Source organism: Haliotis rufescens, unplaced genomic scaffold, assembly GCF_023055435.1.
Source record: "Haliotis rufescens isolate VD_foot unplaced genomic scaffold, xgHalRufe1.0.p SCAF_14, whole genome shotgun sequence".
In the NCBI taxonomy this organism is placed as follows: Eukaryota; Metazoa; Mollusca; class Gastropoda; order Lepetellida; family Haliotidae; genus Haliotis; species Haliotis rufescens.
This window is the reverse complement of record NW_025963824.1, coordinates 27,876,914-28,021,092: the sequence shown is the minus strand read 5'-3', so window position 1 is coordinate 28,021,092 and position 144,179 is coordinate 27,876,914. Positions and strand designations below refer to the sequence as shown.

The 144,179-nt window shown below is 42.1% G+C and overlaps 5 protein-coding genes and 1 pseudogene across 6 annotated transcripts; 1 reads left to right on the top strand and 5 right to left on the bottom strand.

The window, feature by feature from the left end:
- Positions 1-15: 15 nt before the first annotated feature.
- Positions 16-1,271, bottom strand: LOC124131195 (cholinesterase-like). The gene is given in 3 exon segments (XM_048395459.1): positions 16-177; positions 179-502; positions 504-1,271. Coding segments are annotated over 3 exon segments (1,254 nt in total).
- Positions 1,272-29,876: 28,605 nt separating this feature from the next.
- Positions 29,877-36,462, bottom strand: LOC124131283 (cholinesterase 1-like). Of its 2 annotated transcripts, none has more exons than XM_046494455.2 (4): positions 36,349-36,462; positions 32,455-33,936; positions 31,467-31,630; positions 29,877-30,204 (listed from the first exon to the last, which is right to left on the bottom strand). In XM_046494455.2, exons 2-4 carry the CDS (start codon positions 33,933-33,935, stop codon positions 30,167-30,169), a joined length of 1,683 nt encoding a protein of 560 aa, XP_046350411.2. In that variant the 5' UTR covers position 33,936; positions 36,349-36,462; the 3' UTR covers positions 29,877-30,166. The 2 variants fall into 2 exon arrangements, with proteins under 2 accessions (XP_046350411.2, XP_046350410.2); XM_046494454.2 differs by lacking the exon at positions 36,349-36,462 and adding an exon at positions 34,683-34,836.
- A 6,106-nt stretch (positions 36,463-42,568) lies between these two features.
- On the bottom strand, positions 42,569-84,301 carry LOC124131282 (aminopeptidase Ey-like). Its single transcript, XM_046494453.2, has 22 exons — positions 83,882-84,301; positions 69,516-69,820; positions 68,224-68,423; positions 67,460-67,630; positions 66,307-66,418; positions 64,962-65,082; positions 64,196-64,347; positions 61,264-61,377; positions 60,553-60,687; positions 59,159-59,224; positions 58,249-58,314; positions 56,982-57,157; positions 55,250-55,356; positions 54,654-54,784; positions 54,385-54,440; positions 52,985-53,132; positions 51,811-51,890; positions 51,331-51,441; positions 48,955-49,122; positions 47,513-47,653; positions 45,827-45,905; positions 42,569-44,344 (listed from the first exon to the last, which is right to left on the bottom strand). Exons 1-22 carry the CDS (start codon positions 84,147-84,149, stop codon positions 44,195-44,197), a joined length of 3,057 nt encoding a protein of 1,018 aa, XP_046350409.2. The 5' UTR covers positions 84,150-84,301; the 3' UTR covers positions 42,569-44,194.
- Positions 84,302-96,959: 12,658 nt separating this feature from the next.
- On the bottom strand, positions 96,960-125,592 carry LOC124131280 (aminopeptidase Ey-like). The gene is made up of 21 exons (XM_046494452.2): positions 125,331-125,592; positions 123,963-124,425; positions 123,123-123,293; positions 122,825-122,936; positions 116,306-116,426; positions 115,519-115,670; positions 114,655-114,768; positions 114,084-114,218; positions 112,775-112,840; positions 112,188-112,253; positions 111,552-111,727; positions 110,459-110,559; positions 109,690-109,820; positions 108,746-108,801; positions 106,971-107,118; positions 105,926-106,005; positions 105,249-105,359; positions 104,173-104,340; positions 102,340-102,480; positions 99,774-99,852; positions 96,960-97,930 (listed from the first exon to the last, which is right to left on the bottom strand). The coding sequence occupies exons 1-21, from the start codon at positions 125,590-125,592 to the stop codon at positions 97,793-97,795; spliced, it is 2,991 nt and encodes a 996-aa protein (XP_046350408.2). The 3' UTR covers positions 96,960-97,792.
- A 3,871-nt stretch (positions 125,593-129,463) lies between these two features.
- Positions 129,464-135,771, top strand: LOC124131279 (annotated as a pseudogene).
- Positions 135,772-141,272: 5,501 nt separating this feature from the next.
- LOC125379220 (A disintegrin and metalloproteinase with thrombospondin motifs 9-like) lies at positions 141,273-143,057 on the bottom strand. Its single transcript, XM_048395458.1, has 4 exons — positions 142,928-143,057; positions 142,309-142,592; positions 141,901-142,065; positions 141,273-141,431 (listed from the first exon to the last, which is right to left on the bottom strand). Exons 1-4 carry the CDS (start codon positions 143,055-143,057, stop codon positions 141,273-141,275), a joined length of 738 nt encoding a protein of 245 aa, XP_048251415.1.
- Positions 143,058-144,179: the final 1,122 nt, after the last annotated feature.

The following is a 144,179-nucleotide window of genomic DNA, read 5'->3' as shown; positions in this document are numbered from 1 at the left end:
GGACAATCTGTCAAACTAAAGAGGACACTTCATTACCTTATCTGAAGTCACCCGAGTCATGACATCTAAATAGCCTTTGTCTTTAAGAGGGGCTTTCTGACTTTCATAAAACAGACAAAGAGGTTCTTCGACTCCATTTCCAGCAAGAATGTCAAATGATAGAAAACTATTATAACCATGAGCGACTTAAAATCAGTGTTTCCGGTAATGTTGATACGTTTCTCATCAGCTTCAACGTCATTGTCGAAAGCAGTGTTGTCTCATCTTTAGTAAAACCATGCAAAACACTGGTCTGTTTGATAGAACCGCTGGACAGAAGCGTTGTGGGGTCATCGGGGAGAAAGTAGCTGTCCACAACTGGTATGAATCCAAGTCCTTCTTCTAACAAACCAGGCAGAACGTCTGCCACAGTTTAGGCTTCTCCTGTCTTCAAGCAGTCATAGATGTCTGCATCAGTTGAAGATGATGGACATTCGAGGAGATCAGCAAACCTCTTCATCTTTTCGTTTTGCTGTTTTCGGCACAGTGTAAGCCCATGGGCAATTAAGGGTCCCACTCTGCATGATTGCTCTGGCAAACAAGTCACGTGACAGAGGTGAGGCTGAGTGGTGACCAACGCTGGCACCACCAGCACTTTCTCAAAATAAGGTCACGCGGTTTGGATCTCCACCAAAGTTGGCAATGTTATCTTTCACCCACAGTAAGGCCAGTCTTTGATCCATCAAGCCCATGTTGCCAGGTATGGTATCTGGTCCCAGGTAGCTGAATCCTAAAGGCCCTAATCTGTAATTCATTGATACAACGGTGACGTCATTTTCTGCTGCAAGGTATTTGCCTTCATACAGTGGCAGTCACGGAGATCCAAAATAAAATCCCCCACCATGGATCCAGACCATCACGGCCAGTTTGCCACTATTGTCTGTTGGCGCCCACACTGTAAGATGAAGGCAGTCTTCACTGTAATCACCAGGAGTATCTCTGTTAGTATCGGCAGAACTATAAACATCTTTAGGTTGAAAGCAAGATGGCGTCGGTTTCTGTGCATCCCTGACTTCCGGTCCCCATGACTCTGAAGGCTGAGGGTACTTGAAGCGGAGATCGCCTACAGGGGGCTTAGAATATGGGATTCCATAGAATACGTCAAGAGATCTGCCCAGCACTGACAGACGTTGTCCAAGAAGTGGGCCATTTAAGGTTGATACTTTCTGCGCCCTCGCAATATGTAACACCACCAACAAAGTCACAAGAAGAAGTCTCATTACTGTCAACATTCTGAAACAATGCAATGGTTTCATAGATACTAAAATTGGGTGATTAAAAGTGTATCACAAAAAACTCATTTTTTATGTCAGTGTAATTGAGATTGGAAACTTCTTAAAAGTTAAGGTGTGTCTTCTATGGACCTGTTAAGATCCAGGGTAGAGAAGGTCTTCAGCAACCCATGCTTGCCGTTAAAGGCGACTATACTCGCTTGACTTGGTAGATGCATGTCATCGTATTCCAATTGCGTGGATCGATGCTCATGATATCAATCACTGGATTGTCTGGTCCAGACTTGATTATTTACAGACCGCCGTCATATAGCCGGAACATTGCTGAGTGCGGCTTTAAACAGCAAACCAACCAACCAATCTTCTTCTATGGTCTTATGTGAGATAATGAAACCTCATTCCTGTCCACATTCTGAAAGAACATAACGGTTCATTGATACCACTTGTGGTCATCTAATTTCACTCTGGTTCACTTCCTGATTCATGGTTCCAGTTTATCATTGTTCCTTTACACAGGGCATGTGATGCTAGCAACCCGGATTACAGGGTATCACCAAAACCTTTGATTGTGTTTAAGTCAGCCTGGTTTAGATGGAAAGATACTTGAAATGTTAAAGTACATTAGTTTGTTACCTTTAAAGCTTTGGCTTTAAACTTGGTTGCCTTTTAAGTCGTATGTTCTTTCGTTCTTTATAAACGACCTGTCTCATGAAGTTGGTAGATGTGGAAAACATAGTGATCAGTTCTTTCCAGACATCATCGACATTTTAATGCTTATATTTTCTCAGGTGTGAGTCGAAACGCTATACTTTGAGCCAGCTCTATCGGAGCTCGAGGCACTGTCAGCAGGCGTGAGGAATGTGAAGTGTCAAGTACCATGACGCCACAACTTCACTCAAAATCATGTTCTGCATTTACTCTAATTTTCAGTCCTGAATAAGGTACCACAAATGGAATCCTTTGATTGTGATCATGACTTCAAACTGCTATCTATGACATCAAACAATAGTTTTCGTTTGAAAACTGCAAATTAAACGACTTCTTCAAGTGTAACATTGTACCAATGTGGACTAAAACATGTCTTCAGAGAATTAGGAACCACATGTTGTAAACATTTAAACAAACAGCAGAAAATATGCAATAAACGGATTTGTTCCTCTTTCATCACACGAATGTAATACCAGTGACGATTGCATTGGGTGTAAACGCAAAACATAAGGGTGAAAAGTATATGAATGGATGAACGGAGATGGATCACTAAAAGCAGATATTCAAACTGAATCCCAAACTTTATCAAAAAGTGATGGTGACAGATATTCGCGAAAAGGGTAGCTTATCCTGCCCCACCAGTAGCACCCGTCATGAAAACATGCACAGGAAAGTCAGTTGTTCATTGGTATTGAGGTAACACGGGAACAAATGGTACAAGTCAAAATATGGAAGGTTTTGAAAACACATAGATGAGCACATCAGTTGGATACCAAGCATGAAGATACTCATTTTATGCATATAGACAACGTTAACACATCCACTTGGACATTACAGATGCTCATTTAAAGTGGGTAGGTTAACAAGATAACGGATGGGGTTTAATCTAACTACGACGAGAAGGGCACCTTATGTACATACATTTTGACATGACAGTACATAATAGAGGAGCGCCAACAGTCAAGACGTGTTAAGGTTACTGAATGCTACAATAATTATAGGTTCTAAGTATCTGTTGGTCAAGTTTTCCGACTGAAATAAATTGGCACAAGTTGGTGCTGTAAATAATACATATATACTGAACAGCATTGAAAACGCACCACCATGAATATGGATTTATTTTTATCCGGGCTTAATAGAATGCAGAATAGGGCTATAAAAGACAGACTTATAAAAGCCACATCACTTGTTGCTGCAGACGTGAAGGGTACTGACACAAGAAATGCCAAGATTAAAAGCAGAGGAACGTGAACGTGCCTTGGGCATGCTTCAAGTTGGTACCTCAAGTAGAGTCGTTCCACAACGGTTTCAATGCGATCATTCAACAGTCCTCAGGCTATTGAGCAGATACCAGCAGACAAGAACCACCAGAGATCGACCACGTCCGGGTCAACGTCGTGTAACTACACCACGTCAGGATCGCCATATTGTTCGTCGGCATCTTCGTGATCCTACACTTCCGGCTACCAGGACTGCAGCAACCGTACAAGGCCGACGGGGTTTGATCAGTGCTGACACCGTACGTCGACGTCTCCGCTCAGCAGGGCTACGTGCTCGACGTCCATATGTTGGACCCATGCTCACTGATCGACATCGAAATGAACGTCTGCGTTGGGCCAAAAGGCATCGTCATTGGAGATTGCGGCAGTGGCATGGTGTGCTGTTCTCTGATGAGTCCCGTTTTCATTTACGGAATGCTGACGGTCGACTGCGAGTGTGGCGTGTGGTATTCCTGTTTCCTTTGTCGTCTTTAGTAATAATCCGTCTATGTCTGTTCTAATTAAAATCAGTCATCGTCAAGTTGTTTTTGTAATATTTCAAGATTTATTGCTGGTGCGTTTTCAATGCTGTTCAATATATAATAGACAATAATGTGTATATTTATAATGCACCAAATCCAAACACTAAAGTATGCTTATTGCTCCGGTCAATGGTTTAGTGCGCACTCGATGTTAATTCTGATCTCCCTTGGTATTATACAAGCCCACCTGCCTGTGAGTCACGAGAAGGTTAACGGTAACCATCACCGTATCTTCCTGCCAGGTATCAAGTTACTGCTGGATGAACAGAGGTGTATTTGTGAACATATATGTGAGGTAACGTTGGTACGAACACAAACACCAGCCCCCAATTCAAATAAATTAGACCCGTGAAGATCCGGGGTAGAATAGGTCTTCAGCAACCTACGCTTGCCGTAAAAGGCGACTATGATTGTTGTAAGAGGCGACGAACGGAATCGGGTGGTCAGGTTCGCTGACTTAGTTGATGCATGTCCTCGTATCCCAATTGCGTGGATCGATACTCATAATGTAAATCACTGGATTGTCTAGGTCAGATTATTTACAGACCGCCGTCATATAGCTGTAATATAGCTGAGTTCGGCGTTAAACCACAAACAAACAAATCAAATAAATTAAATATAAGTGAAAGTGTCAAAGTTGCACAATCACTTGAAAACCACATGACGGTCTCCAGGTAAGGGTAGGTAATTTACAGGCTTCTTTGTATGAGGGCATATACAGCATCAGTCCTTAAAGATAAACTGATATGGTCTACAGTTACAACACTGCTATACATTATTATCTATGTTAGGACAGTCGTATGCTATACTTGTATTTTATGTACAACAGAATGTCTTGTGTCATCACTCACGTACCTTATACCTTATACCTGACTCTACGGGTGTGCTCTGGACTGCAACAGTAGCAGTTGGTCTACATGTACCGTTGAACCCCCGAGTATCACGAGGTACATGTAATGAGGGCCTCCAGGTAAGGGTAGGTAATCTAGAGGCCTATTTGTATGCATGCAGACAAACTGATATGGTCTACAGTAACAACACTGCTATACATCATTATCCATATGTAGGACAGTCGTACAAAATGGTATTTGATGTACAACATGATGTCATGTTTCATTAAACACTTACCTTCTACCTGACTGTACCACAGGACCAAGGAGCGTCCATTCCGATTTGGAATGAACATTGGATTGCTTTGGAAAGATCGCTCATTCCAAACTTTCCAAAGCTTGGAAGGATCGATCTTTCCAGAAAATCCAAAATTGGATTGGCAACATTTCCAAACATATTTCCAACACAGGAAATGTTTGGAATGACTTGGAATGGTTTGGAACGGTTTGTAATTGTTTGGAAATATGGTTAGAAGGAACAAGTTAAAATATGTTATATTAGTAATTTGAACAATAAAAAGACTATGGATTATTTATTGAGTTTAAACTATATAACATAAATATTAAATTTTTCTCAAACATTCACTACTTGTCTGTCTAGCGAGGCGATTTTACAGTCGCATTCTCCCTAAGATAAGAGAGAGACCCGCACTTGACTCGACAAGACACTAATAGGTCTCAAGATTAAGTATTCGGCTGGATGGCAGCTGCCATTTAATTACAAAACAGACAGTCGTCTAGACGGCTCACATGTAAGTGCGCCGACATGTGCCTAAGATCATAAAATGGACAATCTTTGGTAACATCTAATTTATTGTTGTCTCACGCCAGAGCTGTGATTAATTCTGTTCATTGAACAATTGGAATTCAGGAAGTTATCAATAATTGTTTTACTTTACATAAGATAAGATAAGTTGTTTACAACATAATATTATGATGTCAGGACGTACTGCAGTCAAAATCATATATTTTAAAATCAATTTAATGACAGACTATGATTTCCAAGTCCCGATTATCAAATCAATGAGGTATCAGTTTCACCACATGTGCACAGACCGCCTATACTTATATATATATTTTTCATAACTATTCTCCAGTTAAAGTCCTATCCTCTTATCAAAATCTGTGAGAGTGATCATCATTAACGAAACTCATTCTCATCAAAGAATACAGAACAAATGAAGAATCAGATGCATACATTTATTGCCATGCTTCATTCATCACGAAGTAGATTTACATACATTTGTGAATAGCACCTAAACTGTGATAATGAATTTTACCATTGTCCATATTAACATAATAATATATACATACATACAAAACAGGAGATGCATTTAATAAATAATTACCATAATATGGATTTCCGAATATATAAACGACTTCAACGTTGATATTTCAGACAAAAACAAAGTCTCCTGTCTTTTAACGTTCAGGGGGAAAGGGTTTGCTTTCACAATTGAACATTTGTTTTCACCAAAGGACAATCAAATCAAGCCAAAATCACGAAAAATACATATATATATATGGTTAGCGATCGTCATTATACAGCGAGGGGAGAAATTCGTCTGCTCTAACTGCCTTTACAAAAACATTCCAGCCCTTAATTACCGAGGCAGCTGTGACGTAGTAGCATTACATTCGCTGCGATTGCAGCATATAAGATGTGTAATCTGTGGAGTAACTAAAGTAATATTACGGCTGAAATCTTACTTGCATGGTTGTCTTAATAGAAAACTTACGTTTTAAAAACACAATTGTTCTTATATAATGTTTTTAGGTTTTGTTTATAAATACCAGAGAAGATTTTTTATACATATAAAACTGATCGAAAATACAGCTGAACAATAGAAAATCAAAATAGGAGTTGTGAATAGTGACACAATTAAATTACATCACTCTGTCAATAATTGATTCCGTCAAACAACTGTCAAACCATTTATTGCCATGTACGTACATGTACACAGGAAGTCGGCGCTGTCTGAGGCTCCAGGTAAATAAACATCGTGGTTTTATGACGGGAGATCAGACGAACCGTGAACCAGGAGCATGCGACGTAATTACACCTAAAGGTGGTAGAACCAGGGTATTGTCTCTTGGACTGGCTAATTGACTGTACATATAATTGGTAAATATATTCGTTTTGACACCCGTGTTTCATGCGCATCCCGGCTCATAAGCAGAATACAGACAAATGAGGCCCCGTGATCAGCGGAGCGTGAACAACATGGATGCCGCCTTTCGGCTGTAACAGTCAAGCTGCGATCTCGGAACTGATCGCCCGATTGAATCCAATTGCAAGCGGAGACAAGATTTACTTCCCTTACCCAAACATGATCGTTGCTCAGAAATGTTCAAATCTATCTTCAGTAAATCATGAAATTAATGCGAGCATGACATTTATGCGAAAAATGCGATCGACAGCCTCCGTGGTCCAGTGGTAGAAGGTCCGCCCGGAGAGAGGTAGGTCGGTGGATCGATCCCCGGCCTCGTCATACCAGAATACGTTAAAAGCTGGTACTTGTTGTTACCCTGCCCGACGCTCGGCATTAAGGGGCTAAAATAAAGACTGGTTCGCTCGGAGTACACTGTTTTTGAGTGGGGTATTCATGATGTGGCATGGTATCTCAGTCGACTGGCACTCTAAAATATCCGGACTATACAAGCAGACACACACACACACACATGCACGTGCGGCATGCAGGTCGCCATATAAGAGCAATAATCTTGAAGGCCACGTTAACCCTCACCTCACCTTTCGCCATGGTAGAATAGTTTTGTTTTATTTTGCTTGTTGAATTATCAACAAATAATTAGAGCTACACTGTAAACAACAACCTGGAGATATACAAAACCACTACTGAAGCGCATATCTGATCAAGAGGACAAATCCGCTAATATTTCCTTCTTAAACAATGCCCGTTACAGGCATTCGAATCATTATATTACACCAGAGACCATAAAATATAGTCTATTCTATTCTCTGATTATACTATGTGTAGTTTAAATGTCGGAGGGTGTTGAATAATATTTTTTGTTTGATCGTTGTTGAACGCCACACTCAGCATTATTCCGGCTCTATAACGGTGGTCTGTAAATAATCGAGTCTGGACCACACAATGCAGTGATTGACACCATGAGCATCGATTGGGATATGTATCAAGTCAGTGAGTCTGACCACCCGATCCCGTTAGTCGCCGATTATGACAAGCATGGGTTGCTTGGAATGTATTCCAACCCGGATCTTCACAGGCATTTTCTTTGAATAATAAGGTATCAAATTTAGTATAAGTAAGTATAGTTGTTGTATATATTTAAATATGTTTGTCATGAACCCAACCTTGTTTAAATTGGGAAGATGAGCGGTAACAATTTATGTCATTATTTCAAATCAGAATGATAGCACAGCAGGAAAGAAAGCATAGCACAGTACGCGTATCTTGTTAACCCAACAGTTTTTAAATAAGAGCAACCTATACATCAAGAGAATAGGTTTGGTGCGTGTCTTATCATGTTCTGTTTATCGCGGGCTCCTGTAACTTGCACTAAATGTCATACCACGATTAATACGGGTAAATACGATCTACTCCAGAACTAGAATAGATTACTTTGGGTTAGGGGAAAATGTCTGTAATTATCATAACTTTGGAGTTCGACAAGCGTCGTGCTCGGGGGTTGCAATTTTTTAGTCGTGTTCAAGGGATTCAGGGCCTGGGTGCATGGGGCTTTCCAAAGGTTTTGTGTTGGACGTGTAGACGGCATTTTCAGATTTGACGTATCAGTGACCAAAATGATGTGCGATGCAATTCCCTATTTTGATATGTACCGTGTGTTCCCGTGCCTATTAGGGTAAACAATTGCCTTTGCATGTGATTGTGGCGGTCCCCAGGTGGCGAGCGCCCAGTATCATCATTGTTTGATAGTGAATCATGGCGTGCGCTCCTGATGTGGTAGGAATCGTGCAGTCGACGTTTGGCTGGGCTCTTGTCGCTTTTGTTAGCTGATAAACATGAGAGATAATATCTAGTCATGAAACATCAAATATATGTCAATTTCTCATTGCCGTATCATGACCAGTCCGTGTCCAACCAATCGTGTAGCTATAACATATCACAAATATCATGGACTTCGACGTACAAAAGAGTCGTGACATATGATTATCATTTGTTATGCACTTTTTCTGGTAGATACATCTATCATATGCTTACTTTTCAGAATAGGGACTTTACATTCATTATCACTTTGTCAAGTCTCTGCAAAACAACAGAAATTTAATAATACAGACTCAACTTACATGTGTTATGTTGTAATATCCCTAAGTTACCGAGTGCGGCATTAAACAACAAACAAACAAAACATAATATCCTCAAGAATTAAGAATAATGTTAATAATGCCCAAATCTCCTTAATCTCCATACGTATACCTCTCTCTGTTTCATGTGGGGCGGTCGGGTAGCCTAGTGGTTAAAGCGTTCGCTCGTCACGTTGAAGACCCGGGTTCGATACCCGACATGGGTACAATGTGTGAAGCCCATTTCTGGTGTCCCCCGCCGTGATATTGGTGGAATATTGCTAAAAGCTGCGTAAAACCATACTCACTCACTCACTCACTTACTCATTGTTTAATGTGAAACATAAAATAAGTTGTGTTTGTAATAATCTGAAGGAATAACAGTGACAATAATATCCTAATTATTATATCCTAAGATATAATACTAATCCTTAACTGAAAACGTCCACTACAGTGTACACTCGGTGAAGAAGCCTATAAATGCAATACGATAGACACAAAATGGCATGTCCAATCGGATTCCACTTCTTTTCTCCACAATGACTGTGGGGTATCAAAATTATCCTCCTCGCTAAATCAGCCTTTTCGCTGAATATTTGAAGAAATGACATTTGGAACTATTGCTTAGTACACCCGTACGCAACACAATATCTCATTTCGCGTCTTCAATACACCGGGAATAACGGAAAATCGCTTCATTGTCTTGTAGATTAATGCACTGTAAACGACGACTGATGGCTGGACACTATTATATTTGAACGTAAATATCAGTGAACTTAGATTGGCCTGATCCAGTTTCTATCAACAGATCGTCGCCCTATAGCTGGACTACTGCAGGTTGTGGTTTAAAATAACATTCAATCACTCACGTATTTCACATATTCAATACAAGAGGCTACTACGCGGGTGGTGGGTAGAGGGGGAGAGGTAGGGTGGTGATGGTTGTTGCGAGTCTTGGTTGTGTAGCTTGAGGGAGGGTAGGGGGAGAAGGGGAGAGGTAGGGTGGTGGTGGATGTTGCGAGACTTGGTTGTGTTGCTTGAGGGAGGGTCGGGGGAGAAGGGGAGAGGTAGGGTGTTGGTGGTTGTTGCGAGACTTGGTTGTGTAGCTGGAGGGAGGGTGGGGGAGAGGTAGGGTGGTGGTGATTGTTGCGAGACTTGGTTGTGTAGCTTGAGGGAGGGTAGGGGATGAAGGGGAGAGGTAGGGTGGTAGTGGTTGTTGCGAGACTTGGTTGTGTAGCTGGAGGGAGGGTGGGGGGAGAGGTAGGGTGGTGGCGGTTGTTGCGAGACTTGGTTGTGTAGCTGGAGGGAGGGTCTGGGGAGAGGTAGGTTGGTGGTGGTTCTTGCGAGACTTGGTTGTGAAGCTGGAGGGAGGGTCGGGGGAGAGGTAGGTTGGTGGTGGTTGTTGCGAGACTTGGTTGTGTAGCTGGAGGGAGGGTCGGGGGAGAGGTAGGTTGGTGGTGGTTGTTGCGAGACTTGGTTGTGTAGCTGGAGGGAGGGTCGGGGGAGAGGTAGGGTGGTGGTGGTTGTTGCGAGACTTGGTTGTGTAGCTGGAGGGAGGGTCGGGGGAGGGAGGGTGGTGGGTAGGGTGGTGGTGGTTGTTGCGAGACTTGGTTATGTAGCTGGAGGGATGGTGGTGGGTAGAGGGGGAGAGAGGTAGGGTGGTGGTGGTTCTTGCAAGACTTCGTTGTGTAGCTGGAGGGAGGGTGGTGGGTAGAGGGGGAGAGGTAGGGTGGTGGTTGTTGTTCCGAGACTTGGTTGTGTAGCTTGAGGGAGGGTAGGGGGAGAAAGGGAGAGGTAAGGTGGTGGTGGATGTTGCGAGACTTGGTTGTGTAGCTGGAGGGAGGGTCGGGGGAGAGGTAGGTTGGTGGTGGTTGTTGCGAGACTTGGTTGTGTAGCTGTAGGGAGGGTCGGGGGAGAGGTAGGTTGGTCGTGGTTGTTGCGAGACTTGGTTGTGTAGCCGGACGGAGGGTGGTGCGAGAAGGGGAGATGTAGGGTGGTGGTGGTTGTTGTGAGACTTGGTTGTGTAGCTTGAGGGAGGGTAGGGGATGAAGGGGAGAGGTAGGGTGGTGGTTGTTGTTGCGAGACTTGGTTATGTAGCTGGAGGGATGGTGGTGGGTAGAGGGGGAGAGAGGTAGGGTGGTGGTGGTTGTTGCAAGACTTGGTTGTGTAGCTGGAGGGAGGGTGGTGGGTAGATGGGGAGAGGTAGGGTGGTGGTTGTTGTTGCGAGACTTGGTTGTGTAGCTTGAGGGTGGGTAGGGGGAGAAGGGGAGAGGTAGGGTGGTGGTGGATGTTGCGAGACTTGGTTGTGTTGCTTGAGGGAGAGTAGGGGGAGAAGGGGAGAGGTAGGGTGTTGGTGGTTGTTGCGAGACTTGGTTGTGTAGCTTGAGGGAGGGTGGGGGAGAGGTAGGGTGGTGGTGGTTGTTGCGAGACTTGGTTGTGTAGCTGGAGGGAGGGTCGGGGGAGGGAGGGAGGGTGGTGGGTAGGGTGGTGGTGGTTGTTGCAAGACTTGGTTATGTAGCTGGAGGGAGGGTGGTGGGTAGAGGGGGAGAGAGGTAGGGTGGTGGTTGTTGTTGCGAGACTTGATTGTGTAGCCGGAGGGAGGGTGGTGGGTAGAGGTAGGGTGGTGGTGGTTGTTGCAAGACTTGGTTGTGTAGCTGGAGGGATCGTGGTGGGTAGAGGGGTAGAGGTAGGGTGGTGGTTGTTGTTGTGAGACTTGGTTGTGTAGCCGGAGGGATGGTGGTGGGTAGAGGGGGAGAGGTAGGGTGGTGGTCGATGTTGCGAGACTTGGTTGTGTAGCTTGAGGGAGGGTAGGGGGAGAAGGGGAGAGGTAGGGTGTTGGTGGTTGTTGCGAGACTTGGTTGTGTAGCTGGAGGGAGGGTGGGGGAGAGGTAGGGTGGTGGTGGTTGTTGCGAGACTTGGTTGTGTAGCTGGAGGGAGGGTCGGGGGAGGGAGGGTGGTGGGTAGGGTGGTGGTGGTTGTTGCGAGACTTGGTTATGTAGCTGGAGGGATCGTGGTGGGTAGAGGGGGAGAGAGGTAGGGTGGTGGTGGTTGTTGCAAGACTTGGTTGTGTAGCTGGAGGGAGGGTGGTGGGTAGAGGGGGAGAGGTAGGGTGGTGGTTGTTGTTGCGAGACTTGGTTGTGTAGCTTGAGGGAGGGTAGGGGGAGAAAGGGAGAGGTAGGGTGGTGGTGGATGTTGCGAGACTTGGTTGTGTTGCTTGAGGGAGGGTAGGGGGAAAAGGGGAGAGGTAGGGTGTTGGTGGTTGTTTCGAGACTTGGTTGTGTAGCTGGAGGGAGGGTGGGGGGAGAGGTAGGGTGGTGGCGGTTGTTGCGAAACTTGGTTTTGTAGCTGGAGGGAGGGTCTGGGGAGAGGTAGGTTGGTGGTGGTTCTTGCGAGACTTGGTTGTGAAGCTGGAGGGAGGGTCGGGGGAGAGGTAGGGTGGTGGCGGTTGTTGCGAAACTTGGTTTTGTAGCTGGAGGGAGGGTCTGGGGAGAGGTAGGTTGGTGGTGGTTCTTGCGAGACTTGGTTGTGAAGCTGGAGGGAGGGTCGGGGGAGAGGTAGGTTGGTGGTGGTTGTTGCGAGACTTGGTTGTGTAGCTGGAGGGAGGGTCGGGGGAGGGAGGGTGGTGGGTAGGGTGGTGGTGGTTGTTGCGAGACTTGGTTGTGTAGCTGGAGGGAGGGTGGTGGGTAGAGAGGGAGAGGTAGGGTGGTGGTTGTTGCAAGACTTGGTTGTGTAGCTGGCGGGAGGGTGGTGGGTAGAGAGGGAGAGGTAGGGTGGTGGTTGTTGTTGCAAGACTTGGTTGTGTAGCTGGCGGGAGGGTGGTGGGTAGAGAGGGAGAGGTAGGGTGGTGGTTGTTGTTGTGAGACTTCGTTGTGTAGCCGGACGGAGGGTGGTGCGAGAAGGGGAGATGTAGGGTGGTGGTGGTTGTTGCGAGACTTGGTTGTGTAGCTTGAGGGAGGGTAGGGGGAGAAGGGGAGAGGTAGGGTGGTGATGGTTGTTGCGAGACTTGGTTGTGTAGCTTGAGGGAGGGTAGGGGGAGAAGGGGAGAGGTAGGGTGTTGGTGGTTGTTGCGAGACTTGGTTGTGTAGCCGGAGGGATGGTGGTGGGTAGAGGGGGAGAGGTAGGGTGGTGGTGGTTGTTGCGAGACTTGGTTGTGTAGCTTGAGGGAGGGTAGGGGGAGAAGGGGAGAGGTAGGGTGTTGGTGGTTGTTGCGAGACTTGGTTGTGTAGCTTGACGGAGGGTGGTGGGTAGAGGGGGAGAGGTAGGGTGGTGGTTGTTGTTGCGAGACTTGGTTGTGTAGCCGGAGGGATGGTGGTGGGTAGAGGGGGAGAGGTAGGGTGGTGGTGGTTGTTGCGAGACTTGGTTGTGTAGCTTAAGGGAGGTAGGGGGAGTAGGGGAGAGGTAGGGTGGTGGCGGTTGTTGCGAGACTTGGTTGTGTAGCTGGAGAGAGGGAGAGGGAGAGGTAGGGTGTTGGTTGTTGTTGCGAGACTTGGTTGTGTAGCTGTAGGGAGGGTGGGGGGAGAGGTAGGGTGGTGGCGGTTGTTGCGAGACTTGGTTGTGTAGCTGGAGGGAGGGTCGGGGGAGAGGTAGGTTGGTGGTGGTTGTTGCGAGACTTGGTTGTGTAGCTGGAGGGAGGGTCGGGGGAGAGGTAGGTTGGTGGTGGTTGTTGCGAGACTTGGTTGTGTAGCTGGAGGGAGGGTCGGGGGAGAGGTAGGTTGGTGGTGGTTGTTGCAAGACTTGGTTGTGTAGCTGGAGGGAGGGTCGGGGATGAAGGGGAGAGGTAGGGTGGTGGTGGTTGTTGCGAGACTTGGTTATGTAGCTGGAGGGAGGGTGGTGGGTAGAGGGGGAGAGAGGTAGGGTGGTGGTTGTTGTTGCGAGACTTGATTGTGTAGCCGGAGGGAGGGTGGTGGGTGGAGGTAGGGTGGTGGTGGTTGTTGCAAGACTTGGTTGTGTAGCTGGAGGGATCGTGGTGGGTAGAGGGGTAGAGGTAGGGTGGTGGTTGTTGTTGTGAGACTTGGTTGTGTAGCCAGAGGGATGGTGGTGGGTAGAGGGGGAGAGGTAGGGTGGTGGTGGTTGTTGCGAGACTTGGTTGTGTAGCTTGAGGGAGGGGAGGGGGAGAAGGGGAGAGGTAGGGTGGTGGTGGTTGTTGCGAGACTTGGTTGTGTAGCTGGAGGGAGGGTAGGGGGAGAGGTAGGTTGGTGGTGGTTGTTGAGAGACTTGGTTGTGTAGCTGGAGGGAGGGTCGGGGGAGAGGTAGGTTGGTGGTGGTTGTTGCAAGACTTGGTTGTGTAGCTGGAGGGAGGGTCGGGGACGAAGGGGAGAGGTAGGGTGGTGGTTGTTGTTGCGAGACTTGGTTATGTAGCTGGAGGGAGGGTGGTGGGTAGAGGGGGAGAGAGGTAGGGTGGTGGTTGTTGTTGCGAGACTTGATTGTGTAGCCGGAGGGAGGGTGGTGGGTGGAGGTAGGGTGGTGGTGGTTGTTGCAAGACTTGGTTGTGTAGCTGGAGGGATCGTGGTGGGTAGAGGGGTAGAGGTAGGGTGGTGGTTGTTGTTGTGAGACTTGGTTGTGTAGCCGGAGGGATGGTGGTGGGTAGAGGGGGAGAGGTAGGGTGGTGGTGGTTGTTGCGAGACTTGGTTGTGTAGCTTGAGGGAGGGGAGGGGGAGAAGGGGAGAGGTAGGGTGGTGGTGGTTGTTGCGAGACTTGGTTGTGTAGCTGGAGGGAGGGTCGGGGGAGAGGTAGGTTGGTGGTGGTTGTTGCGAGACTTGGTTGTGTAGCTGGAGGGAGGGTCGGGGGAGAGGTAGGTTGGTGGTGGTTGTTGCAAGACTTGGTTGTGTAGCTGGAGGGAGGGTCGGGGACGACGGGGAGAGGTAGGGTGGTGGTGGTTGTTGCGAGACTTGGTTATGTAGCTGGAGGGAGGGTGGTGGGTAGAGGGGGAGAGAGGTAGGGTGGTGGTTGTTGTTGCGAGACTTGATTGTGTAGCCGGAGGGAGGGTGGTGGGTAGAGGTAGGGTGGTGGTGGTTGTTGCAAGACTTGGTTGTGTAGCTGGAGGGATCGTGGTGGGTAGAGGGGTAGAGGTAGGGTGGTGGTTGTTGTTGTGAGACTTGGTTGTGTAGCCGGAGGGATGGTGGTGGGTAGAGGGGGAGAGGTAGGGTGGTGGTCGATGTTGCGAGACTTGGTTGTGTAGCTTAAGGGGGGGGAGGGGGAGAAGGGGAGAGGTAGGGTGGTGGTGGTTGTTGCGAGACTTGGTTGTGTAGCTGGAGGGAGGGTCGGGGGAGAGGTAGGTTGGTGGTGGTTGTTGCGAGACTTGGTTGTGTAGCTGGAGGGAGGGTCGGGGGAGAGGTAGGTTGGTGGTGGTTGTTGCGAGACTTGGTTGTGTAGCTGGAGGGAGGGTCGGGGATGAAGGGATGAGGTAGGGTGGTGTTGGTTGTTGCGAGACTTGGTTATGTAGCTGGAGGGAGGGTGGTGGGTAGAGGGGGAGAGGTAGGGTGGTGGTGGTTGTTGCGAGACTTGGTTGTGTAGCTTGAGGGAGGGTAGGGGGAGAAGGGGAGGGGTAGGGTGTTGGTCGTTGTTTCTAGACTTGGTTGTGTAGGTGGAGGGAGGATGGGGGGAGAAGGGGAGAGTTAGGGTGGTGGTGGTTGTTGCGAGATTTGGTTGTGTAGCTGGAGGGAGGGTGGGGGGGGGGGAGAAAGAGAGAGGTAGGGTGGTGGTGGTTGTTGCGAGACATGGTTATGTAGCCGGAGGGAGGGTTTGGGGAGAGATAGGGTGGTGGTGGTGGTTGTTGCGAGACTTGGTTGTGTAGCTGAAGGTTTGTTTCCGGTTACATCAGCTTGTATATGGAAATGGACTAATCTCACTCTTAGTAAAACAACTGATGCATTCTGTTTGGAAGGACATATTACTGTAGAGGTGAGGTGATGTGAAAAAGGGTTAAATGTCGCGTTAAATTATCGCGTGTTTGTGTGTGTGGCTGTTCGTACAAGTCCTTATATTTTATAATGCTAACCCACCTATATACCATGCCACAGTTGAACATCAATACCCAACTCAGACACAGTATACTGACTCTGAGACGACCTGTCTTTGTTTTAGCCCCAAAGAGTAAGGCAGGGTAACAACAAGTACTATCTTATAATAACGTCTTTTGGTATGACGCGTCCGGAGATCGAACCCCGTCCCATCCGCTTTCCGGGCGGAAGCTCTACCAATAGACCACGGCAGCGATAAGAAACGTTTGGAGCCTCACAAGGACTTCTATATGCATTATTAAGCATCGTGCTGACAACCACTCAGAAAAACAACAAAATAACTCAATTATTCAACATTGCGAAACGCCACGCCTGTCCGAAAATGAGCGTCTTTGAGCAATTGGAATTCTTGAAGCAGGATCGAGTCAACGCGATGTTGCAAGACACCTTAATCTTCACATCTGATCTTCACGGGTCTGATCTAGTACGGATAATCTCTGTTATTTTTGTTGATATTTCAAACGTAGAACATGGGATAGCATACGTTTGTAGAAATATTGAAATTTCCTCTGATTATGTAGGATAGATGGTAGCATTTACGTGGTTAATAGCTCCTTTCCGATATGCAGTTCGCTTGGGACAGCACGTTTCAGATCTTGCCCCACGTGCGGGCACGTGCGTTTGTCGGCTGCACGCTGATTTAGTGTTTACAGTTGTGGGTCGTATGGTAAGAGCGCTCCGATTGGTTGGTGACAGACTGGATTAGCCAGTGGCTGCACCGTTTAGACGTGTTGACCCAGAAGTTATGTGTCCTTGCGAGTATATAAGAGATAGGCGCGAATGCTCTCATGGACTTGCATGATCAGGAAGATCATTACAGGTGAGGGAGACCACACCAAATTACCGTGATCGGAGGACGAACAATTCCCCAATCCCTAGTGATTTTAGGCAATAAAGATCTAAATTCTGTGGCAACTTTAGAATTATTGGGTAAATTGTTATAAAGCTGGGTTGGACGGGTGGATTTAATCAGGAAATAATGTCAGCTATGTGATGTAGCTACATAGACCAATTGTGTTTGGAGGTTTGAAAGGGTGGTTTGTTTTCATAGACTGTGTTAAGGATGTTGTAGGGATTAAAGTGGGTTAGTGAGGGGTTTGCTTTAGGCTGCTTTTGAGTTTTATTTTGCAGGTATAAGTAAGTAGGATTTTTGATTAGGATTGATTGATTGATTGATTGATTTGTAATTGTTGTTGAGTTCGTATTTATATTTTGATATTAATTTTATTTGAATGAGCAGGAGAAGGCTCAACAGCTCTCATTGAGTTTACAGGGGGCAGCTCAAAAGATGCTAAGCAGTTTAACCTTTGGGCAGTTGGGTGATTATAATGCCATCAGAAATGTCCTTCAACAAAGGTTTAATCCCAGGGAAAGGAGTGTTGCCTATCGATGTGAGTTTCGAAACAGGAGGCAAGAAAAAGATGAATCAGTCACTGATTATGGTTATCAATTGTGTGGGCTAGCCCTTTTGGCTTACCCGGAAGTGCCATACATGGCTCTAGAGATGCAGATCATAGACCAATTTGTCAATGGGCTAACCTCATTTGAAATGAAAAAGAAAGTGACCTTTAGCCATCCACACACTCTGGATGAGGCCATTTCTTCCGCACTAGAATACGAAGCAATGGAAGGCAATAGGGCTAGAAAACCTGTAAAAGGGAAAGTTAGTGTTGTTCAAAGCTCACCTGATCAAGAACATAGGGAAAAAAGGAACAGTGAGGTAGGACTAGGTAACATTTTGAAACTGATAGAAGAGAAGTTTAAAACTCTCGAGGGTTCGAATGGTCAGTCTAGGCTCAGACAAAAAGGTTGTTTCTATTGTCAGGAGAAAGACCACTTTAGGGACTATTGTCCAAAACTGCTGGCGAAATTAACTAAGAACTTAGCACTAACAGAGCAGACCGAAGGTAGATCGGAAAACATATAGAGGCTGAAGTAGAGGCCGTTGCTTCAGCCACTTGTCAGTCGATAGAGAGGCCATGTGCTGAGTTGTGAGCCAAGTGGAGCAAGTTCCACTCCTACCAAATATTAGTATTACAACAGAAGTTTCTTCAGTTGATCAGGAAAAAGTACCTATTAGTCTTCGGAATGTGCAGGGCGATCCTAATTGCCTGTATATGGATATCCTTTTGAACAAAGGCTATTGTAGTACTTTGATTAATACAGGTTCACCTATTTCTCTACTTTCTCATGCTGACTTTAGAAGGTTGGGGTTCGTGGACTCGTTGCTCGTCCAAACGAACATCAACCTCACTACTCCTAATGGAAAGGATATAGATGTCAAGGGGCAGTTTATGGTTCAGTTTAGCTCGGGACGTTCAAGTTTTGAACAGAGTTTTGTGGTTGCTGACCTTGACAAGTTATCTGGAATCCTGGGCATGGACTTTTTGGAGAAATATAGGGGAGAAATCAAAATTGTGGAAAAGGGGTGAACTTGGTACCATTATCAGTTATGGGCACAGTGAATGCTGTAGATCAGATAGTGGAAGACTTACCTGTTAGTAAGGGAACCTATACCGAAAACAATCTTCCTGAGCACTTGAAAACCTTAGTTGAGGCTAGTTCAGCTGATCTCTCAACGGAACAAAAACAGTCTGTGGCAAAGTTAGTTGGTGAGTTCCAGGAGGTCTTTGCTGACATAGATGGGTGCATTGGTCAGTCTGACTGGGTGACCCATAAGATAGACACTGGGGAGGCCCATCCAATAAAGTTACCAGCTCGTAGATTACCAAGTGCTAGCAAAGTTGTAGTGGAGGAAGAGGTTGACAAAATGTTAAAACAGGGTATTGTAGAACCAAGTGACAGTCCCTGGTCAGCTCCTGTGTGTCTGGTTACTAAAAAGGATGGCAGTATTCGTTTCTGTATTGATTTTAGAAAGCTGAATTCCGTAACTTTACGAGATGCTTATCCGCTACCTCGGATTGATGATACACTTGAGAATCTTAGTGGGGCTCAATGGTTCAGTACTTTGGACCTTGCTAGTGGATACTGGCAGGTAGAAATGTATAAAAAGGGCAAATCAAAAACAGCTTTCACCACTCATTTTGGGCTTTTTCACTTTAACGTGATGCCATTTGGACTTACAAATGCCCCGGCTACATTCGAAAGACTAATGGACAGAGTACTCGGTACACTCAAGTGGAAAAGATGTTTGTGCTATTTGGATGAAATTATTGTCTTTAGGTCGGATTTTGCCGGAGCATTAGAAAATCTTAGATTGGTGTTTACACAATTGAAATTAGCCAAATTGAAATTAAAACCACAAAAATGTGTGCTTTTTCAAAAAGAAGTAGCTTTCTTGGGGCATGTCGTATCCAAAGATGGTATCCAATGTAACACTGAGAAAACAAAAGCCATTGAATCATGGCCAAGACCTGTAAATAGGTCTGAGGTTCGTAGTTTCTTAGGGTTAGTTGGATACTATCGTCATTTCGTCCAGGACTTTGCAAACATTGCTGCGCCACTCACAAGGTTGATCCGGAAACATGTTTGATTTAAGTGGGATGAGGATTGTGAACATGCTTTTCAAAAGCTGAAACAAAACTTGGTTACGGCTCCCATACTAGCTTTCCCCCAAGATGAAGGTCAGTTCGTGTTAGATACCGATGCCAGTGCTTATGGCATTGGAGCTGTGTTGTCACAGGTTCAAATTGGTGGACACGAAAGGGTACTTGCATATGCTAGTAAAACTCTGAATCAAGCTCAACAAAACTATTGTACCACCAAGCGTGAACTTCTGGCCGTTGTCACTTTCTTAAAGCAATTTAGACATTTCATATACGGACGTAGGTTCTTGCTTAGAACTGATCATGCGCCACTCATCTGGTTTAAAAATTTCAAAGATCCAGAGGGAATGCTAGCACATTGGTTAAGTGTCATTGAGACTTACAATATGGATATTCAGTATAGGTCTGGTACAAAGCATAAAAATGCAGATGCGTTGTCAAGGAAACCAACTCGAAAATGTAAGAACACAACTTGTATTGACTGCAGAGAGGAATCCTCTGCTGTGTTCTCTGATTCAGCCGGATCTGATCAGTCTGTTTTGAATTGGGAGGTACAAGTTGGGAGGCATGATCGGGAAACCTAGACGATCAATCCTATTGCAATACCTACAAGTAGGAATATAGGCAATTCTGAAAACACATCTAATTGGCTACCCGTTTGGACTAAAGACGAGTTACTCAAAATGCAGCAAGACGATCCTAGTATCGGTCCTATTCTGGTTAGATTATAGGCATCAGCTGTCAAGCCATTAAAAACTGACATAGTTGATCTGAACTCTGACGCCAAGTGTCTTTGGGGTCAGAGGGATTCACTCACACTTCAAAATCAATTACTGTATAGGAAAAGTTCTTTGCATGTAGGTGGAGAGCTTTTGCAACTTATTGCACCAGAGGCTATCAGGGAAGAAGTTTTCAGTCATTTACATACTAAACGTACAGCAGGACATTTTGGCAGAGATAAAACTCAGCAGTCAATCAAACGTAGATTCTATTGGCCAGGCATATCTGATTCAATTCGTCGCTGGTGTAAATTATGCCAGTATTGTGCACGTTGCAAACCAGGTCAAGGAAAGGGAAAGTCCTCACTGAAAGAATTTAAAATTCGTGCTCCCATGGAGTGTATGGCAGTGGATATTTTGGGTCCTTTTCCGATAACTAGGAATGGAAATGAATACATCATAGTCTTGGGTGATTACTACACTGAATGGAAAGAGGCTTTTGCTGTTCCAAATCACAAAGCTATAACCATTGCTGACAAGTTAGTGACTGAGGTATTTTGTAGATTTGGTTGTCCTCGACAACTCCACACGGATCAAGGCCGTGAGTTTGAATCTACCTTATTTACAGAGGTTTGTAGACTGTTGAGTATAACTAAAACCCGTACTACATCATATCATCCTCAGTCGGATGGTCTTGTCGAATGCTTTAATAGGACTCTTTGGCAAATGCTTTCTATTTATACGCACCAAGAACTATTAGATTGGGATGACCACTTACCATACCTCCTAATGGCCAACCGAGCTGGTGTTCATTCAAGTACTCACTGCTCTCCAAATCTACTTATGTTAGGGTGGGAAATTCAACTTCCTTTGGATGTCATGGTGGGAAGTCCGCCAAATGTCACTCCAGATTTATGTCCAGTTGCATATGTAGAATGGTTGCGCAGAGTCATGCAGGAAAATTTTGAATTTGCAAATGAGCATTTAGGAAACGCAGCTAAAACCCAGAAACGAAACTATGACATTAATCTCAAACATAGGGAATTTGACGTAGGCTCGCAAGTCTGGCGGTGGTATCCCCCAACAGCTGGGCGGAAGCTTGGCTTGGGTTGGACTGGACCTTATTTTGTTCGGGAGAAAGTATCTCCTCTTGCCTACAAAATACAGAGAGATAATAAAACAACCTGCATCATTGTTCATGTTGATCACTTAAAACCCCTGGAAGTTGATGAGTGTGCCAGTGTTGCAAAGGAATCGGAAACAGAATCTGTTAGCGAATTAAATAATGAATATGGGGTGGATTCTTAAGGTGATTCAATAGATAATATGGGATCTAGTCCACCTGCTTCGGCAACACCTGTTAGGACTAGAAGGGGAAGAATTGTGAAACCTCGAGACCGTTATTCTCCCTAGGAAACCTGATTATGTTTTTAATTGCACAGACCCTGAGGGTAGAACCATAGGCATTTTTATTTTGTTTGTTAAAGAAATGGAGATAGAAATAGAAGTAGACGCGATGGAAAGAAGGGACTTCGAACTGAAGACATTGAGGCAGGACTGGGAAAAAGGGGGGATGAAGTGCCCTGTCACGGGATGTGACAACGCACACTATCCCCGCTTTGGCCGCTTACTGGACCACTGGGCCCGTTTCCATAATAAATATGTAACTTTATCCCGGTGCGATCAATGTGGGAAACTGTACAAAAATAGAACTCATGCCAAGGCCCATGTAAAGATACATCGGCCGGTGGCCAGCATCACCTCGGAGGAGAGGCCCAACCACGAATATAGGGACCCTGAGGATGTTTTGCCCCCTAGGCCCCCTAGGCCCCCTAGACACGACACCCAGATCCATAAAGAGGCGCGGCTTCAAGCTCAAGAAGAAAGACGCCGGTGGCCTTCCCGACGGTGCAGTCGAGAGGAACAAGACCTCAGCGACTTGAAATATTTGTTCATTGATGCCGATTCTGAGTAAACCCTCACTGTTTTGATTTCTATTCATTAATTTGTTGTAATTACACAAATGATTTTGTTTATTCAGTTAGTCAGTCAACCTATTAAAAAGGGGAATAATTTGGAATATTTGTTTTAATGATCTGAAATTTTAGACAAAGTAATTTTAGAGTTATTTGTTCTTAGGGGGGAGGAATGTAGAAATATTGAAATTTCCTCTGATTATGTAGGATAGATGGTAGCATTTACGTGGTTAATAGCTCCTTACCGATATGTAGTTCACTTGGGACAGCACGTTTCAGATCTTGCCCCACGTGCGGGCACGTGCGTTTGTCGGCAGCATGCCGATTTAGTGTTTACAGTCGTGGGTCGTATAGTAAGAGCGCTCCGATTGGTTGGTGACAGACTGGATTAGCCAGTGGCTGCACCGTTTAGACGTGTTGACCCAGAGGTTACGTGTCCTTGCGAGTATATAAGAGATAGGCGCGAATGCTCTCATGGACTTGCATGATCGGGAAGATCATTACAGGTGAGGGAGACCACACCAAATTACCGTGATCGGAGGACGAACAATTCCCCAATCCCTAGTGATTTTAGGCAATAAAGATCTAAATTCTGTGGTAACATTAGAATTATTGGGTAAATTGTTATAAAGCTGGGTTGGACGGGTGGATTTAATCAGGAAATAATGTCAGCTATGTGATGTAGCTACATAGACCAATTGTGTTTGGAGGTTTGAAAGGGTGGTTTGTTTTCATAGACTGTGTTAAGGATGTTGTAGGGATTAAAGTGGGTTAGTGAGGGGTTTGCTTTAGGCTGCTTTTGAGTTTTATTTTGCGGGTATAAGTAAGTAGGATTTTTGATTAGGATTGATTGATTGATTGATTGATTTGTAATTGTTGTTGGGTTCGTATTTATATTTTGATACAGTTGTTTTTTTTTCGTTTTGTTTATTTTTCTGTAATAAACTGTTGAAACTTGATTATATTTTGTTGTGAATCACCTCCCTACATCCAACGAACTGAGGTCGTAAAGTACAGACAGAGGGACCATAGACACTTTATTTTAGTATTTTCGGCATTAATATCTTCAGAATAAAAGAAACACAACGCAAAGTCATGGTGTCTTAAAGTGTCCAAAGACTGTCCTGTTACATGTTATTAACATCGCCTTGATCTCACTTTAAGTGGTGAACCACCCACAACACATTTCAATTACACTCACAAACAAGGTACATTATTGTGTGCCCTACAAGCTACTGATGATTTGTCGAGGGACAATGGTCTTGAATGTTGATCATAGTCCTATTGGAATACGCAATAAAAACACATTACCCTCTGCGTTCAACATTGGTAAAAGTCATTCGTTGCTGATACGAATGTATTGCTTATTCAGTGGTCAAGTACAAAATTAAAGAGAAATGAATTTCCCTCATATGTACATTAACTGTTTGTGTACATCAATCATTTTTGGGTCATGTTAGGCTTTCAGGGATAATATTTTCACGGAAAGTTGTACTCTTCAACAATAACAAATACTGTGCAAATCACAATAAAGCTCTTATTGTCGTTGTTTACGCTTTGAAATGGTCAACTATTGCCAACTGTTGAATTTCATTTTTCTCTGTATAAAGAACTCACTGCATACATGGTCCATGTATAGGTTAATTACTGTAATTGGTTATTTAATATTTAGTTGCGTGATATGTCACAGAGGTAAATCAAATTCATAACAACTAATTGTCCCATTTATTTGGCTTCTATCTTTTATATGAAACATGCTATAACATGGAGTGATAAACTTCATTGGCAATAGACGTAGCATATAATTGTCCGCATGAACAGTCTACTCTGTTCCAGATATGCTTATTCATTTTGTCAGCATTTAAATCGTTGCATTCCTGGCTCAATGATTCATTTGACGGAATCTTGTTCCCTGTTTTGAATTACCGTCAGATAGTTCCAGACCAATTATAAAATTTCCAGTCCTATGTGTTGCGCATAAATCCGAGATAATTCGAAGTTTATATTCTTGTACGAACACTTATCATAATTCATTTATACCTAGTACTATTATGTAAATATGTATATTAGTTCAAATTATAATAATGACTCCCTCTATTCTCGAAACGGTCTTTGTTCTACGACAACCGCAAGTTGGTATAGGAAAACAAAATATTTGTTTAATTGTTCAAAGTTCATAGTCAATGTCATATGATTATAGACAAGGAAGACAAGAAATTAAATATAAAGAGTAGCCACTTTAAATGACAGAAATTCTTTTAGTTAAATTTGCTCATGATTTGGTCTTTTCGTGGTAAATAGCGCCAAAATACTCTTGATTATTTACTTTCATGTCATTACTAATCTCACATAAGGTCAAAAGTTGTACAACGTTTAACAGATATGATTATGACATGTTGTATCCAAACATATCCAAACAAATCCAAACAAATCCAAGCTTGGAAATATGACCTTGACAAATTTTGGAATGGTCATATTTCCATTTGGAATGGTGGTATTTCCAAGTTTTGGATTGTTTGGAATGGATGATAGTTTGTCCAGTGTACGGGTGTGCTCTAGACTACATTCGGTGTGTACACGGCGACGTGCTGTTATACGGGGTGAGAGATGATGTGATGACCTATTAAGTGACACATCAACAATCTTGGTTATAGCTGCGTCCTGAATGTCTGTTCAGCTGACGTGAGTGAGTGTGGCTTTACAGTATTTTAGTTACATCGTGGGAGGAAAGATCGAAGTGCTATTTGTGTTTAGACTTTTACCACTATCACTCACGAACACCTCACTTGCCCTCAGCCATTGTTCTGGGTAAAATTACAGTCAGACATTTTAAATTGGGAGAAAATGGGTGGTTAACTAGATTCTGTTGCAGAATATGAGGTGCAAGTTTATTCATTTATAGATATACACAACACATGTGCAGGACGACCCAGGTTAGAAAACGTCCTAAAAAACCTTGTTCGCCGTAAAAGGCGACTATGTTTGTCATAAGAGGCGACTAACAGGATCGGGTGGTCAGGCTCGCTGACTTGGTTGATGCATGTCATCGAAACACAGTTGCGTGGATCGATGCTCATGATATCAATCACTGGATTGTCTGGTCCAGACTCGCGCGGCGTTAAATAAACGAACATTTAATCAAACAAACAAAAACTATACAAACAGAATTATAATTAACAAATATCGTTTAGACATGGCGGCACTGACATTTAATACTCATTGTTAATTACTAATCTACATATGAATGTCTTCAGAAATGACTAGACACTAAGCGAGCAGTGTTCACCCGAGACCTTTTTACCTGCACATGTCCACTTTAGTGAGACAGACTATAACCAAAAATGTAGGGTTACCAACACTCGGGGTGAGGGTACAGTGAGGTTTAACCGTTGTGACGCCGAATAATTAAGCTACAAATATAACGCTTCATGAAGTGACACTCATTATCGACAGATGAATAAAACCACACCATTAGTCAGTGGGCACTCGTGAAGAGCAACCTCCCGTGGTGAGTGCTGGGTAACGCTAATCACTCTTCCACCGTGTGGACCCGGGGTAGAATGTGTCCTCAGCACCCCATTTCTTGTCGTAAAAGGTGACAAAATTGGGCAGCCCGTTGGAATTTGAATTTTTGACTGAAAAATCATTCCCATGCCTGGAGTCGTATGCCCAGAAGGCGGTGGTGGCTCATGGGCCAATCTGGTAGGCTAATTAATTATATTTAATTCGTCTGCTTGAGTATACCATTCATGAATCCTTGGTGCTGCCAGTTGGAGATCCGCTGGCTTATAGCATTGTCCCTGTGATACTCGGATGAGGAGACTGCCATCCTGAAGTGTTCTTCTGGTAGTTGGTCTAGATATTTAGTGGTTTGGTACACCTTTGAAATTGGATCCTTTTGCCATTTCTAAGGCACTTTATGGCATTGTTGGAGATGCCAAGGATGTCAAAAAGATAAGGTCGGGATTGCTGCTGATTGAGTGTAAAACTGCCAAACAATCAACAACTTTACTAGCTGCTCTACTCTACTACATTTAGTATCTACTCAAGTTTTGATTTCAGCTCAAAAAACTCTCAATTCTAACATCGAAGTGGATCAATACATTCCAAACCCACTTCGATGTTACATATGCCAGCAGTTCGGGCACGGTGCACAATCTTGCAACCGTCGCAAGATATGTCATCAATGCGGTGAAGATGACCTCAATTTTGATTCAAAATGTCAACAAAAAAAACTCATTGCGCAAACTGTTCAGGTGACCAAGTGGCTTCTTCGAAGCCATGTCCAAAATTCAAAATTCAACTTCAGATTGTGAAAGTGAAACATGAAAGGAATATCACCTTCCCCGAAGCAAAGCGTTTGATCATGGCTTCTGTTTCTCCAACCTCAGCAGTGTCCTACTCAGCGGCTGTGACATGCATCCCTGCCAAATCTGTCATGTCTGTTGAATGCCAGACAGATATTACTTGGGTCTCAACAGCGAACTATTCTTTTGTACAATCCTGTTCATCTTCCAAAATAGGTAATATATCACCATCAGCTCCAGTATCAACTCACAAGGCAACAGCACCAAAGCCAACATTGGCACCAAAGCCAGAAACAGCACTAAAACCAGCCCCTGTTAAAAGTGCAAACAAAAACGTTGACTATGCAAAAAAATCAGATCGTGTACCAAAGGGTCAGCGTGACCCTATTCAAATATATAATCGGTATCAAACCTTGGATGTCTCTTCACATTCTCAAGGGCGCAACAGAAGTAAGTCGCCGCGAAATGGGAGAAATAGATATCCTGTTCACCCACCCGTATAATGAACAGTTCCACTCCACTAGTTCATTGGAATTACAGAGGTCTCCGGACCAATTTTTACGAGTTACATCTTTTAATTCAACATTTTATGCCTTCAGCAATCTGTCTTCAAGAGACGTATCTCAAACAGACTGACACCTTTGATTTGCGCCGGTACAGTTCCTATCATTCATTTTCTCCACCTGGTGTTAAAGCTACTGGAGGATTTACTCTTATTGTGAAGCAGGGAGTGATCCACAGCCCTGTTTCACTTCAAACTCATCTGCAAGCTGTTACAGTCAGACTAACTTTACACATAACCTTTTACTCTGTGTTCACTGTATATTTCTCCCTCCTCTGTGCTTCAGGCATCAGATCTTCAATCCTTATATGATCAGGTCCCTAAGCCCTGCATGATCATGGGTGACTTGAACGGACATAACCCATTATGGGGAAGTGTTAACGTCCTTTAAGATTTTATTTCTGATAACAATTAATGCATTTTCAATGATGGATCTCATTCCTATTTACATCCTGTTAATTGAACTTAACAGCAAATAATCCATCTGATGTTCCACCTACATCAAGGTGGAATTTTACCAAGGCCAACTGGCCTTCCTTTCAGGAACTCTGTACAGACAGATTATATTACACCTGATATGTTCAGGACTGTTACCGACCCAATCCAATCGTTTTCGGATAAGCTGAATGGAATTGCTGATATAACCATCCCTAAGTCCTCTGCAAATCCATACATTCGAAAACCATGGTTTGATAAAGACTGCCAACAGGCTAGGAAGTGCAGGAAAAACGCGGAGAAATATTTCCGCCGACATCCAACTGTCCACAACTCAAATCTGTTAAAATCACAAATGCCAAGGCACGCCGCTCATTCAAACAAAATAAGCGTAAGTCTTGGAGGAACTATGTCTCAAGGAAGGTGAGCATCTTTTAACAGATAAATCGGACATTGCCAATAAATTAGGCGAAACGCTGACCAAACACTCTTTATCGTCAAACTATGATCCTAAGTTTCAAAAATATCAGAAACAACTGGAAAAAAAGAGGGTTGATTTTACTTCTCAAAATGGAGAAGATTATAATGAGGTATTTTCACCCCATGAGCTAAATACTGCGCTAGGTCAAGCGCACGATACTGCAACGGGAGCTGATAATATTCACTATCAGCCCTTGAAGCATTTGCCTGATTCATGTTTAGAGTTTATGATTAGGTTGAAAAATAAAAATGAAAACACTTTCACAATTGTTGGTTTTGTTTGTTAGGCTTAGAACGTTTTTGACCAGCCCTCGTCCATGAGAGAGGTCGTGAGAAGGAACGTTAATGACTGCTAATTAACGAAAAGAGGCAAGACTGTTTCAAGCCAGTCTGATACGTTGTATCATGTGATGTGTGTGTGTCTCTTGTGCACTATGCCTTGTTCTGAATATATTATGTGGTGTCATGTGAAGCGTGTGTCTTGGGTACTTTGCATTGTTCTGAATATTGGGTAGTGTCATGTGTTATATGTGGCAGTGTCTTTTGTTGTTTAACAGTGATTGTAGCTGTTGCATTGTTTCTGTTTGGATTCGGTAGACGACGCTCATTGTATTGTGTTTGCGCAGTGCTCAGTCGTCGGGTAATTACTATATTTAGATGCTTGTGTGGTTTGTAACCTTTCAGTTCGGTATACCGTGGACGGTAATGGCATGTTATGAAAACCTCTTTAATGTTCTAGTGCCGATGGACAAGTGAGGGCACTGTGTCGAACTTTCGAGTGGATGGGTAGGTTGTATATAAAGAGGACAATAGCGTGTTAACGTATCTCTCACGCATTTTCATCACATCGGAACCAGCTTTCATGTGAGGTCGCTCGTCATCCCTGTTTTCCTGCCAGGCCCATCTCGGAAGCTTGACCACTGTCGCTGCTGGGTGAATATATATAATAATTACTGACTTTTGCAATCACCACTGTAGTTTTGTAGAACTCAAAGTATATGCTTGAAGTTTTACAATTGTACAAAAGAACCAGGTTCAATTCAGTAAAAACATTTGATTTTGCAACTTTGTAAACCACAATCCCACAGGACAAACTTAAGGGAAAACTTCGTTCCTTAATTTCTGCTGTTACAAAACGTGTTGACCATGGACCATACAGTCACATATCTATCTTCAGAGGTTCAGGGCATTTGTCAAAAATGAAAGCAAATGCCATCTGAAGTTTACTGAGAAAACACTATGCTAAATGCTGGACTTCCTCATTGATAACATCCATGTAAAAGTTTAAAAGTTTTGGGAAAGACATTTAGGCAAGAAGTAAGCTTCCCTATGGGCACCAATTGTGCTCCCCTTCTTGCTGATCTTTTTGATTATGCATATGAATCAGAAATTCAGCTCAGATTGGCAAGGTCAATAGAAGGCAATTTGCCCATGAAGTTTACTTGTAACTGACCCTCCACTATACGGTGATCTGATTTCGTTCAATAACCATCAAAAAGCCATTTCCCTTCCACTTATTTACCAAGCTGAACTAGAAATTAAGGAGACCAGAGACCATCCGTTTCACATTTAGATCTATGCATAAAAAATTCAGGATGACAACACACTCTCAACAAGACTGTATCACAAGAGGGATGACTTCAACTTTCCAATAGTCAACTTTCCCTTAATGTTGAGGAAAGTTTCTACAGCGCCTTAGGTACCAGCGGGCATGCTCTTTCTCACAAGATTGTAAAAGAGCATTATACGACGCTTACTCAGAAGTTGTTTGATCAAGGTTACAACATTCAAGGCCTCAGTAAAGCTTTCAAATTTTATGGTAGACATGAGGACATTTCCACCGCATGTACCATGAGACTTCTCGTGCATGCAATCACATGACACTTTATGCTAAGTAAGATTTAACACAGAACATAATGCAGACAAATCGTTTATTCCATGATGGCATTGACAGGTATACAGGAGTGTAGTTGGTGTGATTGTTGTATACGGGTGGCTAAGCATTCACAGGCATCACAATAGCTATGCGGTGTGGCGTCCTACATGAGTGAGGACTACCCCTGCCCTGGGCAACATGGGAATTTTTTGCCCCTCTGCGCTGACACTTGGTTATATGACTGATTAACAGATCAAAGCAGCGTTAAGCCAAAAAAATAATGATATTTATGTATTTAATTGTGTCTGATTATTATAATGCTGTCCTTTCATCCTTTTGTGCAGTACTCCTGCCCTTCCAGTGGATCTGAAACGCAATAATTTGATTCATTATTTCCTTGACTGCACTTCAGTATACATGTATTTCCCAAAGATACACCATTTAGCTACAATGCTAGTTGCTAGATGCTGAGTGAATGAGTTGGGCCCAACGCCGCTTTGAACAGTATTTCAGTTATATCATGGCGTGTCAGATTCACGTGGAGGAAAGCATAAGGTGATGCAGGTCTCACACGTTTAAGTACCTTCATGCTGATTTGAATTATCATGTATATACTGATATGTTCCATCCTTTTCGTTCACCGCTTTAGTGTGTGGAGTGTGTGTGTCACCGCTGTGGTCAGTATTTCAGTCATGCCATGATGTGATGCGGGTCCCAGACGTTCACCGCTTTAGTGAAGCCAATTTGCATGTGTCGCCACTGTGGTCAGTATTTGAGTGATGTCATGATGTGATGCGGGACCAAGACGTTTCACCACTTTAATGGAACCAACCTACATTATAGCTATTTTTACAAGTTGATGTGTGGGGCGTCCTTTGTGCTTGTAGTCGTCCTTAAGCTCACACTACAACCATTATGGATGTTTCCTATTAAGAATTGTCGCAAGTCGAGTTTTCGGCTAGTTCTGGTATGAGGTGAGGTGAAATTGGGTTTAACGTCGCGTCCAAGATTATTGCACTTATATAGCGACGTGCATGCACGTGTATGTGTGTGTGTGGCTGCTTGTACTAGTCCGGACTGATGCCGATTTATAGTGCTAGCTCACTGAGATACCATGCCGCAGTTTAACATGAATACCCCACTCAGACACAGTATACTGACTCCGAGCCGACCAGTCCTTGTTTTAGCCCCTTAATGCCGAGCGCCAAGTTCTGGTATGATCACTTGGTGGTTAAATGCAGAGGTGGTTAAATGCAGAGGCAGTTAAATGATTTTTTAAAAAGAAAAATCCAATATGAAGCAATGACTGTATTAGAAAAAAAAAGTATGCGTCAAGTTATATCCTATTTTTAGCATTGGTCGAACAGTAGGGTTGGTTGCATGTACTGATCAGGAGAGAAGGGCAGCTTTGAGTGGTTCGTTGAATGTGAATAATGTTAAAGGGAGACTTGACCTGCATTGGAAACTGCAAAATGTTACTTCCTTTGATGTCGATCTATTTGGGTAGTGTTTACTTGGACTTGGCAACAGAAAGTAGTATTTAAGTCACTCCCCGACCACACTATATGTGTAAAAATTAAATAAATAAAATAATCATATCGTATTCAATATTCCATCATAAACAGTACCTGCAGTAATCATGGGTAGAATGCTGTTGATAAAGACACATTCGTGATGGACTACCCCGTGTCCTGCTGCTAAGTTGTTGCCCACGTCAAGGGTCATGTAGGTGAGATCAGTGTTGTCAGAGGCCGGCCAGTCTACCTTCACTGGGACCGGAGCATTGGGGTCACTGCAAACAGATATCACAACTTGAGACAGTCTAGAATGTTTTTCATCATTTAAAAATGAGCGAGTGAGTATTGTTTCACGCCACCTTTAGCAACAATCCAGCAATATCATGATTGTGGGATACAGATAGAAAGTATATGGTACTAACCATAAAGGGAAACAAAACCCGATCATCCCGCGTGACGAGCGAACGCTGTAACCTTATCACCCCTGCATCATTTATGAGGAACATAATATGTTTTCAGGATTAACCAGTCCCATCGTATGTGTACACGTACATGGACGCGCCGCTATTGAGTGAGTGAGTGAGTGATTTTGGTTTTACGCCGCTTTTAACAGTATTACAATTATATCGCGGCGTGTAAGCTTAATGTGGGAGGAAAGCCTCGAAGTGATGCAGGTCTCAGACGTTTACCACTTCAGTGAAACCCACGAGCACGGGTATGGTGCTGACAAACCTAGAAACATAATCCTGGTGAACCGGGACTCGAACCCTCAATCATAGGTTTCTGGCGTGCCCAAGGGACGCAACTCTGCACAGCGAATCACGGCGCCTTAGACGACTGGGCCGCCCGTGCCCCCCGCCACTATTGAGATGAGTCACAAATTAATTCATCTGTGGCAAAATAGGTCCGAGGTAATTCATGCTTTGTTAAAGACGACAGAAATTTGGGATTGTGTTTCCAAAATAGTAGCTTATGACAGTAGTGGATTACGTAACACATTACAAATAATAACCTGTAAGTACCACATGTATGAAGAATTGGGAACGTTCCAGAATGGATAACTACACAGAGGTTTTCCCTCTCTCCTTCACTCACTCACCCTGACTTGGCAAAGTTGGTCCAGTAGGTCATGATGGTCCTGCTGAGTTCCACTTCCTCTTGTGTACATCCCAGAGACTCGTCAAGGACCAAACCTAACACAAAGTCAAGCTCGTACCAGTGGGCTGCTCCTATCCATTGAGGATACGGGCTAATTGATAGTCGGTGATTAAAACTGTACACATAGGTAGGGTTAGCAGGAGAGTGCAATCTGTCAAACTCAAGATGAGGACACTTCATTCCCCTATCCGTACGCAAGCGATTCACTACATCAAGATAGTGTATGTCTTTTAGAGGGGCTTTCTGACTTTCATAAAACAATCGAAGTGGTTCTTTCATTTGTTTATTTTCTTCATTTGCAAATTCAACTGAAAGAAGACTATCATACTCTTGGCGACTTAAAGTCAGCGTTTCCGGTAAGGTAGATACATTTCTCATCTTCTGTAACAATACTGCCGAAAACAGTGCTGCCTCATCTTTAGTAAAACCATGCAATACACTGGTCTGCTTGATGGAACCGCTGGACAGAAGAGTTGTGGGGTCATCGGGGAGAAAGTAGCCATCCACAACTGGGACAAAAGCAATTCCTTCATCAAACAAACCGAACTGAACATCAGCCATAGTTTGGGCATCTGCTGTCTTCAAGCAGTCGTAGATGTCTGTATCAGTTGAAGATGATGGACATCCAAGGAGATCAGCAAACCTCTTCATCTTTCGCTTTGCTGTTTTTGGTACGGTGTAAGCCCATGGAGAAATGTGAGTGCCACTTTGCATGATGGCTCTGTCAAACATGTCACGTGACAGAGGTGAGGCCAAGTGGTGACCCACGCTGGCACCACCAGCACTTTCTCCAAATATGGTCACGCGGGTTGGATCTCCGCCGAAGTAGACAATATTATCTTTCACCCACTTTAAGGCAAGTCTTTGATCCATCAAGCCCATGTTGCCAGGGATGGTATACGGCCCCAGATAGCTGAATCCTAAAGGCCCTAATCTGTAATTCATTGATACAACGATGACGTTATTTTCTGCTGCAAGGTATTTGCCTTCATATAGTTGCAGTCGTGTAGATCCAAAATACCAACCCCCACCATGGATCCAAACCATCACGGCCAGATTGCCATCGCTGTCTGTTGGCGCCCACACGTTAAGATGAAGGCAGTCTTCACTATAATCATCAGGAGTTTCTCTGTGAGTCCCAGCAGTTTTAATAACATCTTTAGGTTGAATGCAAGATGGCGTCGGGTTTTGTGCATCCCTAACTTCCGGTCCCCATGACTCTGAAGGCTGAGGGTTCTTGAAACGGAGATCGCCTACAGGGGGCTTTGCATATGGGATTCCATAGTATACGTTAACAGATCTGCCCAGAACTGAGAGACGTTGTCCATGAAGTGGGCCATTAAGAGTTGACACTTTCTGCGTCTTCGCTATATGTACCACCGCCAACAAAGTCACAAGCGCAAGCCTCATTCCAGTCCACATTCTGAAATAACAAATGGATTCATCGATGAATGTTAACCTAATTTTCATTTGGTTTTCTTTTCGAGGCAAGTTCCAGGTTATCATTGTTCCGTGGGATAGGTGATGCCACTGACCAATCCAATTACAGTGTGTCACCATAACTATAATTTTGTTCATGTCAGTCTGGTCACGGATCTTTACAAGTCCGTGGTCTGGTTGAGATGAGAAGATATTTACAATGTTAAACTGCGTTCACCCTACGTTTGGCTTGAGTGAGGGTGCAGCGATGGAGATATAACAAAATTCTTTGATTGTCAGATTGGCTTTCATTTGGGTTACAGTTTTAGTCTTTGTCTTGCCCCTACGAGGCAATATTTTACGGACGTCTCTCTGTTTCTATATTCCAGGTCAAAAACGTTACATTTAGAGTTATCTTTTCTTGCCTTGTTTTTCATACTTCCGGGAAAAACACGTGTTTGACTAAAGTTCAGTGCCGCTTATTGGCTAAAATGACAATACATGAGCAAACTCGATTATTTACAGACCGCCGTCATTTAGGAGAAATATTGGTGAGTGCTTCGTTAAACAACAACAGACAAGTCTGACACAACTAACTCAAAGGATCTAAGAGGCACGCGTGAATATCATAATATGTATTTTCCGATACTAAAAGATATGTCTTGAGCCATATCGATTTTAATCATACTTGGTGGCAAACAAATTTTGCATTCGCACTGTTGACACAACCACAATAAAACAAACCATTACCCAAGAGACGTCCTGGCAGTTATAGTAAGCAGTCTATACGTTAACAGGACCTGGTTAATTTAACAGCAAGCCGACCTTCGACAGTAAACAAATCCGCAATGACAGTAGCACTGAGCGCAAGTTATTAATGGGAAGAGTCGCGTCCCTTGCAAGAGGCATACCACTCGATAAACGTAGCGCTGTTGCCTGGTCTGGGAAAGGGACAGATACTGACGCGTCCGTGTTTGACACCAGTGGTTTCTGTGCCAACTAAAAGGACTTTTTCATTACTCAAGTGCTGACATGTACAGGTTTTTTAAGCACTCGATAAACGTAGCGCTGTTGCCTGGTCTGGGAAAGGGACAGATACTGACGCGTCCGTGTTTGACACCAGTGGTTTCTGTGCCAACTGAAAGGACTTTTTCATTTCTCAAGTGCTGACATGTACAGGTTTTTTACTCTTTTGTACTACTGGTTTATGTCGATTAAATATATGAATACAAACATCTTTTCGAAGTCGCCATAGTCTTATTGTCTTCATAATTTGATAAGCTCTGATATAATAGGTGAGGTGAGGTGAAATGGGGTTTAACGTCGCGTCCAAGATTATTGCACTTATATAGCGACGTATGTATGTGTGTGGCTGCTTGTACTAGTCCGGACTAATGCCGATTTGAAGTACTAGCTCATTGAGATACCATGCCGCAGTTTAACATGAATACCCCACTCAGACACAGTATTCTGACTCAGAGCCGACCAGTCCCTGTTTTAGCCCCTTAATGCCGAGCGCCAGACAGGGTAACAACAAGTGCCATCTTTTAAAATCCTTTTTCTAAATAAAAGTTCCTTTTTAGACTTATTGTTCATAATATAGTTATGTAAAAAAAGGAGAAAAAAATGTAATACATGTTTTAATTCTAATGACAATGAGAAGTGACCGACCCGTGAAGATCTGGGGTAGAATAGGTCTTCAGCAACCCATGCTTCCCGTGAAAGGCGACTATGCTTGTCGTAAGAGGCGACAAACGGGATCGGGTGGTCAGGCTCACTGACTTGGTTGATGCATGTCATCGATCCCAATTGCGTGGATCGATGCTCATGATATCAATCACTGGATTATCTGGTCCAGACTCGATTATTTACAGACCGCCGTCATGTAGCTGGAATATTGCTGAGTGCGGCGTTAAACAACAAACCAACCAACAAACAAACCGAGCGACTTTATATATCGTGAACTCAGGTTTGCGTATAAAGGGACTGGTCGAAAAGGAAATGTGCATGAGAAGGAAAGCCAAATGTCGAGCCGTGATGAAGATGTTGAATTTACTCTTTAAGTATTTGTTCGTCAATTGTTCGCCTGAAAGACATATCCACGCTTGTTGTAGATAATGAAGGAACAGCAGCACGTTATTTAGCAACGTCAATGAATTAAGATCGGTAGCGGAGATTGCCAAACGAGTGGGTTTGCGAATGAATATATTTATCTTACCGCGACGGTCATCTGCACCATCATGGTCTAACGCTGGCGGACCAATCAGAATGCAGGATTCTAAAATATCATGTTAGAATCAGTTGTAAACCACAACTGGTAGCAATTGGTCTATGTGTACCGTTGTAATACCACTACTATACGACTGCACCTATAGTTAGTATGCTATACAACAGACTAATGTTTCACAAAACTTACCTCACGTCTGACTATACAGGTGTGCTCCAGACAACACACAACTTATCAACACAGCGACGCACTGTGTGAGACAGTTTGTTATCGGTGACCTGGTTAATGTGATATAGAACTTCGTGCTGCGTCATGAAAGTCACAAATTTAGAATGGGTGAGTGAGTGAGTGATGAAAGTCTGTTTACAACTAAATAAATTTAGAGTGGGTGATGAAAGTGTTTACAACTAAATAAATTTAGAGTGGGTGAGTGAGTGTGTGAGTGATGAAATTGTTTACAACTAAATAAATTTAGAGTGGGGGACTGAGTGAGTTATGAAAGTCTGTTTACAACTAAATAAATTTAGAGTGAGTGAGTGAGTGATGATAGTCTGTTTATAACTAAATAAATTTAGAGTGGGTGAGTGAGTGGGTGAGTGAGCGATGATAGTCTGTTTACAACTTAAGAAATTTAGAGTGGGTGAGTGAGTGAGTGAGTGATGATTGTCTGTTTATAACTAAATAAATTCAGAGTGGGTGAGTGAGTGGGTGAGTGAGCGATGATAGTCTGTTTACAACTTAAGAAATTTAGAATGGGTGAGTGAGTGAGTGAGTGAGTGATGATTGTCTGTTTACAACTTAATAAATTTAGAATGGGTGAGTGAGTGAGTGAGTGAGTGATGATTGTCTGTTTACAACTTAATAAATTTAGAGTGAGTGAGTGAGTGAGTGAGTGATGATAGTCTGTTTACAACTAAATAAATTTAGAGTGAGTGAGAGTGATGATAGTCTGTTTACAACTAAATGAATTTAGAGTGAGTGAGTGATAGAGTGAGTGAGTGAGTGAGTGATGAAAGTGTTTAAAACTAAATAACTTTAGAGTGGCTGAGTGAGTGAGTGATGAAAGTGTTTACAACTAAATAAATTTAGAGTAGGTGAGTGAGTGAGTGAGTGAGTGAGTGATGATAGTCTGTTTACAACTAATAAAATTTAGAATTAGTGAGTGATAGAGAGAGTGAGTGAGTGAGTGGTGAAAGTGTTTAAAACTAAATAACTTTAGAGTGGCTGAGTGAGTGAGTGATAAAAGTGTTTACAACTAAATAAATTTAGAGTGGGTGAGTGAGTGAGTGATGAAAGTCTGTTTACAATTAAATAAATTTAGAGTGAGTGATGAAAGTCTGTTTACAACTAAATAAATGTAGAGTGAGTGAGTGAGTGATGAAAGTCTGTTTACAACTAAATAAATTTAGAGTGAGTGAGTGGGTGAGTGAGTGAGTGATGAAAGTCTGTTTACAACTAAATAAATTTAGAGTCAGTGAGTGAGTGATGATAGTCTGTTTACAACTAAATGAATTTAGAGTGAGTGAGTGAGTGAGAAATGAAAGTGTTTAAAACTAAATAACTTTAGAGTGGCTGAGTGAGTGAGTGATGAAAGTGTTTACAACTAAATAAATTGAGAGTGAGTGAGTGACAGAGTGAGTGAGTGTGTGAGTGATGAAAGTCTGTTTTAAACAAAATAGATGCAGAGTGAGTGAGTGAGTGAGTGATGATAGTCTGTTTACAACTAATAAAATTGAGAGTGAGTGAGTGATAGAGTGAGTGGGTGTGTGAGTGATGAAAGTCTGTTTTAAACTAAATAGATGTAGAGTGAGTGACTGAATGATGAAAGTGTTTAAAACTAAATTACTTTAGAGTGGCTGAGTGAGTTAGTGATGAAAGTGTTTACAACTAAATAGATTTAGACTGGCTCAGTCAGTGAGTCAGTGAGTCATGATAGTCTGTTTACAACTAAATAAATTTAGAGTGAGTGAGTGGTAGAGTGAGTGAGTTAGTGAGTGAGTGATGAAAGTGTTTAAAACTAAATAAATTTAGAGTGGGTGAGTTACCGATGATAGTCTGTTTACAACTAATTAAATTTAGAGTGAGTGAGTGATAGAGTGAGTGAGTGATGAAAGTTTGTTTTAAACTAAATAGATGTACAGTGAGTTAGTGAGTGATGAAAGTGTTTAAAACTAAATTACTTTAGAGTGGCTGAGTGAGTGAGTGATGAAAGTGTTTACAACTAAATAGATTAAGAGTGGGTGAGTGAGTGAGTGAGTGCTGATAGTCTGTTTACAACTAATTAAATTTAGAGTGAGTGATGAAAGTCTGTTGATAGCTAAATAAATTTAGAGGGAGTGAGTGAGTGCTGATAGTCTGTTTACAACTAAATAAATTTAGAACGGGTGAGTGAGTGAGTGAGTGATTAAAGTCTGTTTACAACTAAATAGATGTAGAGTGAGTGAGTGATGATAGTCTGTTTACAACTAAATACATTTAGAGTGAGTGAGTGCTGATAGTCTATTTACAACTAAATAAATTTAGAGTGAGTGAGTGAGGGAAGATAGTCTGTTTACAACTAAAAAGATTTAGAGTGAGTGAGTGATGAAAGTCTGTTTACAACTAAATAGATGTAGAGTGAGTGATGAAAGTGTTTCAAACTAAATAACTTTAGAGTAGCTGAGTGAGTGAGAGAGTGAGTGATGAAAGTGTTTACAACTAAATAGATTTAGAGTGGGTGAGGGAGTGAGTGAGTGAGTGATGAAAGTGCTGTTTACAACTAGATAAATGACGAGTGAGAGTGATGATTGTCTGATTACAACTATATGAATTAAGAGTGAGTGAGTGAGTGAGTGGTGATAGTCTGTTTACAACTAAATAAATTTAGAGTGAGTGAGTGATGAAAGTGCTGTTTACAACTAGATAAATTAAGAGTGAGAGTGATGATTGTCTGATTACAACTAAATGAATTAAGAGTGAGTGAGTGAGTGAGTGATAATAGTCTGTTTACAACTAAATAAAATTAGAGTGAGTGAGTGAGTGATAATAGTCTGTTTACAACTAAATAAATTTAGAGTGAGTGAGTGTGAAATTCTGGCACGCCTAAGGGACACAACACTGCACAGCGAACTGCGACGCCTTTCTCTCTTGTGGAGCAAAATATGTAAGCCACAAATATAGCATGAACACACAATGCCATTTAGAAATTGGTCAAATGTAACATAGGTTATATATGGGATAACACTTTATGAGTAAAGTACAGATTCTCGTACTTTTTGGGGTTGAGACCTGTCCTAGACTCGACCCCACACTGCCAGAGTGAGGCACCTCATCGCCAGCACACAAAGTCAGCGTTCTAACCCACTCAGCCACCGAGACTTCCACTAAAGTTACCCGACAAATGATAGTCTAGATCACGTACTTTGTCACGTGCTTTGTCACGTGCTTTGTGCTTGTAACGAAGTACACATATACGAGGTGTGACTGACATTTTAATGTGTAAGCTTTAGAAGTGCAAAATCACGTCGAAAACTGAAAACAATCAATGTTCACTGTTCTGTTATGTCATTGTGTTATAAACTTTGTTTTAATCTTCCGTATTGCGTGCTAGTGTGGACCCCCTAAAGAACAAAACTCAAGAAAATCATAAATTCAGGAGGCAATATATCTCATCATGTCAGTTCTTATAGGTGAGCTCTATAACCAGGTTGCTTACTAAGCTGGTAGCATTTAGATGATCATTCTCACTGTGTATATGACCCGTGAGGTCCTTGTTAGAACAGGTCTTCAGCAACCCATGCTTGCCGTAACAGGCGACTATGTTTATCGTAAGATGCTCCTGACGGGATCGGGTGGTCAGGCTGGCTGACTTGGTGTGATGCATGTCATCGCATCTCAGTTGCGTGGATCGAGGCTCATGATGTAAATCACTGGATCGTCTGGTCCAGACTCGATTATTTACAGACCGCCGTGATATAGCTGGAATATTGCTGAGTGCGGCGTTAAACAACAAACAAACATATCTCTGGTTTATTTCCTTGTTTTGTTCTTTTACCATCCGGGGGGGATCGGGTACTTGTTCCAAATTTTTAAATATTTTTTTATTCCTGTAACCTGTTTTTTTATTGCATATCATCCGATTTTAAATTCCTCCTCTTCCGTGCTTTACTTGGTTTCTTGGTTACCCCCTCTCAGTTATTATAGGGAAGGTCAGATAGCTTAGTGGTTAATGCGTTCGCTCGTCCCGCCGACGACCCGGGTTCGATTCCCGACATGGGTACACCGTGTGAAGCAAAAGTCTGGCGTCCCCCGCCGTGATATTTCTGGAAGCGGCGTAAAATCAAACTCACTCACTCACTTAGTTTTGTTTTACACTTATATACTGCACTTCTATACTAGTATCTTCTCAAATGTGGTTGTATTGTTCCCCAATCGTATGCATTCCAGCCATTACCATTCTCAACTCCCTGGAAAGTATACAACCCAAGCTGCCCACTGACGCTAGAGGGTTTTTACATCCACCTCAAATATCGGGTACCCATTCCCTGTTCGGTGAACAGAAGCACATTTGAACTCTGTCACTTGTCCACATTGACACCACAAGTATTGACACTTGTGTTTCGGGTGTATGAAAGTTTTCGTGTTTCCACCATCTGCTCATCTACCATCGGATGAGTGGGTGGGTTCTTTTGATAGTGCAGGGTGAATGTACCGTGCTCTTGGGTACGAATAACATGTTCTTGTTCTTTTCAAGTTATTTGTTCATGAATGTGTATCAATCTGATGTATAAAAATTCCCTAACGGGTAATGAAGCATTATCTAATCTATCTTATCTTAAAATATTGACCCGTGAAGATTCCGGGGTAGAATAGCTTTTCAACAAACCATGCTTGCCGTAAAAGGTGACTATGTTTGTCGTAAAAGGCGACTAACGGGATCGGGTGGTCAGGCTCGCTGACTTGGTTGATACATTTCATCGATCCCAATTGCGTGGATCGATGCTCATGATATCAATCACTGGATTGTCTGGTACAGACTCGATTATTTACAGACCGCCGTCACGTAGCTGGAATATTGCTGAGTGCGGCGTTAAACAACAAACCAACCGACCAACCAATCTTAAAATATTAATCACCAGATTGTCTAGCACAGATTAGTTGCAGGCCGCCGTCATATAGCTGATAGATGTTCAGTGCAAATTAACAAACTTTACTGACTCCTCGTAAAGGTCACCCGATATCAACTATACGTCAAAGTCACCCGATATCTACTATAAGTCAAGTTGACCCGATATCGACTTTTTTGTGAAGTCATCACTCTAGTGGCCTTGCTGCGTGACTTGCAATATCTCAACCTGAATTCGGGGTACAGCTACGTTAGAAAAACTTGTTCACATCAATTCAATTACGCCCAGTTTGTGAAATTGCACTTTGCTATACCATCAATTATGTTTCCAGGTTTGTCAGCACCATGCCCATTCTCAAGGCTTTCGGGCACGCAAGAAACCTATGATTATGGGTTCGAATCCCGGTTCGCCCCGATTATGTTTCTAGGTTTGTCAGCACCATACCCGTGCTCGTGGGTTTCACCAAACTGGTAAACGTCTAAGACCTGCATCACTTCGGGCTTTCCTCCCACATTAAGCTGACACGCCGCGATATAACTGGAATACTGTTTAAAGCGGCGTTAAACCCAACTCACTCACTCACTCACTCAAGGCTTTCACCTCATTAGTTAACGTCTAAGATACCCGTGAAGATTCCTGGGAAGAATAGGTCTTCAGCAACCTACGCTTTCCGTAAAAGACGACTATGCTTGTCGTAAAAGAAGACTAACGGGATCGAGTGGTCAGGCTCGCTGACTTGGTTGATGCATGTCATCCATCCCAATTGCTCATGATATTAATCACTGGATTGTCTGGTCCAGACACGATTATTTACAGACCGCCGTCATATAGCTGGAATATTGCTGAGTGCGGCGTGAAACAACAAACCAACCAACTAAACGTCTAAGACCCGCTCTCCTAAAGGCCTTCCTTCAACATCAAGCGGACACGCTGTGATATAGCTGACATACTATTGAAAGCAGCGTGAAACTCAATTCACTCACTCACTAGAACATTTTAAACTTGTTTCAGCTGTAGTGACATCGTCGTTTAGCATTGACTATATTTACACTAGTTCTTGTTTTCTTCATCTTGTTAATATAATCATCTACCAATTGCCTTGCCCATGAATCCGTGACGATCCGTTTTGGAATTCTGGTAGCTTCCTTATTTAGGTAGTAATAGGTACAGATATTGTAAACAATATTGGTAAAAAGATGTGTGCTGTGGTTGCTATTTGAAATATGTTTGCCTAAGTTTACAACATCCACGATTCCATATCATATTCAAATCAACTAATTGTATACAAACGAGACTCCTGGAACTAGTTTCTTCTCTCTTTATTCAAAAGCGCCTGAAGCAAGTCTATCAAGTGAATTATATATCCCAATTCTATTATGTTATAACATGCTAAACGCATTCACCGCTTCATCCGGAGGCTCCATCTCTCATAGAGGGGCGGTCGGGTAGCCTAGTAGTTAAAGCGTTCGCTCGTCACGCCGAAGACCTGGGTTCGATTCCCGACATGGGTACAATGTGTGAAGCCCATTTCTGGTCTCCCCCGCCGTGATATTGCTGGAATATTGCTAAAAGCGGCGTAAAACCAAACTCACTCACTCATAGAACTGGGTCACATAATTTCTCCAGCGCATGAGCGTGAAACAACCAATCAAAGTTGGGCATACATCTAAATTCAAAATCACTGCATCGTCCGAGCGAGTCCTCGATGTATATAACTGAATCAAGACACTGTTATAACATATTTATATCTTGAGTGGATGATTTCCTGAATACTACGACATGGAAGGTTTTGTGGAATAAGATGGTTGTGAAGGCGACCACACGCATATGAAGTCGAATACTGGTAAATTCGCCGCTTGTTTCTATTTTTAATGTACTAATTTTTAAGACTGACTGTTAAGATCTATGTTGTGTTGCCCATGAAATCAGAGTTGTGGATTACCACCATCAGTACATAAATATTACCCCCATGGAGTACACCCGTGAAGACCCGGGGTAGAATAGGTCTTCAGCAACCCATGCTTGCGATAAGAGGCGACTATGCTTGTTGTAAGAGGCGACTAACGGGATCGGGTGGTCAGACTCGCTGACTTGGTTGATGCATGTCATCGATTCCAATTACGTGGATCGATGATCATGATATTAATCACTGGATTGTCTGTTCCAGATTCGATTAATTACAGACCGCCGTCATATAGCTGGAATATTGCTGAGTGCGGCGTAAACAACAAACCAACCAACCAACTATGGATCGATAGAGAAAAAGCTAAAGAGCTCGAAAACAGAGTCCGGACATTAGGCCCTGGTACTGCTCAAGCACAAAGGTGAATCGAACCGTTGCAGCTATGTATTAAAGAACACCATGTATATTCTGTATACTCGAATGTATGTATACAGTAAACTACCTTTATAACGAACACGCTTATAACGAAGTGACGGATATAACGAACTATTGTTTTTGGTCCAGGCCATTTGCGATAACTTTAAGTTGAAACGCTTATAACGAACTATGGATATAACGAACAAATGATATTAGTCCCTTTGAGTTCGTTATAACCGTCGTTTACTGTATCTATATAAAAACAATCTCTACCTGAACGACATCTCTACTTCATCAATCATTATCAAAAATGAAGTGCATCCCCTTATACATCAACATCAACATTGACACAATCATGAAAGAGCGATTAATTTGGAACGTCGTGTCATTCGTACTGAATTCAATGGGATGCTGTGGTGGCGAATGGCTCCAGTGTATTTATCATAATACCCTGGATGGTTGAGGATGAGTTGGATTCAGAAAGCATTAGTTCAGTGTCTGGCTTTGGATCCAGTTCTTGAAGATCTCGTAGTTGGTCCTCGGCCTGTCAATGTTGATCCGTGATAATAGCCTTCAATATATATCTACACAACGTTTGAGTCAGAGTGTTCTAGTTTCTTGGCGCAGTCTGCAGCCAGTCCTGGAAGATATCATAGTTCTTCCTCAGCCAGTCAATGTTGGTCCTGGTTCTGTCCAAAACCTGAGTAAACGCTGAGGCGGCCCCAGATACGTCCTCACCACTGTCCATGAAGTCCTGAACCTGGAAGTGAGTGAGTGAGTGAGTGAGTGAGTGAGTGAGTGAGTGAGAGGGTGGATGGGTGGGTGGGTGAGTGAGTGAGTGAGTGAGTGAGTGGCTGGGTGGGTGAGTGAGTGAGTGAGTGAGTGAGTGAGTGAGTGAGTGAGTGAGTGAGCTGGCCTCATAAATAATTGCGTCTTGACCAGACAAACTTGTGACTGATATTGCAAGCACCGTTCCACGCCATCGGAATACGATGACACACTATACGACCATCTGATCAGTGAGCGAGTGAGTTGGCTTTTATGCCACTTTGAGCAATATTCCAGCAATATCAAGGACACCAGAAATAGCCTTCACACATTGTCCTATTTGGGGAATCTAAACATGTGTCTTGGTTTCGTGACACTTAAACCACTAGGCTAACCGACCATCCCCCATCCCCACCACCCCACCCCACCCCATCCCACCACCCCCACCACTACCACCCCACCCGCTCCGATGAGAGTGCTCACAAGGTACCCATATACTGATGACTGAGTGAGTGGGAGTAAGCGCAACAGTTATTAGACGGAGTGATGTGGGAGGGAAGTCCGAAGTGAAATGGCCACATTGTGAAACCCTCTCTGGTGCTTTATATTCAGTGCGAACCTTGCTCAACAAAGGGACGCAACTTTGTAGAACTAATTGTGTGGTCCCAGAACAGTGGAACTCCCTTTCCCATTAGTCACCACTCGCCCCTTTCCGTAACCTGCAAGAAGACTCGTCCCCTTTTCCATGAATGTTATGTGCGAAAATACGACAAACCAATCAGTCTGCGCGTATGATTTCAAGTTCTTCGTCAAAGAATCCCTCAGAAATAATTTTTGATTTTACATATGTCTTACATCTAAAAATATACCCAAGACACAGTTAAATGTGCTCAATCATACTGTATAATTCCGCATGTCAAGCTGTGCTTTAAATTGCATCTGAAATATGTATGATATATGGGAAAATATTTGTGAACCATTACGCAATGAGTTGACAATTGTTTCACGTCTGCCCGTTTGCGTTAAGACGGAACCCGGTCGCAAAAATGGCCACGAGAGGGGCACGAGTCGCTATTCGGCTTGTCCCGGGATAACACGAGTTGGTCACGAATGCTCCCTTTCCCCAACCTTACAATGATGTCTTACTACAGTATTTGCGCAACTTGCGCATGCCTTTTTTACATCCTTGCTTACAATAATGCTGTGCGATAAAACACTGCTCTTCACAGACTTCAGATACATTGGGAAGGGAAGTGTATATTACCCAAACGCCGTCAATTGAAACATATTATAGGGAATGTAACTTATTTGATTGTAGTTTTACGCGGAAAATGTATAGTCACCAGTTTAACTGCTACTGTCACCGCCCACTACCCATTGCTGGCAGTTCTTAAACATCTTGTTCTCTCGACATAGCTTTTGCAACGAAACCTCAATGATTTATAAGATGATTAAAACAAAACCATAGCTATACCTTTTTGTATTCCTGTTCGGTGTTGAATTTGACGGTGATATCGGGGATGAGGCTCGACATTCCAGAAACGGACTTTATTCTGTAACATAATTCACGTTATATATTTAACAGACAGGAAAATGCAACGAATATATCAGTAAAATAGTACGGAAACGTTATTTTATCACGTTTGCAGGATAGGCATCATGAATAGAAAATATACATGCTAAATGACTGAGATATTGACAATGCCACGTAAACTGTAGGGCAAAAGAAAGTATACACTTGAAATTTGGACTTGACCAAACAATTACAAACGTTATCAAAACGTTCCTATACTGCAAACCTAAGGTCCACGCCACAGCTATGATAGCCTTATCAAATACATCACCATCGAATGACCATTTCTGGTCTGTTTCTTGTTTAGCCACCAACATACATAGGTGTATACTTTCTTTTGCCTGGCAGTGTATTTAACTCTCTCACTTTAAACCTCGAAATGGACATTGTTAAGGTTGAATGCAATATTGCTAGGGACAGGTCTAAAACGGATGCGTATTGGCATGACTGCTATAAATGATGAAAATGTATGATGGGTCCATTTTGTGCGCCGAACAGAATTGAAGCTGGGGACTAATCGTTTGATGTTACGGGTACATAATAATTTTGTGTCAGGATTTTCTAAAACAAAACACTGGATGTCCTGACAAAAATGTGACGTGAAAATATCAAGTAGTCGACGCAAAAGCCCGCATGTCTTCAATCAGTGAAAAAACAATATTCTGTCTCGGAATGTAATAAAGTGAATAATATCACCCATTATTGATAGTTGTTGCAGTTTTGCTAACTTACGGCAGATAGTCATAAATAACATTATTTGTTTGTTTGTTTGTTTGCTGTGTAACGCCACACTCAGCAATATTCCAACTATATGACGACTGTCTGTTAATACTCGAGTCTGGACTAGACAATCCAGTGATTGACATCATAAGCATCGATCTACACAATTGAGATACGATGACATGCAACAACCAAGTCAGCGAGCCTGACCACCCGATCCCGTTAGTCGCCTCTTACGACAAGCATAGTCACCTTTTCTGGCAAGCATGGGTTGTTGATCATGAAGGCCTATTCTACCCCGAATCTTCACGGGTCCATAAATAATCACTATGAACCGAACATGAGCGGATTTAGTTCACTATAACTTCCCTTCCCTCAGAGGAATTGAAATAAATATATTAACATGGGAAAAATGGACAAACATTTACAAATATTCTATAACGTTACATGCCACATATCAAAGATTATTGGGAAATATAACAACTAACGAACCACGTCTCAGTATCTTAAACAAACCACACAAAACTAAATTAGCCCGTGAAGATCCAGGTTAGAAAAAGTCTTCAGCAATCCATGCTTGTCGTAAGGGGCGACTAACGGGATCGGGTGGTCAGGCTCGCTGACTTGGTTGATGCATGTCAGCGTGTCCAAATTGCATGGATCGATGCTCATGATATCAATCACTGCATCGTCTGGTCCAGACTCGATTATTTACAGACCGCCGTCAGAAAGCTGGAATATTGCTGAGTGCGCCGTTAAACAACAACAAAAAAAAAAAAAAAAAAAAAAAAAGCTTACGAAGCTATTGGTAAACCTGGTCAACATGTATTTTCTCGACGCTGCGTGACATACACGATGCAGACTTACACGTCGCTAAGATGTGCATAGTTGTGAGTGACGAAGTTCCATGCCAGGTCCCGTCCCCACCGGCTGTTTGCCACATAGGTGATGGTAGTCCGAGCGTCCTGGGGTCGAACCTCGCTTGCGTTCACCGACATGTCCAGCAACCTGGGAAGCATAGAATTATTTTTTATAAATTGTGTTATTCAGGTTGAGCTGAAAAGAACATTTAGTAATAGCTGTTGGTGTGTTTTTTTAAGTTGTTGTTTTTTTTGTATTGATTTTATATGTTTTGGTTTTTTTATAAAATAAATAAATCATATGATATATTTATTTTCAATGGTTATAATTTCGTTAGCAGGGTAAACATATAGCCAATTAATTAATACAGTGGTACGTGTCACTGCTTTTTTTTTTTGACCCGTGAAGACCCGTAGTAGAATAGATCTTAAGCAACCCATGCTTGTCGGAATAGGCGACTGTGCTTGTCTTAACAGGCGACTAACGGGATCGGGTGGTCAAGGCTTGCTGACTTGGTTGATGCATGTCATCGTATGACAATTGCGTGGATCGATGCTCATGATGTCAGTCACTGGATTGGCTGGTCCAGTCTCGATTATTTACAGACCGCGGTCATATATCTGAAATATAGCTGAGTGCGGCGTTAAACAGCAAACAAACAAATGCTGTGTATTTTGGTAGGTGTTTTACGGCAGGTATATACACGATATTCCGCGAGACGGAAATACAATCCTCATCCCGGGTATTTTCTTCCACAAGAACCAATACTCCTGGTATATCGATTCTCCCATAACAAATGTCCATTGAATTATGGAATCCGAAAGATAGACTGAGTGAGTGAGTATGGTTTTACGCCGCTTTTAGCAATTTTTCATCAATATCACTGCGGCGGACAAAAAAATGGGCTTCACACGTTGCACCCATGTCGAGAATCGAACCCGGGTCTTCGGCGAGACGAGCAAACGCTTTAACCACTAGGCTACCCTAGTGACATACCTACACTTTAACGGTTATATTTCGATTGTAATGAGTACGGGCGGTGTCATAGCCTAGTGGTTAAAGCGTTCGCTCGTCACGCGAAGACCAGGGTTCAATTCCCACATGGGTACAATGTGTGAATCCCATTTCTGGTATTCCCCGCCGTGATATTGCTGGATTATGGTAAAAATATGCGCAAAACCATACTCGCTCGTGTAATGAGTGAATGTGGTTTTACGCCGCTTTGAACAATATTTCAGTTCTATCAGGGACTATTACCTTGATGTGGGACGAGAGCCGGAGGTGATGTTCTGAGCACGAGTATGGTGCTGATAAACCTAGAAACACTATCAGGGCAAATATTAGATTCGAACCCACGATCATAGGTTTCTGACACGCCTAGGGGACACAACTCTTCATTTTCGATGTTAGTAGCTCATTAGTAATGTGTATAATAGTGACACGCCCACCTCTGCAGTAGCCAGGGTTCTCTGGTGCAGGACAGAGCCTGTCTCAGACTTGTCTTCTCCGAGCTGGTCTGCTCCGTGTGATATCTCTCATAGACAAAGTCCCAGTGTGCCAGATCTCCGTGTCTAACTGCTGTGCAGTAGAACGTACTGCGCAGGTCCGGATATATGCTGCAAAATACCAGAATGTCAGAATTACATGTCAGAATGTACAAAACAATATACAGGGTTATACATCGGAATCCTATTTGCATGGCGTTCAGCATCATTGTGTGAGCGATACTCATGATATCAATCACTGGATTGTCTGGACCAGACTCGATTATTTACAGAACGCCGTCATGTAGCTGGAATATTGCGAACCAACCAACATTGTAAGTGCATCAAAAGTCCCCTAAATCCAAATGGTGTGTATGTAAGGAGATTGTGGTGAGTTGAAATGGGGTTTAACGTCACGTCGAAGATTATTGCACTTATACTGTGACGTGCATGCACGTGTGTGTGTCTGGCTGATTGTACTAGTCCGGACTGATGCCGATTAATAGTGCTAGCCCACTGAGATACCATGCCGCAGTTTAACATGAATACCCCCCTCAGACACAGTATTCTGACTCCGAGCTGACTTCTGTTAGCCTTTTAATGCCGAGCGCCAGACGGGTTCCATCTTTTAACGTATTTTAGTATGACGCGGCCGGGGTTCGAACCCCGGACCTTTCGCTCTCCAGGCGGACGCTCTACCTCTAGACCACGAAGGCGGTTATATAAGGAGATGCCTCCGAGAACATTATCATGATTGGCATCAACATTGACAACGGTGCGACGTCAACGACAACACTCGGCCGCAACAAGGGTACCGTGTAACGCATGATGACCATTTAACATGGGACCCGTGGGGAGACCGGCTCAGAACAGGTCCCCAGTACCACATGTCCTGAAGATGAGTGAGTGAGTGAGTTTGGTTTTACGCCGGTTTTAGCAATATTCCAGCAATATCACGGCGGGGGACACCAGAAATGGGCTTCACACGTTGTACCCATGTCGGGATTCGAACCCGGGTCTTCGGCGTGACGAGCGAACGCTTTGCTGAAGATGCCTTCAAAGGAGATACTCAGGTTTGCCAACATAAATTTGTGTGTGTGGACATTGCGCAAACAGTTTGCAAACTATATATAGTTTGTGAAATTTGACAAACAATTGGAGAGAATAGAATCGCTCAATATTTTCACCGATATTTTAGCCAAATACTTAGTGTTTTCAAACACGATGTTGACGTGTGAACGTTTGTGAGACAACCATTCAGGCACTGCGAAGCTATCACATCGTTTTTACCTAGATCTGCTATAAAATTGCATCATACACTGACGGCCAAAAGAAACCTTACCACTTTGAAGCCGGTTCTGTCTGTTCAGATCTTGTGGAAGACGTGGTTACCGCCGACGGGAGAACGAACTCCGGCAAGTTGTGTTTATGAGGTCGGGCCGTATGGTGGAGAGGGTGTTATGGTGTGTGGAGGATTTTGTGGGCAGGAGAGAACACCACTGGTCATCGTTCACAGAAATGTGACAGCACACCGTTACATGGATTATGATACCATTTCTAAAACAGCTGTCACGTGGTGTCCTTTATCAGCATGACAACGCCAGACCCCATACAGCTCGAAACTTCCTACATAAATTCCTTGCACAACGTGAAAGTATTGCCGTGGACTTCACGCTCCTCAGACATTTCCCCCACCTCTGCGATGTCATGCATCGTCGTGTTCGACAGCGACCGCATCCTCCAGCCAACCGACAGGAACTGACCCAGGCCCTCCAAGAAGAATGGCGACGTCTCCCGCGTGACGTCATCTAATGACTGACGTTTTCTGCGCGCTGGAGAGGTTTTGCATGTCTTGTAGCAGGGGGTGTTCATACACGATATTGATGTGAACGTGATCTTGAGCGATGTTTAGATGTGCGTGCCCTTTGTCCATTACGATTAAAAAGCTTGTTTTTGCTTACCCACTTCAATACGGGCAACTGTCATGGCAATATCGGAAGCTGTATGACTGTCATTTTAATTGCTGATTTCGTTGAAATTTTGATCTTTTCAATACATTTTACGTCAAATATCTATCTTTTCTGGTCATAAACTAGAGTGATTAAAACTATAGTAACATTTCTTTTGGTCGTGAGTTTATTATATTATATTGTGCGAAAACATTTGCGAGTTTACCCTCGTGTGTTTCCATATAATAAATATCGTATTGATACGGAACTTATTCCTACTATATGACATTTACTGTCCAGAAATACATTCAGTGAAAAGCTCTATTAATGTTCAAATCGGCGATACCCCCTCATTCACTTGGCGTTCGTTGTTCAGCCTTGATACACCTACCTGTTCACGGACTGGTCGGCCATCCACTCGTCCAGAGACCTCACAGCCGTGTCCACGCACTCTTGGTAGTCATAGTCACAGGCCAAAGACACTATCTGAGCAATTTCAATCCTGCAACACAGAGTCCATCCTCGATTATCCAGGGTACTTAATCTAATAATAAACAGGGCCTAGTTTATATAGCTGTATTGCCCCCATGACGATATGGGTCAGTATTAGTCTTCAGCAACCAATGCTTGATGTAAGAGGCGACTAACGGGATTTGGTTGTCAGGCTCACTGACTTGACTAAATCGATGCTGATGATGTCAATCACTGGACTGTGTGGTCCAGACTCGATTATTTACAGGCCGCCGTCGTATGCCTGTAATGTTGCCGAGTGCAGCGTTAATCAACAAATAAAATAAACATACTTTCATGGAATGAGCGTTTGACATCCCCCGTTAAAGATCTTCAACCACATCACGATAAGGACACTTACTTGTCTACTGGGGGCATCGCCTCTGTAATATTGGTTCCAAGTAAAGAATACGGAGTGGCAACTGTATTTTTCATGAATTCCTGTAATATAGATTATAAATGTATTAAGTATTAAGTGATGAAGTAATCAAAAGATAAATCAAAATATATCTCACTGGAGTGAAATTACATGCTATTTCATTCGAGTGAAATACACGTTTATGTCGGAACTTCTTTCAGTCTTCCTCGAGGATAATTTGGTTTACAGGGTAGGTTCATGAAGATCACTATCAAAATACATAATAAACATTACTTTTGACTATCTCTGTCAAGTAGAATTTTATGTTGTAATCTGTCAAAGTTGTCATTTTTACTCTGGGCCCTCTTATGAATTGATCAACCATAGACAGGCAACAATATAAAAAAATATTGTTTTGACAAGAAACTAGTAACCTCTATAACTTATGTGCTCGCGCATGCACGCACACACACGCGCGCACACACACACACATGCACGCACGCACGCACACACATACGCACACACATACGCACACACACAACGTCGGTAGCTCCTGACAGTTTCCAGGGCTTCGCTCCTGCCCCACACTGAAGCACATGTACCACGTGTGTTGTCTCCTTAGGCAAGTGACTTTGTTTGAAATATGCCTCTGTTCACCCAGCAGTGAATGGGTACCCGGTAGGATGAGATGGTAATGTGACTGTTAACTGTCTGGTATCTCACCGGTAGCTCGGGTTGTATACTCCCCAGGGAGCCGATAATGAAATTCGAGTCCACACTGACCCAATGCCCAAGGGAATATCAATGTAGCACCTTGAGCTTTCACTTGAGTGGAATGGCGCATTATAAAGTGAATTATTTATTAAAGTAAACTACGGTTATAACGAACACGCTTATAACGAACTAACGGATGTAACGAACTAACTTTCTAGTCCCGACTATTAGCTGTAGTTATACTGTATATATGCTTATAACGAATTACGGTTATAGCGAACTAAAATCAGTAGTCCCTTTGAGTTCGTTATAACCGTAGTTTACTGTATCTATATAATGTGAATGTCAACCTACACTTCACAATCAATATATATTTGTTATCAAAGGTTACGTGTAGACTGTGTTAAGGAGTGAAGCTAAACTTATTGCATTCATCTTGAAAGTCTATTCAGTAAGCCTATACCTCAAACAGTCCAAACAGTGAAGTCCGCTCCAACATATTTTGTACGTAGCCAAGTTCCCGGATAAAGGCTCGCCAAGGGGCGTAATCCAGATCCCTGCTGAGGTGATTGACTGTCTTCAGGGCAACAGACTGATCTAGCAGGCCTGCCCTGAAACAAAATGTATTCTGCTCTAGTGTAGGTGTTAGCATGACAATATCTCAAGTGTTGTCAGTCACAGTATTAGTGTTAGCATGACGGTATCTCAAGTGTTGTCAGTCACAGTATTTGTATAAGCATGACAATATCTCAAGTGTTGTCAGTCACAGTATTAGTGTTAGCATGACAATATCTCAAGTGTTGTCAGTCACAGTATTAGTGTTAGCATGACGGTATCTCAAGTGTTGTCAGTCACAGTATTAGTGTTAGCATGACAATATCTCAAGTGTTGTCAGTCACAGTATTAGTGGTAGCATGACAATATCTCAAGTGTTGTCAGTCACAGTATTAGTGTTAGCATGACGGTATCTCAAGTGTTGTCAGTCACAGTATTAGTGGTAGCATGACAATATCTCACGTGTTGTCAGTCTCACTATTAGAGTTAGCATGACAATATTTCAAGTGTTGTCAGTCTCACTATTAGAGTTAGCATGACAATATCTCAAGCGTTGTCAGTCTCACTATTAGAGTTAGAATGACAATATCTCAAGTGTTCTCAGTCTCACTATTAGAGTTAGCATGACAATATCTCAAGTGTTGTCAGTCTCACTATTAGAGTTAGCATGACAATATCTCAAGTGTTGTCAGTCTCACTATTAGAGTTAGCATGACAATATCTCAAGTGTTGTCAGTCTCACTATTAGAGTTAGCATGACAATAGTTCAAGTGTTGTCAGTCTCACTATTAGAGTTAGCATGACAATATCTCAAGTGTTGTCAGTCACAGTACTAGTGTTAGCATGACAATATCTCAAGTGTTGTCAGTCACAGTCTTAGTGTTAGCATGACAATATCTCAAGTGTTGTCAGTCACAGTCTTAGTGTTAGCATGACAATATCTCAAGTGTTGTCAGTCACAGTCTTAGTGTTAGCATGACGATATCTCAAGTGTTGTCAGTCACAGTACTAGTGTTAGCATGACAATATCTCAAGTGTTGTCAGTCACAGTCTTAGTGTTAGCATGACGATATATCAAGTGTTGTCGGTCTCACTATTAGAGTTAGCATGACAATATATCAAGTGTTGTCGGTCTCACTATTAGAGTTAGCATGACAATATATCAAGTGTTGTCAGTCTCACTATTAGAGTTAGCATGACAATATATCAAGTGTTGTCGGTCTCACTATTAGTGTTAGCATGACAATTTCTCAAGTGTTGTCGGTCTCAATATGAGTGCTAGCATGGCCATTGGACGATAATACTCACTTTGCCAGGTTCCATGCATCGTTAATGATCTGCGCGCGATTTATCGGATGTATTTTCTAGAATAATAATAAACAAGAGTGAGATTTGAAAGACACGCTTCATTTTAACGCGTAGAAGTAAAACCTTTACAGCAGTAGAGCAGATATGATATGAAGTTTAGCAGACATGCCGCCTTCAAGTATTAAAATTTCGACAGGACTGCGGTCAAGTATTCAATACTTAAATGGAGCTACTCGGGACACATTTAGGATCAAGTTGCTTGTGTTCACCTCGTGGTCGCTACTTAAGAAGGCTATGATGTTATTCCACGTCGTCGCGTCGTAGTTGACGCGGTAGAAGCCGCACTGCTGAATGTTGACAATGATCCAGCCACCAGTCGAGACATTGACAGGCAGCTCCACTGGAACAACCCATAGATATCTTCATATGCCCACAACACACCGGAAATCCCGGGTAGAATATATAGAACACGTGAGCAAATACTTAATGGCTACTACAATTCTTGACATTAGTCGCCGAGACTTATGCACGTAGGTCGTCCTCTTAAAACAAATGGCTAACCCATACTTTAGGTCTTCAATACCAAACTGCCGGCCAACAGACACTATACACCCATGTTTGGACAAAAATGAAACAAACAAGAAATATTATTCGATTGGGGTGTATTTTAAACAGGGTATCGTAGTTGTGTCTGCCTTAAGTTTGCAGTGTTTCGCGACTGTTTTCATCCTAGTAACGGATTTATAAGGTTGTAATTATTTGACCAATCCGTTTTTAAGTAAATACTTTCTTTTGCCTGCCAAGTTATATCTTCAACACTTAATCCTGCATGAAACACATGTCCCCGCTATGTTTATATACTAACTTGAGTCTTCGTTAACTTTCATGTAGTGGATGTTGTCATATGCGTATTCTTCGGTGAAGTTAACGTTGTAGCTGACGGTGAACGTGACAGGAATCGTCCACTTGTAGCTGTAACAAAACTTGTATGTTTTGTATGTTATATAAGTTATAGCTAAAAAACTATACCATGCCACGTCCTTTTCTCATCTAAGGCACTTCTTAAGCCCACCTGAACATATTTTAAATTAAGTTATCAATACATTTCACACACTTTATTGAGTATGACAATAATGCCGACAACGTCATTGGTGTCAAGTCAGTATGGATAGTCAGGTTTCTTGTTGCAATATGTCCTAGGAGCACAGGTGGCCAAGTCGTCTTAAGGGCCGTGTAGAGTTCCGTCCCCTAGGCGTGCCAGAATCCTAGCGTGGCGGGTTCGAATCCCAGATTCGCCCTGACTATGATTCTTGGTTGGTCAACACAATAACCAAATTAAACGCTTGTCACGAAACTAGTTAACGTCTGAGACCTTTATCACACTAAGCTGACACGCCGTATTTCAGATTATCACACCAACATTTGATCACAGAAGCAGAGGCTTCTACTTTATTGTTGAAATATTTGAAATGAAAATATACGAGAGCGATATTGTATGTATTAATCTGTATCATACTATAAGGGTAACGCTATTTTTCAGGGCATTATCATTTGCAGAAGCCCGAGGTCTTCTGCAAATGATAATGCCCTGAAAAATAGCGTTACCGTTATTATAGCTAAAATGGATGGAATTTGTCATCAAATAAAAAGAAACAACAATGTCGATTTTGAAACATTTACTGCAATCAACATGAATGTCACTGACCCCCTTTTACAAATATGGAAACGCCATAGAGCAACCCAGATGACGTCACTATTGAACGTTACGTCACCTATCCCTATCCTACTACGTCACCTAACAACGGGCGTGATAATGGCCCGTGGTCAAGTAATATGAGGGCATTATCAAGTTACAGTGGCCCGCTCATTTCTGATAACATGCGGGCGTTTTTATGATAATTCTATCCATTTTAGCTATAATTAAGCATAAATAATGCTTACTATATCTTTAATGCTCTGAAGTCACTTAAATGGTACGTTGTTACTGACGCTGACTCAGATGCCACAATGCCACAACTTGACAGTTTGTTTATTGCATTGTTCTTTAGAGGAACAATCGAGTATGTTCTTTGTGGGAACATTTCAACGAGCGTCAAACGAATCCTGCTTACGTTTGTTAAGAGTTACAGATTAAAGGCTTCAATATAACGTTTAAAACGTGCTATGGTATGTGTAGGATATTTCCAAATTGTGTCAGTGACAAAATGATGGCCGATGCAATGCCTAAGTTTGACTTGTACCATATGTTCCCGTGTTTTTTGTTGTTTTTTCAGGTGAACACTTGACTTGTCTTTGCATGTGTTTGCGACGGGTGGCACCAATGGAGAAGGGTACCCTCACGTTTCGCGAACACCTGGCATCATCACCATGTGATAGTGATTCATAAACACATTCTCATGATAAAGTCGGAATCGTACAATGGATTCAGATAATAACAATAAATTGTCGGTTTTATTATTGGAGAAAAATATTTCAAAGTAAGACGTAGTTTTACGTTAAACTCTAGGGTTCGATTTGAAAATTCATACGTTATGTTCGCATATATGACAATCGGCGATCAAATATCCATGTTACCTGGCCTCTTTTTACAGACCTACCCGTATGTGCCGACATCTTGACTGGCATCTTCTGCTCCAGAAACGAGGAATCGTTGTTGAGTGAATGTTACTGCACCTGCCGTCACGACGACGTTGACCACAGGATAGTTCATCTGCGTTACCCAGGGGTCCATGACCTCGGTCATGTTCAAGTTGAGGTTACTCTCAGTGGCTTGCTGATAAGAACAATCAACATAGAAATGAAAGTAGATACTACATGGGCGGGTATAAGTTATTCCGCTATGTTGCTCTTATTACATTCAGACCATACAATATAACCATTCGTGACCAACTCGTGTTATTCCGGGACAAGCCGAATAGCGACTCGTGCCCCTCTCGTGGCCATTTTTGCCATAACTCCTTTAAGATACAGGCAATCTTGACGTTCATAAAATTAACATAAAAATCAGACGTTTGCTTGACATCATTATTGATTAATGTTATTATATATAACTTCTTGTGAGAAGTTAGATTCAGGAAAAATGACAGTATTTCAGTTATATCATAGGGTGTCAGCTTGATGCTATAGGAAAGCCCGAAGTGATTCTGCTCTTAATCGGCATTCACTTTGATGAAAGATAAGAGGACGGGGGTGGAGGTGACAGGACCTCAGCAACCCATGCTTGCCGTAAATTGCCGTAAAGAGGCGCAAAACGGGATTGGGTGGTCGGGCTCGCTGACTTGGTTGATACATGTCATCGTATCTAAATTGCGTGGATCGATGCTCATGATGTCAATCACTAGATTTTCTGGTCCGGACTCGATTATTTACAGACCGCCGTCATATAGACTTGAATATTGCTGAGTGCGGCGTTAAACAACAAACAAACAAACATATCTCATAATCAGGATGAATCTAGTATTCGAACATACGATCAAAGATTTCTGGCGAGCCAAAGGGACGGAACTCCGTGACAGCGTAATAGTAAGTGAGTGAGTTGGGTTTTACGCCGCTTTTAACAGTATTCCAGTTATATCTCGGCGTGTCAGCTTAATGTGGGAGGAAAGCCCGAAGTGATGCAGGTCTCAGACCCACAAGCACGGGTGTGGTGCTGACAGACCTAGACACATAACCAGGGCGAACCAGGATTCGAACCCACAATCAAAGGTTTCTGGCGTGCCGAAGGAACACAACTCTGCACAGAGAATCGCGGCGCCTTAGACGACACGGCGCCCGGTGCCACCTGCAGCGTAACGGACGACTGGGACAACACAACCATAGAAGAATGACACGAAATAGTATGAGAAAAGAACCTGTATAACTTACCGCACTGAGAGCATCCCATAAATCCTGATGTTCTGCGTTGCCAAATTTATTTGCTTCCAGATAACGCTATGAACACAAAGAACAGTTTTCTTATCAGGCTCTTCCTCTTTACAACATAACCGAGTTAGATATAGGGGGCTGTGCTCTAGGATCTCCAACCCAATTCAGTCTAAATTTAGACTTTGTAATCAAAGAACTGAGACGTCCAGGGGATAAACATTATGTGTTAGAAACTAGTGAAAATATACAAGAGAATAACACAAACTGGCACTTTGTTGCCCCTCTGTTGAAGTGTTACTTATTATTATTTACTGATTAAAATCTAAAAATGCAGCAAAGAAGGTTTGGGTGATTCTGGCACAGTCAGGTTGGTAAGGCTCATCATCAGCTCAGGGCCCCTGCCCCCTCTACACGCAGCCCAGACAGCGAATGGGACTTCTCCCAGGAAGCGATGCCTAGACAAACCCAGCCAGAACTTTTCGGAGAATGTGAAGAATCCCCAACACTGCAGCCTTCTGCATTACCCAGATTGTCAGAAGGGCTGTATTCCTGGTAGCAGATCCGGATACTCTCCCAATGTCAGTCAACAGATTGGGAGGTACCAAACCTAAGGCACCGAGAACAACGGGGAGAGGGACAACTTGGCACTTAGGATGCAACCGTGACATTTCAAACGCAAGGTCTGCATATTTGCCATGTTTTTACTGAATCTTGTCAATCATATTGGTGTCAAAAGGGACAGAAAAAGCCAATAATATAACTTATTTCATTTGATTTATCAAAAAGGACAAGATCAGGTTTGTTGGCCTGGGTACGTATAATATGTATATATGTATATAGCGGTTATTATCAAGATAATTATGTTACGCACAGAATGTCATTCACAATACCGACTACAAAGGTGTCCTACATTAAGACCAAGGATGAAGATGTCCTGGCCCATGGCGAGATGCATCATCCGGATGATAGCAGAACCCTGCAACAGCACAACAAGCAGCATATTCAGTGCATGGAGACAGAGTAAAACAAGAGTGAGTGAGTGAGTGAGTTGGGTTTAACACCGCTTTGAACAGTATTCCAGTTATATCACGGCGTGTCAGCTTAATGTGTTAGGAAAGCCCAAAGTGATGCAGATCACTTTAGTGAAACCCAAGGGTATGGTGCTGACAAATCTAGAAACATAGTCGGGTGCGAACCGGGATTCGAACCCGCGATTAAAGGTTCCCGGCGTGCGCATCGGACGCAACTTGTTGCCTTAGACTGCTGGGCCTCCGGTGCTCCTATCAAATCATTGAATACATGTTTGATACGAGCACCTGCACTGAAACGTCCCACAGAAACAATAGGAAGCAGACATCCATTTCTGATCATGCTCATCACTTGGTAACAGCTTCCCACCGACACAGTCACTCTCCATGGCACTTACTCGTGACAAAGCACATACTAGTGACGGACCTTTTACAGTCGGGGGTTGACGGTGGATAGGATATCATTCAGGAAATTCAGAGAAAGATTTGTCTCATCTGATGAAAAAGTACTAAGCCAGCACACATACACACGCCGCAGTATCTCGTCCATAAGTAAATGGGCCACTGCACCTTAGACGTCACAAGTGGACTTCACCAATAGCTAACCTAACCAATAGTACCCACCTCCCTCATACACACACATACACACACACACACATATATATATACCCCCACACACTCACATACACACACGCCATACACATACATACACCCCACTCCACATACACACACAGAGACACCCCCACACAAACACACACACACACACACACATATATATATATACCCCCACACACTCACTCACACACACACCATACACCCCACACCACATACACACACAGAGAAACCCCCAACACAAACACACACCACACACACACACATATATGTATATATACCCCCACACACACATACCCCACACACTCACACTCACACACACACGCCATACACATACATACACCCCACACCACATACACACACAGAGACACCCCACACACAAACACACACCACACAAACACGCATATATATATATACCCCACACACTCACACACACACCATACACCCCACACCACATACACACACAGAGACACCCCACATACAAAAACACACCACACACACATACACATATATACCCAGACACACATACACACCCACACACTCTGACTCACACACACACACACACACCATACACAAACTTTTACCCACACCACATACACACACAGAGACACCACACACACACCACACAAACATGCACCACTCACAACACACAACATGGTCCAACCTTTGTGTAGGTGATGGTATCAAATATTGCGCTGATATCCCCGGGGGTCATGACGTCAGCTGTGAGAGGGTGGGACGTCCTCAGACTGTCCGATGACAGGGCACCATGGACACTAGCTGATACGTGGACGTCAAGCTGCAACACCAATAGTCATAATTAAAGAGCATATATATAAAATAACACATGCTCAATGTAATGTTTAATTCCTGATCAACAAACACACATTCTGTAACAGCATTTTAGACTCATCCATTATAATTGTTGGGCTAGCGGTTTTAATCTACGTGTGTCTAACACTTTAATTTGCTGGCGATTGTATCACCGTGAAGCACAACTTTCTCAAGTTTGGCCTGAAGGCAACTTCTTGTTTATATTCATTAACGTTGCAAAATGAGGTTAGAGGTTAGACACTATCCTGCAGTGCTATGACATGCCATGTGTGTACTACTACTATTACTACTACTACTACTACTACTACTACTGATGCTACTGTTGCTGCAACTACTACTACAACTACTGCTACTACTACTACAACTACTACTACTTCTACTGTTGCTGCTGCTACTATTACTGTTGCTGCCACATCTACCTCGATCACCACCACTACTACTATTACATTTACTAATACTGCTACTAATTATAATGGCGACGACGACGATGACGACGACGATGATATTGGTGGTGATCTGTGCTCGTGTAAGCGTATCTTACCTTCCTCCACGTAGGGTAGATCTCCCCCACGATGTGGTAGTCCCAGAAGGAAGCGAAGGCCTCGTTCAGCCACAGCCAGTTCCACCATTTGGGAGATACTAGGTTACCGAACCACTGAAAAAGTCTCCAGCACATGAAACCTTCAACCAATCACTGTTTGATCCACTGGAAGGTTCTCCCAGTGCTTTAAACCTTCAATCACCCACCGTTTTCACCGCTGAGACATTCCCCCACCCACTGTTTTTTTCCACTCAGACATTCCCCTACCCACTGTTTTTTTCCACTCCGACATTCCACCACCCAATGTTTTCTCCACTCTGACATTCCACTACCCACCGTTTTCACCACTCAGACATTCCACCACCCACTGTTTTCTCCACTCAGACATTCCACTACCCACTGTTTTCTCCACTCAGACATTCCACTACCCACTGTTTTGTCCACTCTGACATTCCACTACCCACTGTTTTCACCACTCAGACATTCCAACACCCACCGTTTTCTCCACTCTGACATTCCACTACCCACTGTTTTCTCCACTCCGACATTCCACTACCCACTGTTTTCTCCACTCAGACATTCCACTAACCACCGTTTTCTCCACTCAGACATTCCACTACCCACTGTTTTCTCCACTCAGACATTCCCCCACCCACCGTTTTCTCCACTAGGACATTCCACTACCCACTGTTTTCTCCACCCAGACATTCCCCCACCCACCGTTTTCACCACTCTGACATTCCACTACCCACTGATTTCTCCACTCAGACATTCCACTACCCACCGTTTTGTCCACTCAGACATTCCACTAACCACTGTTTTCTCCACTCAGACATTCCCCCACCCACCGTTTTCTCCACTCAGACATTCCCCCACCCACTGTTTTCTCCACTCAGACATTCACCCATCCACTGTTTTCACCACTCTGACATTCCACTACCCACTGATTTCTCCACTCAGACATTCCACTACCCATTGTTTTCACCACTCTGACATTCCACTACCCACTGTTTTCACCACTCAGACATTCCACTACCCACTGTTTTCTCCACTCAGACATTCCCCCACCCACCGTTTTCTCCACTCTGACATTCCACTACCCGACGTTTTCTCCACTCAGACATTCCCCCACCCACTGTTTTCTCCACTCAGACATTCCCCACCCACTGTTTTCACCACTCAGACATTCCCCCACCCACCGTTTTCTCCACTCAGACATTCCCCCACCCACTGTTTTCACCACTCAGACATTCCACTACCCACTGATCTCTCCACTCAGACATTCCACTACCCACTGTTTTCACCACTCTGACATTCCACTACCCACTGTTTTCACCACTCAGACATTCCACTACCCACTGTTTTCACCACTCTGACATTCCACTACCCACTGTTTTTACCACTCAGACATTCCACTACCCACTGTTTTCTCCACTCAGACATTCCTCCACCCACCGTTTTCTCCACTCTGACATTCCACTACCCACTGTTTTCTCCACTCAGACATTCCCCCACCCACTGTTTTCTCCACTCAGACATTCCCCACCCACTGTTTTCACCACTCAGACATTCCCCCACCCACCGTTTTCTCCACTCAGACATTCCCCCACCCACTGTTTTCTCCACTCAGACATTCACCCACCCACTGTTTTCACCACTCTGACATTCCACTACCCACTGATCTCTCCACTCAGACATTCCACTACCCACTGTTTTCACCACTCTGACATTCCACTACCCACTGTTTTCACCACTCAGACATTCCACTACCCACTGTTTTCACCACTCAGACATTCCACTACCCGACGTTTTCTCCACTCAGACATTCCCCCATCCACTGTTTTCTCCACTCAGACATTCCACTACCCACTGTTTTCTCCACTCAGACATTCCCCCACCCACTGTTTTCTCCACTCAGACATTCCACTACCCAGTGTTTTCACCACTGAGACATCCCATTACCCACCGTCTTCTCCACTCAGACATTCCACCACCCACTGTTTTCAAGAGCACGCGGTTTCAGTTAGGGATAGAGCTTCAAATCAGCTGGTGATACCAGTGTAATTTGGAAACATATGCCTCAAAATAAACTGCTAAAACTTGACGTTTACGACTTTGATGAAACCCACGAATACGGGTATGGTGCTGGCAAACCTGGAATAATAATAATCGGGGCGAACAGGGATTTAAACCCACGATCAGAATCGTAATAGGTTTCTCGTGTGTCCAAGGGACCAACTCTGCCCCTCAAATTGCGACGCCTCAGACGCCAAACGTGCCCCAATTAGATTGAACAAATGACTATGTTTAAAGTGCAGTTGTCTTATTAAAACAAAAAAGTTCTAAAAATCATTTGTTTCCTTGTATATGTAATGTTTTTACCTGGTGCTGTGCGAAGGACGATGGAGGGTAGGTCGAGCGATGTAACGGTATGAAACCCCGAGGCTCCAATCACAACAATGGTGTCATAAAATCTCAACGCAGTAAACTAATTTTTTATTCTCCTCTGAGTGTTTGTTGAAAGGGTTTATTTTTTGTTCAGTACAGCCTCTCGTAAATTTGATGACGTTCCGATACAGACGGTTTTGTGGACATTGTTTCTCAAGTTGCAGGGGCGGTCGGGTAGCCTATTTGTTAAACCGTTCGCTCGTCACACCGAAGACCCGGGTTCGATTCCCGACATGGGTACAATGTGTGAAGCCCATTTCTGGTCTCCCCCGCCGTGATATTGATGGAATATTGCTAAAAACGGCGTAAAACCATACTCACTCACTCAATTAATCAATCAAACGTTGCAAGCAGATATAATGACGCAAGGTCAAATGTAATCTCTTTTGAAAAAGTAGTTTTTACCAAGTCAACCCTCAGTGATAAAACTGAAAAATTGGCAAAAGTGGCGTTAAAAACACCTCACTCTACAGCGCATGCGTACCTGGTGAGCAATCTCATGAGAGATGACCTCCGCTATCCAGTTCTCATCGGATGCTGAGGAGACCCCAGGTTCATAGAGTAGAGTCTCCCTGTAGGTAATGAGACCCCAGTTCTCCATGGCTCCAGCGTTGAAGTCTGGGATGGCGATGTTGTCTGAAATGCAGCAGTTAAAGTACATGTAGTAGAGGGTGTAGTTGCTGGCGTTGTGGAAAAACAACACACCATTTTCTTTAGCTTCTGAACACATATGTTCTAATTATTAATAATCATTACCTTACTGTTGTGAATTTAGAGAGAAAATGCCATAAAGAACGCTTACAAATTATGAAGCTTCACGCTGTTGGAAAAGAATTAAACCCATACCCCATCCATATAAAATGCTATGCTTTGTCCATTAAGAAGAGCATATCTCCACGGGGCACGGGTAGCCAAGGCGCCGCGAATTAACGTTGCGTCCCTTGGGCACGCAAGAAACCTATGATTGTAAGTTCGAATCCCGGTTTACCCCGATTATGTGTCTAGGTTTGTCGTGGGTTTCACCGAAGTGGTAAACGTCTGAGACCTGCATCACTTCGGGTTTCCCTCCCAGATTAAGCTGACACGCCGTGATATAACTGGAATAGTGTTAAAAGCGGCGTTAAACCCAACTCACTCACTCACTCATTTGACAACACCCATTTCATGAGCGATTTGATTTATATATTCTAACTTATTTACTGTATCACTATTATCAATTTGAAAGTGAAAATGTTTAAAAAGGGACATACCCAATTTTGTAAAGACATATGCTGGCGTAAAGTATTGTGTATACCGCTCAAAGACCGCGATCCCATGGCGTTGTGCAGCTTCCGTATACTGCAACCTCTTTGGCATCGCCCATGTTCGATACTGGTGAGAAAAATACAAGATACCGTTGATGGAAACAATATTTACCTCCATCTTAGAGTATCAAAGTTAAATACTTTTTTGGGGTGGCTTAATGCCGAATTCCGCAATATTCCAGCTATTTAACCAGACATTCCAGTACTGATAATTATCACCAACGTCATACGACGCCAGGGTACGATCACTTGCAATCATCACCGAGGCCCACTATACGTTCCATGTAGTCACTTCTACGACCTGCATAGATATCCCTAAAACCAGTCCTGTCCACGTCTTGATCATACGGATTGATTTGAACATCTTGTTTATGTTTTACCCAGAGTTGTGTCCCTTGGGCTCGCCAGAAACCTATGATTGTGGGTTCGAATCCCGATTCACCCTGATTATGTTTCTGGCTTTGTCAGAACCATGCCCGTACTCGTAGATTTGGGATTTCCTCTCACTTCAAACTGACACGCAGTGATCTAACTGAAATACTGATAAAAGCGGCGTCAAACTGTTCACGCTAATCAAACAACTGTAACAACAAACCCTTATGTTTAAGTTTTTTTAAATGACAGTTATTTCAAGAAATTGCACAATAGTATTATATAATTGAATGCCCTTTCGAAAAATCAACAACAATGTCTGTTTTGAACTCATGTTTTGAATGGAATTCTTCAGATATTTTCAAATGAAAATCAAACATAAAGATATCAAAAGAGAGTTATAGTTTCTTTTCCTCATCAGTTTAACTCTCCTGCCACTAACGTAGCACTTCTCGCGTTTGTTGCTTGTTTGTTTGTTGTTTAACGCCGCACTCAGCAATATTCCAGTTATATGACGGCGGTCTGTAAATAATCGTGTCTGGACCAGACAATCCAGTGATTGACCTCATGAGCATCGATCCATGCAATTGGGACACGATGACAAGCATCAACCAAGTCAGCAAGCCTGACCACCCGAGTCCATCAGTACGACAAGCATAGTCGCCTTTTCTGGCAAGCATGGGTTGCTGAAGACCTATTCTACCCCGGATCTTCACGGTTCGCGCTGATGAGGGTGAGTTCATTGTATGGTTATTTGCAGCGTCGTGTCATTCGAGTAGGAGGCAAGACGTAGCTATGGTACCGAATAGATCCTTGGTAGTCATAATAGAATGGAGATAAGCTATACTAGATAATCGAGGATGGTTGATACTCTGTGAAGTCCTATCCAGTACAGAGAAGAAGAATTGGTGTGAAATACCAGAACATTGCTGACGTTGGTCTCCACATACTCGTAGTCGCACACTATGAACGCCAAGAGGTAGGTAGGCATGACCTCAGTCCGCTCATACACGTCAGCTACCATGCCATTCCTAGAACACGAGTATAGCATACAATACATACAATATTTCATAATTTTGAACATTGAATAGTAAACTAATCGCGGATGTTCTCATCCTTTGAGAGATGGGAAAAAAGCAACATCTATGTTATGATGACCATGCGGCGAAAGTTGTGTGTATGTTGGTTTGGGAAGCACGGTAAGGTTAAGGTTGAGACGCTATACTTCACTGTGCGCAGTTGCCTCCCTTCATATTGCCGGATACGATCATCGGTTGGTTTTTTGAATGCCTCAAGGGCGCAACCTAGGTAACGTTAGTCACAGAAATAAAAGTGTCTGATCTTAACTTATTAATACATACAAATTTAAAATATGATCTGAGGCTATCTGAACTTGCCAAATTTTTCTAGACTTGAGTTGGGTTCGTTCTATTATTTATTATCTCGTGTTAGACAGACTAGGGCGGCATCATGCCAAAGAAATTCGCTGCCTTAGACGACTAGGTTACCAATGTCCCCGTCAATGAATGTTGTTGTAATAATTAAGACATGCGAATAAAGTTAGGCATCGAGTGATGATTCCAGGGGACGCTTAATTCCAAAACGAGGCTTTTAATGTTGTGCTACTTTTAGAGTACCCGGGGGTAAGTCATTGTGTGATGTGCTTATAAAGAATATATAACATCAGAATTGTGTGAAAAGGAATCCATTGTGACGCATTTTGGTCACGTGTTACTTTAGGTATTCCAGTCTTTCGGTATCGCACGATGACTTCCTTTATTATGATACAAAGGTGTTTTGTTTGTTTGTTTTTTCTTTAACGCCGCACTCAGCAATATTCCAGCTATATGACGGTGGTCAAGAAATAATCGAGTCTGGACCAGATAATTATTGATTGATATCATTTGCATTGATCCACGCAGTTGGGATATGATGTCATCCATCAACCAAGTCAGCGAGCCTGACCACCCGATCCCTTTAGTCGCCTCTTACGACAAGCATCGTCGCCTTTTACGACAAGCATTGGTTGCTGAAGACCTATTCTACCCCGGATCAACAAAGATGTGACATACTGTGGCGTTCCAGATGACTTTAGGGGAGTGTTTGTGAGTGAGGTGTAGTTCCTTTCCCCGCCATGCTGTCGCACCAGAGTGATGTCAAACTGAGCCTTCAGAGCAGGTTCATCAAAGCAAGGGAACGCTTCACGCGCATGTGGCGCCTCAAATTGGGTCGTTGCCAGGTAACTTTAGAAAAGAACGAACATGGTAAAAGAACATGTCAACAGAGCCAAACATTTTTTAAACTTCTAGTTAATTTTGAAAATATATAATATATACATGTAAATTTCAGTGTTTCGGTGAAGGTGTAATCGAATGAATGTTGTTTTTTTTACGGTATTTGATAAACGTACTGAACGCGAAACTGTACACAATCACTACAAGTGCCCTTTTCTGGAGTCCAACGCTTTCATCATTACAGAGATGGAGCAACACAAAACTTTCTCTGAAAGATGGAGCTACACATAAATTTTCCTGAAAAGAGGAGCTACACTTAAACTTTCTCTGACAGATGCGGCTACACTTAAACTTTCTCTTAAAGGTAGAGCTACAAATATACTTTCTCTGATAAGTAGAGCTACACATGTACATAAACTTTCTCTGAAAAGTGGAGCTACGTATAAACTTTCTCTGAAAGATGGAGCTACAAATAAACTTTCTCTGAAAGATGGAGCTACACATAACTTTCTCTGAAAGGTGGGGGCTACACATAAACTTTCTATGAAAGGTAGAGCTACAAATAAACTTTCTCTGAAAGGTAGAGCTACACATAAACTTACACGTTCTTTCCATCCTCTTCATACACGCTGAGATACAGGCCAGTTCCAGTCTGAGACAGGGGGCCGTTAAAGGCCATGGATATCTCATAGTGGCGCCCAATGGTCAGTGCCACTGACAGATGCAGGACAAAGAAGTGCCTCAGAGATTCATAAGATGTGCCCTGTACAGTTACACTGGCTGATGTGTCCAAGTCTCTCACCTGTAGGGATTGAAATGTAATTATTCCCTGTGTGTCATAGGGCGCACATAACACGTGTTATTACAATGTGTCCTTTAGGATTATGCCCATGTGTGCCCATAAGAAGAATATGCTTGGTAATATCCGCGCTGTCGTTTTATGATCGCAATATATATCCCGGGTATATACCATCAAAGAACGGAAAATCTCCCCATCTGTATTTCCGTGTGTTATAAATAGCCCATGTGCATTCGCCATGTTCAAAACTCTGAGTGCGTTTTGTCCATATTTACGCTTATGTAAATTAAAACACATTCCACAGACCGCCGCCGTGGTCTAGTGGTAGAGCGTCCGCCCGGAGAGCAGAAGGTCCGGGGTTCGATCCCCGGCCACGTCATACCAAAAGACGTTAAAAGATTGTACCCTGTCTGGTGCAGGGGCTACAACAAGGACTGTTCGTCTCGGTATCACTATACTGTGTCTGAGTGGGGTATTCACTTTAAACAGCGGCATGGTATCTCAGTGGGCTAGCACTATACAATCGCATTAGTGCGGACTAACGCAAGCAGCCAAACACATATGCATGCACGTCGCTATATAAGTGCAATAATCTTAGACGCGACGTTAAAACCCATTTAACCTCATCTCGCCTCTCTAAAAACAGAAATAGGTGTTGTTATCAAGTTTACTGTAGTTACTGGTGCCAACGTACATTCATACAACAAACGTCATCACAAGGTGTCCTTAAGGCAATGGGAACTTAATGTTCATCTTGCTATCACAAATTCAACCGTACCATTGGCACCCAAGGGTGAGTGTGTTTGTTTGTTTGTTTGTTTGTTTGTTTGTTTTACGCCGCACTCAGCAATATTCCAGCTATATGACGGTGGTCTGTAATTAATCGAGTCTGGACCAGACAATCCAGTGATTGACATCATGAGCATCGATCCATGTAATTGGGATACGATGACATGCATCAACCAAGTCAGCAATCCCGTTAGTCGCCTCGTACGACAAGCATAGTCGCCTCTTCTGGCAAGCATGGGTTGCTGAAGATCTATTCTACCCCGGATCTTCACGGGTCCTCTAAGGTAAGGAATTTCGGATCCTGACCTGAATTGTTGTCTTGTCGATGTTGAGTGTAGGATAGGCGTGCAACGTGATGGTACTGGCAGCGACTTCAGCTACCGTTGCAATTGAGACAGAGCCATTGAAATCAAATATCCCATTGTCCAAGCCATAGATGTTGGGCTGGAGAGCCAACGTGTACAGATACGGTCGCACAGTTATGGGAAGACGGTAGTCTGTAGGTGCCTCTGTTGTTGGTGGTGGTGTTGGTGTTGGTGCTGTCGTCGTGAGTGTAGCCTCGGAAACTGGACTGTTTGTCGTCACGGTGGGGTCAGCAGGACACACGTCACCTATAAATATTCTTGAGAGAGTGAGTTTGGTTAAATGCCTCTTTAATAGTATTGCAGTTATATGAAGGCGTGGAAACTTCATGTGGGAGGAAAGCCCGAAGTGGTGTGGACGTTAACAACTTTGGCGAAAACCCACGAACACGGGTATGGTGCTGGTAAACCCAGAAACATTATCAAGGCGAATCTGGCATTCAAACCCACCGTAACAGGTTTATAGCTCGATCCAGGGGCGCAACTTGGGAAATTGAGGCGTCAAAGACTACTAAGGAACCTATGCCGCCATGTTTACTGCGAAAGAAATTATATGTAACAAGAAAAGTGTCCATACATGTGTGTTAACATTTACTGAAGGGTTTGTTTCAAATTCATATAAAGTAGTGATGCGGAATCACTGAATGACCACATGGAAACTGCAAATGTGAATTTGATAGAATTTATTGTAACTGTACTGTTAATGCTATGGTATCTACATCCTCTTTCATGACGAACAATCATTTACACTTACACTTTACATCGCATCTGCGAACCGTGAAGATCCAGGGTAGAATAGGTCTTAACCAGCCCATGCTTGCCGTAAAAGGGGACTATGCTTGTCGTCAGAGACGACTTACGGGATCGGGTGGTCAGTTTGATGCATGTCATCGTATCCCAATTGCGTGGATCGATGCTCATGATGTCAATCACTGGATTGTCTGGTCCGGACTCGATTATTTACAGACCGCCGTCATATAGCTGGGATATTGCTGAGTGCGGCGTTAAACAACAAACAAACAACATCTACACAGAGTGTGTAGTAATACTAAAGAACTCACGGAAATAAAAAAAACTGTTTGTTTTTTTCTCAGATTTTAAATAAATGCAGTTAATATACAAAATATATAAATATTCAAACAACTCAATTAGTACTAATTGGGCCTTGGCACAAATACAGCGTATCAAAGGTTGTTATGTCTTTTTACAGGTCAAAGTGTGTAAAAATATGAACAAAACAGACTATTGTGAAACTGAGCATAACCAGGTGTTAGTAGATCAAGGTGAATGTCCATGACCTATGACACCTTGACGACAGGTGAAAACAGGTGCTTGAAACCCACGTGCATGTGATTTGTCAGTGGTTAATGAATTGTGAGTGGCATGGTGGGATAGTGAATCATCGTCAAAATATCAGAACGAAAAAGTAACATACTCCCTTCTCAAACAACAACTTACATGTCATTACACTGCAAACACGAAAACGTCGTTTTTTTCCGTATATGGTCATTGGACGGAAAAACGACGTTATTTGGACGTTTTCAAACCATCGTTTTTCCGTCCAAATAACGTCGTTATTTGACATCGGAATTTACTGGGAGAGAACGATAGCGTTAAGCTCCTCCCTTTCTTGATTGACATTGTCAATCAAGCAACAGCGCCTACCGGTATTTCTACTTCTCGGTTTTCATTGGTCTGTCCCCGCGTGTTAGATTACAGGCCCGCGTTTGACGCTGCACTCGAAGCGCTTAGCGGAAGTACTGAAATCAATCGTTCTGCGCATGCGGATTACTTAATGCCTTGACCAAATTTTCCGTTCTGTGCATGCGCGATTTCGCGTATTGTTTCCTAGATTTAATGTCACCACTATTTGACAATGGTTCATAAACACAGTCACGTGAAGGTTCGGAATCGTAACGAGTAACTCCATTTAAATTGAAGAGTATCCCCAGTGATATGGGAGATTCCAAGATGAAACTATTCTATGGCTATCTAGGCTGCCACCCAAACCGATCTAAACGGGACCCGATAGCTTATTGGATGCTATATAGTCATATGGAAGTGGACAAGAACTATACGTTGTATTCCGGCCGATTGTTCTTGCATTTACTTATAAGTCAGGAAAATGGACTTAAAAGGGGAGTTGTTGAATGTAATTATTTTAATTATTAAATGTTGCCTATACACTAATCTGGACGAACTTCTCATTGTTCTATTTATGTCATCCTATATACTATTAGTATGTTACCGTTCTAAAGTCAACCTCTCACATTACATTATATTGTTCATAGTATCAAAGTTTAATAAACAATATCAAGAGCAGCGATTTACACCACTGAAACACCCAAACACAAGGCTGTTATCAAGCGCTAGTGCAGACGTGATGCATCGTAAAAACTGTATCGTGATGTCTTCAGAAATACAATTATACTACGAGATAGTACGGCTAACGCTGACTCACCGGTGGAACAAAGACAATATCGCTAATACAGATATAACGTATTTGAATGTTAATACTAAAGACAAACAATCATTATTTTTGCAGTGACGATATAACACGTATACACATTTATTGTTAACTTTCATCAGTTTTGCTCTTCATTTTAATAACTTTGTTTTCACATATATATGTAGCAATACCCGACAAGCATGTCATACATAATTATGGGGCAGTTTTCAATCTTGTGCTGACTTACTCTGGTGTTAATGAGCGAAGTTTATTGGCTTGTGTGTAAAACCCCGTTTTTCTGGTAATCCTATTATTACTTAGTTTATTTCTATCTAATGACACCCTGTACTCTGGATCATGGCTCCGTGACTATCCATAACAATTAAGATGAACATTCAGTTCAAGTAAATGAATGAGTTTGTTTTCACGATACAGTCAGTCAAAAAACCAGTGCTGTGAGGTTTGATAACACACTTCTACCAGGTCGAACATCGTGGATCCTCATTTTCTGCCTAAAGAGAATCATAGTTCATATGCTAATCCATCTGCGAATACCCTCCCACTCAAGACAACCTTACTTGTTGCTAAATCTATCATCTATCCCCCCAATCTCACCCCCCCCCCCCCACACACACCCCCGCACGCACGCACACACGCACGCACGCACACACACACACACACACACACACACACACACACACACACACACACACACACACACACACACACACACACACACAACTGACCTAAATAACCTGGACAGGAAATACTGCTGATAGCCTCTGGTCAACTCAGCCGCGCCACCGCAGAATGTTCGTCCAACTCTGCAGGGGGCATTCTCAGTGGCTTCAAACGCGCTGAAATGTTTTCGCCTTGCATCCAAGATGCCGGACAAGTGAAATCGTATGAAATTTGGCTATTTTAGGTCTTATCTCTTTTTTGATTACCCAATAAAGTCAATTCATAGTTGCACGGTTGTGAAGAAGCTTACAACTTTATAAGACTTATTCATCTCATTCCAAAAAAGCTACTCGCGCTCACATAAAGTTGTAGTTATTATGTCACTGTTTTATTTCTGTAAAAATATATTACATGTTCAACAATAACAATTAAGATGAACATTCAATTTCCGATATAAGTAAATGAATAAGTGTGTTTTACGCCACAATCAGTCAAAGACCAACGTTGTCCGGTCTGATAACAGACAATCTACCAGGTAGCACATTGTGTACACCCTATCCCCATTGAAGTCTCCACTGTGGGTATTCCTGGGGACGAAAAGGCCCCATGTACCTAGGAATTTCATCAATACATTCATGCGCGGCATTCTCTGCCTAAAGAAGTTCATATAGTTAACATGCTAATCCATCTCGAACTACCATCCCGCTCAAGATGAATGTTTTATGTAACATCCAACAGGCCCACATTTACGCACGCACGCACGCACGCACGCACGCACGCACGCGCACATACATATTTGGATTTACCAATCCCTGAATTGAGAAGACGTGCGTTACGAAGCTCCTCCAAGTCATCATCAATATCCGTATATGTCTGTGATATCATTACCCATCCAAAGCCGAATATACATTTATTGTGTTTTCTTGACAACAAATGTTATAATTGGGATAACACTTTCTGAGTAAAGTACAGATTCTCGTACTTTCTTGGGTTGAGTCCCGTCCGGGATTTGAACCCACACTGTGAGTGAGGCACCCAATCGCCAGAACACAAAGTTGGCGATCTAACCGAGCCACCGAACCAAAAATGTTAGTCCAGATGACGTATTATTTGTGTACTCCTCTGACAAGAGAAAAATGGCACGGCTTCTATGACCGAAAGCTTTGAACCAACAATGCCTTTAAGAAAGTGGTCAACAGTAACACATATTATATTTGGATACCACTTTCTCAGTAAACTACATATTTTTAGGGTGGAGATAATAGACGTTGATGGTTGATTATTAATGGACAAATTAAAGCCAAAACTTAACTTATGAATGATTGGTAATGGGAAATGGACAATGGGCAAAAGGGAGGCGGGGTAATCAGCGCCATGCCAGTTATCTGTTGGCTTCCCTTGTTGCGTTCCCTTCTTTGCTATCTTTTTACTCTTGTTGTTCTTACAGGTACAAATATATGTTCTCTGCCTCATAGCATTTAATGATATGCAACTGATGAAGGAGAAAGTATATATTCCGAAACGCAGTGTTCCTCCTGACATCCATAAATATTTTTCCTTGTGTGTATCAGTTCTTAATGCCCTTCAAAGACTCAATCTAGCTTTGTTTTTAAATGTGGTGATATTTGCGTAGAATATAATATGGTCATGCCTATATACATTTGGGTCTTTGTCTACATAAGCATTTAGACATACAATTTAAAGCTAAGGACATTGCTAATTCTGCAGGCATGAAGTACACGTCATAGCAAGCTGTGATCTTTATTCATACTTTAGATATTCGTAATGGAGATCTGTAACTGAAGTTTACCGTAATCTTCCGCAACTCTCACCTCCTGACCAGTTGAACGTCTTAGTGCATTCAGATGCCATTGTAAAATTCCAGGCTGCCCCTCTTTCTGTGATGTTTTGACGGATGAAATCTATTGCGTTATAATAATCTCTGTTTGCTGATATATAATATGTACATGTTGTAAAATATTTACGATATTTTAAACGTGTAATTCGATGCATATGCAATGCAATGTGAACATAAGTGCGGATGCACGAAGGCGGTTATAGTCATAGTTATACTGCGATGGATGTAGGGGAATGGTAGGGGTGTGTATGTATGTATGAAAGCACGAATACCGATACATGAGGGCGGATATAGTTATAGTTCGATGGATGTTGGGGAATGGTGGGAGGATGGATTATGTATGAAAGCATGCGCATGGATCCATGATGGCTGACGTAGACATAATGGTGGGGAAAGAAGAATGTGTTGTGTGTGTGTGTGTGTGTGTGTGTGCGTGTGCGTGCATGCGTGCATGCGTGCATGCGTTGTGATACGAGGGTTGGCGAACATGTTGTCAGATGATTGTGTAAGTAAGTTAAGTGGTTGAGGATGTGGCAGGTATGAGTATTGGTACATACAGACTTGGGGTTGGGGGACTGGGTGTGCCTGTACTGAGGTCTTTTGTTTCACTCACTTATAGTGTTTTCTTTCACTCAAATACTGTTTTACGCATTTTAATGACTGAAACTGTAGTGACTCAAAGGTCATACTGGCCGGGCATTCAACATATCTACCCCAACTACATACGTAGCCATTTTTATGGTGTACAATTCTTCTTCTACCTCTCTCTCTCTCTCTCTCTCTCTCTCTCTCTCACACGCACACACACACACACACACACACACACACACACACACACACACACACACACGCATTAATTGTTTTATTAAATGTATCTTCGAGAGTCAGTAAGAAACTAGAAATAACTGCCTTTGTTCTGTAAACCTCACCAAGTTTCAGCTTTCGCCTCTTCCTTTGTGGACTGAGGTTTCACATTTGTAAAATGATCTCTCTTATCTGTCTGTACCATCAACTTAACTGCCCTCACCCCCTGCAGTTTTCCCGTCCCATATTGCCAAGCAGGTGACCCACAAGGAGGAATACCGCCCTCCCTCAGTCCAGTGATACTGTGCCTAGCACAATATGTTGGGGATACGTAGCCTTGCTGTGGGCAAACATTTTGTAACAATTTGGCAAACTTTGATATGTAAACAGCAAATATTATTCAGTTTTATTTCAACAAAATCGGAAAAAATCGGATCCTACTTATTTTGTGGATACCATAACAATAAATCAAGCCAATAGATCGTTTGAGCTGGCATGAATATAAAAAATAATTAGCAAGTCGATAGTCATAATTCCCTCTGTTGGTCCCACGTGAAATGTTCTTCATGAATAGAATAGATGGCTGACTTTAAGGATATTAAAACATTACATTTAGGTTCAGTTGTATTTTTATATTTGTATCATTTTGCAAATGTTACAGAGACCTGATCAGGGATATATAATAATGTATAGTCGCTATTCTTAAAGTAAGAATATGTTAGATTTATCAACCAGAAATATTGCACACAAGAGGATAATCATATTTAATGACACTATTCAACGATATTTGTGTATGTTATTGCTACATGACACGGATACGTCATGATAAAGCAATTAGAAATTGGCATTTGATGATATAAGATAGCTACGTGATAAATCACAAAGAACAAAGAAGGAAGCGATATTTATTTCACGATAAAACATTGTTCTATCATGACGTCATTTATTGAGATTCGAACATGCACTCGCAAGTTGAAAAGTAAAATTTGTAAATTTGACCTTATTTTTGAGCGGTATGTGTCTAGTGAGTTGTTCCCAATAAATGTTGCTGGAGAATCCGAAAGTGAGAGTGATATGACAATCGGTATTGGGAGAAAAGGTACAGATGATTGACGAGAAAATTGTGAGAATATGCGGGACCAAACTCAAATCCTAAAATGGATTTATCTAGCATGGCCCCTGTCGGATTCTATTCAAGGTATCATCATTATTTAAGTACGGGTAAATATTGTAAAGCGTGTATTTTTTCCTAATTTAACACCCTAAAAGAGGCTGTACGTAATGTTGATATCTCATATAGAAATCAACGAGTCTCGGTCGTTGTTTATCGTACAATAAACAACTCCCACTCGTCGTTTGTTTCTTAATTACATGACCATATACACTAACATTATATCTTTTCATGTTTATCGGTCAACAAAAGCGACATAAGCATTTCCATTATTATGAGAAACCCTTGCCAAAAGTAGCGCCAACTGCACCATTGCGACAACATCAGGAGCATGTTTCATGATTCATCATAATAAATGATGACATTGGATGCTCGCAAAAACGCGAGCTTATTCCGATCCACTAGTGGCACCCGCCACAAACACATCCAAAGGCAAGCCAATTGTTCACCCGAAAAGGCAGAGAATTGCATCAGACATCATTTTTGTCATTGATACGTCAAACCTGGAAATGCCGTCTACACGTCCAACACAAAGCCCAAGCCAGGACCCAAATCCTTCAAACGTGGCCAAAGTTCTGTTAATTACATACATTTCCCCCTAACCTTAAATAATCTATACTAGTTCTGAAGTAAATCGTATTTACCCGTATGAATCGTCTTATGTTATTTATTGCCGATAAACAGAATATGCACACTTTCTGAAAGTACTGTGTAATAAGTCACGCACCAAACCTATACTCTCGATATACATGCTGCTCTTACTTAAAAAAGAATATTGGGTTAACAAGATACGTATATTAAAGTACCATGCTTTCCTGATGTGCTCTCATTCTAATTTGAAATAATGGCATAAATAGTTACCACTCATCTTTCAATATTTTTCAGGGTTGGGTTAATCACGAACATATTTGAATATGTACAACATCTATACTTACTTATCTTTATACTTAAAGGCATCAGGTTTGTCTGTCATAAGACCCCGAAACAAATATGTCCAACACAGCCCAATATTTGGCTCTTGGCTCCTTGTTCTTATATTTTATAAGTATTGTTTAAACAACTGTTTTTTTCTGTAAAATATGTTCATTTCAGAAATTAGATGTTATTCTAGCATTAGGTCTGTGGTACGTTTACTGCATCAGCATTACATTAAAACGATATTACATTATATAAATCCATACAGAGGAAATGCTTAACATTTATCTTTTAAGGAAGAGTGCAGGACGACTTGCTTTATACATATAAATGTGGACATATATGTATGGACATTTGGATGATACAGATACATACCTCCTTAAAGATAGTGTTCGTAGATGACTGTAGAAAATGGAATAATTATGTGAGTAATCGGGTTAATACCACGTTCAGCAATATTTAGCCATATTGCGATATTGGTTTCCAACATACAAGACGGACCATGAAATTATGACTTGAACTTGGACCTGGCTTTCTGGTGTGATGTAACACCCCAGAATCTCCGGTAGAAAAAGGGCTCAAAGCACGAATTAAGATCACGAGATGATACTGATGTATGCATCTGGACATATATTTGCGTAGTATTACTACCTTAATTCATCAGTATATATGTATTTTGCATAAAAGGATATTATAGGATGGACGCTGACATGCGCATATAACCTATTCACCAGTGCTGTAATATTTCATTTCTTCTGACACATATCGACACGAGAAATTATATTTAAATTTAAAAGGAGCCCAAGTGGGATAGAAATTTGAGTCTGAACCTGTTGAACAAGGCTTGTTTCATTTTGGGCTATAGCATTGCCGCAAGGCCTTGGCGGAAGGGAACACCTGTTTGCACCCATCAGATACCAATCACAACTTCTCTCTCCAAACGAAAACAAAATACGAAAAATGTCGGAAGTGTATCCTTCTAATTTTCTATTTAGATACATGTTTTAACTTAAAAGTAATTATATGTATCTCATGTATTATTGGTATCTGTGATGATGGTACCGTTTTGTTGCCATTCTGTAGCTTTGGTGGAGTTATTATGAATATCAAATACATGCCTTGAAATATGGACTTGTGAAAGAACTCATCATTGAATCATTTGCATTTAAATTAATGCATATACCATTTACTTGGCGTGTATGGACATATTATCCATCTACTTATACACACTTATTATGGACATATACAGAATTTCATTGTACCTTATTATTTAAAAAAATACCCGTGAAGATCCGGGTTAGAATAGGCATTCAACAACCCATGCTTGTACGAAGGCGACTTGGCTCGCTGACTTTGTTGATGCATGTCATCGTATCCCAAATACGTAGATCGGTGCTCTTGATGATAATGACTAAATTGTTTGGTCCAGACTGGATTATTTACGAACCACCGTCATATAGCTGGTATATTGCTGAGTGCGGCGTTAAACAACAAACAATCAAACAAAATCTATATAATTATTAAACACCTTCCAACAATGAGAAATTAAACTTATATTTTCTAAATATTCTGTTATATTTATAACATAATTTGATTCATAATTTAATTATGACGTTGCTTTCTTCCCTGTCATTCAATGTGCATGTTAAAACCCCTAAACTTTTAATATTTCATTTTTCATAAATGGCTACGTTAGTGCGTTGCCTAGATCTCTCGTTACCTATTCACAAGAATAGATTAAAATAATTTGTTTTACTATCATATTTCTGTTTATCTAATTCATAATACGAAATTGATAATTCATTTATAATAGTATAGATCATATTCGTGTATATCACTATCTGATGCTAAGGTTTTATTTCAGAAAATATAATTAATTCAAAATGTAGAAAGATACACAATTTGCCATTATTTGAAAGTATGATATAATGATCAGAATGCCTGTAACGGGTAGTATTTAAGAAAGAAATATTTGTCGAGAAGTCCAATTTTTCAGATATGCCCTTCAGTAGTAGTATTGCATATCTCCAGAGAGAGGTTTACATTGTAGTTCTCATTATTTGTGGATAATTCAAAAAGCAACATAGAAAATATATATGCTACCATGACGAAAGAATACAGAGTATACATAACTCGCAATTCTATATATTCAGCAAACAGCCCCAAACCGAAACTCCACAACATATCCGATTACACTGATTAAGGCTGTCCCAGTTCTCCATGCGATACTGACGCCCGTTCGTCTCCCAGACCATACAGAATAAATTTAAAAAGAATCTAGCTCAAGTCTAGAACGATTTGGCAAGCCTAGATTGCCTTAATTCTATCCATGAAAGTAAGCATTAATAAAAAAATATTGTTCTTGTCTGCTTCAGATTATATTTTGTAGATACTTATTTTAACTAGGAAAATTGTACTGACACCGGCGCTGTCCCTATTGAAGCTATCCATAAGAATTTCGAATTACCGTCCATTGTTCGATGTCAATACATCGATGACAAATGAGGATATCATAAAGTAATCGTTGATGCCGTGCTACACTGTAATAAAAATTATAATCAAGTTGACTGGTGTGTACATTACTACAGTGAACATGTACATGATCATGCCCTAATAATCAAATGCCGTAATGTCAAATACTAATTTATTATTGTGTGATGAATTTAACTGGATCAGTGGTAACATTTGATATTAATATTCCATCAATTTCTTTCCTGGCGGGTCCATCCATGTCTTCAAAATGAAAATAATACAATTAAAATGGAGCATAGAACAATTCTTAATTTCAGGCTAGAGCTGTGGAAATCTAGACCTTCCAAATCATTATAGACTTGAGTTGGTCTCATGTTTTACATTATTCTCTTGGGTCAACGTCACAGCTCATACCATACACTAACAAGACCAGCTTGCCCCCCCGCCGGAGCTCCCGGATTTTGGTTATATCATCTAACATGGCCAACTCTGCTCTTAAGTAAACAAGAACCTAATCAGCGAGGGGTCCTTTATCATCCCTATGTGGCTGCTTATACAAATCTGATATCTTTTCCCAAAGACCTGGTTAATAATATATTTTCTGCTGAATATTCGAAACAAATAGAGTGAGTTGGTACTACATGTACATATGTATACGGTTCTATTTTAAATGACTGCAGCGCTCCATTATGAAAACAATTTGTTTTAACGCCGCTCGCAGCAGTATTCCAGTGATAAATGACGGCGGTCTGTTGTATATGAAATATATGCAAATTGAATCTTGAATCTTGAAAGTTGTAACATTTCCGCAAATAAGTATCACATGCAGTATACAGTATATCAACTGCAATATACTGTATACATCAGTATACAGTGTGTCGCGAGCTCTGCGCTGGGCTGGAGCACACATTTCCTACACCTCTCCCTTCGGCAAACACATCACGAGGGTTGCAACGAGGTCACAGGTCAGGCGTGCACTCGTCAGTTGTCTAATACGGTCAAGAGTAAGATCTTCCGGAAGACCACTGCACTGGAGGTATGTGGATTATTGAGGAGGTACTACGTGTTTGGAACTGGGAGTTGAACACTAAGCACTTTTAGAGAAGAGCTCACAATAAAACGTTATGTACTCGCGGACGGACTTGTGTTTTCATTTCAAGACGTACATTTATCAGGTTGAACTTCCTAACTGTAACAATAACTGAACTTTACGCCTTTTATACACATTTGTGATGGGGCGACAATGCGACAACGAGACATATTTTGACCTTGAAAATGTCGCGTTACGGCATCGTCGCCCTTTTGTAAAATAAAGAAAAGGATTATCAAAGAGCGACAATGCGAACACGCGACAATGCGACAAATGGCCAATTGTCGCGCTTTTGTTAATTTTGACACGTTTTGCTTGTTTTTGTAAAGGCGTCAATGCGACAATGCGTCAACGAGACAATGTCCCTTCCATAGTAATCCGTGCAAATAAAACTGAGTAATGAAATAGAAGTCTGACATGCCAGTTAAAAGATAGAGTGTTGCAGCTTCTGATTTCATAGATCTTCAAGAAGGGTTATCAATAATGGGATGGGTGATGAGTTCAACTACATACGCTGTGATTAACAATAATGCTCCGAGTCAATACATTTTGTCAAATGTATGACATGTATTACGTGAATGAACATAGTGTTTATACTCGTCCATGTTTTTGACGGACAAAATAATTTACATGCTCGGTAAAACTGAGGACGGGCATCATTGTGTGTTTCCGTGCTTTGTTCAGGTGAACAATTGACTTGTCCTTGCATGTGTTTGTGACGGGTGTCACTTGTGTGGCAGGATACGCTCACCTTTTCCCGAACACCCATTGGATGACCTGAACCACTTCGGATTTTTATCCCACATCAGTCTGATACACCATGATATAACTGAAATACTGAAATACTGTACAGTTGAAAATGATGTTTAATGCGATTACCGTAGTGTGTTACTGCAACTGTTCATATTTTGTGCAGTGATGTTATGTAATATGTAAAAGAAAGCATATTCAATTATCCAATTGATTTGAATAGAATAAACTTGCGTCAGTGTATTTTATTAACGCCCCAAATCTTAATTTAAACACATAAAATAACAGATCACGCATGGTGCCTTGACTTACTATTAGATTTAATGGGCCACCCCGGAATAAAATAGTTCCCCCCAAAGCGAGGAACATGTTTTAGTATGTTTACAAGAAATATATTCCAAACAATATCCTCATTAGATGAGAAGATCTTTTACAGAATTACCTCAGTAAGTCAATTACAATGACAGAGCGTCGTAATACATTTACATCAAGTACAATACGTCAAAATGGCCGACACGATAAACGTGACGGGAGATATTTTCGAAGTTGTTAATTAACCTGTGGCTATTTCAAGCCTTTGGCATCACTGATCAATTGGCCGATCATTGAAAGGTGATTGTGAAGATGTGTCAAATAGATACTAAGGTAAATTCATAGATTTCTGTAAATTGTCACTGCGACAGTTTGGATTTTTTTTCGTGTTTTTTCTCTCTGGGATGGGTTGTAGCGAGGGTATCCTTAAATGGGCTTGCAACCACGCTTCTGTATGAATTCGTACCAGGGAATTCCAAGGGTTTTCCCAAGGAATGTGGAAGTAGTCAGTGTTTACGCCTTTTCAAGAATACAGTCACGTGAAGAACGTCATGTGACCGACCTCGCGTCCAAGTCGTATATCTTGTAAACTTCACATTAAAAAAATAGTTATTGTTATAACCAAATGAAACACAACCCATTATCCGATAGGGGTAACTGTACATAGCCGTTACCACAATAAACTTAGTAACATTGTTTGGTTTGACTTCTTGGCGCGTGTCTGAATTCCATTAACATGTAACATATCCTAAAACTAGCTTATCAGCAAATCTCGCTGCACTGCGCGCGACAGATACTAGAGCAAGGCATGCCAGAAATACGAAACCTAAAGCTTCCGAAAGGAAGCCTTGGACATCACGTGCGTCGGGGGACCAGCGCCATCTGATTGGCCGTTAACAGTTGTACAAGGCGGAGCAAAAAGCATCGTTTTTCCGTCCATTTTACGCTTGAAAAACTCGACCCTTTTCTGGACACTTTCTAGACGCTGACCAATTAATCAATTTTAATGAATTTTTAGTCGTTTTTCCGTCCAATGACCATATACGGAAAAAAACGACGTTTTCGTGTTTGCAGTGTTATTATTATGTACATAAACATAGCTGTTTTTTTTATTGTTGTTTTGATAACTTTCTTCCAGGCTTATTTGCATAATGCCTATAGCCTGTTTCTGCCATGTCAATTTGGACTTTGTATTGAGCACTGAGATAAAACTAGCAAATCCAGACTAGTACTTTTCCAGTTGTTTTGTTTTTTCGTATTTACATCTACGTAATGCTTTGTGTCGATTATTAAATCCAGCAAAATAGTGTGTGTTTTTTTATTTCCATGAGTACTTTAGTAATTTCTCTTTTGATACATTACGTTTCCGCGTATTGTAGTGCGTATTATACACCCATACATCCCCAGTATTCCATGCTTGTCGTCCCAGGTTTGGTAAGTAGCGTGTCAGCTTACCCGAAGGCGTGGAGAGTTACTCTTGACATCAATAGCTTCCAAATTATTGTCTGGTTCGGAACCGATTATTTAAAGACCGCCGTCATTTTATGAAACAGTGCTGCGAGCACACTCAAACCTATGAGTGAGTGAGTATGGTGTTACGCCGATTTTAGCAATATTCCAGCAATATCGCGGCGGGGGACACAATAAATGGACTTCACACATTTTACCATAAGTATCGAACCCTTTAATTACAAGGCTACCCCCCACCGTCCCTCAAGCCTATGAAGCTGCACGTTCGGTACATATGAAAAAAGAAGTGTTGTTCACGTTTGCCCAGTTGTATACAAGAATTCATAATGCACACTTACATATTTCCTGTCCAGTGCCCTCTTTGACCATGTCAGTACACATCTGTCTGATGGCCTCCGGACTCTGGGTTGGGGTCGAGGCCTGACCACACTGACACACCAACTCCCGACCCCCCGCGAAGTGTACTAGGACTCCCACGCCGACAGCAATGGCCACACCCAACAGCAGCAATATGAAGCCATGGACTGCTGACACAAAGCACCCGGAGCTTCTGCCCCCTGACGAACTGCTCTCAGAGTCCAGAGAAAAACTGTTCTTGAACGCCATGTTGTGCGGCGCCCTGATTAACTCCTAAATACCCTACCCTGGGTGTCCCTCGTCGTTGGACAGTGGTTTAGATTTTGGACGAGCGTGAGCGTTAATATATCGGCTGTGAATTATGGGTACTTCAGTCACGGAGGACACGCTTGTAAATACATGGTTACCGTTATATTTACCTTATTCGCATATGTGTCGGGGTCACGGAGGGCCCCATTGTATAACGCACCGCAATTCGCTGTGCACCATATAACGTCATGAATTATTCAACATTACAGAAGTTCAGGGATGTGTGTGATTGGCTGAATGGGACGTCATGACATGGACGCCTGTATGATGACACACATATGTAATGAGAAGATGTGTGTGTGTGTGATTGGCTGAATTGGACGTCATGACATGGACGCATGTATGGTGATACACATATGTAATGAGAAGATGTGTGTGATTGGCTGAATGTGACGTCATGACATGGACGCCTGTATGATGACACACATATGTAATGAGAAGATGTGTGTGTGTGTGATTGGCTGAATGGGACGTCATGACATGGACGCATGTATGGTGATACACATATGTAATGAGAAGATGTGTGTGATTGGCTGAATGTGACGTCATGACATGGACGCCTGTATGGTGATACACATATGTAATGAGAAGATGTGTGTGATTGGCTGAATGGGACGTCATGACATGGACGCCTGTATGGTGATACACATATGTAATGAGAAGATGTGTGGGTGATTGGCTGAATTGGACGTCATGACATAGACGTCTGTATGGTGATACACATATGTAATGAGAAGATGTGTGTGTGATTGGCTGAATGGGACGTCATGACATGGACGCCTGTATGATGATACACATATGTAATGAGAAGATGTGTGGGTGATTGGCTGAATTGGACGTCATGACATAGACGCCTGTATGGTGATACACATATGTAATGAGAAGATGTGTGTGTGATTGGCTGAATGTGACGTCATGACATGGACGCCTGTATGGTGATACACATATGTAATGAGAAGATGTGTGGGTGATTGGCTGAATGTGACGTCATGACATGGACGCCTGTATGATGATACGCATATGTAATGAGAAGATGTGTGGGTGATTGGCTGAATGTGACGTCATGACATAGACGTCTGTATGGTGATACACATATGTAATGAGAAGATGTGTGTGTGTGATTGGCTGAATGTGACGTCATGACATGGACGCCTGTATGGTGATACACATATGTAATGAGAAGATGTGTGGGTGATTGGCTGAATGGGACGTCATGACATGGATGCCTGTATGGTGATACACATATGTAATGAGAAGATGTGTGTGATTGGCTGAATGTGACGTTATGACATGGACGCCTGTATGGTGATACACATATGAAGTGAGAAGATGTGTGTGTGATTGGCTGAATGGGACGTCATGACATAGACGCCTTTATGGTGATACACATATGTAATGAGAAGATGTGTGTGTGATTGGCTGAATGGGACGTCATGACATGGACGCCTGTATGGTGATACACATATGTAATGAGAAGATGTGTGTGTGATTGGCTGAATTGGACGTCATGACATGGACGCCTGTATGATGATACACATATGTAATGAGAAGATGTGTGTGTGATTGGCTGAATGGGACGTCATGACATAGACGCCTGTATGGTGATACACATATGTAATGAGAAGATGTGTGTGATTGGCTGAATGGGACGTCATGACATGGACGCCTGTATGATGATACGCATATGTAATGAGAAGATGTGTGTGTGATTGGCTGAATGGGACGTCATGACATGGACGCCTGTATGGTGATACACATATGTAATGAGAAGATGTGTGGGTGATTGGCTGAATGGGACGTCATGACATGGACGCCTGTATGGTGATACATATATGTAATGAGAAGATGTGTGTGTGATTGGCTGAATGGGACGTCATGACATGGACGCCTGTATGGTGATACACATATGTAATGAGAAGATGTGTGTGATTGGCTGAATGGGACGTCATGACATGGACGCCTGTATGGTGATACACATATGTAATGAGAAGATGTGTGTGATTGGCTGAATGGGACATCATGACATGAACGCCTGTATGGTGATACACATAAGTAATGAGAAGATGTGTGTGATTGGCTGAATGGGATGTCATGACATGGACGCCTGTATGATGATACACATATGTAATGAGAAGATGTGTGTGATTGGCTGAATGGGATGTCATGACATGGACGCCTGTATGGTGATACACATATGTAATGAGAAGATGTGTGTGATTGGCTGAATTGGACGTCTTGACATGGACGCCTGTATGATGATACACATATGTAATGAGAAGATGTGTGTGATTGGCTGAATGGGATGTCATGACATGAACGCCTATAATGAGAAGATGTATAAGTGGAACCGTTATTCGGACAGCTTCGTCAATTGGAGCTAGTGTTCAAGTAAATGCAAATAGGAAAGGCTAAACCACAACCATAAATGACTTATTCATTCATTCATTCATTCATTCATTCATTCATTCATTCGGCTTTCTCTCTTTCTTCATTCATTCATTCACTCGTTCGTTCGTTCGTTCGTTCGTTCGTTCGTTCGTTCGTTCGTTCGTTAGTCTTTCTTTCTGTTTTCGTTCTTACAATCTTTCATTCATTCATCCATTCATTGGTTTCACCAAAGTGATAAGCGTCTGAAACCTGCATCACTTCAGGCTTTCCTCACACTTCAAGCAGACACCTCTGATATTACTATAATACTGTTCAAAACGGCGCTAAACCCCACTCACTCACTCATGAGACACAACATTTACATACATGTGTAAAATATTTAGATCTACTACGAAAGAAAAATATAAACATATCACAGAGTCATTTTCGCAAGATTTTTTTTTTCTTTGAACCATTTTGGATAAGCGTGAGTTAGTGAGAGAGTTACAATTTTACATCGCATCGGCAATATTGCAGCCATATTACGATGAAAACAAGTTAATTATTATTAAATACCTGTCGACAAAGGACAGTAAAACAGTAAGTCATGTATCACAAACAAACCAGTTCACAATAAAAAAAAAAGAATTCTTCAGTAGATTAGCTAGCAAGATAAAACTAGGCTATATACCTCTGGCATCCAAAGCTAGACCACCTAACTGGGGATCATGGGGAATTATAGTCCTGCACCATGACCGTGGAATTTATTTATTTTATGAAAAAATAATAATCTAGAAATGCATACAAACGCAAGTCTAGCCAGCTCAAGCTAGCTCTATCAGCATAGGGAATTTTTTTATTTTTAGAGTCAAGAAGGATATTGTGTAATATAAGATTTCAGAGACTAAATGTTAGTCTAGGGGAATTACAGTGCTTTCGCTTCCTGCATGATTCCCAGCAGGATTTGTGTCATCACGTTGGTCACCATTGGTCATCTTCAATGCTAACCAATATTAAAAGATCAAACCATAGTCAAGTAATTAAAACACTAGTTGATATTATACACTTTTATTTAGATGGACTTGCGTGCCATAGTCAGGAGGACAATACTTTAATACTACTTTAACCCCCTGAGTGGCACCGCCTTCAATAATATCAGTTGTTAAAAATATCACACTAATGTAAAACAATTCAAAAATGGATTAGATCAGCAGTGTGGCTTGGTTATAACAAGCTGTGAAAATGTAAAACAAATATTTCCTTTCATTTGGCCTTTTGTGTTCATGACCCAATGACATCGCACATTTCACTGATGCTCGTAAACCTTGTTTGCTTGATGGATCACTCGAGTGTTCGACACGCGGTGATATCGTCTGTATGATTTATATATGATGCCAGCAAAGGAATACTTCAAGGGCGATATAGGTTACATGTTATCAAGTACAGTATGAGTCTGTCACAGTGATAAGCGTTGTTTGTATTAGACGTGCAACGAAATATTGAATTATGGAGGCATTGTTATGGACCGATGACGTGGGAGGAAATCCTAAAGTGAAGAATGTTTTATATATTTACCACTTTGTTGTGGTGATAAATCAAATCATAATCCGGGCACATCTAGGATTCGAACCCACCATCATATGATTAGAGACATGGCTCTGCGCATCGAATTGCTACACCTTATACGAATGGGCCACCCGATGCCCTTCAGGTACCTGAAAGCATATAACAGAACAGAACAGAATTTATTACGTATAGTCTGGTCATGAGGCAAATAGTACAGAGGTTTGAATAATATTTGATAAATAAGTTTAAACATTTTAACATTATAAAGAGTTAGCTGAAATAAAATGTTGTCGTCATTTGTTGTGAGTGACAATACTTGTGCAGGGTAGGATATTGATAATAATACGAAGGCAAGTACATGTACCTTAACCTTAAATTAGTATAAGCTGGACACATAAATAGTGCATGGTATTCATCATCTAAGTCTTCTTTACAGAAATTGCATAGACTGTCAGCAAAGTCATGGTCACTAGGCATTCTATATTTATGAATTTTAAAATCATTTGAACAACATCTTAATTTTGTTCAAGATCGCATAAATTTACAGTGGTAATCGATGATAGATATTTGTCAGATTGCAGTAAAGATTTGTAAGTGCAATATAAATCTAGCCTTGGTGAATTAGATATACAATCTGACCATTCTTGCATAAACAAATCTCTTGTTCTTTCCTTAAATGTATAAATAAAAACATCAGAGCCTCCGACATCTTGCATCAACCATACATTACCAAAACCGTAACTAAACAATGTATATCTTACAAATTAAACCCAATTTTTATAACCTAATTCATCATATTTACATAGCATAAAATAGCAATGATTTGGATATTTACCCAGAGGCATTCTTAATAGCTTAATCCATTATTTAATTATTCTCACAACACCATGTTCATACATTCTCGTCCTTCCAAGTTCACCTAACACAGCAGCATTTGAAGATTTTCAAAGTATATTTACAAAATTTAGTATGTATAAGTTCAATGCTTTTTCTAACTTCTGTACACCATATTTCCGCACCATATAGCAAAATGGGTAAAATTTTACAATCAAATATTTTAAAGTATGTATCAACGTTTACGTCTGGATATTTGACCATCATTCTTTTTATTGGTATTAGAGCCTCGTTTGCCTGTGCAGCTAAAAGAACCACATGCTTGAGTAAACATATTTCAACATGAAATACCAATACCAAGATATTTTAGTATGACACCACTTCAAACTGTTCACCATTAATAAACCATTTTTCATGATGTGATAGAGGCCCTCCATTTTTAAATACCATAACTTGACTCTTTAGAATGTTTACTGTAAGTTCCCATTTATAGCAGTATCTTTCTAAACTTGTTATTTTGTTTTGCAGATTTATAATAGAATCAGCAAGTATGGACGCATCATCTGCAAATAGAGTAAAAATATTTCATTAATATCACAATCAATGAAGATACCACGAGTGTAATCACTCTTCATCACATTTACTAGTTAGTCTATGTATATCAAAAACAGTAGCGGTGAAAGCATACATCCTTGTCTAACACCGCGTGAGGTGTAAAATAAATCGGTAACATGCGAAGAACTAAGCTTCACAGAAGCATTAACGTTGATATACATACGTTTAAGTACATTAAATATATTTCCACGGATGCATTGTGTCAAGCCTAAATACAGTATTTTTGTCCTATCAACCATATCAAAAGCTTTCTTAAAATGAATAAACAAACAGTAAAATCTACCTCCTTTTTTCCTTAAAAGTTTTATGTGCCAGTGAATGAAGAACAAATATATTATCAATAGTGGAATGACCCTCTCTGAAACCAAACTGTGATTCGGATATGCAATTTTGAAGTTCAAACCAAAGAGTAAGTCTTGTATTAAGTACTGATGTAAAGATTTCCCCCATAATATTTAGGAGGATGATACCTCTATAATTACGTGGGTCAGTTCTACTTCCTTGCTTAAAGAGAATGGTAAAAAGCCCATTATTCCAAGGCTGTGGAAAATGTTCCTTCTTTAATACTTCATTAAAAAGTATAAATAAATAAGGCATTATGATATTACAAGATTCTTTAGATATTTCAGGTGGGAGACCATCCATTCCTCGAGATTTCCCAGTTTTCAGTTTTTTCACTGCATGTTTTATTTCTTCTTCAGTTATTACACCTCCTATTAAGCCATCACACTGTGCACATTTCTCACAATTAGCAAAGTTATGATCTATAATGTAATTCTTGACATATTCGTTAAACGCAGCATCTGATTCTATCTCTGGATTTAAAAGTGTCTTAAAATAGGTCAGCCATTCTTCTCCTGTTATTTCTTGCCTTAAGTGTTGGTAAGATCCACATAGTTTCTTAATTAGTTTCCAGAATATTTTACAATCTTTGTCTTGTTCTGCTTTAGAAATATCCTCCATAATCTTATTCTCAAATTCCTTTGCACAAACTTCTAAAATGATTCTTCAAAGATATATATTCTGTAAAATATTCCGTATTATCTGTCTTTCTGAAAAGGTTAAACGTTATATATTTGTTCTTTTTAGCGCTATGGCAGCTCTCGTCAAATCATTGTGGTTGCTGATTAATTTATCTTGGTTCTTTTTCCAGTAGTAGAATAAAAACCTGTCTTGACACGTGATTCACTAACAGCTAATTGTAATAGTTCAACACTGTTCTCAATGTCATGTTCATCTGCCTTTTTGAATGTCTCTATATTAAAAGATTGTTCATTGCTGAGGTGGTTAAGGAATGCATCGCACACGAAGCGCGTCGGGTCATGCTGTTCGCACTGTGGTGCACGTGCTGCGTCGTGCTGGTTTATTGACATGTCATTTTTACTTGGTCGAGATATTATAGCATTCACGGGCATGTGATCTGAATGCGTCTCGCTCAGCACATGAAAAGCATATTCGTGTTGCAATATCCTTGTCAGAACATGTTCGTTTAGGTTATTTTTTCTTCCTTGTTTACTTTTCAAATTTATTATATTACCAAAACATGTTTACATTCTATATTCTGACATTTATGGTGATATAATTAATGATCAGTGGCCTAAATCCAGCACACAATAATCTATTCATTTATAAATCAAGTTACAAGTTAGCCTGTCATAGAGTCGAGTAAACGGTACAATGTACACACGTTCAAAGAGGTTACAGGTACAATTCAGTTGAACAAAATATTAATTGTTTCACACATAATATTTATCTTATTTACTTATCTTTATCCCATAAATGGTGTCTGTGTGTTTGTAACTGTCATTGTGAATTTTCCTACCAGTGGAGGTATATGTTTATTATATATATGATCACGAACTTGTATATTTGTATTTCATATTTGTCCTTTAAACTCCACTCAGCGTTGACATCTTTTGACCAGTGTGTACACCAATTCCCCCAACTGCCGCGACATGCACCATGTAAAATGGCCCCTTTAACGTGTATGTTGCAGTCATAACATTCCCGTTATAGGATTCGAACAACGGACATTCTGATTCGTGGTCGGACGCTTTGTCTACATGACCAAGGAGGTTCGGTGCATCACTAAACGCGCGCCAAAGCAAGGATGTCATCTGTGGGAATGACTTCATGCCCTGTGCATGTACAACAGTATATCAACTGGTAAGGTATATGTCATGATCTCCATCTAGAAGCGACCGCGTGTATCTGTCATGAGTGAGTGAGTGAGTATGGTTTTACGCCGCTTTTAGCAATATTCCAGCAACATCACGGAGGGGGACACCAGAAAGGGGCTTCACACATTGTACCAATGTCGGGAATCGAACCCGGGTCTTCGGCGTGACGAGCGAACGCTTTAACCTCTAAGCTACCCGACCACCTCGTATCTGTCATGATCTCCATCAAGAGGTGATCAAGTGTTTCTTACACACCTGTGGGTGAGAAACTCATTTGAGATAACTGGTATCAAACATATGTGTGAGAACGAATTCCAGGCCCGTGATTGGCTACTCCATGGTGATGACCTGGGTCAGATGATGGCGGACTACTTTCCTGTTTGTAAGTCATTCATAAGTTGCTCGTGCTTCATTCGAATGTTCACCTACGTCTGTATTGAACAACAGGACCGTGTAATTAATAATAAAAATAAACAAACTCTTCCTCGTCTGCGAGTTTGTTTGTTATTATTATTAGTTACATTATCTGTTGTTATGTCAACATTTATCGTTTTGTTCTGACTGTAAACCCCCTGGATGCCACAGCGACACATATGTCCCTCCTCTTCAACCCTCACTTCGAAATCGAATAAAATTTGAAATACATCACGCAGACTAATACACTTCACAATTTTGAATTCCCCCTTCTGTTATCATTTACTGTCATTTTAGGCAATTCAAAATTACTGAAAGTGACTGAAAGTTAGGTACATTGTAAATCTCGCCTAATCACAATTCACGGCGTCATATAAATATTTACTGTGTGTTTGAATATCGGATATTTACTCGAATAATTAAAGTAGAAAAATAGCATATTTGCGATCACGGGTATCAAATCAAGGTCGCCGAAGTGTACGTAACGCCATATTGGATTGTGTTTACAAAATGCCGGTTATGAGACGCCTATTCGATCAGGTATATTTTAAACTCAGCTGCTATGCATGCATCCCCGAATTCCTCATACATTTTCGAAACAATGGATAAATGGTCTTTGTCACCAATGCAAATTATCTAGATGAAATCATGCGAAATAAATTAGGTATGGAAACGAAAACTGTGCTCGGAAAACTGCACTTGCTGAAATGTAAACAAAGCAAAATTCAGCTTTTACACCGTGTAGCATTTTTTGAGGTACTGTCGTCCATTTCTTGCATACATTGGCTCGATCACGCGTTTGAGAATATTCATGGGAAGAGTATCGTTGCACTAATTATGGAATTACACATATATACATTACAATGATGTGGTAAATTCAACAGAAGCCGTAAAAGTTTCCGTCGTGTGTGACGTCATGACTGACGCTAAATCACGCACAACGATGACGGTAGTTATCTGCACTTCTGACAAATTCTATTTGTTACATTGGAAAACGTGGTAAATAAATAACAGTACGCAGATTGTCAGAATGTTTCTGATTGATTACGTGACACATTCATGTGTATACGATCCCTCAATCAACGAAAACCTCCTCTGGAAATCCCGCGTACTGTTGTCAGTGAACACGCCATTTTGTAAAAGTCGGTCACCGGTAGTGATGTCATACGGAAGTAAACATTGTTGTACATATTTGGTAATTTCTTTGAGGTGTAAACTTTGGCACCCAGCGTCTTCTTGGTTTTTGTCTAGTTTGCATTTGCATCATCGCCTTGATAATCCACAGATAGGACGGAAACCTTTTTGTGTAGGGTCACATTATTTATGAGTAGTAAGCAGTACATAGGATGACGTTACTTATGACAGTTCTGTTATGTATTAATGCGCTGCTGCAATCATGAGAATAGACAAAATTCATCGGTTCGATGCTAAAAAGGTGCGATTTTAGGGTGTGTAAGAAACAGATTACTGCACTCGTGCCTGTCAGATACCATTGATCTTACAACTTGTTGTTACAAAGCGTATCTTACAACTTGTTGTTACAAAGCGTATCTAACTCGCTTTCGCTCGTTAGATACGTTTTGAATCAACTCGTTGTAAGATCAATGCTATCTGACAGATACTCGTGTAGTAATCTCAATATCTGTCATGATCTCCATCTAGAGGTGTCCGTGTGTATCTGCCTTGATCTCCATCAAGAGGTGTCCGCGTGTATCTGTCATGATCTCCATCAAGAGGTGTCCGCGTGTATCTGTCATGATCTCCATCTAGAGGTGTCTGCGTGTATCTGTCATGATCTCCATCTAGAGGTGTCTGCATGTATCTGCCATGATCTCCACGTACGCGTAGAGGGGTCCGTGTGTATCTGTCATGATCTTCATGTAGAGGGGTCCGTGTGTATTTGTCATGATCTCCATCTAGAGATGTCCCTGTGCTTCTGCCATGATCTCCATCTCAAGATGTCCCTGTGTATCTGCCATGATCTCAGTCTAGAGGTGTCCGTGTCTATCTCTCATGATCTCCACCTAGAGGTGTTCCCGTCTGTATATGCCATGATCTCCTCAACTCGTTGTAAGATCAATGCTATCTGACAGACACTCGTGTAGTAATCTCAATATCTGTCATGATCTCCATCTAGAGGTGTCCGTGTGTATCTGCCTTGATCTCCATCAAGAGGTGTCCACGTGTATCTGTCATGATCTCCATCAAGAGTTGTCCGTGTGTATCTCTGTCATGATCTCCATCTACAGGTGTCTGTGTGTATCTGTCATGATCTCAATGTAGAGGTGTCCGTGTGTATCTGCCATGATCTCCATCTAGAGTCGACTATGTGTATCTGTCATGATCTCCATCTAAAGGTGTCATGATCTCCATCTTGTATGGCTGCTGACGGTTTCATCACAATTTGGCTGCTGGGATCAGCATCACTGTATGGCATCACTTTATGAAGTCACTGTATGACATCACTGTATGGCATCACTGAATGACGTCAGTGTATGACATCACTGTATGACTTCACTGTATGTCATCACTGTTTGACGTCAGTGTATGACATCACTGTATGGCATCACTGTATGACGTTACTGTATGGCATCACTGTATGACGTCAGAGGATGACATCACTGTATGACATCACTGTATGACTTCACTGTATGTCATCACTGTATGATGTCACTGTATGGCATCACTGTATGACATCAGTGTATGGCATCACTGTATGACGTCAGTGTATGACATCACTGTATGACACCACTGTATGACTAACTGTATGTCATCACTGTATGACGTCAGTGTACGACATCACTGTATGACGTCACAGTATGGCATCACTGTATGACGTGACTGTATGGCATCACTGTATGACGTCACTGTATGGCATCACTGTATGACGTCACTGTATGACACAACTGTATGACGTCACTGTATGGCATCACTGTATGGCAGCAATGTATGACATAACTGTATGGCATCACGTAATGACGTAACTGTATGGCATCACTGTATGGCCTCTGATGGTGGAAGCACAAAAGCATCGAGGCAATCAATAAGTGTTGGGCTAGATAATGTTTAACGCGGCAGTCAACAATCCTCCATCTATATTCATGTGACTTGTAAATCGAATCTGGACAAGCCAAACCAATGCCTAAAATCATGAGTAAAGATCCACCCCATCGGGGCACATTGAAACGTTGGAAGGCAAGTGACCGAGCCTGACTACCCAGATAATAATGTCGCTCTATCAGTGTGTAGCTTATAGGAATTAAAAAACACACGATCCTGCGCATCAGTCATTGAGCTAGGTAGATCGTGGTATTGTTTGTAACGTCATAACAAATAGTCTCGTAAACAAATTTTATAATTTCCATCTTGCCATTTAATGGGCTTCAGTGGCTGCGATTTTTAACTTTTTGAAGGAATACTGTTGTCCAAGAAGCATTTATGCAAGAAAATGTCAGCTTTATGACGACTGCGTGAAAATAATGTTTGGATCAGACAACCCACCACCACCATTACCACAACTGTCACAAACACCATCACCACCACCGTCACCACCACCACCATCATCACCACCAACATCACACCACCATCACCACCACCACCATAACCACACCACCATCATCACCACACCACCACCATTACCAACACCATCACCACACCACCACCATCATCACCATCATCACCACCACCATCACCACACCACCATCACCACCACCACCACCATCACCATCACCACCACCATCATCACCACACCACCACAATCACCACCAACACCACATAACCACACCACCATCACCATCACCACAATCACCATCATCACCACCACAATCACCACAACCACCATCATCACCACCACCACCACCGTCACCACCACCACCGTCACCACCATCATCACTATCACCACCACCACCACCAGCGTGACCACCACCACCATCACCACCACCGTCACCACCACCATCATCACCACCACCATCACCATCACCACCACCATCACCACCACACCACCACAATCACCACCACACCACCACAATCACCACCAACACCACATAACCACACCACCATCACCATCACCACAATCACCATCATCACCACCACAATCACCACACCACCACAATCACCACCACCATCACCACCACCACCACCACAATCACCACCAACACCACATAACCACACCACCATCACCATCACCACAATCACCATCATCACCACCACAATCACCACCACCATCACCACCACCACCATCATCACCACCACCACAATCACCATCATCACCACCACAATCACCACCACCATCACCACCACCACCATCACCACCACTGTCACCACCACAATCACCACCACCATCACCACATCACCACCATCACCACCACCACCATCACCACCACTGTCACCACCACAATCACTACCAACACCACCATTACCACATCACCACCAACACCAACACCGTCACCACCACCATCACCACCACCATCATCACCACACCACCACCAACAACACTACAATCATCACCACCACCGTCACCACCACCACCATCACCTCCACAATCACCACCAACACCATAACCACCACCGTCATCACCACACCACCACCGTCACCACCAACACAATCAATACAAACAACAGCAACACTATCACCACAATCAACACAAAAATCAGCACCATCACCACCACAACTAACACAAACATCACTACGCCGCTACATTACGTCGTCTGGCTTTTGAGGAACTTATTTTACTTCTACTTTTTTGTTCCCTATATATCAAAACAAACAATAATAATCGTCACAATGCCTGACATGACTATTCTTTATTATCCACAGTTGCACAGTGCTTATGTTGTTGTACACGTAATGAATATGTCAAACTCCTGAGAGCCTTCGGTTCATGTAGTGCATGGTACCCATCACAGTACAGAGTTCTGACCTTCCTCGCATGCTCTGTCATCAATACAAACACAATGGTTCTGAATCAAACTGAATACAGCATGCAGTATCGGTATCCAAGTCAAGTAGTGTGATACATTCACGGCCACCGGCTCATGAACATGAGAGAAAAATATGTTCAACGTAACATGCTACTCGTGTTACAGTGGGCGTCCTGAAGGATTCATGTGTTGTTTTTAAAATGTTGTACGAAAATAAAAATATTTTAAAAATACATTGACTTCGTTTACTTTTAATCGTATCATTTTCAGTTTCTGGGTGATGAAATTCAAAATTGAAACGATTGCAATAAGATATCATTGTTTTCAACTTCTTAAATAAATGGACAGATTGTACAGCCAATTAATATAATGATTGAAATATTTAGGCGATTTTTGAATTGCCTTAGTGAATCAGGCCATTTACAAACTGCCTGAAAATGGCAAACAATTTGCCCAATTGCGTGGATCGATGCTCATGACATCAATCACTGTATTGTCTTTTCCAGACTCCATTATTTACAGACCGCCATCATATCGCTGACTGCGGCGTTACACAACAAACAAACAAATTGAATTATTTTACACTTTGATCACTTAATCGTAGCAGAAGAGCTTCAATGTTCAGTGATTTACAAAGAGCACAAGCGATTGTAAAGAAAGTCATTCGAGGCGAGTTTGCATCTTTCGTCTAGGACTTGAGCCATGTCTCAAATACGACATAATTCTTCGTCAACCAGTTGATATTTGTAGTTGTTCTATCCAGAACTTCCTTAAACGCCGTCCCAGCCTCGGACACATCATCGCCACTGTTCATAAAGTCCTCCACCTGAAACATTGATTCATTGTCCTGAACATGACCATTGTAAAGTCAAGGGTTTGTATATACTGCGTCCATCTATCACCCGTGAATACATACAACCCTCGTGAAGGTCCGGATTAGAAGCTTTTCGCATATACAGTGAACTACGGTTATAACGAACACAAAGGGACTACTAATTTTAGTTCGTTATAACCGTAGTTCGTTATAAGTACATATACAGCATGACTACTGCAAGTAGTCGCGACCAAAAAGGAAGTTCGTTATATCCGTCGGATCGTTATAAGCGTGTTCGTTATAACCGTAGTTTACATAGAGAATCTCACCAGAGTGTCTTTTGATATCAAATATATCAAACACGAGTTGATAAAAGTGGGAAAACTCCGAGGCTTGCCGAGGATTTTTCCCACTATTATCAACGACTGTTGATATATTTGATATCAAAAGACACTCTGGTGAGATTTTATTTATCATCCAACATCATATTCTTCCAACTTTTTCAGTTTGTAGACATTAATATGCAGTGTCTTAAGTGTAAAAAGTACTGCTAGCAGCTTCAGTAGCAGAGCCATTAGTGATGTCATTTGAATGTGACGTCATGGTAGCCAATGACGTCACAATGGTCTGCAAAGCATTGTGATGCAATTTCATTGCAGCGATATCTACAGTGTAGATATCGCTTGATCTCACCCAAGCGATATCTCCTGTGGGAGCCAGTTTTGGATGATAATGTAATATATAGCGATGTTTGGCGCGATCGAGAGTTCAGGCTCGCTGATTTGGTTGATTGCATGTCATTGTATTGCGTCAATCACTGGGTTGTTATGTCCGGATTCGATTATTTACAGACGGTGGTCATAAAGCTGGAATATTGCTGAGTGCGGCGTTAAACAACAAACTAACAAACAAGAATGATCGTTTTTCAGGGGATGGAAAAACGTACTGTATACAGCCCCGTGACGCATTCACGAAGGAATTTAAGATAGTAATCTGCTATGTCTAAGATTGCTATAAGTCATTGTCATCATTCAAGCCTCTCGTGCTACAGAAAGCGATACGGGCTTGTAACACTGAAACTCCACGTTACATTAATACGTTAAACATGATTCCCTTACTGCATACGCCCCCAGTGTAGTGTTTTAACTAGCACTTGACAGTATTGTGCTAGAGAAACAAGAGCTGCTTTAACTAGCATCATAATGTACAAGGCGTCAAAAAGTGTCAAACTTTACCGAAGCGCGACAATGCGAACATATGACATTTTGACCACTTGTCGCATTGTCGCGTTATCGCATTGTCGCGTTACCGCATTGTCGCGCTTTGAATAATATGTTTTATTTTACCAAAGGGCGACAATGCGACAACGCAACATTTTTTAAGGTCACAATATGTCACGTTGCAGCATTGTCGCGTTGTCACACATTTTAACGCCTGTTTTAAGCGTTTAAAATACCACAACTTGAAAAGCTGCCCACGCCATCGTGGCACGATGACACGAAATCAGTCCAGCGCCACCACCCAGCTCTCTTTATATACCGGTTACCTAAACAAACATGGAGGACAGAGGACATAGACTCGTTCCCTGTGAATGGGCAAGTTTACATTAAAGGTAGTCATGTAACGCGCATTCCAAGCACTGCTTATACATTGACATTGAGCCGACCAGTCCTCGTTTTAGTCCCTTAATGCAAAGCGCCAGCCAGGGTAACAACAAGTACCATCTTTTTACGTCTTTTGGTATGACGCGGCCGGGGATCGAACCCAGGACCTTCTGCTCTCCAGGTGGGCGCACCACCACTGGACCACGGAGGCGGTCTGAAGGGGTTAGGATTTGTACTAACAATAATCACACCTTCTTATATTCTTGTTCTGTGTTATACTTCTCAGAAATGTCTTGGATTACTCGGTAGAGCCCGGATCGTGTCGTTATTCTGTAAAACAACAGATAGTTATGAAACACTATATCATGTTTGTTGTTATTAACGTCGCACCTAATACTATTGAGGCTATATGACGGAGAGGGCACAGGCGGCCCAGTCGTCTAAGGCGCCGCAATTCGCTGTGCAGTGTTGCGTCCCTTGGGCTCGCCAGAAACCTATGATCGTGGGTTCGAATCCCGGTTCGCCCCGATTATGTTTCTAGGTTTGTAAGCACCATACCCGTGCTCGTGGGTTTCGCCGAAGTGGTAAACGCCCGAGACCTGCATCACTTCGGGCTTTCCTCCCACATTAAGCTGACACGCCGTGATATGACTCGAATAGTGTTAAAAACGGAGTTAAACCCAACTCGCTCACTCACTCACTATATGACGGACACCTGTATATATTAAAGTCTGTACCAGACAAACCAGTGATTGCTAATATGAGCAACGTCCCACGCCGTTGGGGGTCGGTCACACACACACCGAGTCCGGCCACCCGAGTCACCTCGTATGACAAGTGAAGATCCGGGTTATAATTGGTCTTCAGCAACCAATGCTTGTCGTTAGAGGCGACTAACCGGATCGGGTGGTGAGACTCGCTGACTTGGTTGATGCTTGTCGTCGTATCCCAATTGCGTTGATCTGTGCTCCTGATGTCAGACACTGGATTGTCTGGTCCAGACTCGCCTATTTACAGACAGCCGCCATATAGCTGGAATATTGCTGAGTGCAGAGTTCAATAACAACTAACAAATAAATGACATCAAAAGCTTATGTTGCTGGGGACCAATTCTATCAAGGATCCCTCATCATCAGTATTTGGTACAACAGTAAATTGTTGCAATACTTTCATCACGTTTTAAAGCATTGAAAGAATGCATGTTTCATGACACCATTCTCTGGTGCCCATACGCAGTACACTAACGCAATGGTCAACTGGTCCTCTGGAACACTTTACTCTGACAATACAATGGCCAAGTGGTTCTCTGGAACACTTTACTCTGACAATACAATGGCCAAGTGGTTCTCACGGGCACCCTACTCTGACAATACAATGGCCAAGTGGTTCTCTTGGGCACCTTACTCTGACAATACAATGGCCAAGTGGTTCTCTGGGACACTTTACTTTGACAATACAATGGCCAAGTGGTTCTCTGGGGCACCTTACTCTGACAATGCAATGGCCAAGTGGTTCTCTGGGACACTTTACTCTGACAATACAATGGCCAAGTGGTTCTTTGGGGCACCTTTCTCTGACAACACACTGGCCAAGTGGTTCTCTGGGGCATCTTACTTTGACAATACAATGGCCAAATGGTCCTCTGGGACACTTAACATTGCACAATGCAATGGCCAAGTGGTTCTCTGGGACACTTTACTCTGACAATACAATGGCCAAGTGGTTCTCTGGGGCACCTTACTCTGACAATGCAATGGCCAAGTGGTTCTCTGGGACACTTTACTCTGACAATACAATGGCAAAGTGGTTCTCTGGGACACTTTACTCTGACAATACAATGGCCAAGTGGTTCTTTGGGGCACCTTTCTCTGACAACACACTGGCCAAGTGGTTCTCTGGGGCATCTTACTTTGACAATACAATGGCCAAATGGTCCTCTGGGACACTTAACATTGCACAATGCAATGGCCAAATGGTCCTCTGGGATACTTTACACTGACAATACAATGGCCAAGTGGTTCTCTGGGACACTTTACTCTGACAATACAATGGCCAAATGGTCCTCTTGGGCACTTTACTCCGACAATCCAATGCCCAAGTGGTCCTGTAGGGCACCTTACTCTGACAATACAATGGCCAAGTGGTCCTCTGGGACACTTGACTCTGACAATCCAATGGCCAAGTGGTCCTTTTGGGCACCTTACTCTGACAATACAATGGCCAAATGGTCCTCTCGAACACTTTACTCTGACAATACAATGGCCAAATGGTCCTCTGGGGCACCTTACTCTGACAATACAATGGCCAATACATGGTCCTCTGTGACACTTAACATTGCACAATACAATGGCCAAATGGTCCTCTGGGGCACCTTACTCAGACAATACAATGGCCAATACATGGTCCTCTGTGACACTTAACATTGCACAATACAATGGCCAAATGGTCCTCTGGGGCACCTTACTCAGACAATACAATGGCCAATACATGGTCCTCTGTGACACTTAACATTGCACAATACAATGGCCAAATGGTCCTCTGGGGCACCTTACTCAGACAATACAATGGCCAATACATGGTCCTCTGTGACACTTAAAATTGTACAATACAATGGCCAAATGGTCTTCTGGGGCACTTTACTATGCGCAATAGAAAGATCAACTGCTTCTCAGGGACACTTTACTTTGTATAAGAGAAAGTTCAGCTCGTTCTCTTGAACTCTTTACTTTGACAATACAATGGTCAACTGATTCTGTGGGAAATGACCCCGTGTGAAAACAATTGGAAGACGAGTGTTTGACGGAGCAAATAACATACGCAGAACCAAGGCGAGCAAAGTGATGCTTGACAAAGTTCCAGGCGAGCTCCCGTCCCCACCGGCTGTTCGCCACGTATGTGACAGTGGACAACACGTCCTGGCCTTTGACCTCACTTGAATTTAGGGACATTTCCAGCACTCTAAAATAAGAAAGAAACAATGACACTTAAGTGCAAGACATACTCAAAGTCGACAAAGCAATACCTAAGGTGAGTGAGTGAGTATGGTACCCAAGTACCCATGTGGGGAATCGAACCCGGGTCTTCGGCGTGACGAGCGAACGCGTTTACCACAAGACTACCACGCCGCCCCCATATAAGGGCTGGAAGATTGGTACTTACAATATGATCTAAATTCGTCACAATGTTATACCGTTGCTGCGCCATAAATCGGTGTTATAACTACAATTCTGGATGGTCGATGTGGTAGTTTGGTGGTTAAAGCGTTCTCTCGTCACGCCTGCCCGGGTTCGATTCCCACATGGGTAAAATGTGTGAAGCCCCTTTCAGGTGTCCCCCGCCGTGATATTGCTAGAATATTGCTGAAAGCGGCGTAAAACTATACTCACTCACTCTCCAACTCTTCATGCTATTCACAACCGCGGACCCTTACAGTAGAAAATATCAGTGACACTAAAGACGCTAAACGCCTCGCTTAAGGATTAAGAAACGTTTGGAGAGAACGATCGATTGCTACCTTTAAAGAGGGATTATTATCGGGCAATTTGTCTTTCCTCGCAAACACACTTTGTCTGTATTTCAATATTTCTGCATTTTGTAGTTCTGTGTTTGAAACTTCTTTCTGGTGTCGTCAGCTGTGATATCACTGGCATATTGCTAAAAGCGGCGTTGACCTGCCTTCATTCACTAAATAAACGTTAACAACATAACGTCTATCGTTGTAAAACACAGTAATGAACTTAATAACGACGTGCTTACTTTGACATTACAGACTACTAAGGGTAATATTTTATCAGGAAATGTGAAACAAAGACTTGTAAATATAAACATTGTGTGAATTCAATACGTTATGTTTTGTAAATAGTAGTTTACATATATGTGATGAGACGTGGATGAATCTTGAGCTCCGCACAATCACGGTTATGTTTCGATTTTAATTAATTAATTTTTGTTTTATCCCCAAATCAGCTGGATGTGGGAGGAGAGCCCATGGCCATGCCGGTCTGAACACCGAAATGGTGTTTAAAGCTTAGAAACCTAATCAGGACGAGGGGCGGTCGGGTAGCCTAGTGGTTTAAGCGTTCGCTCGTCACGCCGAAGACCCGGGTTCGATTCCCGACATGGTGCAATGTGTGAAGCCCATTTCTGGTGTCCCCCGCCGTGATATTGCTGGAATCTTGCTAAAAGCGGCGTAAAATCATACTCACTCACTCACTCACTAATCAGGATGAAACTGGATCCGAACCCACGATCATAGGTTTTTTGGCCTGCCCGAGACACACAACTCAGCAAAGCGAATTGCAGCGCTTTAGACGGCTGGGCCACCCGCCTCCTCCACTGTAATCGGTATACAGTGGACTCTCTTAATTAGGTTCTTTTATTATGGAAAGGGTTGTGTCGCATTTGTTTAAGATCTGAGTAATTGAGCTTAGTTTTACGTCACTTTTAGCAATATTTCAGCAACACCACGGCGGGGGACACCAGAAATGGGCTTCACACATTGTACCCATGTCGGGAATCGAACCCGGGTCTTCGGCGTGACGAGCGAACGCTTTAACCACAAAGCTACCCCACCGCCCCCTAGAACAAAGATTTAACATCTGAAACAATCCCATCGTCAAAAAGACGTATGTATAATAGTGACACACCCACCTCTGCAGTAGCCAGGGTTCTCTGGTGCAGGACAGAGCCTGTCTCAGTCTGTCCTTCTCCGAGCTGGTCTGCTCCGTGTGATATCTCTCATAGACAAACTGCCAGTGTGCCTGACTCCCGTGTCTAACTGCTGTGCAGTAGAGGGTACTGCGCAGGTCCGGATATATCCTGGAACATGACGAAAACATGTCAACACTCTGCTCGAACAGCACTGGTAAGAATCCATGTTTGAATTCGTTTCATACATGACAACCAACAAAGTATAATAAATTCAAATTGTTAGTTAACAAGGAGCGGTTAGCCAGCATAGTTGTAAAGGAGTGGTGAAAGACGCTTGTTTCTGGGGTCCTCGCTACCAGCGCACCTTACACTACCACCCCAGCACCCCACACACCATACACCACCACCGCACCACACCCCACACCAAGCCACGTGATATTGGCTCGAGCTTACAGTAAAATCCGACTCACTCACTTCAGTTATCAATACATAAGTTACCGTTGCATTTGAGTTAGAAAAGTATTCATAATTGTCGTGATCATTACTTTGACTCTGTGGAATCTCTTTTGGAAGAGGGGCGGTCGGGTAGCCTAGTGGTTAAGGCGTTCGCTCGTCACGCCGAAGACCCGGGTTCGATTCCCGACATGGGTACAATGTGTGAAGCCCATTTCTGGTGTCCCCCGCCGTGATGGAATATTGCTAAAAGCGGCGTAAAACCATATTCACTCACTCACTCACTCACTCTTTTGGAAGAAACAGTATCCGTGGAGTAGCGGGTAGAGGGTCTGCCCGGAGAGCGGACTGTCTGAGGTTCGATTTCCTGCCGCGTCACACCGAAAGACGTTGCCAGATGGTACATGTTGTCCTCTTGCCTTGCTCTGCGTTCGGCATTAGGGGATTAAACAATGTCGGCTCGGAGTTAGGATACCAAACAGGGCCAGTACAACAAAGCTCCCGAACACATGCATGCACCTTGCAATATAAGTGAAATAACCTTGAACGTTACGTACCCTACCGACCTAACCTCTGAATGTCATCGTGTATAAAACCTGCATGTTGATAAATGTACAACTTACGGGTTGTTTGTGTGATCCCCCATCCAGATGGAGAACAGTCTTACAGCTGTGTCTACGCAGTCCTCGTAGTCATAGTTGCATGCCAGCGACACCATCTGCGATATTTCAATCCTACGAAGTAGACCAAGGAATGATAAGGGCTCTTTCCGGCCAAGGGATACACATAATTAAGAAGCGTCATCTTCACAAACCATTATGAACGTTCAAACGAAAGGGAATCAGACCTTGTTCATTTCAGCAAATACATTTTGAGGATTAAGTGCACTTATTTTTTTATCATGAACTTGTTATTTTTCTCAGATGTACAAACAAACAGTACAACATAATTCTATGATAAAATTCGTCTTTGGTCATGGACTTGGTCATGCTTAGTTGTTCCCCTTGTTTGTTTGTTTGTTTGTTTCTTGTTTAACGCCGCACACTCGATGTTTGAAAATATTTGCCTCTTTCACTCATTTAAATCATACTTGAATTTGTCCATTACAGGAGTCCAAAAATAGCAAAAAATGTTGGTAGCCATTTAAATGGCTTGTCACTTATTTTCAGACTAATATTTCAAACCTTTCCTCAACCTTAAAATTTAACATTTAAATCTACCTCCTCCTTATTTTACTGTTAGCGTAAAGTAAAACGACTGTTTGCATCTGCTTGATAACATCCATGATCCTTCAACATACTTTTCGATAGGCGCCATATCCTCGGTGATGTTTGTACCAAGTGCTGTAAAAGGGATGCTGACGGTCTTCTTCATGAAGTCCTAAAATATATAATGATGAGTGTATACAATGTTTACGGCGTCGTGCCATCCTCATGTATTATGTAACTGTGAACACTGGTAATACACACAGTTCAAGGAGGCAAGTGAGTGAGCGTGTGAACGCTTTTGTGTGTTTGTTGTTTAACGCCGTACTCAAGCTGTATGACGGCGGTCTGTAAATAATCGAGTCTGGACCAAACGATCTAGTGACAGACATCGTGACAATCGACCCACGCAATTGGGATACGATGACATGCATCAGCCAAGTCAGCGGGCCTGACCACCCTATCCTATTAATCGCATCTTACGACAAGCATAGTCGCCTTTTACGGCAAGCATGGGATACTGAAGACCTATTCTACCCCGGATCTTCATGGACTGAGTGAATACATTCAGTCGGCACTATTCCAGCTATATCATGGCGGTCTGTACATAATCAGAATTCTACAGGCAAACCAGTGACTGAAATCATGACCTACGGTCCACGTCGTTTAGGTACGAGTGCATGGTGTTACCCATGTCATGCAAGACCTTGACAATCTGATCCATCGCTTTTATGATCAAGTAGATGTAGTGAGGGACCAATTCTAATCCTCACAGGGCGAATGTCTTTCAGCATTTAAACTGAAGACAAAATATACTTAAACAAGTCACCAACACTAAGAGGAGGACTAGATTGGTTATTATTGGCATGTTGGATTAAAGTTGTTCAAACAGCACTTTGGTTGTCTGTTAGACCGCCCATCTTTAAAAGGGAGCACATACTCTTTAAGGTCCTGTGTATGTCCATCCGCAAATAACCAGTGCTATAATTAGATACTTATCGACGAGATGAATTTACTGATTATCTGTCCCGAATGAATTAAAATTCGGGTACCTAGCTTTGGCGATAGGAATAGTTGCAATCTGGTAATCGACTCGAGGCGATTTTGTTTATGTATTTATGTTCTAACTGACTTTATCACCTCAAACATTCCATAGAGTTGGGTACGCTCCAACATAGCGTCCACATAACCAAGTTCCCGGCTGAAGGCTCTCCAAGGAGCGTAATCTAGATCTGTGCTCAGATAATTGACGGTCCGGAGTGCAGTGACCTGATCCAACATCCCTGCCCTGGAAGTACATATACACGTATATAACATTGTGCAAGTTGATACCAATCGCTGATTAATCGCGGCAAACATTACGCACGGAGAGTAGGTGGATGGGTGCCCGAGACCAGCAAGACTGACTTCTGAGATTTTCAAGTGTTTTGGTTCTTCCCCACGCTGTACCACATGTAAAATGTAGGGTCTTTTCGGACATGGGTCTTTGTTAGAAACATCCTTCTCTTTACCCATCAGTTAATGGGTACCAGGTCGGATGAGAGTGTGACTATAAACCTTCTAGCGCCCTATAAGGTAGCTTTGGTCCTTAATTTTTTATTACTATTATTATTATTATTAACAGATTAAAATAAAAATTGCAGCAAAGAGGGTTTGGGTGATCCTGGCAGTCAGGCTGGTTAGGCTCATCATCAGCTCAGGGCCCTTGACCCCTCTACACGAAGCCCAGACAGCGAATGGGACTTCTCCCAGGAAGCGCTGCCTAGTCAAACCCACCCAGAACTTTTCGGAGAATGTGAAGACTCCCCAACACTGCAACCTTCTGCATTACCCAGATCGTCTGAAGGGCTGTATTCCTGGTAGCAAACCCGGGTACTATCCCAATGTCAGTCAACAGATTGGGAGGTACCAAACCTAAGGCACCGAGAACAATGGGGAGTCGGACAACTTGGTACCTGGGATGCAAGCGTGACATTTCGCATATTAGCCATGCTTTTTCCTGAATCGTGTGCACCACACTTGTGTCAAAAGGGACAGAGGCCTTGATAGGTCTTAGGCTCTATACGGGTCTATTCCAAAAAATGGTATAATTGTCATTTTCCATGACGCCCTCTTCATATTCTGAGTCGTACTATGGATAGACCTCTGAGTCAAAACCACAAGCATGGCGTTGACGGTAATTAACGGATCGAGCCGCGTCATTATGTCGCTGAAGATACTGGATTCGTGCCAAAGCTGGGCATCCACTAACAATGTGTTGGACAGTCTTATAAAATTAATCGCATAGTCTACATTTAATATTTACATTTGTATGTAAATTCACACATTGACGGCCCTGGGCAGCGAAAAGGAAGTCTTCTGTTTCACTTTTCAGGCCATTCGACTTCATCCATGCGAATGACTCTGCAGGGTTAGTGTTCTTTTCAACATACTGCTCATTAACTCGATACAGTAGTCGTTCAGAAAGCCCCTCCTTGAAAAACAGTCGGGTCGATTTGACATGGCACTTTGCTTGATTGACATTCATTTCTGTACCATCTGCACTGACATTGAGATTACGTCCCACATCCTTGGCTCGTTTTAGAAAACTGTGGAATGCCTTGTTTTCATCAGGCGTCTTGACATGCTTCACATGCTTCTTTGGTCATTCTGACCTCCATCTGTATAAGTACGCATAGACCTGACCTTTCACGAGATGGCCTGACCTTCCACGAGGTTATTATGATTATTATTGTTATTATTATTATTAAAGTTGATTACTTAAAATGTAAACATCTTTCAGCATGCTGTTGAGGGAATCCTTTTCAGTGACGTTACTCTCGACTGTGTATGATATATCACGCTAACGGATTGTAGCACCTTCTAAATCATGCAGTGCACTTAGTTGTTAGGTGTATGTAAATATTCCAACTTACTTGGCTAAGTTCCAAGCGTCGTTGATAATCTGCGCCCGATTTATTGGGTCTATCATCTGAAAAACGAAAATATACAACTTTGTTTAAGCAGATATCAACATGATTTATATTAAATCCACGTGACAAATTTATATCTTCAAAAAACATATGTTTAATACCCACGTGGTACTACGTGCGCAAGGAAACATAACCTGGCACGTGTGTCATAACACTAGGAAAGAATTTGATTGGCCGATATGCATACTTCTACCCTTCTCGTACTACTTTGATTTGATTTGAATTTGCATTTGAATTTGAATTCGAATTTGAATTCGATTCAGTTTGATTTGATTTGATTTGATTTGATTTGGTTGGTTGGCCGGCTAGTTTGTTGACTAGTTGATTCGAGAGATATTATGTCCTGCAAATGGATCAGGGATACATACATGTATAAAAGATAGTGTTATCAATACGATAAGTCAATCTGACTGATTTCACAAGTCAACAAATATAAAAAGAAAGCATCCAGCAGAGATACCCACTTGCTCAAACATCTTTGACTAACGTCCACCGCCCCCTCCCACCAGCACCCAAAGAAAAGCAGGAGGTACAAGTTATCATATCTGTAAATGCTTTAGTAAAGGAACAGTGCCTGCACATCATTTGACACTATATGTTAAACGGGGCAGTTCACTCTGGCGTTGTATTCCTACGCGAATTCCATTTGTGATGATTCTCATACACATTGATAATTTTAAGATGACATAACATGACACAGAGAGGATTACCGTGTGTTACCGTTTAGACATTATCATATTAAGAATGGAAGAAACGTTCAACTTTATGGATAACAACTTCTGGTTTATTGCAAAAACGAGGTTTCGATGTAGATTCTTACTTTTTCTTACTTACTCAACAACTTCTCGAATGCGAATCAAACAGATAGTAGGAATGTGTCAAATTACCTTATGGTTTGATGACAAAGTGCTGATGATGTTATTCCAGTTCTTGGTGTCGTAGTTGACCCTGAAGAAACCACACTCCTGAATATTCACTAGGATCCATCCACCGTTCGGCACATCCACGTTCAGCTCCACTTCAAAACACGACCATTATAATGTAAGTGAGTGAGTGGGTTTCGGTTAAGGCCGCTTATTTCAGTTATACCACGACGTGATGCAAGTCTAAGACGTTTACCACTGGAGTGAAATCCATAACTAGAAAGCTGAAGTACATAGACATGTAGTCATGGCAACTGGTGGGGTTTCACTGGTATACCTCTGAGACCAAAATAAATGCGGCCCAAACTAACTCATTCACCAACCACCAGAACTAAACAAACTCACCCGCCAACCAACCAACAAAACTATTCACTCACTCGCCATCAGAACCACTCATTCGCCAACAGAACCACTCACTCACCAACAGAACCACTCATTCGCCAACAGAACCGCTCACTCACCAACGGAACCACTCACTCGCCAATAGAACCACTCACTCGCCACAGAACAACTCACTCGCCAACAGAACCACTCACTCACTTACAGAACCACTCACTCACTCACCAACAGAATCACTCATTCGCCAACAGAACCACTAACTCGCCAACAGAAACACTCACTCACAAACAGAACAACTCACTCATTCGCCAACAGAAACACTCATTCGCCAACAGAACCACCCACTCACTCACTGACGCAATAGGCTCTCAATGGTAGTTTCTCAACAACTCACGACTGTCCTCGCTGTACTTGAAATAGTGGACATCAGAGGGCGCGCTGGTAAACTTGACGTTATCGCTTGTTGTGTAAGTGATAGGAATTGTCCACTTGTACCTTAGAGGGAAACTTCAAAATATTACCCACTGGGGCACGGATATAGGTGAAGATATATTGATCATTATACATCTTCCAGCTGCTTGGCAACTTCGTTACAATGGGTTTTTTTATTGTTTGCCAAAAGGTCCACAGCAAAGTGACGCAATATGATGTAAATAACGAATGAAAACATCCATTTGAAAGCCATCCTCTTCATGACGGCAAAAGTACATCAAAATTAAAACAGATTGCACCAACCAAGGCCAACCCTTCTCTACATGCGCCAGGACCTATTTCAATCAGCATCCCCATGTTGAGTCGATGGTGTCTGTCCCATATATAGAGTATGGTACGCAATATCATCGCTGCAGTTAATTTATAATGGATCGCATTTGCGAACGCTTACTAACCTATTTAGTATGTCATATCAAAATGTTTCTTGTTTTTTGTTCAAATTCTATAACACATCAATAAGAATTGACTTATGCTGATTTTTTCCCCCGAGTTCGGTAAAGAAAGTCGTCGTCATGAGCGACTAAAGGGCGGGCAACTCCATAGTATCGCGGTATCGCCATTTTGTGGTCTGATACATGTTGATTGCGTGGTTTACATCACTTCTTGTTTTGGATTATGGATAATCAATATGCATACGGCCTAGGTTGCGTCAAGGAACATCTTCCAACCAAATGGGTTCTTTTCTAACCAATTTCGAATGGAGGTAGGGGTAAGTCCACTTCGAAAAGTTAAGTTATCATAGAAAAGTTAACGTATATACTTACGAGTAGCCGTGGCATACAGCAACGAGGCCTGTATTCGATCAAGTGATGAAATATCGTGCTTAGATTTGCATAAGGTAACAGTCGACAGGGGTATGGATGACGAGATTTAACGATACCGCGAAATTATAGAGCCCGCGGTAATATAGAGTCAATCGATAGCATGTGATGGGTATTACTTGTACAAGGAATGCTCAGTTAGCCATATCAATTTATAGGTTAAACATATCGTACCCATATTTTCCAGCATCCTGGTCGGGATTTTCCCCACCCGAAGACAGAAATCGTTCCTGTGTTAGAGTTACCGTTCCTGATCCTACAGTAACATGGACGACAGGGTAGTTCATCTGAGTTACCCAGGAGTCCATGATTTCCGTCATGTCCAGATCTACTGAGTTGGCCTGGGCTTCTTGAAGAGATGACGAAACAGTAATAATAACAACAACAATCTACATGTGATGTCATCACACATACATCTAGGAAAATGTTAAGCACAACCTCTACCAGTTTTATCTCTAACGTGTACATTTGAGATGACCTCGTTTGGACATTGTCTAAGAAATCATCGATACATCCTGAGTATTTGGTCATATTTATTTTCTGTTATTCCAGTTATATGTCTGTAAATAATTACGTTTGGGCCAGAATATCTACTGATTGACACCATAGGCATCGATCTACGGAACTTGGATATGATGACATACACCAAGAAAGTCAGCGAGGCTGACCGCGAGAACCCGTTACGACAAACGAACAGTGTCTTCAGTGTGACGCGCGAACGCTTTAACCACGAAGTTGCGCCACCACTCTCACCAAGCTGAAGCATTAGAAATCGTGATGAACTAAATGATTTGTGTAAATGATACTTATCTCTGTCAAGGCCTTCCACAGGTCGTTGTGTTCAGCATTACCAAAGGCATTTGTTGCAAGGTAGCGCTGATAAGACACAAATGTATCGAATTAACAAAGTAATGTCATGCAAGGAAGCGTGCAGGTAAGGGATTGATGGTTTGATACTGTCTTTCAAAAAACTGATTTTGTCTCATGTATGTCTTGAATAGAATAGAATATTCTGTCTCTGACAAAGCTCCCAGGCCGTATTTCATAGCGTTTACGTTAGAACAAAGCCACACATTGTTTGGAGTACCTGTGAACCTATGAATAGTACATGTAATTGTTATGGCTGTCAACAGAAGATTAACTAATCTTTTAAATTTTCGAATGCATTATTGTCAAAGTTTAATTGACTCTATTTTTGTACAATCTTGATTTCTATGCTTGACCAACCCATGTTACATAAAGCATGTTATACAATACCCTAGAGAGGAAAGTTATTACATTAATTACATAAGTGCTTTAAAGCCAGATAAAATTAGCCTTTACAAAAAGCAGCATGGTTTGATCAAAGTCGTGTCCTACACTTTCACAATTGGCCAACTTTTATCAGTTTAACTCACGTTCAATCCTTTAATAAACAAGTCCTGCCCCATCACGAGGTGCATCATACGCACGATAGCGGCGCCCTTAAGAACAAAAATAGTATTTGTTAGTTTTCCTACACCTGGGCATAATAATAAAAATAACAACAATAATAATAATTTTGTTGATGGATCTGTACTGCTTGACGGTACGGATATGAGTGTCAACCAAGCAAAGTACCATATCAAGTCGGCCCAGACTTTTAAAGGAGAGGCTATCTGAACGACCAATGCATCGAATTTATGTCCAATGTGTTGAGAAGATCAGCAATCCTGCAGAGTCCTTTGCTTGGATGAAGTCGTCTGGCCTGAAAAGTGAAACAGAAGGCTTTCTGTTTGCTGCTCAGGACCAGTCACTTCCCAGTGTGATTTTGCATCAAAATGTAAAAATGAAATGTAGATTATGCAATGAATTTAATGGGACTGTCCACCACATTGTCTGTGGATGCCCAGCTTTGGCACAAACAAGTATCTTGAGCGACATGCTGACGTCGCTCGATCCTTTTATTACCGTCTTCGCCACGCTTGTGGTTCTGACTCAGAGGTCCATCCATGGTACGACCCAGAATATATAGAGGGCGTCATGGAAAACGATAAATACAAAATTCTTTGGAATGGGCTTGTACATGGCCTCAGACCTTTCCAGGCCAACAAACCTGTTCGTGTTCTTTTTGATAAATCCAATGAAATTATTTATAGTTACTTTCTGTCCCTTTTGACACTAATGCCATTGACAAGATTGAGGAAAAACATGGCTAATCTGCAGACCTCGCTTTTGAAATGTCACGTTTGCATCCCAAGTACCAAGTTGTCCGACTCCCCATTGTTCCCGGTACCTTAGGTTTGGTACCTTAGGTTCGAATGTGTTGCCAGGAATGCAGCCCTTTTGACAATCGGGGTAATGCAGAAGGCTGCAGTGTGGGGGAAATATTCTATGAACAGTTCTGGCAGGGTTTGACAAGGCAGCGCTTCCTGGGAGAAGTCCCTTTCACTGTCTGGGCTGTGAGTAGAGAGGGCAAGGGCCCTAAGCTGATGATGAGCCTAACCAACCTGACTGTGCCAGGATCACCCAAACCCTCTTTGCTGCATTAATTTATCATCATCAGCATCATCAGCATCATCATCATCAGCATCATCATCATCATCATCATCATCATCATCATCATCGTCATCATCATCATAATTGGCCCACGATCAATCATTCCAGACGCCATATTATTTGGGCTTTCTGTCAACCGGGAGGGCTCGATCACATGACCCTGTGACCCCATGTACATGTAGCACATACCTTAGAGTATGTGACACTGTCAAATATAGAGCTGATATCTCCCGGTGACATGACGTCAGCAGTGAGGGGATGCGATGACGTCAGACTGTCGGATGACATCACACCGTGAGTGCTTGCAGCAACATTGATGTCCAGCTGAAACAAAACAACTGATACTGACCTTCCCCTCCTGGTTGTGTATGTCTACAGCGTGCCTTAGGTCTTAGGCGAACATTATAACACATGCTTGCAAAATACCAAAAGTAATATACCATCTAAACAAAAGCAGGTACGTATACAGAACTTTAAGTTTTTAATTTATATGTCATGCCATATTGTGTTTAATGGTCATAAACTAATTTAATTGTCCTTTACATGCGACAAAATACGATTAAGAGGCTTGGCACATCCTCGGTTATTCAATATGATCAGATGCTGCTTTGCTTATTTGTTGCTGAATTAATGTGGTATTATAATTTTCATTACTGCATGTCTATGGTTATTAAATTTGTATTTCTGAAATGATATGGTGTTTTTCTTTTTTAGAGTCCGATCCAGATACAGACCACCTCTATAATCTCCATTAACCTACCATCTTCCAGCTTGGGTAGATCTCTGCAACTATGTGGTAGTCAAGAAAGGATGCAAATCCTTCGTTTAACCACAACCAGCTCCACCACTTTGGCGACACCAGGTTACCGAACCACTGATCACAGAAAGGTAGACGTTTGTACACAATACTAATACTAATACTTACAAGAATAATAACAATACCGGTGAGTATATAGTTATAGGAAAATGGAAGAAGAGGAGAATAAGAAGGAAAAGAAGGTGAAGAGGGAAGAAGAGGAGGGAAGAAGGAGAACAAAAGGAGGAAGCTGATGAGAAGAGTGCAAAGAAGGAAGAAGAGAGGAGATGAAGAAAGAAAAGAAGGCAAAGAAGAGAGGAGCAGGTGAAGGAGGAGAAGAAAGAGGAGAAGAAGGCAAAGAAGGCAAAGAAGGAAGAAGAGAAGGAAGAAGAGAGGAGCAGATGAAGGGTGAAGGAGAAGGCAAAGAAGGAAGAAGAGCAGAGCAGATTAAGGAGGAGAAGAAAAAGAAGAAGAAGGAGAAGAAGTCAAAGAAGGAAGAAGAGAGGAGCAGATTAAGGAGGAGCAGCAGGAAGAGCAGAAGAAGAAGGAGCTGACGAAGAAGTGGAAGGAGGAGGAGAGAAAGAACAGAAGCAAATTAAGAAGACGAAGAAGGAGGAGGAAGAAGAAGGAGGAGCAACATATTTGTTATCCCTAAATTTGATGATCAGGGCGATATCATTGGAAAGACTTCTGCCCGTATTAAGGGGTGTTTTTATTGTATCTATGCATTTAATAACACCTGACACATCAGTTATGTTTTATGACAGACAAAGGTGACAAGACAATACTATCGTTAAAGTTTCCTGCACACCAAAATGAGAATCATACCATATGTGAAATCTCGTGGGCGATGACCTCCGCTATCCAGTTCTCATCAGAGGCTGAGGAGACCCCAGGTTCATAGAGTAGAGCTTCCCTGTAGGGGATGAGACCCCAACTCTCCGTAGCTCCAGCCACGAAGTCGGGGATGACGATGTTGTCTATTATGTAGATTTCGGTAGGATTTTATGTATTTGTTGTTTAAAGACGCACAAAGCAATATTGCAACTATATGACGTCAACTTATTAATCATAGGGTCTGTGCCAGAAAAAAACAAAGTGACTGAAATCATCAGCAAAGACACGCCATCAAGAAAGTCCAAATAATGTGGGTCACTACTTTAGTACTTACAACAAGCATGTGTTTGGTACTGACAAACCTAGAAACATAATCAGGGGTTTCGCACCTCTGAACATCGAAATGCCGGGCTCCTCTTGCCTCCTAACAACATACATGTATGTGTCCCTGTATAATGATTGATGGTGAGTAGCCAAGTTGTGAATGCGTTGGCTCTTGACGCCGATGACCCGGACTCGATTGGCCCCTGTTGCAGTATTGGGATCATGCTAAGGTATTGTTACAAGATGCGTAAAATCTCACTCACTCACTCACTCACTCACTCACTCACTCACTCACTCACCCACTCACCCACTCACCCACTCACCCACTCACCCACTCACTCACTCACTCACTCACTCACCCAGTCACTCACTCACTCACTCACTCCAAATGAATTTTGGGTGCTCAGCAGTGTTCGAAATAAGCATATTATGTGTAATGTTGAAGCTAACCAACCCAGTTTATCGTACACATAGGCAGGCTGGAAGTACTCGGATAATCTGTTAAACATCTTGATCCCATGCATCTGAGCCTTGTCTGCATATTGAATCTTCTTGGGCATCGCAAAGGTCCGATACTGAAAGTAGCAGTGTGTCATGTACAAGCAAATCAAGACGCCTTAAACTGGGAGTGTCTGTCATGTACAAGCAAATCAAGACGCCCTGAACTGGGAGTGTCTATCATGTACAAGCAAGTCAAGACGCCCTAAACTGGAAGTTTCTATCATGTACAATCAAGTCAAGGCGCCCTAAACTGGGAGCGTCTATCATGTACAAGCAAGTCAAGACGCCATAAACTTGGAGTGTCTATCGTGTACAAGCAAGTCAAGGCGCCCTGAACTGGGAGTGTCTGTCATGTACAAGCAAGTCAAGATGCCCTAAACTGGGACTGTCTATCATGTACAAGCAAGTCAAGGCGCCCTGAACTGGGAGTGTCTATCATGTACAAGCAAGTCAAGACGCCCTAAACTGGGAATGTCTGTCATGTACAAGCAAGTCAAGACGCCCTGAACAGGGAGTGTCTATCATGTACAAGCAAGTCAAGATGCCCTAAACTGGGAGTGTCTATCATGTACAAGCAAGTCAAGGCGCCCTGAACTGGGAGTGTCTATCATGTACAAGCAAGTCAAGACGCCCTAAACTGGGAATGTCTGTCATGTACAAGCAAGTCAAGGCGCCCTGAACAGGGAGTGTCTATCATGTACAATCAAGTCAAGACGCCCTAAACTGGGAGCGTCTATCATGTACAAGCAAGTCAAGGCGCCCTAAAATTGGAGTGTCTATCATGTACATTCAAGTCAAGACGCCCTGAACTGGGAGTGTCTATCATGTACAAGCAAGTCAAGGCGCCCTAAAATTGGAGTGTCTATCATGTACAATCAAGTCAAGGCGCCCCGAACAGGGAGTGTCTATCATGTACAATCAAGTCAAGGCGCCCTAAACTGGGAGTGTCTATCATGTACAATCAAGTCAAGACGCCCTGAACTGGGAGTGTCTATCATGTACAATCAAGTCAAGATGCCCTAAACTGGGAGTGTCTATCATGTACAAGCAAGTCAAGGCGCCCTGAACTGGGAGTGTCTATCATGTACAAGCAAGTCAAGACGCCCTAAACTGGGAATGTCTGTCATGTACAAGCAAGTCAAGGCGCCCTGAACAGGGAGTGTCTATCATGTACAATCAAGTCAAGACGCCCTAAACTGGGAGCGTCTATCATGTACAAGCAAGTCAAGGCGCCCTAAAATTGGAGTGTCTATCATGTACATTCAAGTCAAGACGGCCTAAACTGGGAGTGTCTATCATGTACAAGCAAGTCAAGGCGCCCTAAAATTGGAGTGTCTATCATGTACAATCAAGTCAAGGCGCCCCGAACAGGGAGTGTCTATCATGTACAATCAAGTCAAGGCGCCCTAAACTGGGAGTGTCTATCATGTACAATCAAGTCAAGACGCCCTGAACTGGGAGTGTCTATCATGTACAATCAAGTCAAGACGCCCTAAACTGGGAGTGTCTATCACGTACAAGCAAGTCAAGGCGCCCTAAACTGGGACTGTCTATCATGTACAAGCAAGTCAAGGCGCCCTGAACTGGGAGTGTCTATCATGTACAAGCAAGTCAAGACGCCATAAACTGGGAGTGTCTGTCATGTACAATCAAGTCAAGGCGCCCTAAACTGGGAGTGTCTATTATGTACAATCAAGTCAAGGCGCCCTAAACTGGGAGTGTCTATCATGTACAAGCAAGTCAAGACGCCCTAAACTGGGTGTGTCTATCATGTACAATCAAGTCAAGGCGCCCTGAACAGGGAGTGTCGATCATGTACAAGCAAGTGAAAACGCCCTAAACAGGGAGTGTCTATCATGTACAATCAAGTCAAGACGCCCTAAACTGGGAGTGTCTATCATGTACAAGCAAGTCAAGACGCCCTAAACTGGGAGTGTCTGTCATGTGCAATCAAGTCAAGTCGCCCTAAACTGGGAGTGTCTATCGTGTACAAGCAAGTCAAGACGCCCTAAACTGGGAGTGTCTATCATGTACAATCAAGTCAAGACGCCCTAAACTGGGAGTGTCTATCATGTACAAGCAATTCAAGACGCCCTAAACTGGGAGTGTCTATCGTGTACAAGCAAGTCAAGAAGCCCTAAACTGGGAGTGTCTATCCTATACAAGCAAGTCAAGACGCCCTGAACTGGGACTGTCTATCATGTACAAGCAAGTCAAGACGCCCTTAACTGGGAGTGTCTATTATGTACAATCAAGTCAAGGCGCCCTGAACTGGGAGTGTCTATCATGTACAAGCAAGTCAAGACCCCTTAATCTGGGAGTGTCTATCATGTACAATCAAGTCAAGGCGCCCTGAACAGGGAGTGTCTATCATGTACAATCAAGTCAAGGCGCCCTAAACTGGGAGTGTCTATCATGTACAATCAAGTCAAGGCGCCCTGAACTTGGACTGTCTATCATGTACAATCAAGTCAAGACGCCCTAAACTGGGAGTGTCTATTATATACCATCAAGTCAAGGCGCCCTGAACTGGGAGTGTCTATCATGTACAATCAAGTCAAGGCGCCTTAAACTGGGAGTGTCTATCATGTACAAGCAAGTCAAGACGCCCTAAACAGGGAGTGTCTATCATGTACAATCAAGTCAAGACGCCCTGAACAGGGAGTGTCGATCATGTACAAGCAAGTGAAAACGCCCTAAACAGGGAGTGTCTATCATGTACAATCAAGTCAAGACGCCCTAAACTGGGAGTGTCTATCATGTACAAGCAAGTCAAGACGCCCTAAACTGGGAGTGTCTGTCATGTGCAATCAAGTCAAGTCGCCCTAAACTGGGAGTGTCTATCGTGTACAAGCAAGTCAAGACGCCCTAAACTGGGAGTGTCTATCATGTACAATCAAGTCAAGACGCCCTAAACTGGGAGTGTCTATCATGTACAAGCAATTCAAGACGCCCTAAACTGGGAGTGTCTATCGTGTACAAGCAAGTCAAGAAGCCCTAAACTGGGAGTGTCTATCCTATACAAGCAAGTCAAGACGCCCTGAACTGGGACTGTCTATCATGTACAAGCAAGTCAAGACGCCCTTAACTGGGAGTGTCTATTATGTACAATCAAGTCAAGGCGCCCTGAACTGGGAGTGTCTATCATGTACAAGCAAGTCAAGACGCCTTAATCTGGGAGTGTCTATCATGTACAATCAAGTCAAGGCGCCCTGAACAGGGAGTGTCTATCATGTACAATCAAGTCAAGGCGCCCTAAACTGGGAGTGTCTATCATGTACAATCAAGTCAAGGCGCCCTGAACTTGGACTGTCTATCATGTACAATCAAGTCAAGACGCCCTAAACTGGGATTGTCTATTATATACCATCAAGTCAAGGCGCCCTGAACTGGGAGTGTCTATCATGTACAATCAAGTCAAGGCGCCTTAAACTGGGAGTGTCTATCATGTACAAGCAAGTCAAGACGCCCTAAACAGGGAGTGTCTATCATGTACAATCAAGTCAAGACGCCCTAAACTGGGAGTGTCTATCATGTACAAGCAAGTCAAGACGCCCTGAACTGGGAGTGTCTATCATGTACAATCAAGTCAAGACGCCCTGAACAGGGAGTGTCTATCATGTACAAGCAAGTCAAGACGCCCTAAACTGGGAGCGTCTATCATGTACAAGCAAGTCAAGACACCCTAAACTGGAAGTTTCTATCATGTACAATCAAGTCAAGGCGCCCTGAACTGGGAGCGTCTATCATGTACAAGCAAGTCAAGACGCCCTAAACTGGGTGTGTCTATCATGTACAATCAAGTCAAGGCGCCCTGAACAGGGAGTGTCTATCATGTACAAGCAAGTGAAGACGCCCTAAACTGGGAGTGTCTATCATGGACAATCAAGTCAAGGCGCCCTGAACTGGGAGTGTCTATCATGTACAAGCAAGTGAAGACGCCCTAAACTCGGAGTGTCTATCATGTACAATCAAGTCAAGACGCCCTAAACTGGGAGCGTCTATCATGTACAAGCAAGTCAAGACGCCTTAAACTGGGAGTGTCTGTCATGTGCAATCAAGTCAAGTCGCCCTAAACTGGGAGTGTCTATCATGTACAAGCAAGTCAAGACGCCCTAAACTGGGAGTGTCTATCATGTACAATCAAGTCAAGACGCCCTAAACTGGGAGTGTCTATCGTGTACAAGCAAGTCAAGACGCCCTAAACTGGGAGTGTCTATCGTGTACAAGCAAGTCAAGAAGCCCTAAACTGGGAGTGTCTATCCTATACAAGCAAGTCAAGACGCCCTGAACTGGGAGCGTCTATCATGTACAAGCAAGTCAAGACGCCCTAAACTGGGAGTGTCTATTATGTACAATCAAGTCAAGGCGCCCTGAACGGGGAGTGTCTATCATGTACAAGCAAGTCAAGACGCCTTAATCTGGGAGTGTCTATCATGTACAATCAAGTCAAGGCGCCCTGAACAGGGAGTGTCTATCATGTACAATCAAGTCAAGACGCCCTAAACTGGGAGTGTCTATCATGTACAATCAAGTCAAGGCGCCCTGAACTTGGACTGTCTATCATGTACAATCAAGTCAAGACGCCCTAAACTGGGAGTGTCTATTATATACCATCAAGTCAAGGCGCCCTGAACTGGGAGTGTCTATCATGTACAATCAAGTCAAGGCGCCTTAAACTGGGAGTGTCTATCATGTACAAGCAAGTCAAGACGCCCTAAACTGGGAGTGTCTATCAAGTACAAGCAAGTCAAGGCGCCCTGAACTTGGAGTGTCTGTCATGTGCAAGCAAGTCAAGAAGCCCTAAACTGGGAGTGTCTATCCTATACAAGCAAGTCAAGGCGCCCTGAACTTGGAGTGTATAAACATACGACCTTATTTATGGCCATAAGAGAGTAGAAGTCGCTGTAATTCACAACTTGTCCACATATCATATCGACTGTTTACACGTCATGTGAATTTCGGATATAAGAAATGAATCAATGTTTACACCACTGAGTGGCATTTCTTATGATACTCATATTGTACTCATCCGTCACATTCACTGATTATGCATTAACACAACATATTGCATCAGTGAGTATGAGTGTTGGTTTTCACGCCATGCATCTGCGATACCCCACGGAGTTTCACCTCCATCAATTTACCTAGGTGAGGTGAGGTGAGGTGAGGTGAGGTGAGGTGAGGTGAAATGGGGTTTAACGTCGCGTCCAAGATTATTGCACTTATATAGCGACGTGCATGTACGTGTGTGTGTTTGTGTGGCTGCTTGTACTAGTCCAGACTGATGCCGATTTATAGTGCTAGCTCACTGAGATACCATGCCGCAGTTTAACATGAATACCCCACTCAGACACAGTATACTGACTCCGAGCCGACCAGTCCTTGGTTTAGCCCCTTAATGCCGAGGGCCAGACTAGGTAACAACAAGTACCATCGTTTAACGTCTTTTGGTATGACGTGGTCGGGGATCGAGCCCCGGACCTTCCGCTCTCCGCGCGGACGCTCTACTACTAGACCAAGGAGGCGGTCGATACCCCGCGGAGTTTCACCTCCATTAATTTATGACATATACCATGCATTCGTCGCCAAACCGGAAATGACGTCACCACAACTGAGCCCAGCATTTCTAACGCTAATGAGCGAAATTTGATTTGACGGCCATTCTTAGTTTGTTCATAAGATCGACGATTGTATACTTTGAGATGAATATGCATTCTTTTTATCAAATTCATCCAATATAGTACATGCAGGTTGACGATGTATTTTGAGTGAGAGAGTTGCATCTTTGGTTTCACTTTTATCAGTTTCACCGAAGTGGTAAACGTCTGAGACCTGCATCACTTCGGGGTTTCCTCCCAGGTTAAGCTGACACGCCGCGATATAACTGGAATACTGTTCAAAGCGGCGTTAAACCCAACTCACTCACTCACTCACTCACACAGTTATATCACAGCGTGTCAGCTTATTCTTTGAAGAAAGTCCGAAGATAAGTAGATCGTAAAGACGAAACTAACGGGTATGGTGCTGACCATTATTATGGTGAATCTGAGATTCGAACTCACAAATAGCAAATTCTTGAATGATCAGGTAGCAAAATTTTGCACTGAGAATTGCGGCGCCTTAGACGACAGAGTCAGTTTGTATAGGTGAGTAAATGAGTATGACTTTGGTCTGTACCAAACAGTCCAGTGGTTGATATCATGAGCATCGATCCATGCAATTGGGATACGATGACATGCATCAACCAAGTCAGCGAGCCTGACCACCCGATCTGTTACTCGCCTCTTACGACAAGCACAGTCGCCTTTTACGGCAAGCATGGGTTGCTGAAGATCTATTCTACCCCGGATCTTCACGCGTCCTCAGTGTGTATAAGTTATGTTAGCTTTGCTGTGAGGATAAGAATTATAAATTTTGTTTTGGCACTGACTCGCCAAGATTCACAAAAGGAGCATTTAGTGATGCTTACAGTAACACCGCTTGCAATATCTTCCAAGTACTCGTAGTCGCATACGATGAACGCTAGGAGGTACGTTGACATCATCACCGTCCTCTCAAATGTCTCTGCAACCATCCCGTTACTGCAACACAAGAACGGAGTTTCCTTTTTTTCAGAAAAATGCTGATGATAGTTTCATTTGAAATTGAGATCGTCCCACTTCTCAAAAAATAACGAACAGAAATAATTTACCTCAAACACAAAAATCTTAAAATAATAGTAAGGTAACAAAAAAATCTTATTCAATTTTCTCTTTGTTTTTCCTTACCTAGCCGGTTCAGTCTTGAGGCGTGGGGCGTTGGAGAGGGCTGTGTAATTCCTACCCCCTCCCTCCCTTCTCAGCAGGGTGATATCAAACTGGGCTTTCAGTGCAGGCTCGTCAAAGCAGGGAAACGCCTTCCTTGCGTGTGGAGCCTCGAACTTGGTTGTCGCCAGGTAGCTGAACAACGGAGGAAATTCAGCAGTCAACACCACCAACGTCAATACGATAAAATAGTTTGTGGAATATTGTGAAATCGTTATGAAGAAATTATGATCTAATTATTCCACGTCTATTGAATAGAAACACATTATACGATATTAGATATACGAGATGACATGATATGATATACTATACGATTCGATATATGACGGATGATTTATGCTAAGATAAGACACGATGGTGTATGGGAAATGATACGATGCGGTATCCTTGTGATATGATGTATGATAGATAACATGATATATGATACGGAAAATATGATATATGACTGAGAATAGGTTGTGATACCATAAGAAATTTGAGAAGAGCTATGATTCAATACGATATGCTAGGATACGACGGGAAATGATACAATACTATTTGGTATGAGTATATGTGATACGATACGGCATGATATATGATATATAACAACGCCATGACATGAAATAATCTAATATTATAGATAAAAGATATGATATGATATGATATGATATGATATGATATGATATGATATGATATGATATATGATATGATATGGTATGATACGAAAAGTCACGACATCAGGGATCTCATCTGACATGATACGATACGATACGATACGCATTAGCTATCATATAATGATTCGATATGACGATACGATGAACTTACACTGTCTGACCATTCTCATCATACTGGGCAAAGTAAAGTCCAGTTCCTGAGTCGGACAACGGTGCCCCGAAACTGATGTCAATCTGGTAGAGGTGCCCCACAACCAGCCGTTGCGCCAGGTGCAGTGTATAAAACTCCCGCACCGCTTCATAGGATGAACCGGCCACGCCCACTAGAGACGATGTGTTCCCATCCCACACTCGGAGGCTTGAATTATCGATATTTAGCGAAGGGTGGGCATGGAATGTTATAGTCATAGAAGCGTCTTCGGCAACTGTGTCTATTTTCACATTTCCTTGAAAATCAAAGTTGTCTTTGTTTTCGCCATATATGTTTGGATAGAGAACAAGGGTGTAGAGATACGGTCGGGTGGATATAGGGAGGCGGTAGTTCAGAGGAGTGTCTGTCGACGCTGGTGTAGATGGAGGAGTTGATGCTGGGGAGTCATCGGAGCACACATCACCTGGAACAGCAGGTGTTTTTGAAAGAGGCATATTTCAGTTTCAGTGTTAGGGAAGCCGGAAGTCAGGTCTCAGGTGTTTAATTAGGACAGATCACAGGTTTCTGGGACTTCTAAGGGGCGCAACTCTGCAACTCTCTCTCACACATACACACGCTTGTCAAGGAAGTCCGTGCACTGATGTTGATTGTCAAAGTAGGTAATACATATATCATAAACTTGCGTTTTGCACATAATAACACACCATTAATGTAGTCATATATTAAAAACAATCTGCTGCTCGTAGTACAAGTATGAAACTTTATAAATCCTAATGATTTAATCTGATTTACCAGGCTGGTGAGAATTAAACAATTTACTATGATGACATATGTGAAATCATTTAGTTTGCCAATATTATTTTGCATTTAAGTAGCATCAAATATACTATTCATGTTTGTAATACATTTGGTTGCAGCAGTTGAACAGTATTTCAGTCATAAATTGTTTGATAGGCATTACTTAGAAGTTGACGGATGACAAGGTAGACACAATTTTATGGATAACAGTATTAAAGATATCCATAAAATTGTGTCTACCTTGTATTTCAGTCATATCATATCGTGTCCTTTTGATGTGAGAGAAAAACACGAAGTTCAGGTTGGACTGGTCTACCATTGTGAACCAAAGAACGCGGATTACAAAGTGGACGAAGTTCGCGGGTAACAATATCTTTAAGACACTATTATAGCGACGTGTCGGTATAGATACTTACACCTTTATCAAGCAAAAGAAAAACAAAACAAAACAAACAAACAAAAAAACAGAATCAGGGCTAATCTGGGGTTAGAACTAACGATCGTCGGTTTCTGAGGGCAGCTCTACACGGCACATTTCGGCGTCTTAGAATTAACACATCTTGTACTCACATATTTTCTCTCCCGCGCCCTTCTTTGTCATGTCAATACACATCTGTGTCATGGCCTCGGGGGTGCTGATCTCGGGGGTGTTGTCACACCGACACACCAATCCCTGACTCCCAGCAAAGTGGACAACTACCCCCACTCCCACGGACAGTGCCACCAGCAGCATCAGCAGAATGAAGCCATGGATGGTGGAGACATAAAACCCTGTTTGTCGTTGTGAGCGGACTGCAGATTCTTCAGTGATGGGCACGGTGGAGTCTGACATGGCGGCAGATTCACGTACCTTGTCTGGAGACCCGGTGAAAGACACCAGTGGGATCTTGTCCGTGCATCTGGCAGTCAGTATTTATAGTAGCGCCAGGTATGATGTGTCTGTGTACAATTGGACGGGAGATACAAATCAACAAACCAGGGCATGGATACATAGAGGTTATCACGCGAGTGTGTTTGGGGATGGTAAATATCCTGCATTAGGAATAAACACTATGTATTAAGCTCGCCAAGGCTCGCTAAATACAATGTTTATTCCTAATGCAGGATATTTCCCATCCCCAAACACACTATGCATTTAGCTCGCCAAGGCTCGCTAAATACAATGTTTATTCCTAATACAGGATATTTACCATCCCCAAACACACAAGCGGGATAACCTCTTTATCATTCTTTAATTCTGTGCTTTAAAATCGCTTTCCCTCTCTCAGAAACATTACCGAAACATTGCGAGTTTTCCTGGAATGCGCGCATTATTATTTATTACGTCACAGGGTAAGTGATGTGTCAGTCGGACAGTGACAGTAGCCAATATAGTTCCAACTGAAATCTGTTACTTATACAGTGGCGAAGCAACATATACGCAAAACAACAGTTGTTTTTAAGTGCCTTTCGCGGCAATCCATCGGTCTATCCGCTAGAGTAACTGCCCTTTGTCAAAGGGAAGCTACTCTAACCCAAGTCTATGAGACGTCACAGCCACGGTCAGACGTTGTTGACAGTCGGTCTGTCTTGTCATAACGTTAAGAAGTGTAGTCAGATATGCACACAGCGACAAAACGAAACAAGGTAACAATTCAAACATATTTCGGCCAAATCCAACTATTTTGATTTGTGGAGAAGGTTTCAAGCCGCAGAAGTCTACAAGCGGAGATATGGCTACTGATCCCGCTTTGCTAGGCCTCTTGCCCTCGCAAAATTGTTTCGAAATTTATATCTCCAAAGTTGCAAAAACTTAAATGCCTTAGCTACGTCACAGTTAGACACATTTAGACACGTCAGTATATTAGACTGTTCTTTTGATAATGATAGTAATTATCCCTGTAGTTTATCCAGATTCCGAATGGTTAATTCTGACTCGATCGCCGAATGACGAGGGCGACGCCATGTTTGTTTATAAACAGTGAAAGTAGTGACTTGACTTTTGATATTTGCATCTCTATCCGCATATGACTCGACCCCAACGGATATCGTTTTTATCCGTTGGCTTTATCCTGCCGAGAAACCTACCCATTATATGATAAACAACAATATATCAGGTAGTGATAGATATATGTAAACAAACGGCTTCACACCGTGTTGGGCAGCTAAGTGGTTTAAACGTTCTCTTATCTCGCGGAGTGCCCGAGTTTGACTCCCCAGATGAATATAATGCATACAGCCCTTTCCTGGTGTCCCCGATGTGATATTGCTGTATTTTTGGTAAATCGGTCATGCATACCCACTAACTCATTTTGCACACGTCAATAATGTCAAAGAAGGCAAATTACCACGCAGAGGAACAGAAACATATGCTATATGGGAAGTGAGTATGTGAGTATGTTTGTACGCCGCTTTTAGCAATATTCCAGCAATATCGCGACGGGGGACACTAGAAATGGGCTTCACACATTGTACCCAAATGGGGAATCGAACCTGGGTTTTCGCCGTGACGCGCAACTGCTTTAACCACTAGGCTACCCCAACGACCCACAGTGATAGGGTTTTATGATACCAAGCCAGCCCGATAATTAAACTTTTTTTGTATTTGAGGTGAGGGGGTGAGGGTGAGGTAAAATGGGGTTTAACGTCGTGTCCACGATTATTGCACTTATATAGCGACGTGCATGTGTGTGTGCGTGTGTGTGTTCGTGCGTCTGTGTCTGCTTGTCCTAGTCCGGACTGATGCCGATTCATAGTGCTAGCCCACTGAGATACCATGCCGCAGTTTAACATGAATACCCCACTCAGACAGTATACTGACTCCAAGCCGACCAGTCCTTGTTTTAGCCCCTTAGTGCCGAAGAGTGAAACAAGAAGTACCATCTTGTAACATCTTTTGGTATGACACGGCCGGGGAACGAACCCCGGACCTTCCGCCGCTCTCCAGTCTTCTTGTATTGGACGAGTGGTCGGTTACATGACCAGTAAACTGATGTTGATACGCCACATTCCGGTACAGCCTGCAACAAGCATACAGTCTTTATGCTACAACTGCGCTGGTATGACAGCCCATCTTTACACATCAAAGTGTCCGGATGGCTAGCTACCCAAAGGGCTCAGTGGAACCGTACAACCATTGTAAATCAAGGATAAATGCGAAAATGGAAAAACGTTTTTCACGTTTTATGATATTTTGTCAACAATGTTAACAATGCCATAACATGTTTTCTGGGGGTGTCACGATAAATCGAAATATCGATATATTGCTATAGTGAGGCAATAAATCGATTGTTAAATCAGTTTTCGATTAATAGTATCGATTTCAGTTAGGAATATCGATAGTTTCGATTGCATTTACCATATCAATAAAATATGCAATGCTGTTCAAATTGGTTTTTCTTTAGTGGTAGTTATTTACACATGGTAATGTGGAAGTTTCTTTTTCTTAAATTATTAGGGTAAAGAAAAAACAAAACAGTCGTATCTCAAACTCTAAAATCCATCTCAAATGATACACTGAAAACTATCGATATTTATCGCAATAGCTCCTTGCTCCAGACAATCCAGTGATTGATATCATGATCATCGACCAACGCAATTGGGATATGATGACATGCATCAACCAAGTCAGCGAGCCTGACCACCCGATACCGTTTGTCGCCTGTTCATCGACATTCAGATCACCCTTAGGGAGATTCAGGGTTATAACAGGTCTCCAGCACCCCATACGACTTAATCAGGTTGTCAGACTCGATTACTTGAGTGTCATCGTATCCTGACGGCGTGCGACGTTGCGCATAAACCAGGCGTAATTTAGTGTATGTGAACAAGGTTTTTGAGCGTAGCTGTACCCCAACCCAAGTTGAGATTGTGCAAGTCATCCAGCAAGGCCGCCACGTAGAGTAGATTTCGGATAACCCTGACCATGCAAGCAACAGGGTTTGTTTGTTTGCTCTCAACAGTATTCCAGCCACATAAAGGCGGCCTGAAAAAATGAGGCCAGGTATATTGCAGAGACATGTACACACTTTACTCTATTGCAGAGACACGTACACTCTTTTACTCTATTGCAGAGACAAGTGCACTCTTTTACACTATTGCAGAGACACGTACACTCTTTTACACTATTGCAGAGACACGTACACTCTTTTACTCTATTGAAGAGACGCATACACTCTTTTACTCTATTGAAGAGACGCATACACTCTTTTACTCTATTGCAGAGACACGTACACCCTTTTACTCTATTGTAGAGACACGTACACTCTTTTACTCTATTGCAGAGACATGTACACTCTTTTACACTATTGCAGAGACACGTACACTCTTTTACTCTATTGCAGAGACATGTACACTCTTTTACACTATTGCAGAGACACGTGCACTCTTTTACTCTATTGCAGAGACACGTGCACTCTTTTACTCTATTGCAGAGACATGTACACTCTTTTACACTATTGCAGAGACGCGTACACTGTTTTACTCTATTTCACTCACTCACTCTCTCACTCTCTCACTCAATCACTCAATCACTCAATCACTCAATCACTCACTCAATCACTCACTCGTCAGATGAACAGACCTCAAGAACGCAGCTATAACTTAGATTGTACATGTCACAGTGACCAGATCAATATTTGACTCCAGATAACAGCGTGTCGCAGTGTACACTTATAGTGCATCCTAGAGCACACCCGTACACTCAGGTAGAAGGTAAGTGTTTAATGAAACATGACATTCTGTTGTACATCAAATACCATTTTGTACGACTGTCCTAAATATGGATAATGATCTATAACAGTGTTGTTACTGTAGACAATATCAGTTTATCTTTACGGACTGATGCTGCATATGCCTGCATACAAATAGGCCTGTAGATTACCTACCCTTACCTGGAGACCCTCATTACATGTACCTCGTGATACTCGGGGGTTCAACGGTACATGTAGACCAACTGCTACTGTTGCAGTCTAGAGCACACCCGTAGAGTCAGGTATAAGGTATAAGGTAAGTGAGTGGTGACACAAGACATTCTGTTGTACATCAAATGCCATTGTGTACGACTGTCCTAGATATGGATAATGATGTATAGCAGTGGTACTACTGTGGGCCATATCAGTTTATCTTTGAGGACTGATGCTGCATATGCCCTCAAACAAAGCCTATAAATTACCTACCCTTACCTGGAGACCGCCATGTGGTTTTCAAGCGATTGTGCAACTTTGACACTTTAACTGTTATGGTCACATACTCCCTGTGTTTAATCTGTTTGAACTGGAGGGTGTTGTTTGAGTTCGTGTCAACGTTATCTCATATTTATTACCTACGAGGGCAAACATATCTGGGTTCATAAAAATCATATGTGCCCTTGTGTCATATCACGTCACGAAACAACAGTGTATTGTTTCCGTCATCCGGACCTCATTGTTGACGTCATATGAATCTTATTGTGACGTGAGGTCGGAATGACGTCACACTAGAAACGACGTCAAAGCTGAAAATTGTGATGTCATTCAACAAATTGTGGTTCCGCTGCTATTTGCTGTCCTTATTAGTAAACACTAAAATTCGTCTCTGTATAAAAACATCTTCGGTAATAAATAGAACATTATATGAATGTTAATGTCATACTATGTTTCCGACACTCGTGCCTAAATTCCGGTAAAAACTGGAATTTAGACACTCGTGTCATAAACATAGCATGACATGAAAACTCATATAATATCCTCTATATATATGTTAGAAGTACACCTCTATTCATCTAGCAGTAACTGCATACCTGACAAGAAGAGATGGCGATGGTCACCGTTAACCTTCTCGTGACTCACAGGCAGGTGGGCTTGTATACCACTCAGGGAGATAAGAATTAACATCGAGTGAGCACTAAACCATTGACCGGGGCAATAAGCATGCTTTCGGGTTTGGATTTGGTGCATTATTAATAACTTTTATACACATTACTGTTTATTATATATGCATTATTTACAGCAGGACAACTTGACCACCAAATACTTAGAGCCTATCATGTAGCATTCAGTAACCTTAACACGTCTTGACTGCTGGTGCTACTCTATTATGTACTGTCATGTCAAAATGTGTGTTGTTTTCAATCGGCATCTTGTTACGCACCGTTTAGTATACACTGTCCAGAGACACATGGCGTCCTTCTCCTTGTAATTAGATTATCCCATATCAATTATCTAGTTAACCTGCACCTTCTAAATGAGCATCTGTGATGTCCAAGTCGATGTGTTAAAGTTGTCTATATGCATAAAATGAGTATCGTTATGTTTGATATCCAACTGGTCTGCTCATCGATGTGTTTTTGAATTTCCATATTTTGACTTGTACCATATGTTCCCGCGTTACCTCAATAACAATGAATAATTGACTTTCCTGTGCATGTGTTCATGACGGGTGCTACCGGTGGGGCGCGATAAGCTACCCTTTTTTCGAAAATCTGGTATCATCCCTTTTGGATAATGTTTCATTGACACATGCTTTGGGTACAGTCTGAATCGTACACGGGAATTTCTGCTTTAATGGATCCATCTTCAGTGCTACATTCCTATACTTTTCATCGTTATTTTGCCGTTTTCGCCCTGTGCAATCCGTTGAGAAGGATACTTAATATGATCAGTCATTCTCTGGCATCGATATACAACTGGTACTGACTGTATGACTTATTCAAAATACTTTAAAAAGCATAGTCTGGAATGGAAGTCGCAAGCTTAAGAAAGCTGCTTTCTAAGTGGCTAACGTTGACTTCCTGTAAGTCATTTCATTGGTCGGTCATAGTTCGGGAAAGGTTGTTCTGACGTGGGATGTCCTCGGCGATAGCGACAATTTGTATCTGATTGTAATGAGATTGAGGTAATCTAAGTCTGTGATTAATCCTGTTTTCTGGAAGAAGTGATCGCTATGTTTTCCACATCTACCTATGAGACAGCCCGTTAATAATGAACGAAGAGAATAAACGACTTAAAAGGCAATGCAGTTCAAAGCCGCCGCTTTAACCCACTGGATGCTGAGTTTTTCTGACGTACATTTTCCTAAGATCTGAAAAGTGAACGCTGTGCGAGAGTTGCGCTCACTCGGCACTGGATCTACCTCTGGCTATAAAATTATGCAGATACGTAGATCATCTTTTGGTGTATTTTTTACTGCAAATACTAAACCGGTTGTCAAAAAGGACACTGCTAAGTGTTGTCTGAGAATATATTCTTCGTTGAAAAACAGCAAATTTCTCCCTTTTTTTATCGTACACGGATAAAAGTACTGTGCGACGATTTTTTTTTATTTAGCAGATTTGCGGAAATTCTGCCAAATATCTGAAGGACATAAATAAACATCAAATGGATTGATATGTTTATGTATAACGTTATACATTCAATACAATCAAATATTCTGACTAAAATGGATATTCCTCTATGACGTCAAAAGACGACAGAGAGGTTACACATGTACAAAGAAAAGGGGGCGTAACCCCTCTATGCTTAGCTCTAGTTTATTGTAAAACGGGTCACTTGGAGAGAATAAGCTGTGGATAAGGATACTATATTTATCGTGGTGTTACTAAAACCATGACACCAATTAATTTGACGTTATGGCTGGTTTTATGTCTTTGACAACGTCGGAGGCCGACGACATTGTCTGATTAATATATATTTCCACTATGCTATTTTTGAAATTCATTTCTCCGAGTAAATATACGAAATTTAGATTTTTAAAAATGCTGTTATTAAAGCTGTGGATGGTGATTTAGTAATGTGTAAAACATAACGACAGTTGCTATGTACCTAAATTTCAGAGGTCATTTTCAGTAATTTTGCTTTGCCTAAAATGGCAGTGGATGATCTCAAAGAACAGGGAATTTCCCGCAGAATTCACAACTGTGAAGTATACGTGTGTGCGTGACGTATGTTGAATTTATTCTACTTCAAAATGAGGATTGAAAAGGAGTGACATATATGTCCCTCTGACATCCAGGGGGTTAAGCTAACGAGCTTTTGCACTTTAACATTTTCATTATCTTCCCATCTTAACTAGACTGACACACTCATAGCGTTTGGTGATACCCTGTAATCTGGGTTGCTAGCATCACATGCCCTGTGTTAAGGAACAATGATAAACTGGAACCATGAATCAGGAAGTGAACCAGAGTGAAATAAGATTACCAAAAGTGTTATCAATGAACCGTTATGTTCTTTCAGAATGTGGACAGGAATTAGGCTTGCGCTTGTGACTTTGTTGGCGGTGTTACATATTGCAAAGACGCAGAAAGTGTCGACTCTAAATGGCCCACTTCTTGGACAACGTCTGTCAGTGCTGGGCAGATCTCTCGACGTGTTTTATGGAATCCCATACTCTCAGCCCCCTGTAGGCGATCTCCGTTTCAAGTACCCTCAGCCGTAAGAGTCATGGGAACCGGAAGTTAGGGATGCACAGAAACCGACGCCATCTTGCTTTCAACCTGCAGGTGCTCATAACACTGATGAGACTTACAAACAGATGCCTGATGATTATAGTGAAGACTGCCTTTATCTTAACGTGTGGGCACCAACAGACAATGGCGGTAATCTGGCCGTGATGGTCTGGATCCATGGTGGGGGATTTTATTTTGGATCTACACGACTGCCACTGTATGAAGGCAAATACCTTGCAGCAGAAAATGACGTCATCGTTGTATCAATGAATTACAGATTAGGGCCTTTAGGATTCAGCTACCTGGGACCAGATACCATCCCTGGCAACATGGGCTTGATGGATCAAAGACTGGCCTTACAGTGGGTGAAAGATAACATTGCCAACTTTGGTGGAGATCCAACCCGCGTGACCATATTTGGAGAAAGTGCTGGTGGTGCCAGCGTTGGTCACCACTTGGCCTCACCTCTGTCACGTGACTTGTTTGCCAGAGCCATCACGCAGAGTGGGACCCTCATTTCCCCATGGGCTTACACTGTGCCCAAAACAGCAAAACGAAAGATGAAGAAGTTTGCTGATCTCCTCGAATGTCCATCATCTTCAACTGATGCAGACATCTATGACTGCTTGAAAACAGCAGATGCCCAAACTATGGCAGACCTTCAGCTCGGTATGTTAGACGAAGGACTTGGTTTCAGACCAGTTGTGGACAGCTACTTTCTCCCCGATGACCCCAAAAGCCTGCTTGTTCCATCAAGCAGACCAGTGTTTTGCATGGCTTTACTAAAGATGAGACAACACTGTTTTTGGCAATGACGTTGAAGATGATGAGAAACGTATCGACATTACCGGAAACATTGATTTTAAGTCGCCCAGAGTATGATAGTCTTCTGTCATTTGACATTGTAGGTGGAACAGGAATCCAAGAACCTCTTCGTCTTTTTTATGAAAGTCAGCGAGCCCCTCTAAAGGACAAAGATTATTTTGATGTTGTGATTCGTACGGCTTCGGATAGGGGAATGAAGTGTCCTCATCTTGAGTTTGACAGATTGTACTCTCCTGCTAACCCTACCTATGTGTACAGTTTTAATCACCGACTATCAATTAGCCCATATCCCCTGTGGATAGGAGCAGCCCACTGGTACGAGCTTGACTTTGTGTTTGGTTTGGTCCTTGACGAGTCTCTAGGCTGTACACAGGAGGAGGTGGAACTCAGCAGGATCATCATGACCTACTGGACAAACTTTGCCAAGTCAGGGTGAGTGAGTGAGTGAGTGCGTGAGAGAGTGAGTGAATTGGTGTGTATTGTGATCATTCTTCAACGGAATCCACAAGGTCAAAATAGTTGGAAGACATGAATTATTGAACGAAAGGTCTCTACCTCGATCTGTTATTGTCCCCAGTCATGTACATTCTCACACAATTTTACGTCAGTTCATATTAATTCACAGAAGTCATGTATTCAATGAGACCCGTTAATCATGATAACATACTATTCATCACCTAAATGTTATTTGTTGCGGGGCTAACCATGTGGTTACATTGTTCGCTCATCATGAGGAAGGACCAGGTTCTATTTCCAATGTGCACAATGCCTGAACCCCCCAGACGTGATGTTGCTTGCTTTTTGCTAAAAGTGGGGTAAACAGATACTCACTCGCTCACCTTTAAATGATACCAAACATATCAATCAATCAGTTGTTGAAACATGCAATACTTTTTGATATTTTCATATCTATTTGCAGTGATCCTAACGCACCTGTCCCAGTGAAGGTGAAGTGGCCGGCCTCTGACAACACTGATCTCACCTACATGGCCCTTGACGATGGCAACAACTATACAGCAGGACACAGGGTAGTCCATCACGAATGTGTCTTCATCAACAGGATTCTACCCATGATTCGTGCAGGTAATGTTCCTGATGGAATAGAGGGTTATTTTGCCGTTACACACAGTCGAATGCTTGAGAGGTGACATCAGCACTTGTTTCTTCTTTTGGCGAATCCAAGAAAACACTCCAAAAGTACATCGAATTGTCATGGCAAGCAGCATTTCCATTCAAGGACAAGTCTCCCTTAAACACTACATTCACTTTCAAAGAGCCACTCCAAACTGCGCCTTCTTTCGGGATCATTACATTCATTTTTAAACAAGAAGTTATTCCTTATGTTCGACCAACAGTACCTATAGAAAACCACTTGAAATATCACGTTGAGTGGGCCCAGCTCACTCACCCATTAACTTTGCTTCATGGTCGAGTATCTGTACGAGTTGTGGTTATGGAATCTTCAGTATGCAAAATAAGAGACATTTCTGGGACACATCTCTTTGTATACACTCCCACGAGAGGCTGATACGCCGTGATAGGACCGAAATAATGTCACATGCAGCGTTTGGCCAACTCACTCAATGACTAGCAAAATATGTAGCTGAAATCAGTTGGTTTTATTGCAAACAATACGTTTGTGTGATAAGCAGATGACAACAGCCCCACACGGTGTGATAAATATACTGACGTGAAGCCAGGGAAATAATGAATAAAATTTTCGTGTTCCAGATCCACCAGAAGGACAGGAGTATTGCACAAGAGGATGAAAGATCTGCCTAGTAATAATCAGTACCCGAGTAAAATACATGGATCACGAAGATTTGTGTGAGTTTGGTGTAACACTCCAACCACACCAATATATACCTAACTATGGAATAACATCATGGAATAAACAATTTGCATGCATTCTGTTGTTCCATGTTAAGTCTCGTTTAGTTTACCTTAGTCTAATTTAGTCAACTTTATCATACAATGTCACACATAGATACATTATCTACTCAGACAAGTCACCTGGTAGATAAATTATCTATTCAGACAAGTCACCTGGTAGGTACGTTATCTTCTACTCCGACAAGTCTACTGGTAGATACGTTTTCTACTCAGGCACGTCACCTGGTATATACATTATCTAACCCAACAAGTCTACTGGTAGATACATTATCTACTCAGGCAAGTCACCTGGTATATACATTATCTACCCCAACAAGTATACTGGTAGATACGTTATCTACTCAGGCAAGTCACCTGGTATATGCATTATCTACTCCAACAAGTCTACTGGTAGATACGTTATCTACTCAGGCAAGTCACCTGGTATATACATTATCTACTCCAACAAGTCTACTGTTAGATACGTTATCTACGCAGGCAAGTCAGCTGGTAATTACGTTATCTACTCAGGCAAGTCAGCTGGTAATTATGTTATCTACTCAGGCAAGTCAGCTGGTAATTACGTTATCTACTCAGGCAAGTCAGCTGGTAATTACGTTATCTACTCAGGCAAGTCAGCTGGTAATTACGTTATCTACTCAGGCAAGTCAGCTGGTAATTACGTTATCTACTCAGGCAAGTCAGCAAGTACCCTATGTGTTAGACGTATCACATGCTTTTGCTGCCAATGTTGTGAAACTGGAATATTGTTGACAATGTTGTACATATAACATTCCTATTTTGCCATATCTGATTATCTGTGGTTCTAACAAGAGCAAATAGAAGGCAACTTTTAATACTGCAATGTCATTGCCTTATGTTTATCGGTGTGTGCACATTCCTATAATAGCAATAGTAACATTCATTAAAAGTCATTTGTATTATTAAATATTATAGATAAATACTGCTCAAATAATTCATAATGCCCATTGTAATAGATATAAAATGACCAGAGTGAAACACAACTGATGGTTCATTTCGGGAAAGGAAATTGCTAACTGAATCTTTCTCCATACTTTTCATCTTTGTGATAATGGCAAAGCTGCAAATTATAGTTGCTCGAAATATTTATTGACCGTCTTTCCAAAGGTCATATTATTTGTGATCAAATGTGTGAATATAGTTTTAATTTCATATTTCCTTCTTCACCAAGTTACACACACAAGCCCTCTGTGTGGACAGTTAGACGAGACGACCTTGCTTCTTTTACGTAACACGTCATACACTTCTTCCACATCCTATGTTGGGATTTGAGTTAAGGACCTTCTCCTATTACGAAAACGCCATTCCATCCATTTTGGGGTAAATGACCACGATCTATTACAAAACACCATCCACTGATTTGGTAGAGAACTTTGTCAACTGACAAACACAACGACTGCTTTCACAGTCCACTGGCTTGGTAGAGGACCTTGGCTCAACTTTTTTCCATTTCATCCTCTTCCACATCAACAACAATTTCCTCCAAAACCAAGGTTGGCTAACAATTCAGACTGTTTGGGCAGATGATTCAGGATCACACAGTATTGACCTTCCAACTATCCACACTATCCTCCACACACAAGATCTTTTGGTGAATATCTAGACTGTTGAGATGGATGTTTAAAACTCATTCAGGATCAAACAGTCTTGACATGTAACAATTGTTATATACTTGTCAACGGTGCATTTTGACGGTATGAAAAAGCTCTTGGGGGAATAAAGAACAAAATCGACATCACTGTCCCGAAACGCTTTATGCACAACATGTAAACAATAAACAACAATTGCACAATGAGCGGAATACCTGTTCTGACAACACAAACACAGCGATGAGCGGACCTTCCAGCTCAGGCGTACAAGAGATGAGCGGAGCTCCAGCTCACCTCAGGGCGTTTCCTACGAGCGGCACATCCTTCTCGAGGTCGTCCCTATGCCAGCACTCGGAATACCAAGCCTGACTAACACCCTAGTAACTGTGTAATGGTAGCACATATATAGTACTGAACAATGGTAATACAATGACGTTGCTCTGGACATGGGACTTACGGGGGTGACGTACCGACACAACTCAGGGGATGAACAATTAAGGCATTAAATGTCATACTATAAATAACAGTAATTAACGGGAAGTGTAAAGTAGCTCAGTTTGGCTGTCAGTCAATATACAATAAAATGTTGGTAAGGATTAACAACGGGGATTAGCGCCTAAAACGTAATGACAATTAAGTTATGGAGACATGGCTACAGGGTAATTTGCCAAATGTACTGCAGACAATGGTAGTCATAAATCAGTCGCTATGACAACTTCCCTCCGTTCCGTGAAGCTTGGACCCCAAGCTTACATGATGAGTCCAAATTGATATGTGTGACACGTTTTCACCAACGAAAACAACAGTGCAAAATGTTAACATAATCAGTTAGATGAGTTCAGGATACTGTTGAAATACGTGTGCACATAATTATACCTATCCAATGACGGTATGAAAGTGATCATCTAGCCAGTTTGATTTAGTGCAAGTTTGAAAACTAACCCAGTGATCTTTATAATGTGCAATTTCACTACAAGGTAATTTATCGCTTTGCACAGATTCAATAAATATATCATAGAGGTTCTTTGAATTCAGGAGTCTGGCTTGGTGGTGCGACTCAGTACCGATTAATAATAATGAGTACTGTCATAAAAAGTACGACTTAAACATCTCAGCAAATATTTCGCGTAAAGAAATTTGAAACCAGGAGTCTAGCTTTACCGCGTGACTCAAACGGTACTTGTGGGTACGTTTGCCCTTTTAAGTACAATGGGTGCTCTTCCCGTGTCCTTAAAGGAGCTTGCCCAGATATTGTGGGTACGAAGCCTAAGAAAAAAAATCCTTAATTCCGACATCAAAACTCTGAAATGCTGAATACTGCTGTGCTGTTAATTACTTAATACTGACATACAATAAACATATGTGTAGGGGTGGCTCGCCCACGAATATCCCTAATCTGAATTCAAAGTCCTAGACAATACATTCAATTTTGTACCAAACTGTGCACATTAATAACTTGTAACAAATGACAAATTCGTCGTTTAGATTTTTGAAATTACGAGTCGAGCTTTAAGGTGTGACTCGATAACCCTACAGCTTAGGTTTGTCCGGGCCCTAGCTGCAACTATATGTCTGGCGTGGCCTGGAGACATCTTCAAGATTCCCTACACAATAACTTCAAAGATCTAGCTTGACTGAAGATGTAATTTGGAGTATATTGCACATATACAAAACTGAATTTTGGAAAGACACATTTTGGCATTAATATACTGGCTTTGATCAAACATACCTGGTTGCACTTATCAACAGTCACACAATATATATCCTGGAATGAGTTCATGTAAGTAAATACAAATTAGTAAGTCCCAATGTGATATCTTGTACACAGTGTCCATCTTGTAGGTGCCCGTGAGGCGGTTTCTGTATGGTGCAGGATCTGCATGATGATGGCTGTGGTCAGGATCACTGTGGGATAGGCGTTTATACTTTTTTGGTCCTGTGTATGAACGAAATCTTGAGAGATTCCTGTTGTTTTCTTCAATCTTGTTTCTTCATGGCTTGAGTTGATAATTGTTCTTCAGTGTGGTAGGCATTTGGAGAGGTTACTGGATCGGGAGTAAACTCAAAAGTTACTCCAGCCGGATTCTAACACCAGTTGTCAACGGTGCATGTTGACGGTATGAATTAGCTCTTGGGGGAATAAAGGACAAAATCGACATCACTGTCCCGGAACGCATTATGCACAACATGTAAACAATAAACAACAATTGCACAATGAGCGGAATACCTGCTCCGACAACACAAACACAGCGATGAGCGGACCTTCCAGCTCAGGCATACAAGAGATGAGCGGAGCCCCAGCTCACCTCAAGGCGTTTCCTACGAGCGGCACATCCTGCTCGAGGTCGTCCCTATGCCAGCACTCGGAATACCAAGCCTGACTAACACCCTAGTAACTGTGTAATGGTAGCACATATATAGTACTGAACAATGGTAATACAATGACGTTGCTCTGGACATGGGACTTACGGGGGTGACGTACCGACACAACTCAGGGGATGAACAATTAAGGCAATACATGTCATCCTATAAATAACAGTAATTAACGGGAAGTGATAAAGTAGCTCAGTTTGGCTGTCAGTCAATATACAATGAAAGTTGGTGAGGATTAACAACGGGGATTAGCGCCTAAAACGTAATGACAATTAAGTTATGGAGACATGGCTACAGGGTAATTTGCCCTTGGAGTCAAATGTACTACAGACAATGGTAGTCATAAATCAGTCACTATGACATACTCTTAAAAAACAGAAACGCAAAACCGATATTTTTGGCCATAAAAGCAAAATTAGCGGACCAAGAGGTGCAAAATGATATATATAGCTAAAACGGATACATTTATTATGAAACCGCGTGCATGTTATTAGAATTGAGCGGCCCACCGTAACTTGATAATGCCCTCATATTGCTTGACGACGGGCCATTATCACGCCCGTTGTAAGGTGACGTCATACTGATGTTCAATAGTGACGTTATCTGGTTTGTTCTATGACGTTTCCATATTTGTGAAAGTGGGTCAGTGGCATTCGTTGTCTACTGATTTCAGTAAATGTTTCAAAACCGATATTGTTTATTTTTATTTGATAACAAATTCTATCCATTTTAGCTATAATAACGGTATCGCTATCGTTGATAAAAGTGGAAACAAATCCTCGGCAAGCCTCGGAGTTTTTCCACTTTTATCAACTCGTGTTGATATATTTGATATCAAAAGACACTCGGGTGAGATTCTCTATATAAAGATGCTCGATTTATCTGTAAACTTTCGGAATAGCATGAATTGATATCTAACGTTATAGAAACATGTGGAATATTCTGTGATGTTTCAGTGACACACGATTGGTCTAGCACTGTTCAGAACATGCTGGAGGCTAGTTAGTCTATATAAGTGAAGAGGGCGCATTCCTTTCCTCTCACTTTTCATCTGACAATACATCAAGACCTGCTTTCACCCCGGATTCGCAGCATTGACCGAAGCTTGATGTTATCAGACGTTTGCTATCACCCTGTATTTGTTTTTTTTCATACTGACCACTGCTATCATATTATATAGTGTCATTGAATATTGTACTACCGTTCTATTGTATACTGCCATTATAATTCCTGTGCAGTTATTTGTAAAGATTTGAAAACCTAGTTCAATTAATAATACAATTGTTGACTATATACCATGTGCTGATTGTTTATTAGTTTAACACAACTTTCTAGGTTATCTTATTGTTTCAATTTGGGAATCGACACTAAACACAATCCACACTATCCTCCATACAACGGGTAGACCTATGGCTGAATATCCAGATTGTTTGGGTAGAGGATCATGTCTCCATCAGGATCGCATCCCCCACACCAGCCTCCACACACCAGATCAATGACGGCGCCATTCTGTGTCCGGGTGATACTGTGCACTTTGCCTTCAGGTCCTTTTTCAATCCACTGAAGCTGGATATGAATGGATGTACTTTGATGCGTTTTACACAACAAGTATGACGGAACATTGCTGTTATCGAGATGGTAAGATACTAGAATGGTCATAATTAAATTATACGAAAATAACATCAATGGTTGTTCTTATGATTCTTTTTCTACATTCAAAAATGCATGTAACATTTTAACATCATAATATATTTACTTGTCGCGAAATCAAGATGACTTACTAGATTGATTATCTTGTGGTCCCAATGGCTGCGTTATAACAGCACATCTCTTTATTCTACATATTTGGAATGTTATCGATGATCGATGCTCATGATATAAATGACTGGATTGTCTGGTCCAGACTCGATTATTTACATACCGCCGTCATATAGCTGGAATATTGCCGGCGTTAAACAACAAAGCAAAGCAAAAATGTTATCGATGATTAACACATCATGTGTCTTTATAACACTAGCTAAAAGGAATCACTTACATCAGTGGAGAACTTCATCCCTGTGCCCAGCGTGTCGATGTGAAAGGTTCCTATTCGTTTGCAGCTTCCAGAATATGAATAACAATCTTCTGCTGTACCAAACTTATGTGGCTTCGTCTTGTTCCCGTTTGTGAAGGTGGTGTCAGTTCTCACAACAGTCATAGTCTAAAGCATGGAAATATACCATTTCTCCAGATACATAATATATTCTACAAGCTTATTTGTTTACGTTTTTAAGAATTGAAGGGAAATAATGATAGTTTTATCAAAACAAAATTGAAATTTGAACATATTTGAAAGAAATATATATAATAGTGCAAAGTAGTTTCTCCACTTCACTTTACCTCACACCAACTCCGGACCCACACACTCACATATCACAGAAACCGAAAGTAAAAGGGCACTTACCGATGGCTTTACTCTGATCTTCTGATACTCTGTTACTCCGTCTTTACCAACACCAGCAGCTAGTAAATAAAGCTGTTCATTTCTGCAATTATTGTTCGACCTTTTGGGATAGTTTCCAATGTTCCTATTTGGCAGTGTGACATATTCCATCTGGTGTGTGTCATTCATCAAGCAGTAGACCTTCACTGACACACCCTCAAACTGAGAAGCCGACGGAATGATCTTGTACTCTCCACTCTGAGCTTCTGGGTTGTTTTTCCTGATCTCAAAACATGTCTTAGGCTCTGTAAAGCAATGATATTATACATCACGTATTTTGAAGTAAAGATATTGTACACCATCAATTGAATTAACGTAGTAATTACGCTTTTATTTATCTGTGGCACAGGTTCGGTATCACAGTTGGCTCCAATTACTAAAGTAAAAAGGAACAAAGTGACAAAGAGGGGTATTGTGGACATGTATTCAATCAAACGTCCTGAAAGATAAATAGCAAGCTTTTCTCCTAGTCTATATAGGTTTAAAACCTGAGGTTCATTTTATATCCATGTTTTAGTTTTTAGATCTATTGTGTGAACTATACAATGTTTTCTCTCAACGAAATTATGCTACCCAGTACCTTGCTCGTTGTCGTTGAAGATGTCAAACAATCCGCTGCCTGGGTTAAGGACGCTGTCAGATATTGGCTCTAAGTGTCGTGTGATGCACGTGCGGCTTGTGTCAGAATACTGGAACTCATGGCATGACATGCGGGAACACAACATGGCACATGTCGTTAGTCCAAACACTTTTTGGACCTGGAGATGTTGGGAATCTTCTAAAACGGCTGGAACGCCACTGGTTGACTTTTTAAAATGAGATTCTTCCAAATTAAATGTTATTGATATACCAACAACCAAGAAAAGAGTCCTGAAGTAGCCAATATCCATCTGCATTTTCAAAGACGTTCATGTAATACAAATCAAGTAAACGGATGGTCTTCCTATCCTGCCCAGCTACGGTAATCAAAAGGAGTGAGAAAGAACTACATGTTTGGAGGCAGACACGGGTCACATTAACATTACATGCATGTGACGTGAGACGTAGTGGAGATACCACTGTTGTCATGATCAATAAGATTGCTACAAAGAGATCGCTTTGTTATCTAACGATTGAAGTAATGGCAGACAGCACTAAGTAATGATTTATCGAAACATTCCTCATTAGGACGGTAACTGAGGCAAATCTGTGTCTAGAAAGGTCCTTACAGTGATTTTCTATAGATTGTGTGGTAATCGAAATTGTTGTATGCAAAACCATGGAGCATCTCATTTATGATTGAAAGGAAAATGTCTCCTGTACATGTATAAATTGTGTCAGAATCATCATTGTACTGGAGGATCAGCTATGACACGATGACCATTGCACTCCACACAAAACCCAGTTTCCTGACGCTTGGAACAATGTTGCCATTAATGTATATGCGCATATTTTCAAAAAATCCAAATCAGTTAAGGTCTACTTCAGGAATGCATGGAAATGTTGTAGAAATGCACACATTAACATCAGTATCAATACCTGTTCATGATCCTGGCCGGTGTGTTATGTCTCATATGGTTAGATGAGGTGATTTGTTGTTAACGCCGCATTCAGCATTATTCCAGCTATATGACAGCCGTCTGTAAATAATCATGTCTGGACCAGACAATTCAGTGATTGATATCATGATCATCGATCCACACAATTGGGATACGATGACATCCATCAACCGAGCCAACGAGCCTGACTACCCGATCCCGTTAGTCACCTTTTATGGAAAGCGTGTCTCATATGGAGCATCTGTATGCCAGGGGGTAGCGTGTCGCAGGAAGCGACGAACGGGATCGGGTGGT

Bases quoted from the DNA above. Each gene is read 5' to 3' on its own strand.
- LOC124131283 (XM_046494455.2), bottom strand. From the start codon at position 33,935: ATGTGGACTGGAATGAGGCTTGCGCTTGTGACTTTGTTGGCGGTGGTA. The intron at 31,631-32,454 runs GTGAGTGAGTGA...ATCTGTTTGCAG, and splicing joins ACCAACTTTGCCAAGTCAGG to TGACCCCAATGCTCCGGTCC. The intron at 30,205-31,466 runs GTACTGTTTATG...ATTGCGTTTCAG, and splicing joins TCTACCCATGATTACTGCAG to ATCCACTGGAAGGGCAGGAG.
- LOC124131282 (XM_046494453.2), bottom strand. From the start codon at position 84,149: ATGGCGTTCAAGAACAGTTTTTCTCTGGACTCTGAGAGCAGTTCGTCA. The intron at 66,419-67,459 runs GTATGTCACATC...CTCGTGTTCTAG, and splicing joins AAGTCATCTGGAACGCCACA to GAATGGCATGGTAGCTGACG. The intron at 54,441-54,653 runs GTGAACACAAGC...TTATTATTCTAG, and splicing joins TCTTAAGTAGCGACCACGAG to AAAATACATCCGATAAATCG.
- LOC124131280 (XM_046494452.2), bottom strand. From the start codon at position 125,592: ATGTCAGACTCCACCGTGCCCATCACTGAAGAATCTGCAGTCCGCTCA. The intron at 115,671-116,305 runs GTTGGTTAGCTT...TCTACATAATAG, and splicing joins CTATGTGTACGATAAACTGG to ACAACATCGTCATCCCCGAC. The intron at 97,931-99,773 runs GTGTGATTATTG...TCAATGTTTCAG, and splicing joins CAGAACAAGAATATAAGAAG to GTGGAGGACTTTATGAACAG.
- LOC125379220 (XM_048395458.1), bottom strand. From the start codon at position 143,057: ATGTCATGCCATGAGTTCCAGTATTCTGACACAAGCCGCACGTGCATC. The intron at 142,593-142,927 runs GTACTGGGTAGC...ATTGCTTTACAG, and splicing joins CTTCAACGACAACGAGCAAG to AGCCTAAGACATGTTTTGAG. The intron at 141,432-141,900 runs GTAAGTGATTCC...ATTCATATCCAG, and splicing joins GGATGAAGTTCTCCACTGAT to CTTCAGTGGATTGAAAAAGG.